The 144,179-nt window shown below is 37.5% G+C and overlaps 4 protein-coding genes across 5 annotated transcripts; 2 read left to right on the plus strand and 2 right to left on the minus strand.

The window, feature by feature from the left end:
• Nucleotides 1-12,597: 12,597 nt before the first annotated feature.
• LOC132554116 (endoplasmic reticulum metallopeptidase 1-like) lies at nucleotides 12,598-55,807 on the minus strand. The gene is made up of 16 exons (XM_060218417.1): nucleotides 55,240-55,807; nucleotides 54,966-55,093; nucleotides 45,642-45,747; nucleotides 31,960-32,106; nucleotides 26,054-26,146; nucleotides 23,290-23,499; nucleotides 22,988-23,042; nucleotides 22,252-22,283; nucleotides 21,758-22,005; nucleotides 21,345-21,525; nucleotides 20,003-20,193; nucleotides 17,469-17,621; nucleotides 13,738-13,943; nucleotides 13,396-13,511; nucleotides 13,076-13,260; nucleotides 12,598-12,771 (listed from the first exon to the last, which is right to left on the minus strand). Exons 1-16 carry the CDS (start codon nucleotides 55,805-55,807, stop codon nucleotides 12,598-12,600), a joined length of 2,793 nt encoding a protein of 930 aa, XP_060074400.1.
• A 184-nt stretch (nucleotides 55,808-55,991) lies between these two features.
• On the plus strand, nucleotides 55,992-77,797 carry LOC132554110 (zinc finger Ran-binding domain-containing protein 2-like). The gene is made up of 10 exons (XM_060218409.1): nucleotides 55,992-56,076; nucleotides 57,645-57,697; nucleotides 58,832-58,937; nucleotides 59,134-59,216; nucleotides 59,595-59,671; nucleotides 67,914-68,054; nucleotides 69,664-69,854; nucleotides 70,617-70,697; nucleotides 70,899-70,997; nucleotides 73,073-77,797. The coding sequence occupies exons 1-10, from the start codon at nucleotides 56,009-56,011 to the stop codon at nucleotides 73,077-73,079; spliced, it is 906 nt and encodes a 301-aa protein (XP_060074392.1). The 5' UTR covers nucleotides 55,992-56,008; the 3' UTR covers nucleotides 73,080-77,797.
• Nucleotides 77,798-89,575: 11,778 nt separating this feature from the next.
• Nucleotides 89,576-95,340, minus strand: LOC132554117 (leucine-rich repeat-containing protein 42-like). Its single transcript, XM_060218418.1, has 5 exons — nucleotides 94,928-95,340; nucleotides 92,944-93,062; nucleotides 91,808-91,899; nucleotides 90,150-90,245; nucleotides 89,576-89,746 (listed from the first exon to the last, which is right to left on the minus strand). Exons 1-5 carry the CDS (start codon nucleotides 95,338-95,340, stop codon nucleotides 89,576-89,578), a joined length of 891 nt encoding a protein of 296 aa, XP_060074401.1.
• A 2,105-nt stretch (nucleotides 95,341-97,445) lies between these two features.
• Nucleotides 97,446-100,820, plus strand: LOC132554111 (intraflagellar transport protein 25 homolog). 2 transcript variants are annotated; one of them, XM_060218411.1, is made up of 4 exons: nucleotides 97,446-97,553; nucleotides 99,085-99,191; nucleotides 99,743-99,811; nucleotides 100,081-100,820. In XM_060218411.1, exons 1-4 carry the CDS (start codon nucleotides 97,462-97,464, stop codon nucleotides 100,230-100,232), a joined length of 420 nt encoding a protein of 139 aa, XP_060074394.1. In that variant the 5' UTR covers nucleotides 97,446-97,461; the 3' UTR covers nucleotides 100,233-100,820. The 2 variants fall into 2 exon arrangements, with proteins under 2 accessions (XP_060074394.1, XP_060074395.1); XM_060218412.1 differs by lacking the exon at nucleotides 97,446-97,553 and adding an exon at nucleotides 98,390-98,465.
• The last annotated feature ends 43,359 nt before the right edge of the window (nucleotides 100,821-144,179 follow it).

The following is a 144,179-nucleotide window of genomic DNA, read 5'->3' on the forward strand; positions in this document are numbered from 1 at the left end:
CATGAGGCCCACGGGCCTTAACGGTCATCTGACTACAAAAACTTCCAGGTTATTTGTCTTACTAAGAAGATGTTCTCCTATTTCATATTTTCTTAATAATAAAATTGGAATTCAATCTCACTTGAAACAGTAAAATAACAATAATTGCGCAATTTTAATATGACCTTCCTGACTGCCATGTCAAATTTTTGACAAATTCAAAAAATAACAATTTGTTGTCTTCTTTTCCACCAGTGAACTGGAGAAGAAGTTTAAAATACGTTTTTCAAGATGACGGCAATGGCGGTTTCAATAACATTATGTAAAGGAAGCAACGTTATCAGTCAACTCTGAAACTAACCTATTTGTTTTGCAACATTCAAGCATTTCCTTAACTCGACATCGATACTTATGGGAAAAGCTTCCTTTCTGTCGCTGCTAGATCCATGAACAAGAGTCCCATGTGCCTTGACGGTCATCTAACTACAGTTTAAAGAAAGGAGTTTTGAATGAAATCTTACTAAGAAGCTATTTTCCATGATGCAGATGGTAGATTTTTGGAGGAGCAGGTAATTGTAACAAGTGTTACCTATTTTTTGACAGAAAAGTTGGAGCTCAATCCAATTTCTGAATCTTTAGAAGTTTGAAATAGATGTTTTACAGGAAATACATGATTGCGCAATCAAGTTTCAAAATGGCCTCCCTGGCTGCCTTATTTAAGTTTTGACAAGGTCGAAAAATAACAGCACATGGATGGCTACCTTTCCTTAACATTCCCATCAATTTTTTTACTCAATGGCACCAGTGGAACTGGAGAAGTATTAAATATGTTTTTCAAGATGTCGGACATGGCGGCCATCTTGGATGTCAGACATACATGAAAAATAACAACAGTGGGTCAGGAGCATCTCGGGATTATTTCATGCAAGTTTGAGTTCAATCCCACAGGTGGAACTTAAGAAGTTTGAAATGTCAAAAGTTTACGCAATGGTGGACGGCACAAAGCGGACAACAACAGATGAAGAACGATGGCTATATAAAAATAAACTCTTTTTTAAAGTATATTAGACAACAATATCAATGCATTAGTTAACACGACAGAATATATAAACAAACAGAATCAGCCCTTTTAGGTCACGATGACCTATTTTTTGGGTCATGATGACTTTTTTTCGGGTCATGATGACCTATTTTCGGGTCATGATGACCTATATCTATGCCCCACCCTTAATATCCCCATTCTTGTCATTTTTTTGTTTTATTATGTATGGAGGAACATGATTAAGTAAACTAATAAAAATCAAGTGAAAAAACTTCAACTGAAAACAAATTATAAAGCTGATTTATTTTTAAAATGGGGGGTTCATTTCACCGCAGTTCACTTCATCATTATGGTATTTTGACCCTGGTTCATTTCCCCATGCTTCACAATATCATGCTACACCACTTGTATGATATTTTCTTCCTTACAGGCAACTGGAAAATAAGCAACTCTGAATGCATGTAACAATATCAAATATCCAGTATATTTGTGCTGGACATAATAAGAGAACTATGAATTCAGACAATTGTGTTTTATTAGTGCTTTCATATCTGCATACCTGTCGGTACAAGTGTACTCACCGAAATGTATAAACGTGCAGATTACATCAAGTACAACTTACAATTTGCTTTGATAATGTATCACCAAACATCAAGATTATATCATGATAATCCACATTGGAGTCAGTTCACAGAATCGTCAATAAAAGTTGTTTGAACTATACGAACAATAAAACTATAAATAAACGACATCACATTGACATATGCCCATCAGGGGCACAATATTCAATACAGAGTACCTTCATTGTGATTCTTTCTCTCCTGATTTGTTAAAATACTTAAGGACTGATTTCATTATTCTTTTCTAAACATGTTGCAATCTTCCTAATAAAGAAATTGTCATGACACAACAAAATACGGATGTTTATTGTAAAACGGTACCTATCAGGTGACATTATAATCTGTAGTGAATTGTTACATCAAACAATCATAGCTCTCAAATGTTTCTTGTCCCAGTTTGGTACAGGCCTGAAAAATATTGCTCACGACCTTCCTTAACGTCAACCAAGAGCATCTGAGTCGTCAAGTCTAATATGACGTCTTCACCACTTAAAAAAACAAAACGCCCTCCTATAGCTATTGTTTGATCATAGTGCTTATGTACCTGTTCAGTGGGATTGTAATTCAGTGCATTTTGCATTGTTTCTATGTGAGTGGATAATTAGTCATGCACTACACAATTGAAATGTGTATCGATGAAGATATTTCATGATGTGCTGATTTATTTTCCAGAGAAATGTAGTATCATCAGATACTCAGTCGAGTATCAAGGAATATCACTAAAATGTTAGTCATATTTACCAATTCTCATATATGTACAAACGTTTTACATGTCATCTTTATACTACATCAGAATATTGCAGTGGATACAAATAAAAGCATCTCATGAAACATCAATACATAATAACTTCTACACAAACAGTACTCATACTACGTGGTTGGCTCTGTAGATAAACTTTACCATGGACTTAGTTGGCATGAGATTCTGTGGTCTGCACCTTAGTTATACGTGCCTTAATGGCAAAAAAAAAAAAAAAAAATTCCTGTGAAACAAAGACAATGCTACATACACTTACATTAAATAAATAGCATTGTGTGACTAGTCGAACTATTTACAAAAGTTGGTTTCCGATTATATTGATATAAACTTTACAAGAGGTGTCAGATAGAAGTTAAGGTTTATAAAATACAAAAAACAATTATTCTCATGGTCACAATATATGCATGCCATACTTTATAGAAAACAATTATTCTGAATGACCAAATATCATGATAATCCAATAACATTGCTTCTATATCAGATATGGTGAAAAATATTAAATAAAAAAGTTTTACTTTCATACAATCCCACAAAGACAAAAAACATTTTTCTTATATCACACTGACACATTGACATACTGAGTGAAAAACATATACTGAGTACCAGACAGGTCATCTGTTGTATTCAAATCTACACAAATATTTACTTTGTTGCAAAAACATGTCATCTGGAACAAGACATCATCTACCAAATAAAACATCAACATCTGATAATGCAAACATTGGTATCTGATCAGGTGATATCTAATTGTGTGGTGAAATGTTGCATCAGACAATCATAGCTTTCCAATGTATCCTTACCTTAGTAAAGTCCTGAAAAGTACTGGTCAAGACTTCTGGTAAATGTGAACAAAGAACATCCGAGTCTCTAGCCTAGTATATCTACTTATTCACCACAGGTAAGGATGCATGTCCAGAAACATAATATCTTTTTTTAAATCTTTAATGCCGTTATTAATGACAGAAAATATGATTCTCATCAAAAAGATACAAAGATGTATTTAATTTGTTATTTATCAATAGATTTCATATATCAGGAAAAACACAGGAAAATGATCACACTTTAATGTGTCCTAAACACAAATTGTTCAGGTCTTTTGTGTGTGTGTCCTATATCGGTATAGAACATCATAAACTACATACCAACCAAAATGCCAGTTAAGGACTGTAGACAGTGTTGACCCTCCTGTTAGCAACATCAAAATCAACATCAGGATAGAAATGTCTGCAGTAAGTGTAATATTAATCTAAAACCAGGAAAATTGTATCCTATAACCAGTTATATAGTAATAGGTTAGCTACTTTTAATGATATAAAAGGCAACCTCTCATCATGTTTTAATCGAGATATGAACATGTGGTCTTGTAAATTGTCCGTTTAAGCAGACATATGCTTTATAATTGAATTTGACTAGCACAATTATTTTTTAATTTATCACTTATTCATTTTAAACACTTACAAATACAAATGTATCCAAATACATGATTCAGTTTCATTCTTAAATTGAAACATCAGTGCAAGTTGGTGGTATGTGGAGTACAAAAAGATTCAATTACACAGTAATTTAGATTTTTATACCTAGATGCATATACTGTCTTAACAAAAAGTTTGGTTATTTTTATAATTTCTTAATATTTACAGTTGTATTGCATTGTCTCAAGATAAAGCCTACACACTTATTGTATGCAATTATCAATATACATGTGTTACAATTAGGCTTGCACAAAAATACCAGACTCAAATGTTTAAAAGAATTACTTGTTTGAAAATAGCTGTGCCTAAAAAAAGTAAATATAAAAACATGTAAAACCCCTATATTTTAAATCGAACGTGTTCAGAAAATCAGCAGAAAAGCATGTTGGCCGCATTCTCCAATAATGTTTGTCAAAAAAAAAATAAAACAAAACGGTGCAAAGTCTAGACTGATCGAACATGCACAGTGCTAGTTGTAATGGATTGAATGAAATATCCATATCATCCAGTTGTGTAACCATGTTGTCTTTCAACCATGTCTAGAATCACTGCAGGCTTCTTATCCAAGTCCACATTTCTGCTGTCAAAATATCTTGAAATTTGAAACTTGCTAATTTGTTTACTGTTGTCATTAGATACCCCAACGGCATCAACTATTGCTTCCGGTATAATTTGGCTGTTCTTTTGAAGTCTCTGATGTTCGAACAATGTGTAAAGGGTAATGTGGGTTTTTTTTCTTCAAAATAATGAAAACTGGTGATTATCAAATATAAATGCACCAGGAAAAATATGTAGATACCCAAATCAGAATTAACTTTGTAGCTGGTACAAAAAATAATGATAATAACAATGAAAAAAATTAAACAAAAAATTTACTGACCATTTCTACATAAATAATATCAACATACTTTAAATAAAATATATATATAAATTTGATATGAAATAAAAAGTGGAATAAAGGAATGGCCAAAACAAATCACGATATACCAAAGGTAAATTCTAAATCCATCACGATATACCAAAGGTAAATTCTAAATCCATCACGATATACCAAAGGTAAATTCTAAATCCATCACGATACACCAAAGGTAAATTCTAAATCCATCACGATATACCAAAGGTAAATTCTAAATCCATCACGATATACCAAAGGTAAATTCTAAATCCATCACGATATACCAAAGGTAAATTCTAAATCCATCACGATATACCAAAGGTAAATTCTAAATCCATCATGATATACCAAAGGTAAATTCTAAATCCATCACGATATACCAAAGGTAAATTCTAAATCAATCTTGAATTCATAAGATACCACCAAGAGGGGAATTAATAAATAGTATAATTATTTAAAAATCCTACTCCAGTAATTCTTTTTTTTCCTACTATCTTTTTAAGATACTCCGAATCCAATACAAAACCCGACTCTTACAGCAACAGAAATGCAAAACTTCTCAAACTTTCATATATTTTCTTTATGTGTAGATAATAATAGCACACCAAATATCCTTGTACAAAACATCTGAAATTAATTAAATGTTAAACGTTAAAACAAAAATTTGTAAACACCTGCTATAATGGAGTAAAGTGTTTAATTTTCAACTAAGCATGCAGAGCGAAGAACACACATGGATGTTCAACAGGTCGTTGTGAAGCACAAGCTGTGTATAAAATAAGGATGTAAACTGTTATCTGAATGGACACGAGAAGATGTGTCAGTGTAATATAAAGAGCACATTCATTGTCATCAATATGGACGAAGAAAAAGACTGTAGAAATGTAAAACTATAAACATACATTATATCTAACTATTTATATACAAAAGGGTATCATGTAAATGTAATATTTATTGCCAGAGTTTTTCCCTGATAAACATCGATATTGTTGGATTTGAGAACTTCCAACAGATCTAAAACACCTACCAATAAATCTAGCATGCAAAACAGTTAATTTTACATATCAAAGAGTATTGCATTTAGTACAAGATAAGTAGGATTATGATATGTTCATAATAAAGAGACCAGATATATTCCATAACCTTGTTTAACACATGAATAATTGATATAAAACCAAAATAGGTGATCATGAACTTGGACCCTTTAAAGTGTGATTAAATAGTATTGTGCATTAAAGTCACTATCAGATCATTCATCAGACGATGTAGTCGGCAAAACTCAGAGCTGGTGTGCATGTGGTCTTTCCACCTTTTTTGTAAGTTTTTAAATAATAATCTTTTCCGCAGATTGTGATTAGATTTTGTACGACATGCTTACAATTAACCTTGTAATGTATTTACATAATTATCCTAATGATTTCTAAGTTGTGATTCACTTAACATTTCATTACTTCCTTCATTCATCTTTGTTCTGTTTTACAAAAATCCTGATCTTTTTCCAATGTGTATTAGCACAATCTGATAGAACCCCACCACGCAGGCAATAAGACATGCCAGCTGATGGAGGTTGTCATCACAAAGACAGATGTGTCTACAGCAATAATCAGGGACAATCTGGGAAAATCAGAACTTTGCTGTAAACCCTAGACAATAGAGAAGGTGGAGAGGTCAGTGAAATGTGAGGAATAAAAGTGTACCCAACAGATATGACAAGGTATGCGGAGAAGTCCACGTAGATAAAGAACATCTCATACATGCCAGGTTGATTGCCGAGAAGTGGAACTACTGTGATAGGAAAATCTAGGAAAAGTGCAACGCCATGGTGAAGAACAATCAAACAGATCTCTGTATTAAAATGGAAAACATGAGAAAGTGACCATGTTGCACACAGACTGAAAAAAGTGTTCAACAATTGGGAATAGAGAAACACAAAAAAGTCGCAGCTATGAGCAGTCAGAAGCTATAGACAATATCACCAACAAAGCTTATCTCAAAGGTAAACGAAAAAATATGTTGGGAATGCATTAGAGTAAATCCAGAACGTACACCCAAAATCTCAAATGAGATATTATAATCACAATAAGAAAATGCAATACTTTCTTTATGACTAGAAGGATTCAAGAAATACACTACACGTGAACAGGACAGGTCACTGTTGATATCCCTGGGCAACATGGATGCACTCGTTTTAATTATCAGACTGAATACAATGGAATTGTTCCAAAGAGCAATTGTTCAAGTCTAAATGTGAGGGACTGTATGTATGAGTGTGAGGGTATAAACGTGAGTTCTTGTTCCATGCATTTCCCAGTCGGAATGTAATGAGAGGATCTAGTTAGAATATCACCACATGCAGGGCTTACCATCGCAATGAGACAGGTCAGTCATTTTTCAGTTACCGTCTTTGTAAACTCTGGGGTAGGATTTAGGTGTACCTTTAATAACTACTGTTTAAAGTCCCATTGAAATTACTTGTAACATCTCTGAAGGAGGCAACATTTCATTACCTGTTATTAATTGCCAGAGATGAAATTGTGTCCACAAACATTACCTGTTTTTTTTTCATAATGTTTACAAACACCAATGTATACATCTATAACACTCCTTTCAAATCTAAATATTAAAATAATTAAATTAAGGTGCAATACACGTAAAAATCATTTCCAATAACATACTAGATTGCAAAAATGAAGATAATGAAAAATGAAATGGTATAAAATTGTTGATAAAAAATCTTTTTCTTTATAGTTATCACGATGCAAGAGCATAAAGGTGAACTCATCATAGGTGATTTGATCAAATTGATAATGAAAACTAATACTAATACTATAGTACCAAGTATATCACCTGAAAAAAGCTCTCCTATAGTGTATAAAAGTCACAACAACATCAGGTAAAATTTTAAAAAAGAATTTTAAAAAGTAGATAAAACAAATTTGATTGAATTCATTCAACACCTGATCATACTTTTTTATAGTTGTAACTGTATTCCTATCTCATAACATATTGTATTAATACACATCTTACTGTCGGTAAATATCAATTAAAATACATTTAAATCTCGGAAATTTCTAAATTTTTGTATACATTGTTTGTGACTTGTCCAAGAAAATAAAAAAAAGGTATTGATACAGTACTATCAGAGACTTACATTACACATCAAGTATAATATCAGCAATGTCATCAATGCATAAAATTTCAAACATGGCAAGATTTTATCAAGCAAACCGAAAATAAATCCAAACATCTGTATTCCTTTTATTCTGAGTACTCTATAACACTGTTAGAACTTAGAAGTCCTTTTCATTCATAACTACGGTAATAAGTGCATGCTAACAATTTGCACCATTGAGAAAATACTGTCACTGTGAATTTCAACACTTGTATAATCAAACACTTCAATTTGAAGTTTTGGTAAAAGGCAAAATTAATCAAAAACAATAGCATTAATGCTTAATTTACTTTTTAAACACATTAATGTTGTACCCTATGAAAGCATTAGTACCACTCAGCTTTTCATATTAACAAATTCTACAAAACATTTAGCCTGTGCTTACCAGAGAGACAATATTATCACACTCGGCCCGACATTTAGCCCGTGGTTACCAGAGAGACAATATTATAACACTCGGCCCGACATTTAGCCCGTGGTTACCAGAGAGACAATATTATAACACTCGGCCCGACATTTAGCCCGTGGTTACCAGAGAGACAATATTATCACACTCGGCCCGACATTTAGCCCGTGGTTACCAGAGAGACAATATTATCACACTCGGCCCGACATTTAGCCCGTGGTTACCAGAGACAATATTATTACACTCGGCCTGAATCCTTTTTATAAATTATTTAAATCAATGAACACAAATGTATGTTTCTATTGTATAAAAAAGGATTCACTGAAAAGAAAGACCAGATGGATTTGCTGTGCATAAGATTACAGATAATGGTAGATATAATACTGATGCAAACTACCGGATTTCTGACAGAGAACATGAAGTAGAAAATAATATATTAATCATACACATCTAGTGCATTCAAATAAATCAATCATTAAATTCTAAACATTCCATCTTTTATTTCTACCAGTACACCAAATCTTCTTAAAAAAGATAACTTCTGGAGATAATATACTCATTAGATAGACATTGACTACTCTGTAAAACTTTAGGTAAGAAACAAAATATGTTTCATATTCTGCTATCTACCTAAAAGTGAACATTTTACAATTATTATCTGACAAACGCTCTTCAAGTTTGGATTCATGCTGTATGATACAAATGTATTGGTACAAAAAAATCTACTGTACAACCTAAACTGAAACCTCAGAAGTTGTTTAACCTAATTGAATGTCAACATGACACAAGATGTATCTACATTTATACTAAAATCAAATTTGAAAATTATTTACTCTGATAGTTGGGTTACAACAAAGATATTGAGAATGTGTTAACACATCAAAGATATTGAGAATGTGTTAACACATCAAAGATATTGAGGATGTGTTAACACATCAAAGATATTGAGAATGTTTTTACACATCATCAAAGATATTGAGAATGTGTTAACACATCAAAGATATTGAGAATGTGTTTACACATCATTAAAGATATTGAGAATGTGTTAACACATCAAAGATATTGAGAATGTGTTAACACATCATCAAAGATATTGAGAATGTGTTAACACATCAAAGATATTGAGAATGTGTTGGCACAACAAAAGTTAATCACAATCCAAATGCGGGTTGTAGGGTGATACATTTACACAAGAACTTTATGTGCAAATTCTAATAGAAATCAACAACAAAACAATATCAATATATATAAATACCATTGTAGAACATTCTGGTACTGAGCATTTCTTTTAACAAGCATTCTTCTCATTGCTTACTTAAGCTACAAAAATAAACGATAATTGTATCATAGGAGAGACAATTAGTTCCTTTTATAACACTTTTCCAAGAAATAAATTAAACCATTTTAAGGAGGACAAACAACAAAAACAAACAAGAGACCCAGAGGGCCTGTATCGCTCACCTGGATCTTTATGACCAACATTACTATATCTGTGCATATGTTCCACTTTTAACACATTTGACCCCTGTGACCTTGACTATGGGTCAATGTTATTTCTTTTACTTTCTTGGACTTGATAAAAGGAACATACTGGCCAAATATAATGATTCTAGGCTTTTCGATATTTCAGAAGAAATTGTTTAAAACGTTTTGACACATTTGACCTCAGTGACCTTGAATATAGGTCAAGGCCATTTCTTTCAGCAAACTTTGAAGGACACCATAAGAGGAATATTCCAAGCATATATAATGATTCTAGGCCTTCTGGTATTTTGGAAGAAGTCGTTTAAAGGTTTTAATACATTTGACCTCTGTGACCTTGAATATTTTTCAAGGTAATTTCTTTTTGCAAACTTAGTTGGGCTTCATCAAAGGAACATTTCAGTCATATATCATGATTCTAGGCCTTCCGGTATTTTGGAAGAAGTTGTTTAAATGTTTTAACACATTTGACCTCTGTGACCTTGGATATGTGTCAAGCTTTTTGTTTTTTTTTGCAAACTTTGTTGGGCTTCATCAAAGGAACCTTCCAGCCAAATATGATATCTCTACGCCTTTCGGTATTTCAGAAGAAGTTGTTTAAATAAAAAGTTGACAGACACCAGAAGGACGGACGACGAACGACAGACGACAGACAACGGATGACAGACGAAGGATGCCGCGCTATGGCATAAGCTCACTTGGCCCTTTGGGCAATCAGCATGTTTCTATAAAGATTACCACCTGCTCTAAATGATAAGGCTAATACAGGAAGCACTTTTCATGTTTATCTTGACACTGAGTGTTGCTAAGTGTGATTATTTAAACTACTGTTATGTAGAAGTAAACACAAATACAACAAATCAAATAAAAGCAAGGAGAAAAAGACCTCAATAAATACTAGTGATGTATAGAGTTCCACTTTACAAGACCAAGGCCAGTCAGTTATCAACAACATGACATGTCCTCAGCTTTATTATTCCATGTGTTCACAGATAAAAATATTGATATTTTGAAACACAAAGTTGAGCATCTATATAGAAAATAAATAGAATTTTCGTACACATAAGTTAACACTTCTGAAGCCTCTCAGTAGAGCCCAAATTTCGACCCTTGATGTTCTGATAAAGTCACATTACTCCAAGAAATTACTGAGCATTTAAAAACCAAATGATTTCACATTAATTATCTGTATATTTATAATGCTGAAGACTTTCAAAGGTTTTTCATCAGAGAAATTGATCTCCATTGAGAAAAGTAAACCAAGAATTGATTAAACATGAATTACACAAAATGCAAAGCTCAAGATTAGCATATTTTTACTTCACTATAGAATTAGCAGTTTTGGCTTTTGTTGCACATCAAAAAGTGAAACCTTTTTTCATTAGAAACTTTGTAATATGTTGTTTGACTGATTACAGAGTAAGTAATATGTAAGATCTGATAAAACATAGACACTTTGTCACTATTCTAGTAACCAGTATTTTTTCCTTGACAACATGAAAAATGAACTTCTAAATATCTTGATTCTAATGAAACTATAAATAACAAAAACAAAATAACTTAATCAGTATCTAAATATAAACAAACAAAATCAAAATTTAAATAAAGCATGAGATCCCTGATGGAAGCACCATCTCCAAGGAGGAAAATTTATTTTACATGTTATTATGACGTTGTGCATTATAATTACTGTATAAAGAAGCAATGAAATGAACAACTTTCAAAAACAATATCAACAAACCATTGCTATCTGAGAAATTCAATTATTTGCAGAAATGATAATAAAAAGTGAATTTAGATATGACTGGACAGCTGGAGAAAGATCCATCCACCACTTTTCAATAAGTAGCAATAACAGATGGCCGCTTGTCAGCCATTTTGGTTTTTTTTTTTTCAGTCCCTAAAGCACACACGTACCACTGAGGACCAGGAACCTTCATGTAAACTTTGAGAGAGATACTATCCAGTTCTTCTCATGAGACAGCGATAACAAACTTTCTAAACTGAAATCTGAGATAACGGCCTCTTGGCCACCTCATTTTCCCAATCAGTCCCTTAATCAAACAAGCACAACAAGAGGCCAAAGGGAAGCTACAAATACAGCCAGAATCTGGTACATGTAGGCCTCAAACCTGCCACCCTGAGGTGGAGAACTAGTGATACAAGACCAAGATGACCCAACTCCAATTCAGCTTGTCAAATTGATAAACAAAACATACAAAGATCATGACCCTAAAGAAATTTGTGGAATAACCTTCATCAATATTGCATACAGTATAGGGCTGTTACAACTCCACAATAACAGTTCCAGATTGTACGGGGTTTCTCAATTGTCAATGATCTTAAAATAGCTCACACCAGAACACCAAAAAATACACTTGCATTCGCTTATAACAGTATCCTGAATAATCCTGCATAACATATAAAGTTTGGCACTCCTAAAATATACCTTTACTTATGTGTGCATTCACTTGCTGATAATGGGGTTTACTAAAAACTTACTAGGTTACTAAAAGACCTGTGAATCTTTTAACTTGAGAGGAGGTCATACCCATGAAGGTTGGACACAGATTGGAATTTAGTATGTGTAGTAGCGAGGTTGTTGTGGACCTCTCATTATTACATCCGATGAGAATACAACCTGTGCTGAAATATTCCCTCTAAATGAAACATGGATTTTGTCTGCAAAGATTCATAAAACAAAACAAGTATTTGCTACTAAGTTTTTACAAAGCAGTGGAAAATCTTCATGTGGTCCTGAAGATCAGTTTAAAACTGGTAACTTGCATATGTTGCTGAGAATGATATTGGTACCATCCAGGGTAAGAGGTTTTGGTGGAGCTCGTCCAGCTCTGGGGTTGACTTATGCTTACCATGGACGTAGTATCCACTGAAGGCTATGTCTACAATGTGTTGATCCCCTGGCCAGTGTCCAGTTGTAGCCTAATGAGGATAACAGAGACATGTCACATTATCACCTATCAGACAACGTATACTGGCAAAAAAAGAAAATAGATATCTATTGTTTAAAAATTTAAAAACTCTTATGAGAATTCTCTTTCATGAACAATCCACAGTACCCTCGTGTTTGTATGATGTGTCATGAGTAAAAATACCACAGGTGATATTCATCATCCCAGAAGGTGAAAATATGTCAACTATATGGTAACCCTAGACAAAGTAACACAAAGTGAACAAAGGGCCGTAACTCTAAATATGATATTTTTGTGGTAGTGATGAAAGTTACCTGTATATCAAAATGAAATTGCCATGGTTCCTGTGGGGTCTCACCATGGCCATAGTAGATGAAGTAGGAGGTCTCATTCATGTCTGGGAATGTATAGACAGGCAATGGTGTACCTGGTAGTATGGACCAGCCTACCAGGGTCATAGCAGGCTGGGGGCTGATATATACCGTCATGTGGTCAGGACCTACAAAACAGAAACAGATTATACCAGGCTGGAGGCTGATGTATACTCTTTTTCATAATATCAAATAAAAAACACAAAGAAATATTAATCTGACACATATTTAGACTTATCCAGAGCAGCAGATCATTGAGTTACCTTTGACTTGAAAAGTAAGACGGAGAACATCAGGAGATACAGAGTGTCGACTGATCAGAGAGGGTTCTACCTTTGGCTCTGGGCTGATAGCTGGGGTCGGCATGTATTTACTATCCCTGTTCAAAGATAATGCCAAATCTGAATGGCCACAGGACATTATCATTAACACAGTAACTCTGGATATGTTTATAACTTAAAATATACAGGGTAATGGCCACAGGACATTATCATTAACACAGTAACTCTGGATATGTTTATAACTTAAAATATACAGGGTAACATTTATTTTCAAAGGGCAAGACATGTCAACATGTACATTTGATAATGTTTATTAGTACATACCTTGGATTGAGTAAATGTAATATAGGTATAAAGTAAGGTAGACCGTAGTATGGTCCAGCCCCTCTCAGTTCTGTTGTGGCTGTCTTGTAAACAGAAAAGTGATCCTTATGTAGCTGGTCCTTGAGGTAGTCTTGTGGTAAGTACCACAAACCACTGTCAGAATGGACCATATCTCCTTTAAGATTGTAGTTTTCTCTGTTGATGTGCTTAAACAAAAAATATCACTAAAGTTAGTGAGAACTAATTATAATCCCTCATCAAGAACATGATAAAAGTTAAGGACTTCAGATAATAAAATTTAAATGAATGAATAGTCATTATATGGCTAAAGCATAATGATACAGGAAATATATATATATACATAATAATTTAAAAAACCAGGAACATTGCAACATTTCCATATCATGTAACAGGTGTTCACCAAATTAAAACATAGTCTCATACTTACTTACAGGTTTATATGATAATTTTAGAAAATCTAAATACTAAAAAGACTTAAAATGATATGAAAATTAACCAAATTTCTAATTGTGATTTTAGGCATACAACTTATTAATACAAGAGTATCAGAGAAACTGATGAATGCTTCCAGAAAACAACTTTATAGGACACGATATTTTAACAAAGGGCAATACTGCCATAATTAAGTGACTGCCCTAAATTTGATACACATTATTTTAGTATGACCAGTGTATACATTTATGTTCATTATCTTAGTTTTTAATGCAAGCAAATCTATTCTCATGACACAAAATTATCTTAGCATAACTTAGCGATAACAAACTTTCAAAGTCAAAATCCAAGATGGCCATCTTTTGGCTATTTTGTTTTTCTGATCAGTTCCAAAATTACATGGGCACAGCCAGAGACCAAGGGGAATCTACATATGAAATTTGAGGGAGATCCATATCTTACTTTTCAAGAAACAGCAGTAACAAACTTTATGGCAAAAATTAAAGATGGCTGCCTGTCGGCCATGTTGTTTTATTCCTCGGTCTCAAATTTCAAATGGGCACAACTAGGGACCAAGGGGAACTTACGTATGCAATTTGAGAAAGATCCATCCAGTACTTCTCAAGAAACAGTGATAACAAAAATTGTTTACAGACGGTCGGACAACGGACTACCAATGCAAAGTGATTTGAATAGCCCACCATCTGTTATGAGAGACAAAAGGTCCAAGGGGCCTGCATTATTTACTTGGCAAATTCAGCTATTCAGTTATTTATTAAAGAATTTCAAATATGATTTCTGAAATAATTTTCCTATAGGGTTCCAACCTTGTTTTCAAACAGAAATCAGATTCACTATTCATAAAAAATTGCTTCTGACCAAAATTGGACAATATCCTTGTATGGAAGTGTGATTTAAAAACTAACATTTCCAAAATTGGGCCCAAACTGGACAAAATCGAATCATTCCTACAGGAGGAATAGGACTTTAAAAGATTTTGCTCTATTTCCCCTATTGTGCCTCAACCTTCCTGCCTCATGGGGCTCCGAGACCCACAGTTTATGCAAAACTGATCTTCCTTCACCCAAGAATGCTTCAGACAAAATTTGATTCCAATAATTCCTTCATGGTAAATAGAATTTTAAAGAATATTCTAGTTTTCCTCTATTGGGCTTCACCCCTCCCGCCCCAGGGGGTCAAGACAATTACGTCTATACAAGATTGATTCTCCTTCATCTAAGAATGCCTCAGACCAATATCCATTCTTTCCTACAGCAGGTGTAGGATTTTAAAGAATGCACTAATGTCTCCTATCGGAACCTACCCTTTCTGTCTCAGGGTGCCAAGATTTAGCATGTATACAAGATTGACTCCTCTTCACCCAAGAATTCTTCTGACCATTATCAATTTATTCCTACTGGAGGAGTAGGATTTTAGAGATCTTCCAAAATTTCCCCTTTTTGGCCCCATCCCTCAGGCCCTTTGGAGCCTAGAACCAATATTATGCAAACTTGATTCCCTTTCCCCAAAGGATCCAGCAAAATCTGTGCAGTCATTCATAACCAGTAGCAATATCTATACTGAGAGGAAAAAGAAATGCAATTAGGAATTTCCAGGTCAACTACGGGAAATAGAAAAGGGTTTTAGAATGTAATTATGGTGTAACTTGAAGATAGTTGACCACTCTGTCATCTACGAGAATTTCATTCGTGTACGCTAAGTAAACCTTTCAAATTTGACGTTGATTCAAGAGTACCCCACGCAAAATGAAGTGCGTTCTGGACCCATCAATATCGTGTGTGCCCCCCACGAGCTGCAGTAACAGCTCTTTTGTGCATTAAGTTGATCAGGGTATTAACCCTCCTCATTGGTATACGATTCCATTCCTCATCCAACGCCAACGCCAACTGAGCGACGTTGATTGGAGGATTCGGCCTACGTCTTATCCTTCTGTCCAACTCGTTCCATAAATGTTCTATTGGGGAGAGGTCAGGGCTGTATGCAAGATAACCATGGCAAACCATCGCTACATGCGGCCAGGCGTTGTCCTGCTGAAACATCAGTTGACGCTGCTGTACTAGAGGAACAACATGCGGCGCTAGGACTTGATCTCCATAGCGGACGGTCATGAGATTTCCCTGAATAACGACCAGAGGAGTCTTATTACCATGCGCAATCCCTCCCCATACCATGACCAATCCTCCTCCAAAGCAGTCATTCTCTATCATGCAAGCATCTGCATAGCGCTCGTGGGTTCGTCTATAGACACGACGTCGGCCGCCTGCCCGGTAAAGTGAAAACCTTGACTCATCTGAGCACAGGACCCTTCTCCAACGTTGCATTGGGAAGCGTCTTATGGAATGTGCGTTCAGCCATTGCATTCGTCTGGCACGTCTCCACGCATTAAGCTGTGGTCCAACATATGGCCGCTGCGGTCTTAGACCAAAGGCACGCAGTCGAATACGCACTGTCTTTGGATCAATTGGAACATGATGACGCCCAATTGTGTTCCTTGCTGTTTCTGTGGCCGTCAGAAAGGTGCGAAAGTTGCATTGCCCTATCCTGCTGACACGTCGTCACACGAGGGCGACAGCTTCGGGGACGGTCTGCAACCCTTCCGGTGGCATGTAGTCTTTGGATGAGACGGCAAATGTTTGATGGATGGACTCCAAATTGATTAGTGACCTGATTTTGTGGGGTAACTTGCATAAGAAGTGCAATGGCACGACCCCTGTCAACTTCAGACAGTCGTGGCATTTTTTACAGTGAACTGTTTATGCTTAAAATGTGGGAAATCAAGACGGATATGTCTGAAGATTCGCACACACAGATTTTGAACTAATCCTTTATACTGGGTTCGAGATATCGTGCTTTTGTCTTTATTCTTTTGTACAAGCTGCGTGCGCAGTTCAGTTATGCATCATTGATTTTAATAAGGTACCATAGGGACCTAACCGAAATGCACACATTTGTCAAGTTTCAAGGGTGTACGGCAAAGATTTAATTTACAATATTAACTTTCTGCTAATTGCATTTCTTTTTCCTCTCTGTATATAAAAAATTTGACTGGCGTCAGATGTTGGATGTGGCACGCTGTGGCATAAGCTTCAGACCACGTAAGCTAAAAATGAAGAAATGCCTATTCTATGAGCCTGGGTCAAAAAAGTCTTTTTGTATATAATTATCTACATAATAATTACACAAACATTGTATATCTTTTCTTACTAAGTATTTTCTAAATGAATACTCAACACAGGGGTTCTAAAGTAAAGACTCACCACATGCGAAAACCTTTGAGGGGTTGGAGAGTCCTTGTCACCACTAAAGGGAAATCCTAAAGGTGTAAATAGAACAGCTAGTAAACCTATAATAAATACAGCAGCCAGAGTCCTCGTAACGGGTCGCATGTCACAAAGGTAAACCAGGCCAAACTGAAAGTATAGAATTACTGTCATCAACATCCCTAAAATGATGAGAAAGTACAATTTCTTCACATATCCAGAATCCTTTAGAACATGTTAGAGCATGTGTTTTTTTGTTGACATCACTTTGTTATGCATCACATGACTACAAAATAAGTTAATATAATGATAAAAAATAAACAAATCATAATATAATCAGCAAAAACAATTCACACATTGTGACAGTTTTATGAGGGTGACTCACCAGAAAGTGACAGTAGTACATTACATTGACTGTTGTATCAGAGTGACTCGTCCAGGAACCAACAATGGGACAGTACAATGACTGCTGTATCAGGGTGACTCATACAGGAACCAACAATGGGACAGTACAATGACTGTTGTATCAGGGTGACTCACCAGGAACCAACCATGGGACAGTACAATGACTGTTGTATCAGAGTGACTCATCCAGGAACCAACAATGGGACAGTACAATGGCTGTTGTATCAGGGTGACTCACCAGGAACCAACAATGGAACAGTACAATGACTGTTGTATCAGGGTGACTCACCAGGAACCAACATTGGGACAGTACATTGACTGTTGTATCAGGGTGACTCACCAGGAATCAACAATGATACAATAAAATGGCTGCTGTATCAGAGTGACTCATACAGGAACCAACAATGGGACAGTACAATGGCTGTTGTATCAGGGTGACTCACCAGGAATCAACAATGGGACAGTACAATGACTGTTGTATCAGAGTGACTCACCAGGAACCAACAATGGGACAGTACATTGACTGTTGTATCAGGGTGACTCGCCAGGAATCAACAATGGGACAGTACAATGACTGCTGTATCAGAGTGACTCACCAGGAACCAACAATGGGACAGTACATTGACTGCTGTATCAGAATGACTCATCCAGGAACCAACAATGGGACAGTACAATGACTGCTGTATCAGGGTGACTCACCAGGAATCAGCAATGGGACAGTACAATGACTGTTGTATCAGATTGACTCACCAGGAACCAACAATGGGACAGTACATTGACTGTTGTATCAGGGTGACTCATCCAGGAACCAACAATGGGACAGTACAATGGCTGTTGTATCAGGGTGACTCACCAGGAACCAACAATGGAACAGTACAATGACTGTTGTATCAGGGTGACTCACCAGGAACCAACATTGGGACAGTACAATGACTGTTGTATCAGCGTGACTCACCAGGAATCAACAATGATACAATAAAATGGCTGCTGTATCAGAGTGACTCATACAGGAACCAACAATGGGACAGTACAATGACTGCTGTATCAGGGTGACTCACCAGGAATCAACAATGGGACAGTACAATGACTGTTGTATCAGAGTGACTCACCAGGAACCAACAATGGGACAGTACATTGACTGTTGTATCAGGGTGACTCACCAGGAATCAACAATGATACAATAAAATGGCTGCTGTATCAGAGTGACTCATACAGGAACCAACAATGGGACAGTACAGTGAGTGCTGTATCAGGGTGACTCACCAGGAACCAACAATGGGACAGTACAATGACTGCTGTATCAGAGTGACTCACCAGGAACCAACCATGGGACAGTACATTGACTGCTGTATCAGAATGACACATCCAGGAACCAACAATGGGACAGTACAATGACTGCTGTATCAGGGTGACTCACCAGGAATCAACAATGGGACAGTACAATGACTGTTGTATCAGAGTGACTCACCAGGAACCAACAATGGGACAGTACATTGACTGTTGTATCAGGGTGACTCACCAGGAATCAACAATGATACAATAAAATGGCTGCTGTATCAGAGTGACTCATACAGGAACCAACAATGGGACAGTACAGTGAGCGCTGTATCAGGGTGACTCACCAGGAATCAACAATGGGACAGTACAATGACTGCTGTATCAGGGTGACTCACCAGGAACCAACAATGGGACAGTACAATGGCTGTTGTATCAGGGTGACTCACCAGGAACCAACAATGGGACAGTACAATGACTGCTGTATCAGGGTGACTCATACAGGAACCAACAATGGGACAGTACAGTGAGTGCTGTATCAGGGTGACTCACCAGGAATCAACAATGGGACAGTACAATGACTGCTGTATCAGGGTGACTCACCAGGAACCAACCATGGGACAGTACATTGACTGCTGTATCAGAATGACTCATCCAGGAACCAACAATGGGACAGTACAATGACTGCTGTATCAGGGTGACTCACCAGGAATCAACAATGGGACAGTACAGTGAGTGCTGTATCAGGGTGACTCACCAGGAACCAACCATGGGACAGTACATTGACTGCTGTATCAGGGTGAATGACAGTGGGACAGTACAGTGTGACTTTTAATTATTGATCAACTCACCAGGTACTGACAGCAGGACAGAACAAACAAAGTGACTAATGATGCCAAAGCAAGGTCTGGGTGTACTGTGGTGCCCACGCGGCCCATGGTGGGAATGATGATAAGAAGAAACATATAGATGATATACAAAGATGACAGTAGTGGCACCAGTATACCACCCAGGTGTAACATCAACATCAATTTTTTGTTATCTGAAACACATAAAAGAGCAAAACCATTAAACTGATCCTATATGGCTCACAAGTCCAGTAAATTTTCAATATCATAGTTTAATTTCCTCATTTATGCTTGAAATAACATTTTGTTTACAAATTACACCATAAATATGGATCTATCAGGTATTTTTGGCAATCATGTGGATATGTAAGAAGCATTTATATGGCTATATAGGTATTATTTATGTGGAAATGTAAGTAACATTGATGTGGATATGTAAAGTAACATTGGTGTGGAAATGAAAGTAAATTTATGTGGAAATGTAAGTAACATTTATGTGGATATGTAAAGTAACATTGATGTGGAAATGAAAGTAAATTTATGTGGAAATGTAAGTAACATTTATGTGGAAATGTAAGTAACATTGATGTGGATATGTAAAGTAACATTGATGTGGAAATGAAAGTAAATTTATGTGGAAATGTAAGTAAATTTTATGTGGAAATGTAAGTAACATTGATGTGGATATGTAAAGTAACATTGATGTGGAAATGAAAGTAAATTTATGTGGAAATGTAAGTAACATTTATGTGGAAATGTAAGTAAATTTTATGTGGAAATGTAAGTAACATTGATGTGGATATGTAAGTAACATTTTTGTAGATTTTGTAGTTTTTTCTTGAATTATTTGACAACGGCTTGATTTTTCACAACTGTGAGGTATTTTCAATTTCGATGAATATTTATGAAGACTGATTATCCATACATTTTGACAAAGTTTGAATATTTGGACACTGTGTACTTAGAAGAATCAGAATTGGTATTTTAATTTGATTGCATTGCCAGGTAATATATAACATGAGATTTTAATGTGTCAAATTATTTGTGTTTTGTTTATTTATGTTCGTGTCTTGATCTTTTTGTCATTTTTTCCTGCGGTTTTGGAGTACCACAACACTCATTGACACTAATTGGTGATGAACTGAATCCAATGGATTTGATCACTCGACCAATGAGGTACTCCGAAGCTGGGGAATAACTGAGGGGAGAGGAACTCCTATTATACTATATGGTATAAGCTAAAATATGTTAATTATACATTAGCTAAATCAAAGCAAAAATGACACGTCTATGCGACAATCTATATCACCTGATGAGATCTAGGGTGTAAAAGAAGACTACATACCTTGCCAGTGTATAATGGCCACCTGTGTGACACACTCACGGAACACTAGGGGAAGCAACACCCACAGCATCACCAGGTATGACATGCCAAGACCAAGGTATGTCAGGATTAGATTGGCTACTGCCAGCTCACACAGAACGGTGTCAAAGAAGATTTGCTCCACATAAACTGGATGCAAACCCTAGCAGCACAAAAGTACATACATACCCTTAACTAGCAGCAGTTTTTATTGTACGATTAGAACAATTTGTATGACAGGATATCTACCTTTTTATCATCAAAAACTTGTTCTTTGTTCATTGGATTTTATTTTTATTTCGTCTTAAATGATAACATTGATCAATAAACAAGAAAAAACTTAAACTGTCTAAATCTAAGATTGCTACATATCAGCCATGTTTGATATCTCTTACCTTAAAAAGCCTGGGTTTGAGGAATTGCTGCATGCTGATGATGCTGATAGAGCCAGGCAGAACAAACAGAGGCCATATGGTGTAGGTGTTGGTGTACCAGAACAAGGACCGGCCACAAAGGCTGAGGGGCAGGGCCACACCAACCGAAACCACCAGTATACATACAATCCATGTAGCTGTGGTCGCCACACATGCAGCAAGCATGTTCTTCAAATGTGCATAACCACTCATAGCAGTCATCACAGGAGCTGTTGAGGCAAAAGTTACAGGATTGGTCGTGCAGAATAGGGAGGTAGGTGAAAAAATCTTCAAAAGTACAAAGTCTGTTTACATATACAGAATCTCCAATGCCATCCTTTCTTCCCTTGCATTGGTTTATAACAGAAGACTACTACAGATGGATCTATGTAGACTTTGGGATCATTTGTACTTATCAGTATACAGTATCTTTATACACAAAAGATGAGATAGTAAGGATTGTATTACTGGTGTACCTTGTGATGCTTCTGCTGTCCTGTTAGCCTTCCTGTAAAATCACAACAGAATCAAATGACTTTTTACATCCATTGCAACAGACAAGAAAGATGTTCCGTAATTTACATACCAATTTTGTTTGTATATTATTAATGCTAATCCAGTTACAGTGAGAATACAGCAGGGATCTGGAAAAATATTTTAAACCACTAGGCACATGACTAGTGGACTGAAAAATATACCCGTCAATCAGCGAGGTTGTGACATGTGACCTTTTTTTCTATTTTTATTTTAAGTTTTAGTGAAAAAAACTATGCAGTGATGGCTGCTTTGCGTCAGACATTGTGTGCAACTTAGTAGTGTTTGTTTACATTCTACTGACTAGGTGCTGCTAAATACAGACCGGTACATGTTGGCACTGCCCAAGAGCATCTGACATCAGTATGACCGCGGGAAAATGACTATATTTGCTATATTTGCCGAGTGCTATATTTGACGTCATGGGAGTTGCGGTGTAATCAAAAGTTAGGGTGCAGACTGGAATATTTTGTTTTCGAAGTACTGTAAACACGTTTCTTTGTTTTAAATTTTCTTTACATTTTTATTGAAATTTAAGTTGAAACATTAATTTCATTGGAAAAAAGTACTCGTCCAACGGACGACTGACAAAAATAAATCTGGTTGTCCAAGACAATTTTCACTTGTCCATGACGACCGGACGAGTGCTTTTCCGGACCGCTATTTACATATACTTACCTATAATGTGCATCATTTTCTATAAAACCATTTTCCACTTTTGTATTCTGCATTCCTGACAAAATAAAGAAATAAAAAAAATATTTCGAATAATAAAACAATTCAAACAGATATATTTTAGTAATTCTTACAAATAAGATCCTGCATATTTATGTTGTAATTTGAATTTTCCCTACATTAATTAACTTATGCATTTTATATAATACATAACATTTACATTTGCAAATGCAACAGCACTGGCAGATTACTTTTCACAATGATATACTTTGACTGTAAGATTGGGTATGTTAGCAGTGACATACCTGTGCTGACCCGGCCAGCCTTCTTCCACAGTAAAATAAAGGCGCAGCAGGATACAATACAGTTGAGGATAGAACCAATACGTTTGGGATAGCGAACTACTACAAGTCCTACCACATCATAAAACACCATGGAGCCATGGCGATCATCACCAGGATCAGCAAGCTTAGGATTTGTGGCAAGAGCTTGAACAATACTCAACAGGTTCTCACCTAAAATAGTACAGGTTATTACATAAGTTACATCAGGTAACAGTACAGGTTATTACGTAAGTTACATCAGGTAACAGTACAGGTTATTACGTAAGTTACATCAGGTAACAGTACAGGTTATTACGTAAGTTACATCAGGTAACAGTACAGGTTATTACATAAGTTACATCAGGTAACAGTACAGGTTATTACGTAAGTTACATCAGGTAACAGTACAGGTTATTACTTAAGTTACATCAGGTAACAGTACAGGTTATTACGTAAGTTACATCAGGTAACAGTACAGGTTATTACGTAAGTTACATCAGGTAACAGTACAGGTTATTACATAAGTTACATCAGGTAACAGTACAGGTTATTACGTAAGTTACATCAGGTAACAGTACAGGTTATTACGTAAGTTACATCAGGTAACAGTACAGGTTATTACGTAAGTTACATCAGGTAACAGTACAGGTTATTACGTAAGTTACATCAGGTAACAGTACAGGTTATTACTTAAGTTACATCAGGTAACAGTACAGGTTATTACGTAAGTTACATCAGGTAACAGTACAGGTTATTACATAAGTTACATCAGGTAACAGTACAGGTTATTACGTAAGTTACATCAGGTAACAGTACAGGTTATTACGTAAGTTACATCAGGTAACAGTACAGGTTATTACGTAAGTTACATCAGGTAACAGTACAGGTTATTACGTAAGTTACATCAGGTAACAGTACAGGTTATTACGTAAGTTACATCAGGTAACAGTACAGGTTATTACGTAAGTAACATCAGGTAACAGTACAGGTTATTGTTATTACGTAAGTAACATCAGGTAACAGTAGGTTATTACGTGTTATTACAGGTTAAGTAACATCAGGTAACAGTACAGGTGTTATTACAGGTTAAGTAACATCAGGTAACAGTACAGGTGTTATTACATAAGTAACATCAGGTAACAGTACATGTGTTATTACGTAAGTAACATCAGGTAACAGTACAGGTGTTATTACATAAGTAACATCAGGTAACAGTACAGGTTATTACGTAAGTTACATCAGGTAACAGTACAGGTTATTACGTAAGTAACATCAGGTAACAGTACAGGTGTTATTACGTAAGTTACATCAGGTAACAGTACAGGTGTTATTACATAAGTAACATCAGGTAACAGTACAGGTTATTACGTAAGTTACATCAGGTAACAGTACAGGTGTTATTACATAAGTAACATCAGGTAACAGTACAGGTGTTATTACATAAGTAACATCAGGTAACAGTACAGGTGTTATTACATAAGTTACATCAGGTAACAGTACAGGTGTTATTACATAAGTAACATCAGGTAACAGTACAGGTGTTATTACATAAGTAACATCAGGTAACAGTACAGGTGTTATTACATAAGTAACATCAGGTAACAGTACAGGTGTTATTACATAAGTAACATCAGGTAACAGTACAGGTGTTATTACATAAGTTACATCAGGTAACAGTACAGGTGTTATTACATAAGTAACATCAGGTAACAGTACAGGTGTTATTACATAAGTAACATCAGGTAACAGTACAGGTGTTATTACATAAGTAACATCAGGTAACAGTACAGGTGTTATTACATAAGTAACATCAGGTAACAGTACAGGTGTTATTACATAAGTAACATCAGGTAACAGTACAGGTGTTATTACATAAGTAACATCAGGTAACAGTACAGGTGTTATTACATAAGTAACATCAGGTAACAGTACAGGTGTTATTACATAAGTAACATCAGGTAACAGTACAGGTGTTATTACATAAGTAACATCAGGTAACAGTACAGGTGTTATTACATAAGTAACATCAGGTAACAGTACAGGTGTTATTACATAAGTAACATCAGGTAACAGTACAGGTTATTAGGTAAGTTACATCAGGTAACAGTACAGGTGTTATTACATAAGTAACATCAGGTAACAGTACAGGTGTTATTACATAAGTTACATCAGGTAACAGTACAGGTGTTATTACATAAGTAACATCAGGTAACAGTACAGGTTATTAGGTAAGTTACATCAGGTAACAGTACAGGTGTTATTACATAAGTAACATCAGGTAACAGTACAGGTGTTATTACATAAGTAACATCAGGTAACAGTACAGGTGTTATTACATAAGTAACATCAGGTAACAGTACAGGTGTTATTACATAAGTAACATCAGGTAACAGTACAGGTGTTATTACATAAGTAACATCAGGTAACAGTACAGGTGTTATTACATAAGTAACATCAGGTAACAGTACAGGTGTTATTACATAAGTAACATCAGGTTACAGTACAGGTGTTATTACATAAGTAACATCAGGTAACAGTACAGGTGTTATTACATAAGTAACATCAGGTAACAGTACAGGTGTTATTACATAAGTAACATCAGGTAACAGTAGAGGTGTAATTACATAAGTAACATCAGGTAACAGTACAGGTGTAATTACATAAGTAACATCAGGTAACAGTACAGGTGTTATTACTTTTGAGACCTTGTTGTTACCATGTTACTGTACTTTATTAGCTTATTTACCTGCCCTCTGTAAACATCCAGGGGGTATTGTTGCTGGGACATCATTCACAGTGTGGTATACGTAGCCATTAGAAATATAGGCAATATCCAAACCTGGAAAATGATAGCCATTCATCAGTATCAGAAAAACACATGAATATCTATAAAGACATCTAACACAGATGTCCTATTTAAAAGCTAGATTTTATGAGATTTTGCTGAGACATCTCTTTCTACAAGGATATCTCATTTAGGGAAATACCATCTTACATAGATATCTAGTCCTACAGGGAAATACCATCTTACATAGATATCTAGTCCTACAGGGAAATATCATCCTACATAGATATCTAGTCCTACAGGGAAATACCATCTTACATAGATATCTAGTCCTACAGGGAAATACCATCTTACATAGATATCTAGTCCTACAGGGAAATATCATCCTACATAGATATCTAGTCCTACAGGGAAATACCATCTTACATAGATATCTAGTCCTACAGGGAAATATCATCTTACATAGATATCTAGTCCTACAGGGAAATATCATCTAACATAGATATCTAGTCCTACAGGGAAATACCATCTTACATAGATATCTAGTCCTACAGGGAAATATCATCTTACATAGATATCTAGTCCTACAGGGAAATATCATCTTACATAGATATATAGTCCGACAGGGAAATATCATCCTACATAGATATCTAGTCCTACAGGGAAATACCATCTTACATAGATATCTAGTCCTACAGGGAAATATCATCTTACATAGATATCTAGTCCTACAGGGAAATATCATCTTACATAGATATCTAGTCCTACAGGGAAATATCATCCTACATAGATATCTAGTCCTACAGGGAAATATCATCCTACATAGATATCTAGTCCTACAGGGAAATATCATCCTACATAGATATCTAGTCCTACAGGGAAATATCATCTTACATAGATATCTAGTCCTACAGGGAAATATCATCTAACATAGATATCTAGTCCTACAGGGAAATATCATCCTACATAGATATCTAGTCCTACAGGGAAATATCATCTTACATAGATATCTAGTCCTACAGGGAAATATCATCTTACATAGATATCTAGTCCTACAGGGAAATATCATCTTACATAGATAGATCTCTAGTCGTACATGGATAGGTCATCTTACGAAGGCATGTTAAGATATCTAGCCCTACAAAAAAATCTCATCCAACAGAGATATCTAATTCAGCAACAGTTTTTTTCCTATAGGAGTATCTGCCAATACAAGGAAATCTCATCTGACAGGGATATCTCATTCTGAAGGGAAGTTTTACCTACAGGGATATCTCAAACTGTAGGGATTGTTTTTACCTACAGGGATATCTCATTGTGAAGGGATAGTTTTCACCTTCAGGGATATCTCATCGTGAAGGGATAGTTTTCATCTTCAGGGATATCTCATCGTGAAGGGATAGTTTTCACCTTCAGGGATATCTCATCGTGAAGGGATAGTTTTCACCTTCAGGGATATCTCATCGTGAAGGGATAGTTTTCACCTTCAGGGATATCTCATCGTGAAGGGATAGTTTTAACCTTCAAGGATATCTCATCGTGAAGGGATAGTTTTCACCTTCAGGGATATCTCATCGTGAAGGGATAGCTTTAACCTTCAGGGATATCCCATCGTGAAGGGATAGTTTTCACCTTCAGGGACATCTCATCATGAAGGGATATTTTTCATCTTCAGGGATATCTCATCATGAAGGGATAGTTTTCACCTTCAGGGATATCTCATTCTGAAGGGGTATTTTTTTCTACAGGGTTATTTTATATTGTAGGGATAGTTTTTACCTACAGGGATATCTCATCGTGAAGGGTTAGTTTCACCTTCAGGGATATCTCATCGTGAAGGAATAGTTTTCACCTTCAGGGATATCTCATCGTGAAGGGATAGTTTTCACCTTCAGGGATATCTCATTGTGAAGGGATAGTTTTCACCTTCAGGGATATCTCATTCTGAAGGGATAGTTTTCACCTTCAGGGATATCTCATCGTGAAGGGATAGTTTTCACCTTCAGGGATATCTCATCCTGAAGGGTTAGTTTTCACCTTCAGGGATATCTCATTCTGAAGGGATAGTTTTCACCTTCAGGGATATCTCATTCTGAAGGGATAGTTTTCACCTTCTGGGATATCTCATCGTGAAGGGATAGTTTTCACTTTCAGGGATATCTCATCGTGAAGGGTTAGTTTTCACTTTCAGGGATATCTCATCGTGAAGGGATAGTTTTCACCTTCAGGGATATCTCATCGTGAAGGGATAGTTTTCACCTTCAGGGATATCTCATCGTGAAGGGATAGTTTTAACCTTCAAGGATATCTCATCGTGAAGGGATAGTTTTCACCTTCAGGGATATCTCATCGTGAAGGGATAGCTTTAACCTTCAGGGATATCCCATCGTGAAGGGATAGTTTTCACCTTCAGGGACATCTCATCATGAAGGGATATTTTTCATCTTCAGGGATATCTCATCATGAAGGGATAGTTTTCACCTTCAGGGATATCTCATTCTGAAGGGGTATTTTTTTCTACAGGGTTATTTTATATTGTAGGGATAGTTTTTACCTACAGGGATATCTCATCGTGAAGGGTTAGTTTCACCTTCAGGGATATCTCATCGTGAAGGAATAGTTTTCACCTTCAGGGATATCTCATTGTGAAGGGATAGTTTTCACCTTCAGGGATATCTCATTGTGAAGGGATAGTTTTCACCTTCAGGGATATCTCATTCTGAAGGGATAGTTTTCACCTTCAGGGATATCTCATCGTGAAGGGATAGTTTTCACCTTCAGGGATATCTCATCCTGAAGGGTTAGTTTTCACCTTCAGGGATATCTCATTCTGAAGGGATAGTTTTCACCTTCAGGGATATCTCATTCTGAAGGGATAGTTTTCACCTTCTGGGATATCTCATCGTGAAGGGATAGTTTTCACTTTCAGGGATATCTCATCGTGAAGGGTTAGTTTTCACTTTCAGGGATATCTCATCGTGAAGGGATAGTTTTCACCTTCAGGGATATCTCATCGTGAAGGGATAGTTTTCACCTTCAGGGATATCTCATTGTGAAGGGATAGTTTTCATCTTCAGGGATATCTCATCGTGAAGGAATAGTTTTCACCTTCAGGGATATCTCATTGTGAAGGGATAGTTTTCACCTTCAGGGATATCTCATCGTGAAGGGATAGTTTTCACCTTCAGGGATATCTCATTCTGAAGGGATAGTTTTCACCTTCAGGGATATCTCATCGTGAAGGGATAGTTTTCACCTTCAGGGATATCTCATCGTGAAGGGATAGTTTTCACCTTCAGGGATATCTCATTCTGAAGGGATAGTTTTCACCTTCAGGGATATCTCATCGTGAAGGGATAGTTTTCACCTTCAGGGATATCTCATTCTGAAGGGATAGTTTTCACCTTCTGGGATATCTCATCGTGAAGGGATAGTTTTCACTTTCAGGGATATCTTATCGTGAAGGGATAGTTTTCACCTTCAGGGATATCTCATCGTGAAGGGATAGTTTTCACCTTCAGGGATATCTCATCGTGAAGGGATAGTTTTCACCTTCAGGGATATCTCATCGTGAAGGGATAGTTTTCACCTTCAGGGATATCTCATCGTGAAGGGATAGTTTTCACCTTCAGGGATATCTCATCGTGAAGGGATAGTTTTCACCTTCAGGGATATCTCATCGTGAAGGGATAGTTTTCACCTTCAGGGATATCTCATTCTGAAGGGATAGTTTTCACCTTCAGGGATATCTCATCGTGAAGGGATAGTTTTCACCTTCAGGGATATCTCATCGTGAAGGGATAGTTTTCACCTTTACGGATATCTCATCGTGAAGGGATAGTTTTCACCTTCAGGGATATCTCAGGGATATCTCATCGTGAAGGGATAGCTTTCATCTTCAGGGATATCTCATCGTGAAGGGATAGCTTTCACCTTCAGGGATATCTCATCGTGAAGGGATAGTTTTCACCTTCAGGGATATCTCATCGTGAAGGGATAGTTTTCACCTTCAGGGATATCTCATCGTGAAGGGATAGTTTTCACTCTCAGGGATATCTCATCGTGAAGGGATAGTTTTCACCTTCAGGGATATCTCATCGTGAAGGGATAGTTTTCACCTTCAGGGATATCTCATCGTGAAGGGATAGTTTTCACCTTCAGGGATATCTCATTCTGTAGGGTTAGTTTTACCTACAGGGATATCTCATCGTGAAGGGATAGTTTTCACCTTCAGGGATATCTCATCGTGAAGGGATAGTTTTCACCTTCAGGGATATCTCATCGTGAAGGGATAGTTTTCACCTTCAGGGATATCTCATCGTGAAGGGATAGTTTTCACCTTCAGGGATATCTCATCGTGAAGGGATAGTTTTCACCTTCAGGGATATCTCATCGTGAAGGGATAGTTTTCACCTTCAGGGATATCTCATCGTGAAGGGATAGTTTTCACCTTCAGGGATATCTCATCGTGAAGGGATAGTTTTCACCTTCTGGGATATCTCATCGTGAAGGGATAGTTTTCACCTTCAGGGATATCTCATCGTGAAGGGATAGTTTTCACCTTCAGGGATATCTCATCGTGAAGGGATAGTTTTCACCTTCAGGGATATCTCATCGTGAAGGGATAGTTTTCACCTTCTGGGATATCTCATCGTGAAGGGATAGTTTTCACCTTCAGGGGTATCTCATCGTGAAGGGATAGTTTTCACCTTCAGGGATATCTCATCGTGAAGGGATAGTTTTCACCTTTAGGGATATCTCATCGTGAAGGGATAGTTTTCACCTTCAGGGATATCTCATCGTGAAGGAATAAATTTCACCTTCACGGATATCTCATTGTGAAGGGATAGTTTTCACCTTTAGGGATATCTCATCGTGAAGGGATAGTTTTCACCTTCTGGGATATCTCATCATGAAGGGATAGTTTTCACCTTCAGGGATATCTCATCGTGAAGGGATAGTTTTCACCTTCAGGGATATCTCATCGTGAAGGGATAGTTTTCATCTTCAGGGATATCTCACCGTGAAGGGATAGTTTTTTAAATAACAATAAAATGCTGATTTTCCATGTTGCGATTATTGTACAATGCAACCAGCCTCACATGGAGAACTGTACATATAGTACTGGTGACAGGATGGTGTTACCTACATCCCTCTCCTGGGGTCAATTTACATCCCCCTCCTACAGTTGAACTGTCTGTAGTGATGAACATTTGATTATGCTAGAAGATGGCCTAATGATGCCTTGTCCTAACTCTAGCAGTTGGAAACATGTTCAGAGGTGAAAAGGAAGAATTGGGGTCCTGCATAGATTTGGTTTAGGTTAGGGTAATTTTGAAGTCTGTATCATGTATTAATAAATTATGAAAAAAAATAATATAGAGCCTATTACTATCCCTAAACGCCTGAACTGGCATTATCATGCCTATTCTTTTTCAAATAGCCACAGAGGGAATGGACAGTCCCCACATGGGCATGTGCAGAGAGCTTATTTTACGATTGCCAGAAAAAGTATCCAGATATTTAAAGATGGAGGATACAAATATGATATGACACCGGCAGTTATGGCGACACATTACAACAGAAATACAGGGCAATTTCAAGAATATAAACAAATCTTGGTTCTATTTTTCTTTCAATCTGGTGCATTTTATCTGCTGTCAGTATATTCATAGTTCTAAGAAATTTATTATAAATGAAAGAAAAAATCTGCAACCTACATGACACTGATATTAACATTAAAGGAAATACATCTTGTTAACGATTAACATATCTGTTACAACAATATAACTTTATATATTCTACACTGTTTACTGATATCCAGCTTACTTGTTTTAACTTTGTTAACGACAGTCAAAGATGCTCACCGGGAATTTTGCCATAGTCTCTGAAGATGCGATAGTCGGTGTCAGCAGGGACAAGACCAAGCTCAAAAATTTCCTGGTTGATGACAGAAGCACTCGGGTACACCGCTGATTCTATATAAACTTTCACTAACCACGGGTGTTGTGGACCTGCACAGACAAAAAAATCCTAGGTCAGTCCAGATACACTACTGTAAATATGGAAGCAAGGGGAAATTTATGCTAATTACATGAAGTGTAATATTTTGTGATGTGCTTAAATTTTATAGATGAAATCAAATGAAAATTGATTGAAAAAATAACCCACGCATATAGTTCACTTATAGAAATTGTGAAATTAATCCTATGTGAAAATTTCCATGTTTACAGTATGAAGAATTGTAAGAACCTCAATCATCTTCAAATTGTGGCTTGATAAATTATCAAAATCACAAAATAATCAAATTTAAGTGTTTCCATTTAAAATGATCCAATTTTGTGTACAGCTCATTTTTACAGTAGCATTTATACTTTTCAAGTCAAGTATGACAAATGTGTTCTACAGAAATGAATTTTCTCTTTTTATTTCACAGTGAATTACACAAAAATTCACCTAAGAATCAATCCATGAAACTCCTCAAAACTTTCAGAACAGCCATACTTACACAATATTTGGTTCAATCCTCAAACCAATGATAGTTGCACACTGCTATGAGTGGAGGCAAGCTAATAATGCTCTGTGATGTCATGTACGATAACAAAGCAAAACAAAAGATGCTCAACACATAGCCTTACTATGCCTTACTACAATGGTTACCAACTGTATTACAAACACTCAATTTTGATGTGGGCTACATGGCCTTACTATGCCTTACTACAATGGTTACCAACTGTATTACAAACACTCAATTTTGATGTGGGCTACATAGCCTTACTATGCCTTACTACAATGGTTACCAACTGTATTACAAACACTCAATTTTGATGTGGGCTACATAGCCTTACTATGCCTTACTTCAATGGTTACCAGCTGTATTACAAACACTCAATTTTGATGTGTGCTACATGGCCTTACTATGCCTTACTACAATGGTTACCAGCTGTATTACAAACACTCAATTTTGATGTGGGCTACATGGCCTTACTATGCCTTACTACAATGGTTACCAGCTGTATTACAAACACTCAATTTTGATGTGGGCTACATGGCCTTACTATGCCTTACTACAATGGTTACCAGCTGTATTACAAACACTCAATTTTGATGTGGGCTACATGGCCTTACTATGCCTTACTACAATGGTTACCAGCTGTATTACAAACACTCAATTTTGATGTGGGCTACATGGCCTTACTATGCCTTACTACAATGGTTACCAGCTGTATTACAAACACTCAATTTTGATGTGGGCTACATGGCCTTACTATGCCTTACTACAATGGTTACCAGCTGTATTACAATGGTTACCAGCTGTACAACAATGGTTACCGCTGTATAACAAACACTTAATTTTGATGTGGGCTATATAGCTGTACTACAATGGTTACCAGCTGTACTATAATGGTTACCAGCTGTACAACAATGGTTACCAGCTGTACAACAAACACTTAATTTTGATGTGGGCTACATAGCTGTACTACAATGGTTACCAGCTGTGCTACCAAAGTTACCAGCTGTGCTACAATGGTTACCAGCTGTACAACAAACACTTAATTTTAATGTGGGCTACATAGCGAACTACAATAATTACCAACTGTACTACAATGGTTACCAGCTGTGTAGGGGAAGGAATCAGGATTGTATATTGTGTGTAGAGGTAGGAATCAGGATTGTATATTGTGTGTAGGGGTAGGAATCAGGATTGTATATTGTGTGTAGTGGTAGGAATCAGGATTGTATATTGTGTGTAGGGGTAGGAATCAGGATTGTATATTGTGTGTAGTGGTAGGAATCAGGATTGTATATTGTGTGTAGTGGTAGGAATCAGGATTGTATATTGTGTGTAGTGGTAGGAATCAGGATTGTATATTGTGTGTAGTGGTAGGTAGGAATCAGGATTGTATATTGTGTGTAGTGGTAGGAATCAGGATTGTATATTGTGTGTAGGGGTAGGAATCAGGATTGTATATTGTGTGTAGTGGTAGGAATCAGGATTGTATATTGTGTGTAGTGGTAGGAATCAGGATTGTATATTGTGTGTAGTGGTAGGAATCAGGATTGTATATTGTGTGTAGGGGTAGGAATCAGGATTGTATATTGTGTGTAGAGGTAGGAATCAGGATTGTATATTGTGTGTAGGGGTAGGAATCAGGATTGTATATTGTGTGTAGAGGTAGGAATCAGGATTGTATATTGTGTGTAGGGGTAGGAATCAGGATTGTATATTGTGTGTAGTGGTAGGAATCAGGATTGTATATTGTGTGTAGAGGTAGGAATCAGGATTGTATATTGTGTGTAGACATAGGAATCAGGATTGTATATTGTGTGTAAGGGGTAGGAATCAGGATTGTATATTGTGTGTAGGGGTAGGAATCAGGATTGTTTATTGTGTGTAGGGGTATCAATCAGGATTGTATATTGTGTGTAGAGGTAGGAATCAGGATTGTATATTGTGTGTAGGGGTAGGAATCAGGATTGTATATTGTGTGTAGGGGAAGGAATCAGGATTGTATATTGTGTGTAGGGGAAGGAATCAGGATTGTATATTGTGTGTAAGGGGTAGGAATCAGGATTGTATATTGTGTGTAGGGGTAGGAATCAGGATTGTATATTGTGTGTAGGGGTAGGAATCAGGATTGTATATTGTGTGTAGAGGTAGGAATCAGGATTGTATATTGTGTGTAGGGTAGGAATCAGGTGTATATTGTGTGTAGGGTAGGAATCAGGATTGTATATTGTGTGTAGGGGTAGGAATCAGGATTGTATATTGTGTGTAGGGGTAGGAATCAGGATTGTATATTGTGTGTAGAGGTAGGAATCAGGATTGTATATTGTGTGTAGTGGTAGGAATCAGGATTGTATATTGTGTGTAGAGGTAGGAATCAGGATTGTATATTGTGTGTAGGGGAAGGAATCAGGATTGTATATTGTGTGTAAGGGGTAGGAATCAGGATTGTATATTGTGTGTAGGGGTAGGAATCAGGATTGTATATTGTGTGTAGGGTAGGAATGTGTATATTGTGTGTAGGGTAGGAATCAGGATTGTATATTGTGTGTAGAGGTAGGAATCAGGATTGTATATTGTGTGTAGGGGTAGGAATCAGGATTGTATATTGTGTGTAGGGGAAGGAATCAGGATTGTATATTGTGTGTAGACATAGGAATCAGGATTGTATATTGTGTGTAAGGGGTAGGAATCAGGATTGTATATTGTGTGTAGAATCAGGATTGTATATTGTGTGTAGTGGTAGGAATCAGGATTGTATATTGTGTGTAGGGGTAGGAATCAGGATTGTATATTGTGTGTAGGGGTAGGAATCAGGATTGTATATTGTGTGTTGTATATTGTGTGTAGGTGTATCAATCAGGATTGTATATTGTGTGTAGGTGTAGGAATCAGGATTGTATATTGTGTGTAGGGGTATCAATCAGGATTGTATATTGTGTGTAGAGGTAGGAATCAGGATTGTATATTGTGTGTAGGTAGGAATCAGGATTGTATATTGTGTGTAGGGGTAGGAATCAGGATTGTATATTGTGTGTAGGGGTAGGAATCAGGATTGTATATTGTGTGTAGGGGAAGGAATCAGGATTGTATATTGTGTGTAGGTGTATCAATCAGGATTGTATATTGTGTGTAGGGGTAGGAATCAGGATTGTATATTGTGTGTAGTGGTAGAAATCAGGATTGTATATTGTGTGTAGGGGTAGGAATCAGGATTGTATATTGTGTGTAGGGGTAGGAATCAGGATTGTATATTGTGTGTAGGGGTAGGAATCAGGATTGTATATTGTGTGTAGAGGTAGGAATCAGGATTGTATATTGTGTGTAAGGGGTAGGAATCAGGATTGTATATTGTGTGTAGGGGTAGGAATCAGGATTGTATATTGTGTGTAGGGGTAGGAATCAGGTATATTGTGTGTGTATATTGTATATTGTGTGTAGGGGTAGGAATCAGGATTGTATATTGTGTGTAGGGGTAGGAATCAGGATTGTATATTGTGTGTAGTGGTAGGAATCAGGATTGTATATTGTGTGTAGTGGTAGAAATCAGGATTGTATATTGTGTGTAGGGGTAGGAATCAGGATTGTATATTGTGTGTAGGGGTAGGAATCAGGATTGTATATTGTGTGTAGGGGTAGGAATCAGGATTGTATATTGTGTGTAGTGGTAGGAATCAGGATTGTATATTGTGTGTAGGGGTAGGAATCAGGATTGTATATTGTGTGTAGAGGTAGGAATCAGGATTGTATATTGTGTGTAGTGGTAGGAATCAGGATTGTATATTGTGTATAGGGGTAGGAATCAGGATTGTATATTGTGTGTAGTGGTAGGAATCAGGATTGTATATTGTGTGTAGTGGTAGGAATCAGGATTGTATATTGTGTGTAGGGGTAGGAATCAGGATTGTATATTGTGTGTAGGGGTAGGAATCAGGATTGTATATTGCGTGTAGTGGTAGAAATCAGGATTGTATATTGTGTGTAGGGGTAGGAATCAGGATTGTATATTGTGTGTAGGGGTAGGAATCAGGATTGTTTATTGTGTGTAGGGGTAGGAATCAGGATTGTATATTGTGTATAGGGGTAGGAATCAGGATTGTATATTGTTGTGTGTATATTGTGTGTAGGGGTAGGAATCAGGATTGTATATTGTGTGTAGGGGTAGGAATGTGTATATTGTGTGTAGGGGTATCAATCAGGATTGTATATTGTGTGTAGAGGTAGGAATCAGGATTGTATATTGTGTGTAGGGGTATCAATCAGGATTGTATATTGTGTGTAGGTGTAGGAATCAGGATTGTATATTGTGTGTAGGGGAAGGAATCAGGATTGTTTATTGTGTGTAGGGGTATCAATCAGGATTGTATATTGTGTGTAGAGGTAGGAATGTATATTGTGTATAGGGGTAGGAATCAGGATTGTATATTGTGTGTAGTGGTAGGAATCAGGATTGTATATTGTGTGTAGGTGTAGGAATCAGGATTGTATATTGTGTGTAGAGGTAGGAATCAGGATTGTATATTGTGTGTAGGTGTAGGAATCAGGATTGTATATTGTGTGTAGAGGTAGGAATCAGGATTGTATATTGTGTGTAGGGGTATCAATCAGGATTGTATATTGTGTGTAGGGGTAGGAATCAGGATTGTATATTGTGTGTAGGGGTAGGAATCAGGATTGTATATTGTGTGTAGGGGTAGGAATCAGGATTGTATATTGTGTGTAGGGGAAGGAATCAGGATTGTATATTGTATGTAGAGGTAGGAATCAGGATTGTATATTGTGTGTAAGGAATCAGGATTGTATATTGTGTGTATTAGGTATTGTATATTGTGTGTAGGGGTAGGAATCAGGATTGTATATTGTGTGTAGGGGTAGGAATCAGGATTGTATATTGTGTGTAGGGGTAGGAATCAGGATTGTATATTGTGTGTAGGGGTAGGAATCAGGATTGTATATTGTGTGTAGGGGAAGGAATCAGGATTGTATATTGTATGTAGAGGTAGGAATCAGGATTGTATATTGTGTGTAGAGGTAGGAATCAGGATTGTATATTGTGTGTAGGGGTAGGAATCAGGATTGTATATTGTGTGTAGGTGTAGGAATCAGGATTGTATATTGTGTGTAGGGGTAGGAATCAGGATTGTATATTGTGTGTAGGGGAAGGAATCAGGATTGTATATTGTGTGTAGGGGTATCAATCAGGATTGTATATTGTGTGTAGAGGTAGGAATCAGGATTGTATATTGTGTGTATATTGTGTGTAGGGGTAGGAATCAGGATTGTATATTGTGTGTAGGGGTAGGAATCAGGATTGTATATTGTGTGTAGGGGTAGGAATCAGGATTGTATATTGTGTTTAAGTGGAAGGAATCAGGATTGTATATTGTGTGTAGGTGTAGGAATCAGGATTGTATATTGTGTGTAGGGGTAGGAATCAGGATTGTATATTGTGTGTAGTGGTAGGAATCAGGATTGTATATTGTGTGTAGTGGTAGGAATCAGGATTGTATATTGTGTATAGGGGTAGGAATCAGGATTGTATATTGTGTGTAGGGGTAGGAATCAGGATTGTATATTGTGTGTAGGGGAAGGAATCAGGATTGTATATTGTGTGTAGACATAGGAATCAGGATTGTATATTGTGTGTAAGGGGTAGGAATCAGGATTGTATATTGTGTGTAGTGGTAGGAATCAGGATTGTATATTGTGTGTAGGGGAAGGAATCAGGATTGTATATTGTGTGTAAGGGGTAGGAATCAGGATTGTATATTGTGGGTAGGGGAAGGAATCAGGATTGTATATTGTGTGTAGAGGTATCAATCAGGATTGTATATTGTGTGTAGTGGTAGGAATCAGGATTGTATATTGTGTGTAGGGGTAGGAATCAGGATTGTATATTGTGTGTAGGGGTAGGAATCAGGATTGTATATTGTGTGTAGGGGTAGGAATCTGGATTGTATATTGTATGTAGAGGTAGGAATCAGGATTGTATATTGTGTGTAGGGGAAGGAATCAGGATTGTATATTGTGTGTAGGTGTATCAATCAGGATTGTATATTGTGTGTAGGGGAAGGAATCAGGATTGTATATTGTGTGTAGGTGTATCAATCAGGATTGTATATTGTGTGTAGGGGTAGGAATCTGGATTGTATATTGTGTGTAGTGGTAGGAATCAGGATTGTATATTGTGTGTAGTGGTAGGAATCAGGATTGTATATTGTGTGTAGAGGAATGTGTATATTGTGTGTAGGGGTAGGAATCAGGATTGTATATTGTGTGTAGGGGTTGTATTGTATATTGTGTGTAGTGGTAGGAATCAGGATTGTATATTGTGTGTAGGGGTAGGAATCAGGATTGTATATTGTGTGTAGGGGTAGGAATCAGGATTGTATATTGTGTGTAGAGGTAGGAATCAGGATTGTATATTGTGTGTAGGGGTAGGAATCAGGATTGTATATTGTGTGTAGAGGTAGGAATCAGGATTGTATATTGTGTGTAGGGGTAGGAATCAGGATTGTATATTGTGTGTAGGGGTAGGAATCAGGATTGTATATTGTGTGTAGTGGTAGGAATCAGGATTGTATATTGTGTGTAGGGGTAGGAATCAGGATTGTATATTGTGTGTAGGGGTAGGAATCAGGATTGTATATTGTGTGTAGGGGTAGGAATCAGGATTGTATATTGTGTGTAAGGGGTAGGAATCAGGATTGTATATTGTGTGTAGGGGTAGGAATCAGGATTGTATATTGTGTGTAGGGGAAGGAATCAGGATTGTATATTGTGTGTAGGGGTAGGAATCAGGATTGTATATTGTGTGTAGGGGTAGGAATCAGGATTGTATATTGTGTGTAGGGGTAGGAATCAGGATTGTATATTGTGTGTAGGGGTAGGAATCAGGATTGTATATTGTGTGTAGGGGTAGGAATCAGGATTGTATTGTGTGTAGGGGTAGGAATCAGGATTGTATATTGTGTGTAGAGGTAGGAATCAGGATTGTATATTGTGTGTAAGGGGTAGGAATCAGGATTGTATATTGTGTGTAGGGGTAGGAATCAGGATTGTATATTGTGTGTAGGGGTAGGAATCAGGATTGTATATTGTGTGTAGGGGTAGGAATCAGGATTGTATATTGTGTGTAGGGGTAGGAATCAGGATTGTATATTGTGTGTAGAGGTAGGAATCAGGATTGTATATTGTGTGTAGGGGTAGGAATCAGGATTGTATATTGTGTGTAGGGGTAGGAATCAGGATTGTATATTGTGTGTAGGGGTAGGAATCAGGATTGTATATTGTGTGTAGGGGTAGGAATCAGGATTGTATATTGTGTGTAGGGGTAGGAATCAGGATTGTATATTGTGTGTAGAGGTAGGAATCAGGATTGTATATTGTGTGTAGGGGTAGGAATCAGGATTGTATATTGTGTGTAGGGGTAGGAATCAGGATTGTATATTGTGTGTAGAGGTAGGACTCAGGATTGTATATTGTGTGTAAGGGGTAGGAATCAGGATTGTATATTGTGTGTAGAGGTAGGAATCAGGATTGTATATTGTGTGTAAGTGGTAGGAATCAGGTTTGTATATTGTGTGTAGGGGTAGGAATCAGGATTGTATATTGTGTGTAGGGGTAGGAATCAGGATTGTATATTGTGTGTAGGGGTAGGAATCAGGATTGTATATTGTGTGTAGGGGTAGGAATCAGGATTGTATATTGTGTGTGTGTCAGGATTGTATATTGTGTGTAGGGGTAGGAATCAGGATTGTATATTGTGTGTAGGGGTAGGAATCAGGATTGTATATTGTGTGTAGGGGTAGGAATCAGGATTGTATATTGTGTGTATTGTGTGTAGGGGTAGGAATCAGGATTGTATATTGTGTGTAGTGGTAGGAATCAGGATTGTATATTGTGTGTAGTGGTAGGAATCAGGATTGTATATTGTGTGTAGGGGTAGGAATCAGGATTGTATATTGTGTGTAGTGGTAGGAATCAGGATTGTATATTGTGTGGTAGGAATCAGGATTGTATATTGTGTGTAGGGGTAGGAATCAGGATTGTATATTGTGTGTAGGTGTAGGAATCAGGATTGTATATTGTGTGTAGGGGTAGGAATCAGGATTGTATATTGTGTGTAGGGGTAGGAATCAGGAGGAATCATGATTGTATTTTGTGTGTTAGGGGTAGGAATCAGGATTGTATATTGTGTGTAGTGGTAGGAATCAGGATTGTATATTGTGTGTAGGGGTAGGAATCAGGATTGTATATTGTGTGTAGTGGTAGGAATCAGGATTGTATATTGTGTGTAGGTGTAGGAATCAGGATTGTATATTGTGTATAGGGGTAGGAATCAGGATTGTATATTGTGTATAGGGGTAGGAATCAGGATTGTATATTGTGTGTAGGGGTATCAATCAGGATTGTATATTGTGTGTAGAGGTAGGAATCAGGATTGTATATTGTGTGTAGGGGTAGGAATCAGGATTGTATATTGTGTGTAGTGGTAGGAATCAGGATTGTATATTGTGTGTAGGTGTAGGAATCAGGATTGTATATTGTGTGTAGGGGTAGGAATCAGGATTGTTTATTGTGTGTAGGGGTATCAATCAGGATTGTATATTGTGTGTAGGTGTAGGAATCAGGATTGTATATTGTGTGTAGGGGTAGGAATCAGGATTGTATATTGTGTGTAGGGGAAGGAATCAGGATTGTATATTGTGTGTAGGGGTAGGAATCAGGATTGTATATTGTGTGTAGAGGTAGGACTCAGGATTGTATATTGTGTGTAGGGGTAGGAATCAGGATTGTATATTGTGTGTAGGGGTAGGAATCAGGATTGTATATTGTGTGTAGGGGTAGGAATCAGGATTGTATATTGTGTGTAGAGGTAGGAATCAGGATTGTATATTGTGTGTAGGGGTAGGAATCAGGATTGTATATTGTGTGTAGGGGTAGGAATCAGGATTGTATATTGTGTGTAGGGGTAGGAATCAGGATTGTATATTGTGTGTAGAGGTAGGAATCAGGATTGTATATTGTGTGTAGGGGTAGGAATCAGGATTGTATATTGTGTGTAGGGGTAGGAATCAGGATTGTATATTGTGTGTAGGGGTAGGAATCAGGATTGTATATTGTATGTAGAGGTAGGAATCAGGATTGTATATTGTGTGTAGGGGAAGGAAGGATTGTATATTGTGTGTAGATTGTATATTGTGTGTAGGGGTAGGAATCAGGATTGTATATTGTGTGTTGGTAGGAATCAGGATTGTATATTGAATCAGGATTGTATATTGTGTGTAGGGGTAGGAATCAGGATTGTATATTGTGTGTAGGGGAAGGAATCAGGATTGTTTATTGTGTGTAGGGGTATCAATCAGGATTGTATATTGTGTGTAGAGGTAGGAATCAGGATTGTATATTGTGTGTAGGGGTAGGAATCAGGATTGTATATTGTGTGTAGGGGTAGGAATCAGGATTGTATATTGTGTGTAGAGGTAGGAATCAGGATTGTATATTGTGTGTAAAGGTAGGAATCAGGATTGTATATTGCGTGTAGGGGAAGGAATCAGTATTGTATATTGTGTGTAAAGGTAGGAATCAGGATTGTATATTGTGTGTAGGGGTAGGAATCAGGATTGTATATTGTGTGTAGGGGTAGGAATCAGGATTGTATATTGTGTGTAGAGGTAGGAATCAGGATTGTATATTGTGTGTAGTGGTAGGAATCAGGATTGTATATTGTGTGTAAGGGGTAGGAATCAGGATTGTATATTGTGTGTAGGGGTAGGAATCAGGATTGTATATTGTGTGTAGGGGTAGGAATCAGGATTGTATATTGTGTGTAGAGGTAGGAATCAGGATTGTATATTGTGTGTAGTGGTAGGAATCAGGATTGTATATTGTGTATAGGGGTAGGAATCAGGATTGTATAGTGTGTGTAGGGGTAGGAATCAGGATTGTATATTGTGTGTAGGGGAAGGAATCAGGATTGTATATTGTGTGTAGGGGTAGGAATCAGGATTGTATATTGTGTGTAGGGGTAGGAATCAGGATTGTATATTGTGTGTAGAGGTAGGAATCAGGATTGTATATTGTGTGTAGTGGTAGGAATCAGGATTGTATATTGTGTGTAGGGGTAGGAATCAGGATTGTATATTGTGTGTAGGGGTAGGAATCAGGATTGTATATTGTGTGTAGTGGTAGGAATCAGGATTGTATATTGTGTGTAGTGGTAGGAATCAGGATTGTATATTGTGTGTAGGGGAAGGAATCAGGATTGTATATTGTGTGTAGGGGTAGGAATCAGGATTGTATATTGTGTGTAGGGGTAGGAATCAGGATTGTATATTGTGTGTAGGGGAAGGAATCAGGATTGTATATTGTGTGTAGAGGTAGGAATCAGAATTGAATATTGTGTGTAGAGGTAGGAATCAGGATTATGGATTGTGTAGAATTGTTGGTTATCATGTTTGATAAAGGTAGCATGTAGCTGTAATAGATACTAATAAACAAGAGGCCCAGAGGGCCAGTATTGCTCACCTGGTTCTTTCTGACAGTACTATATCTGTGCATATGTTCCACAGTAGATACTTAAAGCAATAGGACAAATTACTCCATATGGCTTCTGTCCCTTAGTAGTCAGCCCCCTCATCTGTGCAATTTTGAATTGAGACTTTCTCATGATGTTTCCAGTTAAATATAATTGATAGCTTTCTTTTAAATCAAGGAAAGAAGATGGTCAAACAATATAGCAGAAAAACTCTTAGTTATAGCTGGACGGATGACCCAGGACAGCAGAAGCTTACTTGCCCTTTAGATCATTGTTTACAAACACAGATACAACATATTTGAGACTTGCACAAGCCATCAGTATATAGCAACATTTAAATATAAAGACAGGAAAAATTAAGGTACATGTAATTATAAACCATAATCCTAACTCCAAACCAATAATAAAATGTTCCATGTATATCATTAGTGATGTCACCATGGTCAGTTAAGCACAGGTTACTGGAGATATACTGATAACAGTTTACTGTAGGCCTATAAACACTGCATAGCAAATGTGATCAACTCAGAATTTCTTATTTATTTCTGCTATAATTATGAAGAATCTTAAAAAATCAAAATGAAGATCTTGCAATTCTCTTTCTAATCATGTTTTCTGTATTTTATAGCTGTGGATAGAACATAAGTAATTGGCCAACATGTAGTTTTTCATATTACTTAACTCAAGCTTCTCAGACCTCCAGGTAGCTTGGCCTAATCTATTTTTGGAACAGTGTGACATCACTGTGAAAGGTCTTTATAATTTATTCCAAATTATGCCAAGAAAATTCCCAGCCAAATATATTCCTTTAATAAATCATTGGAAGGTTCTACAAACTTTTACTGGCCAAATATGATAGCCTTTGAGCAATCAGAAGTTGTTAATGATTTTACAAAATTTAACCCCAATGACCTTAAATATCATTATGGGTCAAGCTTTTTTTCACACACTATTTGGGCATCATTGAGAACCTATTTCAGAATAATATCACTATCCTAGACATTTTTGATAATCAGAAAATGTCATTTAAAGGTTTAACACATTTGACCCCTGTAACCTTGACTATGGGTCAAGGTCATTTCTTTTTGCAAACTTTCTTGGACTTCATAATAGGAACATACTGGCCAAATATAATGATTCTAGGCTTTTCGATATTTCAGAAGAAATTGTTTAAACGTTTTAACACATTTGACCCCTGTGACCTTGAAGATTGGTCAAGGTCATTTCTTTTAGCACACTTTGTAGGACTCCATAAGAGGAACATAGTAGCCTAATATAATGATTCTAGGAATTCCAGTATTTGGTGAGAAGTTGTTTAAAGGTTTTAACACATTTGACCAATGTGACCTTTAAGATTGGTCAAGGTCATTTCTTTCTGCAAACTTTGTTGAACTTCATCAAAGGAACCTTCCAGCAAAATATGAAAACTCTACGCCTTTCGGTATTTCAGAAGAAGTCGTTTAAATGAAAAGTTGAGTGACGCATGACGGACAGACGACGCGCTATGGCACAAGCTCACTTGGCCTTTTAGGCAAGGTTAGCTAAAAATGAAAGTTCACATGTCTATGTACAAATCAAATTTTTGGCAGCGTTTATGATAAATTTGAAAGATTCACCAGGTATCTATGAAAATTTAAAAAATCATTTGTCTATTTATGTGGATATATTTGTAAGCATGGGGCAAATGCAGTTATTTTGGGTGTATATAGAGTGTATATTGTCCCATAACCCTTGCATTTCTACAGGAAATAAATCTAGCTACAAATACTGCAACATACTTCACACAGCATTATAATTACCTCCACATATAGTTTACCTAGAAATACATCATTCGATTCCACCAATCAAAAGTCAGCAAACCTATCAGTTTTCAAGAGTGATGTTTAAAACAATACTGTTACGCATGGAGAACTTTCTGACAATATATTTGCAATTAAGCAATGAGAAGAAAACATTCTCTTATCCAGAATCAGAATGAACCAATGTCTCTTAATTTCCATCCTTTAACATCATCTGATTGCTAAATTTAAAAGGGGCAAGGGGAAAGTCAATGACAGTCCTTATATAGGTAGGATCCCAAGGTATCGGGTAGTATGATAATTGGAGAATGGATACCAATTGGTGCACAGGGAGTCACTCAATAGTAATAATAAAACACCATACATTTGTAGGTAGGAGTGTTCTCAACCAACTTCACAAGATGAGTAGGTAGAATACTTTTAATACATGCAGACAGGTTTTGTCAGTCACCTGATTAATGATGAGAACACTATGCAATGTTGCATTTATGTTTTCCACATAATGCTTTCCAATGGACAAACTTGAGTAAAGGGAGATTCATGAAAACTTGGTTTCTGTGAAATCGTTCTAGTACACTACTGTTAGTTGTAAACCACACTTGTAAGGAACCTTACAATCAGAATAATTGCCTAACAAATCTACACATGCATTTTTGACTGTCAAAAAGACATATATATCAAGCATTGATAAGAGATACTTGCCTGTTTGGAAGACTATTTCCCATCCACCAGCTCCAGCTGAGTCCAAGTTAATAAAAGCTTTGATACTCTTGGCCCATGGGTGTTGTGTTATAAATCCATGGCTACCCTGTCACAATAAAACTTTGTTGGTATAAAATATAAGGAACCTGAAACAAAGCTGAATAAATTTTCTTGTTTTCATCTTTTCAATCTGGAGCTTCGTAGAAGATATCAAGCATTTAATAAGAAATGTATCTCCTGAAGTACAGCCTGTCTTCCTTTTAATTTGAGAAACTTTGATATGTATCATGATAAACTATGTATATGGCAACAGCCTGACTTACATTTAACTCTGTACAAACATCTGGGTACCATGCAAGATAGCCTCCCAATCAAATATACGTATAATTAGCTTGGCTCTCTTAATCAATCAAATATTCGTATAATTAGATTGGCTCTCTTAATCAGTCATTCTTGGAACCTGGACAACTATATAGCACTCCGAAACAGGTGCTTACACAGTCAGCTTTGGATCACCTCCTCTTTTATCTACTTTTCCCTTCTTTCCCTTTTTCTTTGTAATTATTTGATAACAAGGGAATTCTATTTATTGTAACAAGATCTTTCTATGTAAAAGCGACAACAAACTTCAACTATCAGAAAATTGTCTTTGGTCAGTCATTTTGTTTTCTTGAGCAGACACAAAATTGAATGGGCGCAATTTGGGACCAAGGGAATCCTAACAACAAGTTTGCTAAATTCCAGAAGGCCACCTCTTAGCCACTTTGTTTTCCTGATCAGTATCATCCGGAAGGATGATGGACATAGGGTGATTTGAATAGCCCACCATTTAATGATGTTGGACTAAAAATTTTAAATCTGATTGTGAATTGCAGAATCTCTAGCAAAGAATCCCAGAAGGATCTTGGCACCTACCATTGTTTTATCTTTATATGCTCTTTGAAAGTTGGATCTTTTCCTTTCTTTTTTCATGTTTTTGCTCTTAATGATAAACCATTTGAACATTACTTTGCAGAAACAGCGATGATAATCCTGCCAAATTCCAAAATGGCCACCCGGAAGTCATTTTGTTTATTCTGGTCAGTCCCAAAATCACACGAACACAAGGAGAGACCAATGGGAACATACATGTGAAGAGATATCCATTCAGTACTTCTTATGAAATAGCAATAACAATCTTTACTAGGCAAAATCCAATATGGCTGCCTGTTGGCCATTTTGTTTTTCTGGTCAGTCCCAAACTCAAACAGGCACAACAAGGAGCATATAAGAACATATACATAAAGTTTGAGAAAGATCTATAGAGCAGTCCTCAAAAATTCCAAAGTCAAGTCAAAATCCAAGATGGTTGCTTGTGAGCCATTTTTTTTTCTGATCAGTCCCAAAATTTGATGGACACAACAAGGGACCAAAAGGAACCAAAAATGAAATTTGAGAACGATCTAAACAGTTATTTCTCAAGAAATAGCAATACAACCTTGCAAAGTCAAAATCAAAGATGGTCGTCTGTCAGTCATTTTGTTTTTCTAATCAATCCCAAAATAAGATGGGCAAAACATGAGACCAAAGGGAACCCACATATGAAATTTGAGAGAGATCCATATCTTACTTTTCAAGAAATAGCGATATCAAATTTCACTGAAAAAATCCACGCTGTCTGCAATCTAGTTTTTTTTATCAGTTCCAAAATCAAATAGGCACAACTAGGGACCATGGGAAATCTACAAATGCAATTGGTGAGAATTTATTGAACTTCTTGGTGAAATGGCCAGAACTTGGAAAGCAGCCATCATTATTTAGTTTAGTTTAGTTTATTACCAGTGCAGGATCGTTACGATCCTCTATACCGGTCTCAGTGATACAATGATAATGTTTATAGTTATTGTCATTTGAGACGTCAGATCCAGGAACTACAGAATTTCTGCTTTATAATTATATACCAGTTCTTGATTTGCCCAGTGTTCATCTAATCTATTTTTGAAAGAGTTTACTGTTGTTGCAGATACAATTTACTCCAGAAGATTGTTCCACGTTTTGACCACACGCAAAGCAAAAGAATGTTTCCTGAATTTGAACTTTGTCGATCCACAATTTAAGGAAACCAGCAGCGTTACTATCACAAAAATTGTTCGTAATTTTGAAGACTTCAATCATATCCCCATGAATCCTCTTGAATGCCAATGTTAATCATTTTAGGCATTTCAGTCTTTCCAAATAAGTCAGTTCCTTAAATCCTGATAATTGTTTTGTTGCTCTCCGTTGCACTGCCTCGATCATATCTATTGTTTGACTTTATATGGATGCCATACAGTAATAGAATGTTCCAGATGAACCCTAACTATTGTTTTGTACAATAATGGTAAGTTATCCAGATCATCTTGAAGTATATTCACATCGGTATTTTCTTTTATGCTTCTGAACAATTGAGTGTCGTCTGCGAAAAGATATGCTTCAGATTGTATTGTTTCCGGCAAGTCATTAATAAATATGATGAACAGTGTAGGTCCAAGAACAGATCCCTGGGGAACTCCCGAAGACACCTCGCTCCAGTCAGAGTATTGATCCTTTAACGAGACTCTTTGCTTCCTGTTTGAAATGAAACTCGTCGTCCATTTTACGATCTCCTCGCTTATTCCATATGACTCCATTTTACCTAAAAGTCTTTTGTGTGGCACTGTATCAAATGCTTTTTGAAAATCCATATAGGTAGCAGTACACAGTTTCATGGTGTGTCCATGGGTGATTTTTTGCTCATTAGATTACCCCATTATAAACGTTTTAATTAAAAATGAAAAAAAAATCCTTGCTAAAATTGGTCCTGTCATGTGGGGTTTCATTTTTTCCAGGATAATATTTTAGCTTTGTTTTGGGGATTACTATTTGGGCAGTCTCGAATCTGTGTCTACGCACCAAAAACTAGCTTTACAGGAAGTGAAATGTTCATAGTGTTTACATGTGGTCATGTTATGAAGAATTTCCGAGTTGGAATTTGCTGAAATGTAAGTACTTTGTAACCATGACAGTGTTGTTGATTGTAAGATAGGTGTTTAGAATTAAATTTCTTCTAGAAAGTTGTAGTGTTAGGTTGGAATTAGCAGTATATTTGCATTTTTAGCATTTTTTCAGTAGGTAACCATGACAATCAAATGTCAGAAATCAGAGGAAATTTTGTTTTACACAAATTTCATCTCTCTACTGTTAATGTAATTGTTATGTAGTTTATAAATATATATACATGTAATGATGTATTTTTCATAACCAATCTGCTATACCTGTATATCTCAAACATGACAAATAATTTCAGGAAAAATTCAAATTAACTGTTTGGTTTGGTTTGGTTTTGGTTTTTTTTTTTTTATTGTACAAATTGGCCTCCAGCCCACAGTACCATTCAATATTACAATATTTGACATCATATCATAGCATATATTTCATATATACAGAGTAGGATAAACATGTGTTTCCCAAGATGGCATAATTTCCAACGGTAACAAGCTATGTATATATAGTGACATAAGTAAATCGATCATGAACAAGTATATAAGCTATGGTAGTAATCAAGTTATTTCAGTCGATGACAACTAAACTGGTCAATAGTGCAACTAGTTAAGTCATAGTGGTCATATAGTCCACAGTTTAATAGATTTATGATCATGATTTTCACCTACTACACAGTATATAGGTACCAGGTAGGTAAATCCATTTCTCTGTTATTAAAATCAGTACAACAGTATCTCTTCTGTATATTATACACAAGCTGATTACTAGTTTAACCGTTGATACATAGTACCTACATAAATTTCTATGCCTTCTAACACAAGTCAAGTAGATAATTTATACTGTAAACAGTTCAACTTTCCTCCTGATTGATCCAACAATTTCACTTTCTAGTAATAATTGTACAATTGAAATAGTACCAGTTTGTAATAACTTTTAAGTAAACTGCAGTATTTCTGACCTTACATCATTTGCTTTTTTAATAAAAATTGCAACATTCCTCATTAAGCCAATATCCTCTGACATGAGAAGTTTGACTAAATTGTCAAGGGTTGGGTTATTAATACACCATCGTGGGAGAAAGTTCACTCTGATGTCTCTTAGAACTGGACATTTTAACATAAAATGAAGTTCATCCTCAATCTCGTTTAGGTTACATATTTTACATATTCTTTCTTCCCATGGAATGGAAAGCTTTCTGCCAATTTCTATTTCTAGTCTATGCGTAGAACAGCGAATACTTAGTAGAGCAAACTTTAGAGTAAACGATAACTTGTTCAGAAAAGGTTCTGCGATAGGGTACTGTTTTATTCTTGAGTAAAGTTCACATTTCGGTGAATTACTAATGTATTCCGTCCATTTCTGCATGTTAATGTCACGCACTCGTTGTTTGAACAAATTCATGAACATGGTTATATCACCAACACCCTGATTTATCCATACCACTCCAAAACCGTTGTGAAATAATAGTTCCCTTACATGTGTGCACCAATTGGATTTTTGGTAATGTGTACCCCATAACTCGGCACCGTAGAAGAGTATGGGGGCGATCATTGCATCAAAGTTTAAAGGCCACAACTGGGTCCCTTCTACCCAGTTTTACGAGACAACTCTTAACCATGTTGAGTGCTTTGGATGCTTGTTGGGCAAGCATTTTACATGCCTTCCCCCATTTAAGCCGACATGAGAATATTAGGCCAAGGTATTTATAACAGTTCACAGTTGACACAGTATTTCCGTCGTAGGACCATTTTTCACGTGATGAGAGATGCCCACCATTTTTAAATACAACAAACCTTTGTTTTGTCTAGATTCACTTTCATGTTCCATTTCTTACAGTACTTCGATAGTATATTGAACTTTCTCTGGAGACCAGCTACTGAATCACTAAGAAGTACAAGATCATCCGCGAATAACAGATGAGTAATGTTCCTGAACACATCCGAGATGTATATGCCCGTCTGGTACATGTAATCACTTCCATCATTTAGCATCGTAGATAATTCGTTAATGTACATAGCAAAAAGAAACGGGCTGAGGATACACCCTTGCCTCACACCAGATTTGCAGTGAAACGAATCGGATAGACCATCACCAGCTTTCACTTCCGCTTTAACATTCGTGTATATGTCCTGTAGTACTTTAATAATGCGGCCATGAAGGTTTTGCTTTACCAAAGTGTAGAAGAGTTTTTCATGATTTACACAGTCAAACGCTTTAGCAAAGTCTACAAAACCACAATAGAAAACATTTCCTTTTTTGGATAAATACTTCTGTACGAGTACTTGGAGATTGAATATCTGGTCCACGGTCGAGTATCCTTTACGGAAGCCAGTCTGTTCCTCAGGGAGTTCATTGTTGGAATCAGCCCATTTAGTCAACCGAGTACATAATATTTTCGTAAATATCTTGCTCATCACTGATAGCAAGGAAATCCCTCTGTAATTCCCAGCGTTATTTATATCCCCCTTTTTATGGAGCGGGACAATAATACCGGTGTGCCAGTTTTTCGGAAACTGGCCAGTCTGTAGTATTGGGTTGAACAGTTTTTGTAGAACCCGCGACATACCTAGATGTAATGTTCTTTTGAAAAATTCTCCAGGAATGGCGTCTTCCCCTGGTGATTTGTTGTTTTTGAGGCTATGGATTGCCTCCTTCACTTCTGTTTCAGTTATGTCATCATTCAATAAAGAATTCACATGAGGTAGTTCACATTTATCACACTGGTGGTGATGGTCTTGCACAAAGTTTGACACTTCCACATTAAACTCAGTAATTCCTGATGATGTAGTAGGGTTCAGTAACTCTTTAAAATGACTCAACCAGTCACCAGGGCTTATATTATTAGTTACAAAAACTCCTCGTTTGAGGACCGACTTCACTTTGGTCCAGAAAGAAAGGGAATTTTTCGCCGAGGCAGCTGAAATAAGGTCTTTTTCTACTGCTGACTTGTACTCACTCCGCTTATTTTGACACATTGCACGATATTGCTTTTTAGTTTCTATATATCTCTCCAACACCTCCAGGTTACTGGTATTACGGAAATGATTTAGTAATGCACACTTTTAACTGTTTCCTGCTACCATAGATACAATCGATTGAGTGTCCATTATCCACAAGATCAGTCCACTCATCCAAAACTTTCAGTAGTTGCAGTGATGTAGACCTGCCAGACATGAATCAGAACTGTTTCTTTGAGAAAAAATAGTTTTGTTTCATATAATCAGTGATATGACTTCTTATTAAAGATTCAAGTCCTTTGCACACAACTGAAGTTAAGCTCACAGGTCTGTAATTCCCTGGTTTGCATTTGTCCCCCTTCTTAAAGATTGCTGTTATTTGTGCCCTTTTCCACTCATTTGGAACTATGCCGGTCCTCTAGGAGATCGAGAACAAAATTGCTAATGGCGCCGCGATTTCTTCTTCAGTTTTCTTAAGAAACAGTTGATGTAACCTATCTATTCCTGGAGATTTGTCGACTTCTAACTTTAGAAGTTCCTTAAAAATGGAGTCCAGGTCTACTATCATTGAATACATTGGGTAACATGTTTTTTTAGAAGGAAGAGTAGGGATTTCCATTTCTGCGGCCAGTTCTGTAACAAACACACTTTTAAAACAAGAAATTAATATATTTGCCTTAACCTTATCATTTTGTTCTTTACGTGATTGTTTATTACCAGGTTCTGTATACAAGTCTCCAATTTCAGCTTTAGTTTTCGACTTCGATCTGATATATCTCCAAATAGCCTTTGGATTTTGTTTAGCCTCTGATGACAATTTGTCTTCTAATTTTTTTCTGAATTTCCTCGTGGTTTTCCTTACTTTGTTTCTTATTCTGCTGTATTCTTTCCTAGCATACTCGCCACCGTTTATTGCTTTCTTCCTGAGAGAATCTTTCTTCCTGATGATTTCTTTTATTTCACTGTTGATTGGGTAATCATGTTTGGCATGTGCTGGTTTTGGTATTTTCAATGGTACATATCTCTCCTCAACCTCCATAATTTTGCTGTAAAATATTTCCCAACTGTAATTTACATCGTTTGGTTTAAAGTGATTGTTCCAATCAAATTCTCCTATTTCCTTGTTAATTTTTGAGAAATTGGCCTTATCATTCTCTTAGGTCGTGATGGTTTCTTTGTTGTGGAGTAACATTCGAATTGAAAGACAAGTACACAGTGGTCACTTTTCCTGGTGGACTCTGATGATCTATATTTGTAACCATGTTTTCCTCATTAATTAATACAAGATCCAGTAGATTAGACTTATCTGTACCCCGACACCGAGTTGCTGTGGTAACATGCTGATATAGAAATGAATCCTTTATACATTCTATAAACTTGTAATCTGGTGATTCCGTGTTATTTACATCTACATTCCATGTTTTCCAGTTTATTTCCGGATAGTTAAAATCTCCCAGTATAAGAATATGCGAATAATGTTCCTTAGAGATGCCTTGTAAAAAGGTTCCTAACTGATCGTTATTCTCACTTGATCCGCTGTTCGATCTATACACAAGACATACTAACATCTCATCTGTACTATTTAAAGTCATGCTTACGCTGAGATATTCCTCAAAGGAAGTGTTAAAAGTCACCTGCTTACAAGTTAGATAGTTACTAATATATAACATAAGGCCCCTTCCGGTAGGAGAATCCAAATTTTCAGAAAACATAGAAAAATTGTTCATGATATTATATTCAGATTCGAACACAGTATATATTTGCTATTTTTTGCTTTAACTTCAGTGATTCCAATTATCTGTGGACATTCAATATTTGTTCTGATCAAAAGTTCGTCTAATTTGTTCCTAAGCTGATCGGCGTTGGTGTATAAACACTTTAACGACAACTTGACTTCCTTCCTCTTTCCCCGCCCTGAGTTCCACTTACAATTTTGACTATTTGGCGAACCCATGGAGGTTTGTGAACCCTGAACATGTATTCCCCCGATGAGTTTTCTGTTTTTCGTTTGGCTTCATCTCTGAGTGCCTTTTCTGCCCTTCTTTCATTCTCTGTTAAATCATTACTAATACTGATGCCGTTAAATTTTGGCTTGTCCCGTAGATTGCTAAAATTGCGGAATAGGTCCTGCTTTATCTGCTCGGATTCAAAAACGACTAGCATGGGTCTCTTTGATGTTTCAGCACTTTTGGTTTTTTTGTACTTTCCTAGTCTTGAAATTTGAAGGATTTCTGTTTCCTCCAGTTGCAATTTGCATGCTGAGAATATTTTCCGTATTTTCTCTAAATCCATTTCCTTCCTCTCTTGACCTGGCCCCACTTGTATAAAATATCGCATTTTCAGATTTCCTCAAGCCCAGATTTTTCTCAGCTAATATCTCCTTGAAAATATTTTGTATGAAAATTCCTCAAGGAATTTCAGGACATCCTAGCCGATGACTTCCTCCTGTTCCTTGAGAAAATTTTATACAAGCCGTTTTTGAGGAGATATCAGCAGAGGAAAATCTCAACTTGAGGAAATCTCAAGTTGAGATGTTTTATACAAGTGGGGCCAGATGTACTTGTTTGATCTGGAATACCATAAACAACAACATTTCTCTCTCTATTTTTCCATTCTGATATTTCGGACATAACAGTATCAAGTGTACGAGTCCTTTCCTTCTTCCCTTCCATTGTATTTGTAACCCGGACATCCTCCTGACCAATCTCCTCCTTCACTATCTTGCATACTCTTTTTTCGTCACATTTGCTGACAAGACACTTCTCTATTTCTGTGACGCGTTCCCTAAATTCCTTTAATATTTCATTGCATTTCTGTTTTATCGTTCTGTTGACCAAAATGCTTATGCAACTGCATACTAAATTACAGCTCAATATCACTACCTACTAAGGAATCCATGAGTGGAAATGATCTAATGACTTAATGATGGCTAAAGGCAACACTATATGACTCGTATAGTCTGAAAAGCAAATAAATATCAATCCTTACTGCAGTCTAGGTTGCATCAGGTGAAACATCCTGAAACATCCCAATATTGTTGATTCTAAAAACCTGTTTGATCTTATCACTTTGAGCAATGATCAAGATTCAACTTAAGTAATCTAGAGAGTCTGTTATGCTGAAAGTAATCATTTTATGACCTGACAACTTTTATTGATAAAGAAGAAAATGGTACAATATGGAAATTCTACCATTATATGATAGACTGCATTATGATCCAAAGAATTAATTATTTCTAGAAAATTTGACATTAAAATGTATTATGATCATCACAGTTTTCCGAAATAAATTTCTTTAATTCCAACACCTCTTTCATATTGTGATGAAACATATGAAGATGAACAATACAACTGCATATTTTTTGTACCTGTAAAAGGTTTTCCTCTGCGCCATTGAATAAGAATATAATGTTATGCATCAGTGGCTTGTTGGACTGGGATAGTGAACGTGCAATCTCAAGCATGACAGCACAGCTTGACATATCATCGCCTGCACCTGAAGTAAGTGAAATAAAACATACCCAGTCTCTTGTGATAACCTTATATATTAAATACATTTCACTTATAAAAATGAACGAAATATGTGTCAATACTCGAGCATATTGCTATGTGGATGTCAAAATGTAGGTCATGTTTACTTACCTATGGCATCAATCATTGTATCATAATGACAGTTCATCAAAACACTGTGTGTAGCTCCTGAAGCTGGCCCTAGCTTCACCACAACATTCTTCAGGTTCTTGTACACACTATAAAAGTCTGTGTGAATAAAGTACAAATGAAAAGATCCACTCGTATTCTGCACATCTATCAACATCTCCTTGGATTCGTGCAAATGTTCTTTAAACGTCAGCAATTCTTTGGCAATGTAGTTCTTGGCGTGTAATTCGTTCGCTTCACTACCGGCTGGTCGTTGTCCAAAACTTGTTACAGTTTCTAGGTGTCGGCGTGCTAAACTTTCATAAAACACTCCTCCAACTGGTCTGTTGTCTGCAGTACGGGGCTTAGGGAACAGATGGAACCTCGAACCTATAGTAAATAACACACCCAAGTATAAACCGAATATCAATAACCAAACAAAGAAAGATTCATAATATCCAAAGGGCGAAGCAAAACTTTCTTCAGTCAAATGCCTTGATGCATAATTAGATTTATCGATGTTTTCTTGTGGCTGACGTCTTCGCCGCAAAGCTTGCATGGAAGCTGCCATGTTGGATTACAACTGAAGTGTCGGGCGTAGTTGTTTCCTTATGATAAACCTAGAATGACTCAAATGGCGTGAACCGAACATGCACCAGGCTTATTGCGCGGTGAATTATATTTCTTTAGTTTGATTGGATGAAAATCCTTGCATGAAAAGCTCGCCAACGAAGTAGACGAAGGGGAAAGAAAGACGGCAGAGGATCGCACAATGTCTGGAGGTAGTGCAAATGCGAGGTTCAAACCTAACGAAGGAGACTGGATTTGTCCCGATGCAAAGTAAATATTGAAAACGAAACAAATCTCTTTCAGTAATGACACGCTGGGGATGATTGATAGCCAACTCTTACGACTTCCTCAAACATGTCCCACAGTCAACTCGCGAGCCTACTGGACCCTGTGATAACACAAGGGCATTACGCGATCGGATCGCATGGAGATGTTCGCGCCTTGGTCACTTATGTAGAGTGGGTACACTCTACCGTGGAACGATGGCGAAAATGCCATTAAATGGAATACTTCAGAGATTTCCAATATTTTCCCCTTGTCTCCTTGCTCACGCTTTTCTATGCACGTTACAGTAGTGACACAGGATGAATAAATGATAGGTGTAATTACTATGACAGTAGTCTGTAAACTGTCCTTGACCACTGGTCCTAATATCGACTTGTCTTGTCATACCAAGATGCCCAGGGGCAGGTCAGCCACTGCTTGACGTTAGTGTGTTGGTAAACACACTGGTTTTTACAGCTCGGCTCACTGCTGTGCTTGTAGACATTATAGCTGTTTAGCGTTATTGATAGCATATATAACAATATTATATCAAATTCTGACATTTCGATGCAGAAAATAATTTAAATGAAATCATAGTATGAAAATGGCGGATATCTGTTTGCACCTTTTGTAAAGGGTTGGATTCAAATTTTTATCAAGAATAACAAATTTATTGAATTATGCGGCTAACACCCGTCCTTATCTAAATTTCTTTGGATTAAGTTCGATTTCCAGCTGTCTGTGACCATTCTTGGCAGAGTAATGCCCCTTTGAACTTAGAAAATTCTCATGGAATATTGTTTTCCAGACTTTTTTGGGTTATCCTTTGAGTTATCAAAATGAAATTTAGTATATGGCTTCTTTTTGGAAGTACAGATTAGTTTTGACATCAGTTCGATTTCTTGGTGACCTTGACACTTTATGCAGGCGACACATACAGTTCTGAGGAACTCTTGTGTTTCTTTTATGCTATCTTTCTGAGCTCAAGGCTGTTAGTGAGTATACACATGTGATGGAGCTTTCTAGGACTTCATACCATATTCAGGTTTCAAGGACAGATTAAGAAGAAAATTAAGAAATAGCCAACAAGAGGCCTTTTTGGATTTTGACATTTAAAATTAATTTTATTATCATCAGTTCTTGAATGGCCCTGGATGGACTAGTTATTCTGAGATTTCATAATTTGTAGGTTCCTCATGCTTATTTGAGTTTGGTAATCAGGTGGAAAGAAGGAAAAAGATGCAACTGTCATACATGATAGAAGTAATAAAGACCATTGGATGGTGGCATCATGTAATAATCCCTCAGGGGTTTTTATTATACAAATGTTGTGTCTATCCCTTTCTGTTGATTTATCCATTTGTACATGACATTTGTTCAGCATCCTGGTCCTTTGAGTACCTGATATATGAAACATGTAATGATTAATTGTTAGACTTACCACATGTTTGTGGTCTATTGTCTGATCCATGTTGTGAGTCTTAGATATATCTGTATTTTCTCTGATTTGCAATATCCATATAGGATAAGGTTTATATAGAAATTTACTAAAATGGATATTGCCTTCTTTTCAGGTGTGGAAATGTCAACTTTTCCAGAAGAAGTCAGTGTAATCGGTGTGGCTCAGGTAAAGAAAAAAGTCATTCATTGTTCTAACATCTTTTTGAAAGAGACTTTGGGGGTTGTGGAAAAAGTCTCCGAGTTCAATTTGAGAAAATTGCTGGCAAAACCAGGAATGTCTGGTAGGAATTTGAATTTCCAGTTGCTGACATAATTGAATGAATTATGAAAAGATATCATTTAAGTAGGACCTTAAAAAGTAAAACTTACTTCTGGTGGAGAAGTAAGCTGTGTACATTATTGTGTACCTGATTCTGTTCTGCATTTTAATCTTGTCCAAAGATTTCTTTCAGTTCTCCACCAATCTTTTCAAAACTTGGCATATTTTTATGTATTATTAAAGCATATAGCACTGTTTCCACACTTGACATTTTTACATTTTTCCCAAACCAGATAATGGAGAGGGCTATCATTTTGAATTCTTTTTTGTCTGTCCTTTTGTCCATCCTTCTGCTCTCTTGTCTGGCCCAATATCTTCTACACAGCCAATCACAGGAACATATTATCTGGGATTTGGATTCACTTTGGTGAAATAGTGTGTGGCATATCAAAAGTAAGTCACTCTGACCTAAATTTTGACCTCTGACCTACATCAAAAGGAAAAGAATGTCCAGGCCCTAGCTTTTACACTGCTGGTCACAAGTACTTGACACTGGGGATATAGGTTCACCTGGATGAAATGGTGTTTCTTGTATCAAAGTAGGTTCGTCCTACATTTTAATCTTTTAATTGTATCAAAGAAAAAAACTTATTTGGACCCTATCTCCTGCACTATATTTATAATCATGAGAACTTGGTGAGACAGTAGTTTACTCTGACCTATATTTTTACCTTTAATCTATATGAAAGAAAAGCTTTCTGTGTCCTGTCTATCTTCAACACAACAAATTGTGGGAACTTAATACTTGGGATATCTATGGGTTCACCTTGGTGAGGCAATATGTTGTTTGGGGACTGTGATGCACTGAATTACCTTGTTAGCAATTGTATTAACATTTTGACATTGAAAATATTCTTTTCAGTACACCAAGTCCTGAATATTTCTTCGGCATTGGATGGGCATACATTGTTCTCTCCGTCAGTACCCTTATCAAAATAAAATGAAATAAACTTCTAATAAAAGTAGGTCATGTTTTTTCAGAAAGAAAGGATGGCACTGTTTTCAAGAAGGGTGGTACGGAAATAGGAAAGAATTTAGCCGAGAAGAGTAAAGGCCTATTTAGTGCCGATGATTGGCAATGTAAAAGGTGAGCTATGTAGTAATTCTTGTGAACAACCTCCGTAAAAACTTACTACAACTATTGAAGTGAGAAGATTATACAAAAAATACCAAATTGTATTTATAATTGATACCTTCAGTATTGATAGAATGGGATAACTGAAGTATGGTGTCATCTAATTAAGGTTGATTTTAATGTGAAACTTTAAACAAATATTTTCTAGTTGCGGCAATGTGAACTGGGCACGTAGAATGACCTGCAATGTATGCAATTCACCAAAGTATGGAAAACAGGAGCAGAGAACAGGTAGATGTATTTTAGATTGCACTAGACTCCTCGTGGAATATTGTGTATAGTTGGATGGGGATTCAAATGTTCAACTGCATTTTTGTGTTGAAATTTCAAACTGCTGTGAAATTGCAAGCTATCAACATAACATGTGTTTTATTTGGGTTCAATAAAAGTAACTGACAAATTATTTCACACAAATCATTAACAATGTATGTTCTGATGTCGTAAACATACTTTTTTGTTTGAATTACTGATGTCTGGACATGAAAATGTTTATGTTTGATGTAGTTGTAATTTGTGCCTGGAATACTTTGTTCTTATTTTTTTTTCAGTTGAAATATTTTGATTATAATTGACTGTACTGGAAACTTGTCTTTAACAATGTCTTTGTAGGTTTTGGAGGCGGCTACATGGAAAGAGATGAAGTCGTTGAATATGTTAAAAGAGACGAAGACAGTGAATTTGACGATGTAAGTTTCTGTCTACATTTTTCTAGCAAGTTTTTTTGTTATTCTTAACTTACACAAGACATTTTTATATCTTAAATATCTTGATGAATTCATCTGGATTTTGATATCTGATATACCTTTCATTAGTCCACCAACATCAGATGGTGGGCTCCATTTGTTGTCTGTCCATTCATAAACAATTTTTGTTATCGCTATTTCTTAAAAACTACTATATAGACCTTTATCAAATTTCATGTATAGATTCCTTAAAATTTGGCAGACAGGTGGCCATCTTGGATTTTGACTTTGAAAGTTTGTTATAGCTATTTCTTAAGAAGTACTATATAGACCTTTCTCAAATTTCATGCATAGGTTCCTTGAAAAAAATGGCTGACAGAGCAAAAACAGAGAAGAGAAAAATAAGAAAAGATCCAATTTTCAAAGAGCAAGTTAAGATCAAACCATGGTGGGTGCCAAGATCCCTCTGGGATCTCTTATTTCTTAAAGAATCAGAGTGCGAAAAATGCATTCGTCCACCTGTCTTGGATGGATGAAAAACGGCCCAGGCCGAGCAGTTCTTCAACTGGGCCTCGTCACTTGGGACGAGTGCAGTTAGTTTTTGAAAAACCATAAATATAGGCACTACATTAATTAAAGTCACGTAAAAAGATTAACCAGTCTTAATTTCATTGTTAACTCTCTATATTGGAACTCAATACACATAGGCGTACCACGCAAACAATGGAGCATAGCTTGGTGAGTGCGCACCTGATTCAGGTCATACTAGCATTTCATTGAGGTAGATACACTGTCAGTGATGTTGCAATGCCATCCTGATGTTTACAGTCAATTTCTAATGTCCAGTTTGACCACTCAAATTATTTAGGAAACCCTTCTGAAATTTAGAGCTGACAATATCACATGACAGTTTTGAAAACAAGGCAGTTCATTTATATATACAAACTGGTGTGATAGTGGAGAAAAAGGAAGTGACACAGTATATAAACACCGGTTTTCTGTACCTGAATTTGTTATGGACAAGTACATGTCTGATAAATTTAATTAAGATATACGAGGAAAGTGACATAAATTGCCATCATTTCTGTAAAAGTCTGACTCCAGTCATACACGTTTTGCAAACAATATGCAAAGCTTTGACCTACTGGTAGTTCTAATCGGAAAACTGTCAGTCAGTCCAGCAGAATCCATACGTAATCCTGATTGTTTATCTGATCAGTTGCCGAGCGAAATTCTTGGTTTTCTTCTGTTCATTCTCGGTTTTTTTGCTGACTGATTCACTTGGGAAGCCATTCTTCTTTACAGATGTGGTGTGTCGTATTATCATATGTGATGCATAAATTTACAGAAACAGATCAACAGTGAGAGGCTTTCCTTTTATAATCATTAATTAACATTTTTATGTGCATATTTCAGTAGAAACTATAACTTTTCGTACTGTGATGTACTTGAAATATATATGTAACAATAAAAAAACTGAAAAAAAATCACTTTACTATTATCTGAATGATGATCAGGTTAACTGTTAAAAATTTCGTCAGTGATTTGTTATAAACCTCAGTTAACTGTCTTTGTCCACTACCTGCTTAATTTGGTTAATAATATTAATGGAACATTAGGAAGCAGATTCATTCCAAATTCAATAAGAAATCAACTGACAAAAGCTTTCTCAAGTTAAACAATAAAACGATTCTGAATGTAGCTGTTCCACTACATCACAGCCTTTCTGAAGAATAAGTATTCTAGTATAAAATTCAGATACCTGTAAAACACAGAGTGTTGTTATAGACCTATGGGACTAACACCCATAAATCAACTAAGATATGGTAGTGTGGCCTTCCCTTTTTATCCCCCATGAGGATATTCATTGGCTCCATCCATCTGTCTGTCAAGATATCTACTTATGGGTATCAAGCTAGTATTTTATATCTACATAAAACTTTGTACAGGTATCAAGCTAGTATTTTATACCTACATAAAACTTTGTACAGGTATCAAGCTAGTATTTTATATCTACATAAAACTTTGTACAGGTATCAAGCTAGTATTTTATATCTACATAAAACTTTGTACAGGTATCAAGCTAGTATTTTATACCTACATAAAACTTTGTACAGGTATCAAGCTAGTATTCTATATCTACATAAAACTTTGTACAGGTATCAAGCTAGTATTTTATATCTACATAAAATTTTGTACGGGTATCAAGCTAGTATTCTATATCTACATAAAACTTTGTACAGGTATCAAGCTAGTATGGAGAAGTTGTCCATTAAAACACTTTTACAATTATTAATAACAGTTATATTTAGCATGACTTCAAAACCATCACATATAGTTGCCTAAAACTATGAAGCTATCATTCTGGTAGTACCTTTTGCTATGGAGGAGTTATAATTTGTTTATGATTTTATCGGGGTATAGAAACAAGCAAAACTACAAAGTTTGTTGTCTCTGTAGTAAGATTTCAAAATCATTCAAGATGAATATCTGTAATTTTGTCCTAACACTCTTATTAGTGTTTCATTTATTCTTGTTTCATGAAAACAGATCAAAAACAGAAAAAATTACAAAGGAGGAGTGCCAGTTTGGGCCTTCTGGTGGCCATGACGAATACTTTTTATTTTTTGTCTATTAAAAACTTGAGGTCAGACGGTAATGACATGACATTAATTGCCCTATTTACTAATTAAGTCACACTTGAGCAGGGTTTTTTGTCTTAATGCATCTATAAACAATACGTTTATCACGTGTAGTGTATTTATTTGAAATATTTTTGCAAATATGGATGATATTAAAATGGAAAAAATCAAGTTAGCACCGGGTTTCACAGATAATGAATGACCTTTGTCTATTACTTACAGGATTGTATTTTTGTTTACTGCTTTAGTAAGGGGAATGGTGGTGTTGGGATATTCATTTAGGAGTCACTGTCGCTGTCACAATCTGACCAGTTTTCCACCATCATTGCGTCATCAACACAACTAAGGAATCTTGAGGAGGCAGTTGTTTGTGCAGTATCAGACTGGTGTCAGTCATAAGAAAGATACCATAGGACAGATGCAATGTGGGCACAGCAGCCGACTACTCTGGCACCAACCTTACATTGACAGTACCAGCCTGATATTGGGGTCAGTCCATTAGAATATTCAATCCCAAAGATTGTAGACCTTCGAAGCAACATGTCATGAACGAATCTGAACTTTGATCAAGTCACGTTTCTCCCTGCATAGCATAAGTTCATACTGACCATCTTCAGCTAAATGCTCTTTGGTGTAGGATTTTGCCTGTTTCAGCTGATATACCCCCATGGTAAGATCTCTCAACTCTGGTTCTGATAACTTTGGGAAATCAGGCAAACTGGCCTCATCAAGCTTTACCCAAATAGACCACTTCCTTGTTAACCCTTCTGCCTCAATAAGAGTTTGAAGTTTGTTAGGTGTTTTGGACAATGCCATCATTCTCTCGGCAATTACAATGTCATTGGGAGAATTTGAAGCAAGTGGAGGGCAAAAGGCATTGCAAATTGCACAAACAATTCGTACAAAATCTCCTACAACGGGAATTAATGTGTTTGGCAATACATGTCCCAACGTCTTCCACTGCTTAATCCGTCCATTGGCTGACTCAACAACCCACCTTACCATTGTAACAAGACAGGGTTCATTTGCTTCTTTGACTGTATGCTGCTTCTGACCCTTCGGTAGAAAAAATGGCATTTCTGTTTTGATACCAGAATCCCTCAAAAAATCTGTCACATCTCTAAAACCTCCGTCAACAACAAGGACATCATCATCTTGAAACTAATCATTGATGTTCTCAGTGATAGTTTTGAGCATGTGCTTTGTGATATTGGCATCATTGTTTCGACCATCTGCTAAATACGGACCAAGAACAGACAAGATATAACCATCAGAAGCTACAAGAAGCATTGGCTTCAAGAGAGGACGTGCCTTTTGCATTGAGAAAGAGCGACGTTGGAATGTGTAATTACTGGATTTTTCAACATAAATATAAAAGCCGTCAGCAACAACCAAAGCGACATCCTCACCTGAGGCAAACATTGTCTTTGCAAATATTGTAGTATGGTTTTGGATAACTTGTTATCTTGTAACGTGATGCAGGCCAATGTGGGAAGGAACAGAGCAGAGTGTATACTTTTTCCACACGTTCGCTTTGTCATATTGAACAAAGTAGCTAAAATTGCTACGGACATGCCCGTTTTCAACTTTTCAAGAAGAACAGCTAATGCAGTCCTTGCACTTCTGTTTAGTGAAGAGTACAGAGATGTGTTAACTGACTGTAAAAGCTTGGAAAACTGAGATTTATAAAGTCCTGTGAGTCGATAATAATCTTGATCAGTTAATCCATCAGGTGAATCAAAGTCCAAACAACTTTTTCTAGAAGCCAGTGATCTCAGTGAAAGCAGGATTTCTGATATTTCAGATGAATCCAGTTCTGAGTCTTCACTGGTAGGAGTGAGTGACTGAAGAACATCGGAATGAATATCACCGTCCACTCTATGAGAAGTACAGCACCTAGATGTGTTTTGAATCAAGACATCTGTCTTAATGAAAATCTTAACTCTTATTTCCGTGCATGGTTTCACCATTTTACTTTTTTCATCTCTGGACTTTCCACAAACGAAACATCGCGATTCAGTAAGCGTAGCTCGTGGAATATCAAGTTTGATTTTGTTAGAGTCAGGTGTCTCATTCTGATGGTCTAAACCACTGTTAGAATGCTCTAATGGTTCATGGTGTTTGTAGAATCTCACTCTGCATTTCTTACATACAGGGTCACCTTAACATAAATCTTTATTGATGTTATCTTTCAAGAAAGACAGAACATCTGCCTGATTCAGACAATATATTCTGACTTTATAACCTGCTTTGCAGCAAGCACACTGCTTGTGTACTGGCATTTTACAAAAATAGTTAATAAAAACTAAACAAAATACTATAATGCTATTTTATATATATGTCACACTTGTATGAAGGAAATTATATTTAATGGTTCAGTGATACACAAGATATGTGCATACCGTATTTATTCCAATAAACGCCCTGGGGGCGTGAAATTTTTCAGACAGGGCGATTAATGGAACACAAAATTTCATAATTTGTTGGTCGTGACATGCCATGGCTGCCACTTAAAAACATTGTTTAACAAACTAACGAATTACTCAGCAAAGAATGCATTTGAAAATTGCAGTAATTCCAACATCGTTGTAGCTTTAAACATTGTTGTCAATTGCATTCTAATAACCTGATTTCTTGTATGAAATGACACGATGTCAATCGTGTCAGCTTCAGTTAAAAACGTACAATGTTCATCACCCCTTGTAGGCCAGTCTGTTTCTTAATAAATCCCATATACCTGATAACAATGTCTGGGACAAAACGAAATTACGACACTGCTTTCAAGCTTAATCGCCTTCGCAGAGGAGAAGGGTAAATAAGCCGCCGCGAAAGTGTTTCGTGTTGACAGAAAACGAGTGCGGGACTGGTGTCAAAACAAAGAAAAATTAAAAAATCTTTCTAAAACATCTAAACGCTGTAAAGGAGGTGGAAGGCATGTCAGATATGAAGATATTGACAAAAATCTGATGAGATGGCTACAGGACAGACTGGAGGCCAGAATACGAGTGACATGGGAAAGCATTGCGGTTTGAGGCCTTGCGTATGCATAAGGCAAATGGTAGTCAATCGTTCAAAGCCTCATATGGATGGTTTTCTAAATTCAAAAAGAGACATAACATTTCGTTCAGGCGATCTACACATGTGGCACAACATGAAGTTTCATTAATTGATGATCGTATTGACAGTTTTTTTAATTTCGTGTTCAAAATGCGTCGGCTACGAGAATACCCCGATAGCCATATTGCTAACATGGACGAAACCCCGGTGTGGTTTGACATGCCAGGAAAATCGACATTGGCAATAAAGGGGGAAAAGGAGGTCAGAGTTTACAGTACTGGCCACGAAAAACAAAAAATAACAGTGACACTTGCAGCATATGCCGATGGGACTAAAATTGCCCCCCTTGTGCACATGCCAGGCATTCGTACCCTTCCGAAAGATGACATACCAAGTGGTATTGTGGTATGTATACATGTGCGGGGTGGGACAAAAATCCTGGGCAAACGAGGAAAGTATAAAATTTTGGTTAAAAATACCCTGGGGTGTGAATAATACAGCTAGGTGGTTATTAGTATGGGACCCTTTCCGTGGTCATCTTACTGAAGATGTAAAAAAACTGGTTTGTCAAAAATATAATTCAGACATCTGTGTTATACCCGGAGGATGTACATGTAAGCTACAGCCAGCCGATGTGTCGTGGAATAAACCCTTCAAACAAAAACTTGGAGAGTTGTATGACGAATGGTGTTTCAGTGGCCCAATTGAGAAAACCAAAGCAGGGAATCGTAAAGCCCCATCTAAAGCTGCAATGTTGTCTTGGGTCAAGACAACATGGGATAGCATTAGCCCGGACACAATCAGAAGATCGTTCAAAAAATGCGATATCACAAATTCGCTGGACGGTAGCAAGGATCATATTTTCCAGCATGATTCTGACGATGAGGAATTCCAGGGGTTTAGTGAAAAGGATGTCCAAGCTGCAGATGACGTTTTGCAAAATCTAATGGGTGAAGCGAACGCGCCTTCTATTCCGCAAATAGAAATGAGTGAAAGCAAGAAGACAGTAGTTCGTACGGCAGTCCCGGCCGTTAGGCCTGCAGTATATTGAAATGAACCGTGGATTAAATTGATGTTACTTGTGTACATGTCGTGACAGTGTAATTTTCTTGTGCCAAAATTCATTTGTTCATGTTCATCGATACCAGGAATTTAAAATTTATTAAAAGGTAAGCTTTGTAACCTGACTCCTGAGTTGTTGAAATTTACTGAGAAAACAGGTGGGGGGCGTTTATTAGAGACGGGGCGTTTATTGGAATAAATATGGTAAGTCAATGCATGTACGAACTACACAGAACAAAGTATACTTATATATCTGGATATACCATGTGTTACATACACTGCATTATAGATTACTGAAGTTTGATAGTGTTTGAAACAAGACCGTTAACAAGGTACACATCAGGGTGATGTCATGATGTCATACTATTTTATGTTAAAGCTCTAGTGTCAAACCATCTTATGTTAAAGCTCAAGAATACAACTAATGCACAGAGGGAATTATTATACAGTGAAATTTATTTGAAATAATTTTTCATACAGTATAATTCAATATTCATTTTCATTAACTGGAATAAGAAAGTGACTGGTACTCTTGCACTTTAAATTGTAACTAATATATTTAAATGGCATGCCTCTCTTACCCTGACTGTAACTTCTTCATTGCTCGAATTCATGCAAAAATATTTCAAATAAATACACTGCATGTGATAAACGTATTGCTTATAGATGCATTAAGACAAAAAACAGTGCTCAAGTGTGACTTAATTAGTGATTAGGGCACTTAATTACTGTGACCTACTTTTCAACAATGGCATATTTTTTGGTCATTTTTTCTAATAAAAGTTTTGAAATATATCATCAAATGACATTTAAGAGAAAAAAAGAAAAAAAAATATTTTAGTTTGATAATTATTGCAATAATTATGAATTTGATCCCCCACTCGTCCCCCCTATAACAACTGAACGACCTTGAGCTGACCTTAGATTAATGTCATGTCATTATTGCCTGACCCCAAGTTTTTAATAGACAAAAAATAAAAAGTATTCGTCATGGCCACCAGAAGGCCCAAACTGGCACTCCTCCTTTCACGGTTTTCAGAGCATGGCAACAGAATTATTCAAGAACTCCATTATTTTGTACCAGAAACTTTGTACTAGCTAGCACTTCCTTGGTGCTGAAGAAGTTTGAACTTATTTTTCTTATTTTTTTTGTCAGAGTATAGCATTAATCATTTGTTTTCAGTTTTCACAAGTAATTCTAATATTTATATATATCCATAATAAATGATGTAGCAATGGTTGTTGATAATGTAATCATTTTATTAATTTTAAAAATGATGCCAAACTGTACTCAAATGCATTAATAGTTGATAATCTACATGGAAATATCAGTACTAGGTGGGAATTGAGTTGATACCTGTAATTGTCATATTAACACATATAGATTGTCTTTCAATCCAACAGTGGGGCACTGGGAATAATTGACCTATATAATGTGTATATCTCCTGGGTATTTTTGTTATATCTGTATATCTTTATCACAGTTTGGTCGCAAAAAGAAAAAGTTCAGAAAAAGCATAAGTTCTGAAGGAGTGACAACAAGTGAAAATATGGAACCCAATGAGGAGGAAGAGGAGGAGGATGAAGAAGGCGATTTGTCAAACTACAAGATTGACTCAGAGGAGGTAATTTAAAGATCAGAATGTTGAAGAGAAGGTAATTAAAGGCCCAGATTGACTCTGAGGTGGTAAATTAAAGCCCAGATTGACTCTGTGGTGGTAAATGAAAGCCCAGATCAACTCTGTGGTGGTAAATGAAAGCCCAGATTGACCCTGTGGTGGTAAATGAAACCCAGATCAACTCTGTGGTGGTAAATGAAAGCCCAGATCAACTCTGTGGTGGTAAATGAAAGCCCAGATCAACTCTGTGGTGGTAAATGAAAGCCCAGATCGACTCTGTGGTGGTAAATGAAAGCCCAGATCGACTCTGTGGTGGTAAATGAAAGCCCAGATCGACTCTGTGGTGGTAAATGAAAGCCCAGATCGACTCTGTGGTGGTAAATAAAAGCCCAGATCGACTCTGTGGTGGTAAATGAAAGCCCAGATCGACTCTGTGGTGGTAAATGAAAGCCCAGATTGACTCTGTGGTGGTAAATGAAAGCCCAGATCGACTCTGTGGTGGTAAATGAAAGCCCAGATTGACTCTGTGGTGGTAAATGAAAGCCCAGATTGACCCTGTGGTGGTAAATGAAAGCCCAGATCAACTCTGTGGTGGTAAATGAAAGCCCAGATTGACTCTGTGGTGGTAAATGAAAGCCCAGATCAACTCTGTGGTGGTAAATGAAAGCCCAGATCAACTCTGTGGTGGTAAATGAAAGCCCAGATTGACCCTGTGGTGGTAAATGAAAGCCCAGATTGACCCTGTGGTGGTAAATGAAAGCCCAGATCGACTCTGTGGTGGTAAATGAAAGCCCAGATTGACTCTGTGGTGGTAAATGAAAGCCCAGATTGACCCTGTGGTGGTAAATGAAAGCCCAGATCAACTCTGTGGTGGTAAATGAAAGCCCAGATCAACTCTGTGGTGGTAAATGAAAGCCCAGATTGACCCTGTGGTGGTAAATGAAAGCCCAGATTGACCCTGTGGTGGTAAATGAAAGCCCAGATCGACTCTGTGGTGGTAAATGAAAGCCCAGATTGACTCTGTGGTGGTAAATGAAAGCCCAGATTGACCCTGTGGTGGTAAATGAAAGCCCAGATCAACTCTGTGGTGGTAAATGAAAGCCCAGATCAACTCTGTGGTGGTAAATTAAAGGCCCAGATTGACCCTGTGGTGGTAAATGAAAGCCCAGATCAACTCTGTGGTGGTAAATGAAAGCCCAGATCAACTCTGTGGTGGTAAATGAAAGCCCAGATCAACTCTGTGGTGGTAAATGAAAGCCCAGATCAACTCTGTGGTGGTAAATGAAAGCCCAGATCGACTCTGAGGTGGTAAATGAAAGCCCAGATCGACTCTGTGGTGGTAAATGAAAGCCCAGATTGACCCTGAGGTTTATCATATATTAGTTTATTAAGCCCCAAAGGAGGTAGTTTACAGACAAGATTGACTCAGAGGAGGAAACTTAATCCTCATTATTAAGTTCAAGAATAACATATTCCTTGTTCCTACTATTTTTCAGAAATTTCATCCTGTTTCGTATGGTTGATATAAAAAAAAAGAAATAAGTAAAATTTGAATCACAGGAAATTATGAATTTTGTACATTCTGTCTAAAAACAGAATGGTTGTTCATTGATAGGAAGAAGATGGGGAAGATGATTTGAGCAAATATGACTTGGATGGTAGTGATGAAGAGGATGACAGGCGATCAAACTCATCTTCTAGTTCATCTTCAAGGTCAAGCTCATCTTCCTCAAGATCCTCCTCCTCCTCACGATCAAGGTCATCCTCAAGGAACCGAAGGAAGAGAAGCAATAGGTCCAGGTCCAGGTAACTTGGTGGAAAGGGTAAAGGGTAGAGGTCAAAAGGTCAATATCACTATTGATTCTTTTCTTTATTTACCCATCTTGGTCAATAAAATGAATATGTTTCTGTAGAATCTCACATAAAATGAAATGTTTAGCTGAAAATAGAGAGCTTATCAAAATATATATATAGATTAATTTCTAATAATTTTAAGAAACTAACTTGTTGTTTTAATTTTTGTAATTTGAACAAAGGTTTTGTGCTACTTGACTCTAACATTGATGTTGCTTCCATGCAAAAACTAATATTTAGAAGCATATATTAAACAAAAGTCCTGAATATATGAAGGCATGTCGATTAATTTAGACAATTTCCTAAACAGTTATGGGAGGAAGACTGTGTGCAATTTCAAATTGTCAGGTCAGCTTAATAATAGAACACATAAATAAGTAGGATGAAATATATGTATTCCTGTGGTTTGTGATGTGGTTCACTTATAGTGCAGTGATGACAATTAAGTCCAATGTTTATTGTAAATTTTCATCTATATATTTATATTAATGTATATATTTACAAATTACATTCAAACAGTTCAGGCAAAAGCCTGAGAGAGCAGTCATGCTGCCAGTAGAGACTCTCCTCTCTGGCCTTTACTCCTAGCAGACCAAGAGAGGTCTATTTATACCAAAATGTTATGAAACTGTAGGTTAAGTAATGTTACACAATAGATATACAGGCTAACTTTCAGATTCTGTCAGACCTTCTGTAGGATTGCTTTTGTTGTAGATCAGAGTCACCAAGATCAAAGAGGTACAAAGGTCGATCAAGGTCACCAAGGGACAGAAAGTCAGGATCCCGGAGGTCGAGGTTTGGTGATAACGGACATAATACATCATCATAGACAGTCATCGTTTTGGTGATTTGTCAATAACGGTCCTAAATTATGAATATTTTTTGTTTCAAGTATTCAAAATACACTCTGATAATTCAGGAGTTTGTGGACTTTTCTTAACATGTCCATTTTTGAGTCTCAGTGTAAAACTCAGTTTGAAAAGTTTTGTTTTTCAGATCAAGTTCCTCTGAAGACCATCGACACAGTAACAATAGAAGTCATTCTAGATATTCCCCTCAGTCAGGCAGCTACAAGGATGGATACAATCGGTCGAGGTTTGGAGTTCACAGCAAATATTATAGAGATTAAGGCATCTTTATCATCAATGAGAAAGACATCTACAGAATCAGAATGACAAGAAAGACATCTACAGAATCAGACTGACAAGAAAGACATCTACAGAATCAGACTGACAAGAAAGACATCTACAGAATCAGACTGACAAGAAAGACATCTACAGAATCAGACTGACAAGAAAGACATCTACAGAATCAGAATGACAAGAAAGACATCTACAGAATCAGACTGACAAGAAAGACATCTACAGAATCAGACTGACAAGAAAGACATCTACAGAATCAGAATGACAAGAAAGACATCTACAGAATCAGAATGACAAGAAAGACATCTACAGAATCAGACTGACAAGAAAGACATCTACAGAATCAGAATGACAAGAAAGACATCTACAGAATCAGACTGACAAGAAAGACATCTACAGAATCAGACTGACAAGAAAGACATCTACAGAATCAGAATGACAAGAAAGACATCTACAGAATCAGACTGACAAGAAAGACATCTACAGAATCAGACTGACAAGAAAGACATCTACAGAATCAGACTGACAAGAAAGACATCTACAGAATCAGAATGACAAGAAAGACATCTACAGAATCAGACCGACAAGAAAGACATCTACAGAATCAGACTGACAAGAAAGACATCTACAGAATCAGACTGACAAGAAAGACATCTACAGAATCAGACTGACAAGAAAGACATCTACAGAATCAGAATGACAAGAAAGACATCTACAGAATCAGAATGACAAGAAAGACATCTACAGAATCAGACTGACAAGAAAGACATCTACAGAATCAGACTGACAAGTAAGAAATCTACAGAATCAGACTGACAAGAAAGACATCTACAGAATCAGACTGACAAGAAAGAAAGGTACTGAATCAGACTGACAAGAAAGACATCTACTGAATCAGACTGACAAGAAAGACATCTACAGAATCAGACAGACAAGAAAGACATCTACAGAATCAGACTGACAAGAAAGACATCTACAGAATCAGACTGACAAGAAAGACATCTACAGAATCAGACCGACAAGAAAGACATCTACAGAATCAGACCGACAAGAAAGACATCTACAGAATCAGACCGACAAGAAAGACATCTACAGAATCAGACTGACAAGAAAGACATCTACAGAATCAGACTGACAAGAAAGACATCTACTGAATCAGACTGACAAGAAAGACATCTACAGAATCAGACTGACAAGAAAGACATCTACTGAATCAGACTGACAAGAAAGACATCTACTGAATCAGACTGACAAGAAAGGCATCTACTGAATCAGACCGACAAGAAAGACATCTACAGAATCAGTTCTTTTATTATTACCTAATGTGGAATTAAACACCTCAAAACTCTTAATTACTTGTTGGTCAACAAAATTTGAGAAGACTGAGAAATTTGGTGGATAGTTCTGTTACATGTGATGACAGCGACGCTGATACAATGATCTAGAGATACATCGAGGAGGATTGGTGTTGCCACCTGTGCACTTTTTTTGTCAATTACATGATAATTACATTATACACCAATGAGATGCATGTTTACAAGATACTACTGCAAACAGCTCCTTAACACCACAATATCACATAAGTTTTTAATTGACAGCCAGTATGGTTTTGACCCTCAGATTACAGCCAGCATAAATCACTACAGTTATTAGTCAAGATACTCACTGAAATACATACAAAATATTCATTTACGAAATGCTTAGTCTCAATGTGAATGTGGCAAAGGATCAGACATAGACATGACTTTTCTGTCAGCATCAATTAGTACTACATGTACTGCAACTAACTGGTATGGATTTAGATGTTATGGAGTGTTTCAAGAAGGGACAAAAACATGGGTCACATTTTGGGTGAAAACATAAAATTCTGGTGGATTTTGAGCGTTGCAGGGTACTTCAAAAATATTCAAAGTGATTTGAAATTATGTACGGCTTTTGGAGTTTTTAAATAATTCTATACAGATTCTTTCTTGAATTTTATTATTTATTGTATATCACAATATTTGATTGATTTTTTTTAATTTTCAGATACTAAAAGCTGGAGATGACATACAGAATCAGGCGAATGATGGCGCAGAGGATCTCTGATAGTTTATATACCGTACCTGTGAAAGGACAACCTGAAATGATAGGAAGATTAAGTTTGATCCAGCCAATGAATTAGGCCTCATTTTGAAAGGCTAATGAAAGGATTATAATCAAAAGCAATAATTGACATAACCAGGAACTTATTCCATTTAACAAAAGGTTTTCAATGTTCTCTGCAAGGTTTTTCTCCAAAGTAAGGTGTAAATCATGTCAGTACAGAGAATTTGTTATTTGTTAGTTTGGCATCACTTGCAAGTTCAATGGAAACTTTTGAGGTCCTCCACTTGTCTGTGCCGACAAATCTGGTAAGTCAAGAGAATAAATCAGGTGAACAGTGGAAGCTTTTGAATGAGTCCCTGTGTTTAGTTTATCATAGCAAGTCAGGACAGATTGGACTCGAGATACATGAGAGAGAGAGAGGTTTTATTGTCTATTAGAGCTTTTTAAGTCGGGACACTGGTGTCATGGCTTTGAACAAATTTGGGTTATATAAAAGGAAGACAATTCAGTCTCTTTTTCTATAAAAAAAAATATATATATATGTGTGTGTATATATATAAATGGAAAATTCAGAGAATATGATGTATACAATACAGTATTAAGTTCCTTTGTCAGAAAATATTCTGTCCAATATATTAATGCAAAAATCTTGTGATTTCCTCAAAAAAATATGTTGTTACACCAACATTAGACATTGTAAGATGCCTGCCTAAGAAGAACCATGCCGGATTTGCTGATGGGTTCTGACAACTTTTATTTAAAGTGGTTTTGTTGAATGATACATACACATAGAAATAGTGTGAAGACTCTGTAATCCAAACTCTGTATGCTGTAAATCACTTTCATGTAGTATTTATTTTTGCCTCCATTGGCGAGGAGAGCCAAATGCTAATTTCAATCTCTAGCGATTATTTGTATGAATCTCTTGATGACATCCTTGTTTTTCTGCTGTTAACTTGCTTTTACTTCTGTTAGCATTTGATATTATCCCAAACAAATCTGCTAGATGTGTTACTTTTAAAATTCAAGCATTTTCATTTTCAGAGTTCTTACACAACTACCACAGTATTACTGATTGTAAACTGTGCCACAAAATGATACCATTCAAACATACAGTTACATGCCAGAAGTCAGAAATCAAGCTTGTGAGTCACATGTGTTGTTGTAAATCCCTGATGCTATAATTAATCCGATGATAGTGGGCCATTCAAATACCCTGCATCGTGGTCTGTGGTTCGTCCTTCCACCTGTCCGTAAACAGTTTTGTTATCGCTATTTCTAGAGAAGAACTGGATGGATCTTTCTCAAATTGCTTATGTAGGTTCCCCTTGGTTCCGAGTAATGTCTGTTTGATTTTGGGACTGATCAAATAAAACAGGTGGCCATCTTGGATTTTTCGTTAATGAAGTTTTTATCACTATTTTTTGGAAAGTACTGTAATGATCTTTCTCATATTTCATGTGTCGGTTCCCCTTGGTCCTTAGTTGTGCTCGTCTAATTTTGGACAGATCAGAAAACAAAATCGCAGACAGGTGGCCATCTTTGATTTTCACGTTGCAAGATTGTTATCACTTTTTCCTGAGAAGTGCTGGATAGATCTTTCTCAAATTTCTTATGTAGGTTCCCTTTAGTCCCTAGTCGTGCTCGTTTGATTTTAGGACTGATCAGAAGAACAAAATGGCAGAAAGACGGCCATCTTAGATTTCGACTTTGAGAGTTTGTTTTCACTATTTCTTGAGAAATACGTAGCATAGATCTTTCTCAAATTTCATGTGTATGTTTCCCGTGATCCCTTGTTGTGCCCATCTAATTTTGGTACTGATCAGAAAAAACAAAATAGCTGACAGACAGCCATTTTTGATTTTGCAAAGTAAAGATTGTTATTGCTATTTCTGAAGAAGTACTGAATGGATATCTCTCAAATTTTTTAAGTATGTTCCCTTTAGTCTCTCCTTGTGCCCATATAATAAGGAGACTGATCAGAAGAAACGAAATGTTTTATCATTAAGAGCAAAAGCAGAGAAGAGAAGAGAAAATAAGGAAAAAGATCCAACTTTCAAAGAGCAATTAACGATGAAACAATGGTGGGTGCCAAGATCCTTCTGGGATCTCTTGTGTTGGAAAGGTGCTAAAATACATGTATTTGCAATAGGAGTTAAACTTTATAACATACAAAATATCAGCTTTATTAAATTACAAAATGAAATATAGGCAACCATGAAAAAGACATCACCACTGGGACGACTACTTTAAATAGCAGTCACTGAAGGGTAACATTAATCACAATAATGTCTGGCCAGTTGAGGTCCCGTCATCTTGAACATAACTCATTTCATTCTTAAAACATAAAAGCATATTGAGTACTCTTTTTTGTTTCTTATTTATTAGTCTGAAGAAGTCTGAAGTCCGGTAAATAAATTCAGTATGGACACAGCTTTGATTTATCACATGACTGAATTACTTTTCAGATATAGTCGTATGACTCATAAGCAAAATACCAGCCAATATGTTTCCACAGTCTAGTAGTTCATCATTCACAAATTAAAAGTCATTCCCAGATAAGCATTTGTGAAATCATGTATTTGAGAATATGTCTGTAGAGGTAAGTTCTCGAAATAAAGTATTCGCTAAATCCAAGTATTCTATTTACAGACCTAATGTGTTCAGTTACAGTTGTTGAATAATTTGACTAAGGATGATACCACATGTGACTGTTAGTAGTGGCAAACCTGGTGAATTGTGTGTGTTTATATTGTAAATAGAATAGTGCTAGTGACCCATATGTCATCACTCCAAACATCTTACAGAACTTTTCACATCACAGTATAAATGATGGGCATGATGGTAACTAAGATAATCAGGGGTTCATTAGTAGAGAGAATATACAATATTCATACAAATGTGTACACAACCATATGTAACATGTTTTATTGTAATCCTTACTATTGTAACAAAATTGATAGACCAATCTTATCAAGCATTTTATAAAGTTGCAAAGATACTTTAGTACATGTAACATCAGTCTACAGAATCGGGGTACACTGTAACATCACGGCCTACAGAATCGGGGTACACTGTAACATCACGGCCTACAGAATCGTGGTACACTGTAACATCACGGCCTACAGAATCGGGGTACACTGTAAACTCACGGCCTACAGAATCGGGGTACACTAACATCACGGCCTACAGAATCGGGGTACACTGTAACATCACGGCCTACAGAATCGGGGTACACTGTAAACTCACGGCCTACAGAATCGGGGTACACTAACATCACGGCCTACAGAATCGGGGTACACTGTAACATCACGGCCTACAGAATCGGGGTACACTGTAACATCACGGCCTACAGAATCGGGGTACACTGTAACATCACGGCCTACAGAATCGGGGTACACTGTAACATCCCTGTGTTATTGGTGTAGATGATCCAGCAAGTTTCTGATTGTTTACTCATTGTACTGTGGTTCAAAAAGTAAAAACTTAAAAGTAAATTCTACCACTGACATCGGGATATTGTAACAAAGGTATAACATTGATATATAAATATAAACTTAATTCATTTTACAACAATAGGGAAACAAGCTATTAATCGCTCTTGTTGATTTGGATGAAAGCATAGGAGGGGTCTATTGGAGGAAAAAGAGTACCCGGGAAAAGCCTCAGGAACTGGCAAGTGACCCCCATACCTTTTCACATCCACTCAGGGAATCGAACTATAGATGTTTAAGTACGAGTGCATCACCACTGCACCCTTCCACAATAAGTCTTAACCTTAAAGGCATTGGTTTTCAACAACCAGAAACCAAAACTTCAACTATCCATGTCTTTTCCAAAAAACTTCAACTATCCATGTCTTTTCCAAAAAACTTCAACTATCCATGTCTTTTCCAAAAAACTTCAACTATCCATGTCTTTTCCAAAAAACTTCAACTATCCATGTCTTTTCCAAAAAACTTCAACTATCCATGTCTTTTCCAAAAAACTTCAATAGGTTAATTCTACTTTTTTAAACTCTAGGCTACTTTGCTGATTACAATTCATGACTAAATATATTTTAAAAAAAATTAAAAGCAGGAAAATTTAAAATGGAAGCGATCACTTTTGGTCATTCTGTTTATAAAAAAACAGCCTTACTTTTTTATGGTAAGTATACGCCACAGATCTCATCAGGTGTACAGGATTTTGACAGAAGCTTAATTTCAAGGCTGTTACATTACTGGTCTCAGGAAACACAGGTGTTCCTTAAAGTTAAATGGCTTCAAGTTCTTGTGTTGAGAGGTCATCCCCATTTTTGCAAACTGAATTATCTTACAGTGCTAAAGTATATCTTTTTACTGATATGTATCTAGAGTAACTTAGGCTGGGATGAAGATTCTGGTGTCAAGAACATGCCAAACAAGTCTGTAATTTCTTTAAGTCATTCTGGTAATCAGATCATTGATTTGTAATGACAATCATAACAGACCACTTCAATGCATCCTTATAGAGAAGTACCATGTTTTGTTTTCTGTCAGTGTTCATGGTGGGGGTTTACTTTTCATAAAGGTATTATGTATTTAAAATTAACTTCATGAATGAAATGTTTTAGCAAATTTTGTTTTAATTCATTTGTTTGTTCCATTAGTATATAAACAGACATTAAATGTTGGATGAGAATGATACATTGGGTTCTGTTGTTTGTGATTGGACACCTTTTATCAGTAAGCCAGCTAGGAAGTACTTAATAGTACTTGCCACCTCAAAGTCATCATATATCACCTATAGGTATAATATTAAGCTTCCAATACTTATAATCCCCTGCAGTCTTCGGCAGTTTCTCTGACATCTTGTATTTTGGGGACATCAGAGAGCCCAAGAATATGGTCTGCTGCATTCCATTGCATGATTGCAGGGGTCAACTAATAGAGGTTCCCTGGAGAAAAGGGGTTTTTTTGGTGGTTATCTTCTTCAAGGGGACAAAAATAGATCTGCTACCCACAATACAACACTTTGAATTTTTTTCTTTCTGTCCGTCTGCTCATTCTTTGTTTTCATTTTCAGTTTTTAGTGACCATCATGACACCTGTCCACATTTGACAATGGCTGTTGAAAGACATTAAACCTCATGCCTCGAATAAAAATAATGGTTATTCTTCAGCTTCTTAGAAATAAAATGTCAGTATTCCATCCACAAAAAGAAATTATTTGCTCTTTTTTTATTGTTTCAATAGCTTTGTACATGTACTTTGATTCACCAAGGTTTGCCAGACAAAATTACCCTTGAAAAAGAAAGGTTATGTGCTCTGCCTCCTGACCATGACTTGTAAAAGCCATTATGATATTTAATGACCTATCCTTAACTGTGGGTACTTCTGATAATCAAGGCACAATGAAGCGTAATGGCCTGATTTGATGGCAGTACATCATGGACTCGGACCTAAGTTTGTTATTAAGTTCAACGATACTTGCTTGCTAAATATACATATTAAGTGTTTGTAATCAATATCATGTTGAGTTACCTCCCTTTTCGAAAAGTTATGTACCTTTGGGAATGTAATGATGTACTGGCTTCTGTCATACTAATGATTGGATTTCAGGAAACTGGCTTGCAATAATCCATATACAATGTAATTGTGTGTAATCTTTACTGGGTTGAATTATCTCCCCTTTTCGGAAATTTTGGTTCCTTTTAGAATCTGATGATGTTCCAGTGCTGAATAGATTTCAATGAAATTTAATGGTAATAATCTTTATATATTTTAGATGTGTGTAATCTTTGTCAGGTTTAGTTATTTCCTGTGTCTCAAAGTTTTGCCTCAATATTGTTGACATTTACAAAGGACTCTTTTCTCTGACAATTTCTTGCACTGCTGCATTGTTCAAAAATGACATTGCAAAATTACATCACGGACAACAGATGTAGTTAAAACAAATGACCACGATCCACTTGCAAGATCACTGGGGTGATGTCGGTTAAACAGTTTGCTCTAAATAACCCAATATCTATATTTAAATGAACAACTGTTACATCGGTTACATTCTTCAAATATCAAAACGTTCTTTCAAGGTCACAGGGGTGATATGCATGTGAAAATCTTGGATAGACTTCTGAATACTTGAAATTAACTTGCTTTGGTGCAATCAAATTTTAGCACGACATTACTTTTGGACAAATAAGGGCATTAATAAATTTTCGCTGCTGTACTAATTACAACACAATCCAAATACAGAAGTTGCAAATAGTAATTTTTCCTTAAGCCAATAATAATGAGGCAAAAAACACTAAAATAACATTACAATTCAAATATTCCTTCACAGTAAACAAAACTCAGAAGGTTGTTCATTGATAACAGCATTCCAAAATTAAGTTGAATTCAGTCGAAAAAGGCCAAATGTTTCAAAAGTTTTAAATGGTCTGTTTTCAATAAATTCAAGAAATCCTAGTTGTTATTTCTCCTGCAACACCTCTACTTTAATTGAACAGCAGAGGAATACAGGTCCAATGAGACTTTAATTGTTATAATTGACAATGATTGTTACCAGCATTTCATTTTGATTTTGCAAACTTATTGTGGTTACAACAAGAATTCCATAGAAGTGGATGTTTTTCCTGCCTAACAAAGTTTATGGAGATGGGTTTTATGGAACAATAGCCATAGATATTCATTGTATTTATTCCATTTTTATAATTTGTCCATTTGTTTGTGATATTATGAATAAGCTTGCAGATTAGAAAGTATAGTGTCAAAGGGAACAGAATTCCCAGGATAGATTTTGCTTATTAATATAACATATTGTTTTTATTGTAATCCTGATTTTTTAAAGATAGTTAAAGACATGAAAATGTTACTATGCAATAATTTTCATGTACAGTGTATCAATATTTGTAATGTGAAGATGAGCATTTGCTATACATGCTGAAATAGATGTAAAAGCAAGGAAGTAAATGTCATTTGTAGTACATTGTGTTATCTTCTGTGACATACAGTAAAGATTATGGAAATAGCCTAAGTTCTGCTAAAGTGGATGAAATTGAGATTCCCATAGATAACTGTATATTGACCACACACTGTATTAAAACTACATATAATATTATGTTAAAACACCCATTGAGGATTTGATTTCCTCTGGGGATTATTTGTAAAAACAAAAGCAGAACATGCATAAAATTAAGATAAGAATAGTGCAAATTAAAACAAAATGCAAACTTTGCACCAAACTGTTGGCAAGCCTACTATTATTTCAGCAAATATTCATAAACCAAGGATATGAATTTACCGGTGAATGTTACTGTATTCATAAACCAAGGATATGAATTTACCGGTGAATGTTACTGTATTCATAAACCAAGGATATGAATTTACAGGTGAATGTTACTGTATTCATAAACCAAGGATATGAATTTACAGGTGAGTGTTACTGTATTCAGTTTTTGTTACTCTCTGCAGACTCACCTGATGACTACTTGTTAACCCAAGTCCTAATTTACAGACTGTACTTAGACTCTTGAGTCTTTTAAACAGTGTCATCATTAACATTCCTATTTATGGTAATGGTGACCTTGACCTTTGACCTTCGGACCTGAAAAGCAATCCCAAACTAGCACTTTATGTAAGGAAGCAATATATGAAGTTGGAGGCTGATTGAACAAAAGGCACTGAAGTTGTTGCAAAATAAACACCAAATTTTCTATTTATAGTAACAGTGACCTTGACCTTTGACCTTCAGATCTTAAAAGCAAGCACTATTGGTAAGGAAGCACTGTATGAAGTTTGAGGTTGATTGGCTAAAGTAACTTTTTTTAAAGAGCCAGACCCACTCCTCGACCGATATTATTTTATATATAAAAAAAAAATTCATGTTTTTTCTATTTTTCTCAGGTAGCAAAAGTTCTCACTAACCCTGTAATACTTCAATTTTAAAGTAAATTGCTACCAATCTTACGTAATAAATAGTTTTAAAAAAGAATTTGAAATGACCTGGTGCTAATTCATACTTATGCGAGAACATCCACACATGTGCAAAGAACTGAAAATAAATTTGCCATCTTCCAACATGGCAGAAAACGTGTGAGGGAAGAGGGGGAAGAAAACGTGTCAGGGACAGACTCTGAGGCGAAAAGAAGGAAAATGGCACGAGATCGTGATATATCAACGGCAAAGATTTATATTGGCGAGCATACGAAAAGATGGAATGCTGAGAAGACCGAACTGAATTTAAAAACAAATCATGAAATAGCGGGTATTTTGCTTGACAGGTAAGAACTCAATCTACAAATATAAAAATACGGGACAATTAAAGCTTGAATATTCATGTTATTTTAAAATATCTAGGTTATTTTGTGCATGTGATTAAAATATGCTTGTTGCTTTTCGTGACGTATGATGACCTGACAGCTATAGATTGCATTTATCTGTAAAATCTCTTTACAAGCGATGTCACATGGACGTACTACTCGCCTCCTCCTCCATTTTTGTTTTGGTTCTGACCACGTCTGAACGTATCGCGTGACTTTTCCTCATCAATATTCATATCCTGGTGTTGATTAATGAGACTTATTCTGGCACCGATATCTCCGGTACCCTTTCAATTTCAAGTTTGAAACTTTATACAACTCTTTATTTATATATTATCTATTAGTATACAACAACATTTCCAGTCAATAAAATATAAAAAAATATCTATAATGGCGTGGGCCTGGCTCTTTAAGTTACTGTGAAAAAATCTGTGCGGCTGCCGCCAACATAGCAATACCTATATGTGGTCTTTGGCAGTTAGATGACACAAAAACTGGTCTCTAACCTACCATGTAGATCCCCTCTCTCTGGGCACTTTTATAGTTACTCATACTATTATTCATTTTGATACTTTATTTCTGTCCAGTGAAGCATGGCCATACTCATATTGCTCTTGGTTTAGTTATGAAGATACGAGGTTACCTGGTGATTTCATCAAATTTTAACTTCAGCATCAAGTTTGTTCAAATTAACAATGGAAAATAAGTTAGTAGTGTCATTGAACTGATTTGCATTGATTTGATTGAATTGATTTAAGTATTTTCAAACATGAATTTTGCTTTATGCTGGATTTTCTATAAAAAGTAATTGACCCTGACCTTGGAACACACAGTTATTTTTAGAGACAACTTTTGCATCAAGTTTGACCAAAAGACCAACAAATGACCTTGCTTACACTGGTTATATTGATTTGGACAGAATGGACATTGGAAACAAGAAGTCCGACAGTTTTTGCTGAGGCATAAAATTGTCTTTGTCATAAATCTACTTCAATAATTAGTGAACAAACATTTACTTTATAAATACTGATAATTTTTCAACATTTATACATCAAAAGTATTACAAATTGTAAAATTTCAATTATTCAATGTATGAAAAAAAAGAATATTTCAGAAAAAAACACCTGTGTATGGAATGCAATCAAATAAAATATCATCCAAAAATTTCACTTTCCCTTTCTGATTAAACTGACATGGTGGATCACTGTTGAAATGTTTCCTCTGATTAAACTGACACGCTGGATCACTGTTGAAATCATACCTCTCTGATTAAACTGACATGGTGGATCACTGTTGAAATGATTCCTCTCTGATAAAACTAACATGGTGGATCACTGTTGAAATGTTCTCTCTGATTAAACTGACATGCTGGATCACTGTTGAAATCATACCTCTGATTAAACTGACATGGTGGATCACTGTTGAAATCATACCTCTCTGATTAAACTGACATGGTGGAGCACTGTTGAAATGTTACCTCTGATTAAACTGACATGGTGGATCACTGTTGAAATGTTACCTCTCTGATTAAACTGACACGGTGGATCACTGTTGAAATGTTTCCTCTGATTAAACTGACATGGTGGATTACTGTTGAAATGTTTCCTCTGATTAAACTGACACGGTGGATCACTGCTGAAATGTTACCTCTCTGATTAAACTGACACGGTGGATAACTGTTGAAATGTTTCCTCTGATTAAACTGACACGCTGGATCACTGTTGAAATGTTTCCTCTGATTAAACTGACACGGTGGATCACTGTTGAAATGTTTCCTCTGATTAAACTGACACGGTGGATCACTGTTGAAATGTTTCCTCTGATTAAACTGACATGCTGGATCACTGTTGAAATGTTACCTCTCTGATTAAACTGACATGGTGGATCACTGTTGAAATGTTCTCTCTGATTAAACTGACATGGTGGATCACTGTTGAAATGTTACCTCTGATTAAACTGACATCCTGGATCACGGTTGAAATCATACCTCTGATTAAACTGACATGGTGGATCACTGTTGAAATCATACCTCTCTGATTAAACTGACATGGTGGATCACTGTTGAAATGTTACCTCTGATTAAACTGACATGGTGGATCACTGTTGAAATGTTACCTCTCTGATTAAACTGACATGGTGGATCACTGTTGAAATGTTCCCTCTGATTAAACTGACATGGTGGATCACTGTTGAAATGTTACCTCTCTGATTAAACTGACATGGTGGATCACTGTTTAAATGTTACTTCTCTGATTAAACGGACATGGTGGATAACTGTTGAAATGTTACCTCTCTGATTAAACTGACACGGTGGATAACTGTTGAAATGTTTCCTCTGATTAAACTGACACGCTGGATCACTGTTGAAATGTTACCTCTCTGATTAAACTGACATGGTGGATCACTGTTGAAATGTTTCCTCTGATTAAACTGACATGGTGGATCACTGCTGAAATGTTACCTCTCTGATTAAACTGACATGGTGGATCACTGTTGAAATGTTTACTCTGATTAAACTGACATGGTGGATCACTGTTGAAATGTTACCTCTCTGATTAAACTGACATGGTGGATCACTGTTGAAATGTTCTCTCTGACTAAACTGACATGGTGGATCACTGTTGAAATGTTTCCTCTGATTAAACTGACACGCTGGATCACAGTTGAAATGTTTCCTCTGATTAAACTGACACGCTGGATCACTGTTGAAATGTTTCCTCTGATTAAACGGACATGGTGGATCACTGTTGAAATGTTTCCTCTGATTAAACTGACATGGTGGATCACGGTTGAAATGTTACCTCTGATTAAACTGACACCGTGGATCACTGTTGAAATGTTTCCTCTGATTAAACTGACATGATGGATCACTGTTGAAATGTTTCCTCTGATTAAACGGACATGGTGGATCACTGTTGAAAACCTCTGATTAAACTGACACGTGGACATGGTGGATTAAACACTGATTGTTGAAAATGATTTGACATGGTGGATCACTCTCTGATTAAACTGACATGGTGGATCACTGTTGAAATGTTACCTCTCTGATTAAACTGACATAGCGGATCACGGTTGAAATGTTTCCTCTGATTAAACTGACACTGTGGATCACTGTTGAAATGTTACCTCTCTGATTAAACTGACATGGTGGATCACTGTTTAAATGTTACCTCTCTGATTAAACTGACATGGTGGATCACTGTTGAAATGTTTCCTCTGATTAAACGGACATGGTGGATCACTGCTGAAATGTTACCTCTCTGATTAAACTGACATGGTGGATCACTGTGTAAATGTTTCCTCTCTGATTAAACTGACATGGTGGATCACTGTTGAAATGTTACCTCTGATTAAACTGACACCGTGGATCACTGTTGAAATGTTTCCTCTGATTAAACTGACATGATGGATCACTGTTGAAATGTTTCCTCTGATTAAACGGACATGGTGGATCACTGTTGAAATGTTACGTCTGATTAAACGGACATGGTGGAGCACTGTTGAAATGTTACCTCTCTGATTAAACTGACATGGTGGATCACTGTTGAAATGTTACCTCTCTGATTAAACTGACATAGCGGATCACGGTTGAAATGTTTCCTCTGATTAAACTGACACGGTGGATCACTGTTGAAATGTTACCTCTCTGATTAAACTGACATGGTGGATCACTGTTTAAATGTTACCTCTCTGATTAAACTGACATGGTGGATCACTGTTGAAATGTTTCCTCTGATTAAACGGACATGGTGGATCACTGCTGAAATGTTACCTCTCTGATTAAACTGACATGGTGGATCACTGTGTAAATGTTTCCTCTCTGATTAAACTGACATGGTGGATCACTGTTGAAATGTTACTTCTGTTTAAACTGACATGGTTGATCACTGTTGAAATGTTCTCTCTGACTAAACTGACATGGTGGATCACTGTTGAAATGTTTCCTCTGATTAAACGGACACGGTAGATCACTGTTGAAATGTTTCCTCTGATTAAACGGACATGGTGGATCACTGTTGAAATGTTTCCTTTGATTAAACTGACACGGTGGATCACGGTTGAAATGTTTCCTCTAATTAAACTGACATGGTGGATCACGGTTGAAATGTTACCTCTGATTAAACTGACACGGTGGATCACTGTTGAAATGTTTCCTCTGATTAAACGGACATGGTGGATCACTGTTGAAATGTTTCCTTTGATTAAACTGACACGGTGGATCACGGTTGAAATGTTACCTCTGATTAAACTGACAGGGTGGATCACTGTTGAAATGTTACCTCTCTGATTAAACTGATATGGTGGATCACTGTTGAAATGTTACCTCTCTGATTAAACTGACATGGTGGATCACTGTTGAAATGTTTCCTCTGATTAAACGGACATGGTGGATCACTGCTGAAATGTTACTTCTCTGATTAAACTGACACGGTGGATCACTGTTGAAATGTTTCCTCTGATTAAACTGACATGGTGGATCACTGTTGAAATGTTACCTCTCTGATTAAACTGACATGGTGGATCACTGTTGAAATGTTCTCTCTGACTAAACTGACATGGTGGATCACTGTTGAAATGTTACCTCTCTGATTAAACTGACACGGTGGATCACTGTTGAAATGTTTCCTCTGATTAAACTGACACGCTGGATCACTGTTGAAATGTTACCTCTCTGATTAAACGGACATGGTGGATCACTGTTGAAATGTTACCTCTCTGATTAAACTGACATGGTGGATCACTGTTGAAATGTTACCTCTCTGATTAAACTGACATGGTGGATCACTGTTGTAATGTTACCTCTCTGATTAAACTGACATGGTGGATCACTGTTGAAATGTTTCCTCTCTGATTAAACTGACATGGTGGATCACTGTTGAAATGTTTCCTCTCTGATTAAACTGACATGGTGGATCACTGTTGAAATGTTTCCTCTAATTAAACTGACATGGTGGATCACTGTTGAAATGTTTCCTCTGATTAAACTGACACGCTGGATCACTGTTGAAATGTTTCCTCTGATTAAACTGACATGGTGGATCACTGTTGAAATGTTTCCTCTGATTAAACTGACATGGTGGATCACTGTTGAAATGTTTCCTCTGATTAAACTGACATGGTGGATCACTGTTGAAATGTTACCTCTCTGATTAAACTGACATGGTGGATCACTGTTGAAATGTTTCCTCTGATTAAACTGACATGGTGGATCACTGTTGAAATGTTTCCTCTGATTACACTGACATGGTGGATCACTGTTGAAATGTTTCCTCTCTGATTAAACTGACATGGTGGATCACTGTTGAAATGTTCTCTCGGACTAAACTGACATGGTGGATCACTGTTGAAATGTTTCCTCTCTGATTAAACTGACATGGTGGATCACTGTTGAAATGTTACCTCTCTGATTAAACTGACATGGTGGATCACGATTAAACTGACATGGTGGATCACTGTTGAAATGTTACCTCTCTGATTAAACTGACATGGTGGATCACTGTTGAAATGTTTCCTCTGATTAAATGGACATGGTGGATCACTGCTGAAATGTTACCTCTCTGATTAAACTGACATGGTGGATCACTGTTTAAATGTTTCCTCTCTGATTAAACTGACATGGTGGATCACTGTTGAAATGTTACTTCTGTTTAAACTGACATGGTTGATCACTGTTGAAATGTTCTCTCTGACTAAACTGACATGGTGGATCACTGTTGAAATGTTTCCTCTGATTAAACGGACATGGTAGATCACTGTTGAAATGTTTCCTCTGATTAAACGGACATGGTGGATCACTGTTGAAATGTTTCCTCTGATTAAACTGACACGGTGGATCACGGTTGAAATGTTTCCTCTAATTAAACTGACATGGTGGATAACTGTTGAAATGTTTCCTCTGATTAAACTGACATGGTGGATCACTGTTGAAATGTTACCTCTGATTAAACTGACACGGTGGATCACTGTTGAAATGTTTCCTCTGATTAAACTGACACGGTGGATCACTGTTGAAATGTTACCTCTCTGATTAAACTGACATGGTGGATCACTGTTGAAATGTTACCTCTCTGATTAAACTGACACGGTGGATAACTGTTGAAATGTTTCCTCTCTGATTAAACTGACATGGTGGATCACTGTTGAAATGTTCTCTCTGATTAAACTGACATGGTGGATCACTGTTGAAATGTTTCCTCTGATTAAACGGACACGGTAGATCACTGTTGAAATGTTTCCTCTGATTAAACGGACATGGTGGATCACTGTTGAAATGTTTCCTCTGATTAAACTGACATGGTGGATCACTGTTGAAATGTTTCCTCTGATTAAACTGACAAGGTGGATCACGGTTGAAATGTTTCCTCTGATTAAACTGACATGGTGGATAACTGTTGAAATGTTTCCTCTGATTAAACTGACATGGTGGATCACGGTTGAAATGTTACCTCTGATTAAACTGACACGGTGGATCACTGTTGAAATGTTTCCTCTGATTAAACGGACATGGTGGATCACTGTTGAAATGTTTCCTCTGATTAAACTGACACGGTGGATCACTGTTGAAATGTTACCTCTCTGATTAAACTGACATGGTGGACATGGTGGATCACTGTTGAAATGTTTCCTCTGATTAAACGGACATGGTGGATCACTGTTGAAATGTTACCTCTCTGATTAAACTGACATGGTGGATCACTGTTGAAATGTTTCCTCTGATTAAACTGACATGGTGGATCACTGTTGAAATGTTACCTCTCTGATTAAACTGACACGGTGGATAACTGTTGAAATGTTTCCTCTGATTAAACTGACACGCTGGATCACTGTTGAAATGTTTCCTCTGATTAAACTGACACGGTGGATCACTGTTGAAATGTTTCCTCTGATTAAACTGACATGGTGGATCACTGTTGAAATGTTTCCTCTGATTAAACTGACATGGTGGATCACTGTTGAAATGTTACCTCTCTGATTAAACTGGCATGGTGGATCACTGTTGAAATGTTCTCTCTGACTAAACTGACATGGTGGATCACTGTTGAAATGTTTCCTCTGATTAAACTGACACGCTGGATCACTGTTGAAATGTTTCCTCTGATTAAACTGACACGCTGGATCACGGTTGAAATGTTTCCTCTGATTAAACTGACATGGTGGATCACTGTTGAAATGTTTCCTCTGATTAAACGGACATGGTGGATCACTGTTGAAATGTTTCCTCTGATTAAACTGACATGGTGCATCACGGTTGAAATGTTACCTCTGATTAAACTGACACGGTGGATCACTGTTGAAATGTTTCCTCTGATTAAACTGACACGGTGGATCACTGTTGAAATGTTTCCTCTGATTAAACAAACATGGTGGATCACTGTTGAAATGTTACCTCTGATTAAACGGACATGGTGGAGCACTGTTGAAATGTTACCTCTCTGATTAAACTGATATGGTGGATCACTGTTGAAATGTTACCTCTCTGATTAAACTGACATGGTGGATCACTGTTGAAATGTTCTTTCTGATTAAACTGACATGGTGGATCACGGTTGAAATGTTTCCTCTGATTAAACTGACACGGTGGATCACTGTTGAAATGTTACCTCTCTGATTAAACTGACACGGTGGATCACTGTTGAAATGTTTCCTTTCTGAAAGTTTTCTTTTGTAAATTTCTCGCTGAATTCTTTGTGCAGGATTCCATCAGTGTTCTTTCTTCTTTGTCAAAAAACAAAGCTTAGCCTTTTTAATAAGAACTTTGTCAGCATCAACCATCGGTGTGAGAGACTTTCTTCAACTCCAGTTGTCTGAAATTTTGATCTTAAATGTCCCATCATAATTTCTGTGTCTTTTATTGTCAGTTTTTTAATCACAGTTTTAGTTGAAGGGGTTTCTTTAGGTAGGTTCATGGGCAAATCATTCTCAATACTTTTTTCACAAAAACCCCTACCTGTGTATTTTGTGACTGATCCACAAGTATTAATTTTCCTGGATTTAGGTACTTGTAAATCTGTAGTTGTAGTCTCTTTGGTAACATGACTGTATTCAAGAATTTGTTGCGATGAGATAGGGCTTACAGACTTTATTTCCATGTGTCAGCTCCTGATCTGGTTGAATCCTTGTCTAATGTTTGGGCAATCTCTGAATCACTTGTGGATTTATCATTACAAGTCACTTATACAATATCCACATGCAGCTGATTGCAGAACTGTTCCAGGTCCATGCTGCCTGAACCTATTACTTCTTTGAGAAACGTTGAAATCTGCAGATTCTTTTTCAGCCGCTACGGCTCCCTCAATAATTCTAGACAGTATCAGGTTGTATCCACTAACAGTCTGTTTAAAAGTGCCCCTTAACTTCAAATTTTTATCATCATTTTTTCTCTTTTCTGAATCTACAAATAAAAGAAAATGTACAAGCAGCGCAATAAAAAAAGGGGTGTCAGAGACAGGTTACTTCCAGAATGAAACATAATTGAAGTATGAAAAATAACAAAGGGCAATCACTCCTATATTATGCAAAAGAGAGTTATGATTGTTGTACACAGCACTTTTCCTTGATGAGATCTATCTACCTATGAAGTCTTATATTAATTTGGTTTGAAAATATCACATGTAAATACAAAACATCAAAGATATGAAAGAAATAATCAGCAGACTTACAGAAGCGCTGAGCAGAGGTCTTTTGGTTATTTAGCGACATCAGCGATTGTTCAGCTTGCACTGCCCACTTACTTACAACACCACTGGCCCATCCAAAACTAACCACCTCAGGTCCAGTACTGCTCCCTTTTCTAACCTCAAACTTCCATATTTTTAACAAGGCCTCAGTTCTCTGAAACCAAACAAAATTTAAGAGTATCATCACAAGTCACCTACACCATATGTATATGTACAGTGAGTAAACACACAGGACCATGTCAGTATAAAGCATTCATTTGAACAAGCCCTTCATTCTAGAAAGCCCTTGTAAACACATAGGACCATGTCAGTATAAAGGATTCATTTGAATAAGCACTTCATTCTAGAAAGCCCTAGTAAACACATGGGACCATGTCAGTATAAAGCATTCATTTGAACAAGCCCTTCATTCTAGAAAGCCCTTGTAAACACATAGGACCATGTCAGTATAAAGCATTCATTTGAACAAGCCCTTCATTCTAGAAAGCCCTTGTAAACACATAGGACCATGTCAGTATAAAGCATTCATTTGAACAAGCCCTTCATTCTAGAAAGCCCTTGTAAACACATAGGACCATGTCAGTATAAAGCATTCATTTGAACAGGCACTTCATTCTAGAAAGCCCTAGTAAACACATGGGACCATGTCAGTATAAAGCATTCATTTGAACAAGCCCTTCATTCTAGAAAGCCCTTGTAAACACATAGGACCATGTCAGTATAAAGCATTCATTTGAACAAGCCCTTCATTCTAGAAAGCCCTTGTAAACACATAGGACCATGTCAGTATAAAGCATTCATTTGAACAAGCACTTCATTCTAGAAAGCCCTAGTAAACACATGGGACCATGTCAGTATAAAGCATTCATTTGAACAAGCCCTTCATTCTAGAAAGCCCTTGTAAACACATAGGACCATGTCAGTATAAAGCATTCATTTGAACAAGCCCTTCATTCTAGAAAGCCCTTGGTCAAATAATCATTTGATTATTCTTATTCTGATAGAAGCCAAGATTTTTGAAAGGTGTCTGAACCCTATGAAGGCTATTTATTTAAACAAATCTTTCCTTAAGCCCAGGACTCTTGCTTATTCACAAGACATTCTATAAAACATAGAGATGCATATTGTATCAACAAAGGATATTGATTTACCATGTTTTAAATGCATTTGCCACTCCAAAATATAAGCCAATATCTATGTTTCTTATGATCAACAATTATAAGATGTGGGTGGATTGGACAATATGCTCATCTACTAGAATTCTTTAACTCTCAAAACAAAGGTGGTTATCTTTTGGGTATTTTGTTGTTTCTGGTCAGACCCAAAATCAAATGGGCAATACAAAGTCCAAGGACAACCTTAATATGAAATCTGAGAATGATTAATCCAGTGCTTCTCAAGAAATAGAAATACAACAATCTTTTATTGTAAAAATCCAAGGAGACTGCCTGTTGATAATTTTGTTTTTCTGCTAAGTCCAAAAATTAAAACAATACAACTAGAGACCAAGATCCATACAGTACTTCTAAAGAAATAGCAATAACAATATTCACTGTCTGACAATGTTTTTCTTGGGTCAAAAACTTTGTCAAATTTCAACTAAATATAGTTTGAATATGCAAAATAGCAAGGCTAATGTCTGATATCAAAGTAATACAAGTACACCGACACGGTTTGGTTTTATTCCAAAGCAATCTCTTTAACAAGGATAAATACCTTTACAGATGTTCCAGTGATGTTGATCTCATTCAATTCTCGGAAACCAGACATGTATTTTTTAATACCAGATGCAGTGATATCTTGATTATCTGTAAAAATGCTTGAAGAATTACACTATATTCAAATAATTACCCAAGGAGCTAGAAAATCAATATAGGCCTAGGATCGGATTAACTACATTACATGACCATAGTATTTCAATAGGACAGCTACATATAAAGGGAGGTCTATTTGTAGGCATTATATAATGATCATAAAATGTAAAGTTGCTACAAAATTAGATAATATATATGTGTGTGTTCGTGTAATTTTAAAAACGGGCCGTTTAATTATTGCCAAAATATTAATATAAATCATTTTCAAGCTAACATCATGACATAATAAAAACTGCCAAAGCATACAACAACAAATAGATATTAAACAAGGTTATGTATAAAACTACAACATAAGGTAAGTAGATATGCAGCACTTACATGATAAAATTAAAAGTCAAAAATATTAGATATAGTGCCATATATGGTACTGTACATCTAAAGAAGGTCATGCTAAAAAAAAAATGTAGTTAACAGAATATCTACCTCAAATTTTAAAATAGCTTCAAGTGTATTATAGGGCCCTGTTCCATACCAAAGAAATATCCATGATTCAATTCATCATAAAGAATACAGATATGGAAATGTCGAAGGTAAAAAATAAATATTTAACAGATTAAAGCAAACCAACTTTTAAAGATATGGGTTAAAAAGAATGATATCTTCAGACAAGATTATGATTATGAAACAAACAAAGGGCAGTAGCTCTTCCAAATACTATTGAAGCATACTGCTGTTCAAGAAAAAACAACATCATGTTGAAGAAATTAAGCCTGCCGAGTCTCCAGATCAACACCAGGAAAACAACAAGGGACAGTACTCTTCCAAATACAGTCAAATCAAACTGTTGTTCAGGAAAACATGTAACTTTGTGGGAGTCATTTTGCCTATCGAGTTGCAAAGAGAGCCTGAAGTATCCTCACACCATGTGTAAAATACTTGTCAATCGCTGTCAATTACATCTAACATGGACTGTTTTGTATCTTTGTTTTTTAAAGTGACATTAAGTGATCTACTCCACACAGTTCAAAGTGACTGTACCTGATATATTGAGCTGTACAAGTTTCCCTGGTCCAGTTCCCATCACTCTGTAAGGGGTAGTCAGCCTCATCAGTCCCTTGTCTGTCAGTTTGTTTTGTCTCAATGACAAATATGTCAACCTAAAATAAAGATACAACAAAAGATGTTTATTACAAGATTTAAAGTATCTTTACAAGTCTCCATATCCTACAAGACTTGTGAAACAAGAGAACATCATGTTCAAGAGCTACACACTAAAATATTTTAATAAATATTGCATAAAACAACATTCCTGCAGCAATCTTAGCACTATATCCATTTTTATATCTATTCTGACGTCAATCTTTTCTTCTACTAAATGGATGGTTTAGCACTCATCTACTGCAAAACTAATATCCCCTGTTCTTTTTAGCTATCACCCAATATAAATTTACATTAAATCATAGTGGAGATGACATTAGACTGGACTAATGTAGGTGATAAGTGAAAACAAATGTATGGATTTTGGTAAGTTGCCAATTTATCGAGCCTCAAATAAAGCATCACAAGGCTTATCATAATTGTAAATTAAATATAAACTTTATTTATTTTACAACAATTGCGAAACAAGTTATGTCAACTTATACTAATCACTCTTGTTGGCCCGGATGTAAGCGCGTGAGGGGTCTAATTGTGGGAGGAAACCGGAGTACCCGTGGAAAACCCATTTGGAGTAATAATCATATTAAAATGTAAAAACACTAGAACCCTGTGACATTGAAAGTGGGTAAAGGTCATTCAATTCAACAAACTGTTAATACTTCATCATAGCATGCAATGGGTCAGATCAGTAACCTTGACCCCTTGGTTAATTTAAAGATGTTAAATGGAAAATTTTATGAAGAATGGACAGACATATGCATTTGGCCATGGTATGTCTTTGAGGCCATAAGAAAACAAAGTCTGCAGTGACTCAAATAGATATACCCACATTCCCTGGTCTTTTTATTTAAAAACTTAATCTTTTGAGGTGCTCATGAGTTATCTTGTTCCTAAGTTTATTTCAAAGGTGGCCAAGTGTGAACTTCACCGTTTGTCCAAAATAGCATTACAAAGGTGTGTAGAGTTTGATATTGTTACTGTAGGAAAATGAACAAAGTAATTTGATAATGATGGGTTCATAATTGTGGGAGATATTTATATACACAAGCTCCTCTTTTCATAAGTGGTCAAGTGCAACCTCTGACCTTATACTTGACCAGGACAATGAGCAGCAAAATATAACAGGGTTTGATAAAATGTAATGCTTTTTATTATTGACACCACAAAACAAACATACCATCTGATACATAAACACCCAACAGGTCCAGGCTCCCTGCTAGGTTTTAGACAGAGACAAAAATTACATTTAAAGTAACAAGTACAGAGTGGTATGCATGGTCTGCAGAAATCTTAAGCTCAATATCAGGTATCAATTCATGTTGAATATTATATTATTATAATTACTGGCAAATTACCTACTGATAATTGCATGAAATATTGAAAATAACTCATATGTAGGTGTAATTTACAAACATAATAAACTTTATTACTTTATACATACTATGCATATACCACCTAACATACATAGGTCTTCTTTTTCTACACTACATGTACATGTTTATACATGACACTGATAAATACATGACACTGATAAATACATGAATGACAAGAACAACAATTTAATGCTTTGGTGTATGAACAAAATCTGTTGAAAGGTTCATATTAAATCTTCACAAGCTTTTCATTTCTAAGTGGTTAAAGTGTGATTTTAAAGCTGATCTTACACTTATGTGGTGACCACTTAAATATAATCAGGTATATAGCATGATGGTGTGAAAGTGAATAAATCTGTTGCCTTGTACAAAAGCTTGTCATATATGCATGAATGCACTGTCTGTACTAAGTGATATACTATATGGCCCATAAATATCAAAAAGTCCTACTGAAATGGGAATATTAATTATGATAAATATTTTATCCTTACTTCAGGAGATACTGGCCAATGTGTGGTAATACATCATCCTCATCTTCTAATCCACATTCTGCCAGCTCCAACTCAGTCAGGTCTCGAAATATCTCAATGTGGCTTTTATATAGTTGAAAACTTGACCATCTCCCACTCAAACTTAACTTAGACAGGACAACTTCTCCGTAGGCTTCAGTAAACAGTATTAATCGCCTCAGACACTTGTGGTACTCATCCTCTTCATAATCAAATCTACAACTGTGTTCCGCTGCCCTAAATATGAGTTCTCCAACAATTTCTGGAAAACCCATGAATGATTCCACCAATTCAAGATGTTGTGCAATGTAATGTACAGCTAGTTTAAACAGAGAGTTGGGTGTGGTAGCCACATGTGCAGTTGATGCAATATCCAATCTTGGTTTCTTCAACATCGTGCAGTATACCAAACATGCATGCTTCTCTGAAAGATGGAAATGTACAACAGAATTGCCTTACTTAAATATAATTAACTGTATTAATGAATTTTGTTGTTCACCTCTCTAGTTTCATGAATAATTTCAACTTGAACTGCAAAGAGTCATAACTCTATATAATTTACATCACATCAGTCCCATTCTTGAACTTATCTGAGACATTTATTGTGTTCACAGATTCAAATGGTAAAAAAACTGCAAAAGAGCCATAACTCTGTAAGGTACAAGTGAACTACTCCTTTTGTACATCAATTTTAAAAGATACTTTCTGTCTTCATTTTAATTTTTACTCTTAATTGGAAGGCCATGAAAAACAAAAAACACTTGTTTGTAATTCTACTGAACAGGTAGTAGATGTGCATGCTCATCATGAAGCTGTAAAAATTTCAAAAATACACAAAAAAATTATTAATTATTTACAATGCTGATGTATCAAACAAGATAAAATAGATGATCAAATAGTAGAAAAAGACTTTTTGTGTTTTTGGACTTTATCAGCCATTTTTAATGTGAACTCTGCAATGGGTATAAGAGCACCCAAAAAGAAAATATTGGAACTTTTGGAACTGTTTTAAAAATGAAATGGATGTAAAATTCCTAACAATCCAGCAAACATTAGCAAAAGGGGTGTTCTCCATTCTCAGGCTTATACAAATGTCCTCTTAAAAGCTAGGAATGATCGGGCCAAAATCTTCCTTCTGAATGACCTAAGATATCTTGATGCTTGCAAGTGACAGCAAAATTTGCTGCAGATGCTGTACTGTCATGTCTATCCATCAAAGACTTTTATTGGAGTAAGACATGTACAAAGATTTCTAAGACCTCAAAAGCTAGGATCAACCAGTGGGGGAAACCTTCTTTGGGGATGATCTGAGTCAAAGTATAAAACAGAAGAAGAAACAAACATTTCTAAAAAAACATTGCAGGCTCTGAAAACATGTTAGGAAATGAAGAGACAGACAACACTGAAGAAACAAGGCAGGATTCATCATTTTTGCCTTTTACCTTCTGCTATCCGACTGAAGCAGATAGGTAAGAACTTTATTTGTGAGTATATCCTAAGTGAAAACCGAGAGAAAACAAACTATGATTGAGTCAAAATTTTGCTTTATAAATTCACACTGAAAATTGGTCACTTTCAAACCAACCATCGGTCACCAATGTCTTTGACTTATGAAAAAGGTGATATATCCAGAGGAATAAAACCTATTGTCCTCAAACACAGACCCAGTTTAATCTTCCTGTGGTAGTTATGAGAAACCGGTCAAAATTAATCAACATCAAATGGGCTGTCCCTTCTTCACCTTTCATGCAAGTAAGCTATGCTTCTCGTGCTTATAATCGGAAATAGCATAGTCACTACTTCAGGTTACTTAAGGTTAGTTTTCAGGGTTTTCCCTGATCTTTCTTTGATCATTTGGCCGCCTACACCAATCCAGTTCCATAATAATGTTCCGTACATGACTACACGTACACGGCAGGCCACCCCCACCTCGCCGCACTGCGGCTCGGGTCGGCTTGCTTCACCAGCCTCCTACTTTCACTAAACAGCTTATTACTAACAAAATTATGGAAAACCCTGAGTTTCTAATACAGGTCATTAAAGGTCCTCTTCATCGGACTCCTCTCTTTCTAGGCGTATGTTATAAATCAAAATGTAAATTCAATTAACAGCATAATTAATCTGAATATTGACATAAAGTTATCATTTTAGAGAAGGAGATTTTCGGTGTTAGCCTTCTGTACATATAATTCGTGATATCCGCTAATAGCTTCTACAACAGGCACATGTATATGGAATGTAAACAATACCAGAAAAGTCCAGTCCATTATAGCATATAAATGATAGTGTTGGTCACCTTCAGCTCCGGACTGGTGTTTTAGTACAAAAATTGTAGGCTACTGAAAAACCTTGGCACTAAATCGCCTGCCTTCATTCTGCATCTTGACATAGCGATGTGTTCAATACACTCTTCAAACTTTCGCGCACTTGCTGCGACTTAACCGGAAATCAATGAAACTCTTACACATGCGCAATCTTTAAAATACTTTGACAGCTACGAAAAAGAAACAAGCGAAATGTTTGATGTTGCGCTGAAAAGTGCTGGGGCAGCCGTGGTTCTGGCAACATCTAGCGATGATAACTACCCACCGGAGAATATGATAGACGGGTAAACTTTGAATATGTTTAAATGTTACAGTGGTACACGGTTGCTCTGTAAATGATATTTTTTATGAGATATGCCCAAGTCCATGATCAGATTCGACGGTTCCATATCACATTATAAAGTTCTGCAAAGCTGCAATTTTATTATGTTATTTTGGGATAAAGTCATGTTATCAACATAACATTTCACTTTGAGATAAACATCGGGTTTCGTCATGGAAGTCAACATATACAATTATGACGCACATATGTTTATCACAAAACGGGGAAAACACATAGTCAAGTAGGATATTAAACACGTGCAATACGGAATTTCGCTAAAATTATGAAGATTTGCTCTGTGTATGGTAAAAAAAGAGAAACGATGTCCTTTTTGTGGGGAAAGGCACTAAAAGTACTCCTTTTCGTCATTACTTCTCCTTTTCGGTGCTTTTCTTGGTTTACCCCAACCATGTTTAGCATACCAATTTGTCTTTCGAACGCTGGACTCCGGCGTGATTATAGACAAACTGTACCAACTGGGTTAAAGAAACATGCTCTGTCAACTGAGTGACAACAACCTTTTTAAGACTAAGTTAAACCAACATTTACATGTAATAGGAAGGAATGACCCAATGAAAAACAAACACATCCTGCCACTCCTGGGGTTTGAATTAACATCCCTTGGGTCGCTAGACTCACACTCTGCAGCTTGACTAAAAGGAAACTTACACTGGCCGAAGCTAGCAAGGTGACCAGTACTGTCGATTTTTACACCAAACCTTCTTCTTGAGGTCTGCAACCTTGAAAGACAACAACCCTGGTTCAATATCTCTGAGGAAGCATCTCATTCTTTTAAATCCTCTACCATTGGAGTGATCAAATGCACCAAATCTGTTATGGAAAGGAGTAAAGAAGGGAGAAGTTTAGAATTCAGGTAAACTTACTAGTTTAGTCTAGTCGAAATTTCCATTTGATTAAGTTGTAGAGTGTCTAGCTTGAGACCAGATGGTTGTTTGTTCGAATCTAACTGGAGCAAGGTATTTTTCACTCTTTCCTTTACACTTTCCGATTACAAAAACATCACAAGTTTCATGCCAAATCAGGATTTTTTGTCACCTTTCATGTAGGAAATGATGCATTTCTCATTCACAGAAAGTAACATAGGTTCTTGTGCAATTATCTGGAAATCAGATAGTATTATTTAAGAAATTAAGAATTTTTTTAATTTCCATATGAAGGCTTGAAAAGATGTACTATGGGTCAAGATATTTTTTCCTCAATCAATGGATGGGAAGTCTGAAATCTCCATTTGATGCTGCAATAAAGGTTCTAGTGACCAGCAGCTAAAGACAATCACATATGCAATTTTTTTCCAGTTTCATTACCATAAATCACATGCAAGTGAGACATGGTAACATCATGGTATAATTTTGACTGGTTGATTAATTTTTGTGATTTATCAAAGTAAATGGTACAAAGTGTATTTCACTTTTGATTCCTATGTACCCTTGTACCCAGGTTATAGGATAATATGTTTTAAATTGTCCTTACAGAGACACTCAAACATTCTGGGCTTCCACTGGAATTTTTCCTCAGGAATTCATTCTGACTTTCACATCAGTAGTCAACATAGCAAGAATTGAATTATGTTGTTCAAATGGTAAGTATTGTATTATAGTAAGTGTAAATGCTATGTGTGTTATATTGCTTTTGCATACTGAAAAAGGAAATAGTAATGTAAGTAAGTTAAGTAATTACCATGTACAGGTCAGGGACAGGACAGTATAAGCTATTTATGTATGGCTCTATTGTGTATTGATGGTCATTGTAACTGTACAACATTTGTCACTGTTAGTACTCAATATAAAAATAATGACAAATTATGTGACTATGAGTGTATATGTTAGGATTAATTGTGTTTTCACTTTAAGTAAACAACATACTTTATTCACATATCCACATTCATTCAATTTTCAAATTTTTGATCATGAAAATTGATATTGTCTGCATTTACAAAAATTGTTGCAATGTTTTCTTTCCTGATCAACAGTGTCACACTTTAAAGTAAAATGTTTTCTGTATAAGAAATATTTTGTTGCTGCTTTAAGAAATTAAATCAGTATGTAGCTGTCATTAAAAAATAGAATTCATTGTAAGGCATGTATAATTGTTGTAAGTGAGGAAAACAACAAACAAATTTTTCCTTTTCAGTGAAAAATGTTATTTTTGAAAAGTGTAAAGACCCAGATCCACTGAAGTTTGAGAAGATAACAGAAAGAGGTAAAGTTTATCTTGTACACTTAACTACTTCCCCAACCTCCCCTAGTGAGCATCTCAAGATCTCCTGCTTTTGGGTGAATTCATGCATATTTATAAGATAAGGTAATATTGATCAGTGTTGTATCAAGGGTTTCTCCACTACATCCATGCTACTGATTGATTTTACTGAATTTGCAATATTGTATTCATTTTCAACTTTGATCTGAAATGTTTTGTATTGACATTTTGTAGCTCATAAGATTCATGTCCTGTACTTTCACATTTTACAGAATTGACACATGGTGATGGCCAGCTACAAAATGAGGATATTTCAGTGAATGGGGCAGAAGCGCAGCACTTGCGAGTTGTCATAGAATCAGCTTATGATCATTTTATATCTATACACAGAATCAATGTCCATGGGAACGCTGTCCGTGGATAAAACTTAATAAATTACTTACTACTTTTACAGAGGAGAAGCAATGAAAAAATAGGACCAAATTTATTACAAACAACTAAAAAACAATCTGGATATATCTTTTATAGATGGGAATACAAATAACTATGTGTTACATTATTCCTGTCTCAGACTAGCTATGATGATAGTTACTGATGAGGTGTTGTCCTGTCTCAGACTAGCTATGATGATAGTTACTGATGAGGTGTTGTCCTGTCTCAGACTAGCTATGATGATTAGTTACTGATGAGGTGTTGTCCTGTCTCAGACTAGCTATGATGATAGTTACTGATAAGGTGTTGTCATGTCTCAGACTAGCTATGATGATTAGTTACTGATGAGGTGTTGAACTTCTGTTGGTCTCTTACATATCTTTACCTGGTGTTAGATTGTAGTCAATATTTGGTCATTTATGACTTGATAATCCGTCCAGTTTTCATGTGTCCGTTGTGTTCATTCTCAAACACCAGGAAAAGGATTTACATTCCATCAAATATATCTGAAATAACCAAACATATCATTGTAAAAGCAGTTTGTGAGGTTTTTTATTATAATAAATTCTTTTCACATCTTTCATATAATTGAATTATTTATGACAAAGTGATGTGATACCTTTCAAAGTGATAGATGGCTGGAAACTGTTTCTGCCCTACCAGACAGAAATATCCACACTTCTGTTGAGGGTAAGATATCTCTATCTTACCCCAGCAAGACATCCTACACACACAGCAATTGACATTTAAAGTTTGTGTACTTGTTACTGACATCATTTTTATGAGGTGTCAGCATTCAGTTGGGGTCATTGACATCATTAACAATTGTTATCCGGGCCTCATATGCAAATGACTATACTGCTTAAGAGGAAGACACCAAGCAATAGTTACAGAGGGAGATACCAAGGGATGGTTACAGAGGGAGATACCAAGGGATGGTTACAGAGGGAGATACCTAGGGATGGTTACAGAGGGAGATACCAAGGGATGGTTACATAGGGAGATACAAAGGGATGGTTACAGAGGGAGATACCAAGGGATGGTTACAGAGGGAGATACCAAGGGATGGTTACAGAGGGAGATACCAAGGGATGGTTACATAGGGAGATACAAAGGGATGGTTACAGAGACAGATACCAAGGGATGGTTACAGAGGGAGTTACAGAGTGAGATACCAAGGGATGGTTACAGAGGGAGATACCTAGGGATGGTTACAGAGGGAGATACCTAGGGATGGTTACAGAGTGAGTTACAGAGGGAGATTCCAAGGGATGGTTACAGAGACAGATACCAAGGGATGGTTACAGAGGGAGTTACAGAGTGAGATACCAAGGGATGGTTACAGAGGGAGATACCTAGGGATGGTTACAGAGGGAGATACCTAGGGATGGTTACAGAGTGAGTTACAGAGGGAGATACCAAGGGATGGTTACAGAGGGAGATACCAAGGGATGGTTACAGAGGGAGATACCTAGGGATGGTTACAGAGTGAGTTACAGAGGGAGATACCAAAGGGATGGTTACAGAGGGAGATACCTAGGGATGGTTACAGAGGGAGATACCAAGGGATGGTTACAGAGGGAGATACCTAGGGATGGTTACAGAGGGAGTTACAGAGGGAGATACCTAGGGATGGTTACAGAGGGAGTTACAGAGGGAGATACCTAGGGATGGTTACAGAGGAAGATACCTAGGGATGGTTACAGAGGGAGATACCTAGGGATGGTTACAGAGTGAGATACCAAAGGATGGTTACAGAGTGAGATACCAAGGGATGGTTACAGAGGGAGATACCTAGGGATGGTTACAGAGGGAGATACCTAGGGATGGTTACAGAGTGAGTTACAGAGGGAGATACCAAGGGATGGTTACAGAGGGAGATACCAAGGGATGGTTACAGAGGGAGATACCTAGGGATGGTTACAGAGTGAGTTACAGAGGGAGATACCAAGGGATGGTTACAGAGGGAGATACCTAGGGATGGTTACAGAGGGAGATACCTAGGGATGGTTACAGAGGGAGATACCAAGGGATGGTTACAGAGGGAGATACCTAGGGATGGTTACAGAGGGAGATACCAAGGGATGGTTACAGAGGGAGATACCAAGGGATGGTTACAGAGGGAGATACCAAGGAATGGTTACAGAGGGAGATAACAAGGAGTGAATACAGAGGGAGATATGAAGGGATGGTTTCGGAGGGAGATACCAAGTGATGGTTACAGAGGGAGATACCAAGGGATGGTTACAGAGGAAGATAACAAGGAATGGTTACAGAGGGAGATAACAAGGAGTGAATACAGAGGGAGATATGAAGGGATGGTTACAGAGGGAGATACCAAGGGATGGTTACAGAGGGAGATACCTAGGGATGGTTACAGAGGGAGATACCAAGGGATGGTTACAGAGGGAGATACCTAGGGATAGTTACAGAGGGAGATAACAAGGAGTGAATACAGAGGGAGATATGAAGGGATGGTTTCGGAGGGAGATACCAAGTGATGGTTACAGAGGGAGATACCAAGGGATGGTTACAGAGGAAGATAACAAGGAATGGTTACAGAGGGAGATAACAAGGAGTGAATACAGAGGGAGATATGAAGGGATGGTTACAGAGGGAGATACCAAGGGATGGTTACAGAGGAAGATAACAAGGAATGGTTACAGAGGGAGATAACAAGGAGTGAATACAGAGGGAGATATGAAGGGATGGTTACAGAGGGAGATAACAAGGAGTGAATACAGAGGGAGATACCAAGTGATGGTTACAGAGGGAGATAACAAGGAGTGAATACAGAGGGAGATATGAAGGGATGGTTTCAGAGAGAGATACCACGGGATGGTTACAGAAGGGGATACCAAGAGATAGTTACAGAGGAAGATATGAAGGGATGGTTTCAGAGGGAGATAACAAGGGATGGTTACAGAGGGAGATACCAAGTGATGATTACAGAGGAAGATAACAAGGGATGGTTACAGAGGGAGATACCAAGTGATGGTTACAGAGGGGATACCAAGAGATAGTTACAGAGGAAGATAACAAGGAATGGTTACATAGGGAGATACCAAGTGATGGTTACAGAGGGAGATACCAAGAGATAGTTTCAGAGTGAGTTACAGAGGGAGATACCAAGGGATGATTAAAGAGGTAGATAACAAAGAATGGTTACATCGGGAGATACCAAGGGATGGTTACAGAGGGAGATACCAAGTGATGGTTACAGAGGGGGATACGAAGTGATGGTTACAGAGGGAGATACCAAGAGATAGTTACAGAGGAAGATAACAAGGGATGATTAAAGAGGGAGATACCAAGTGATGGTTACAGAGGGGGATACCAAAGGATCGTTACAAAGACAAACATACAGTGATGGTTAAAGAGGGAGACAACAAGGGATGGTTACAGAGGGAGATACCAAAGGATGGTTACAAAGGGAGATACCAAGGGATATTTTCAGAAGGAGATACCAAGGAAGGATTACAGAGTGAGACATACAGTGATGGATAACGAGGGAGATACCAAGGGATGGTTACAAAGAGAGATACCAAAGGATGGTTACAGAGAGAGATACCAAAGGATGGTTACATAGGAAGATACCAAGTGATGGTTACATCGGGAGATACCAAGGAATTGTTACAGAGGGAGATACGAAGGGATGGTTACAGAGGGAGATATCGAGGAATATTTATGTAGGGGGACCTACAGGGGCCGTTACAGAGAGAGATATCTAGGAACAGTTATTGAGGGAGACATACAGGATCCGCTACAAGGGGAACTATCCAGGAACAGTTATGGAGGAAGATATACCGGGGCCGTCACAGAGAGAGATACCTAGCAACAGCTATTGAGGGAGACATCAAGGGACCGTTACAGAGGGAGATATCTAGGAACACTTATGGAGTGAGATATACAGGGGCCGTTACAGAAGGAGCTATCTAGGAACTGTTATTGAGGGAGACATACAGGGGCCGTTACAGAGAGAGATATCTAGGAACAGTTAATGAGGGAGACATACAGGGGCCGTTACAGAGAGAGATATCTAGGCACAGTTATTGAGGGAGACATACAGGGGCCGTTACAGAGGGAGATATCTAATAACTGTTATTGAGGGAGACATACAGGGGCCGTTACAGAGAGAGATATCTAGGCACAGTTATTGAGGGAGACATACAGGGGCCGTTACAGAGGGAGATATCTAATAACTGTTATTGAGGGAGACATACAGGGGCCGTTACAGAGAGAGATATCTAGGAACAGATATTGAGGGAGACATACAGGGGCCGTTACAGAAGGAGCTATCTAGGAACAGTTATTGAGGAAGACATACTCGGGGCGTTCCAGATGGAACTTTCTAAGAACAATTTTGAAGGGAGACATACAGGGGCCGTTACAAAGTGAGATATATAGAAATAGTTATGGAGGGATATTTACAGGGGCTGTTAAAGAGTAAACTATCTAGGAACAGTAATGGGGGAGATATACAGGGGCCTTTATAGATGGAAATATCTAGAAACAGTTATGGAGGGAGACATACAGGGGCGTTACGGAGGGATATATCTAGTAACAGTTATTGAGGGAAACATACTGGGGGTATTACAGAAGGATATATCTAGAAACAGTTTTGGATAGCCATAAAGAGGCAGTTACAGAGGGAGATATCTAGATATAGTTATGGAGGTAGAAATACAGGGGCCGTAACAGAAGGAGCTATCTAGAAACAGTTATGGAGGGAGATATACAGGGGCCTTTATAGATGGAAATATCTAGAAACAGTTATGGAGGGAGACATACAGGGGCGTTACGGAGGGATATATCTAGTAACAGTTATTGAGGGAAACATACTGGGGGTATTACAGATTGATATATCTAGAAACAGTTTTGGATAGCCATAAAGGGGCAGTTACAGAGGGAGATATCTAGATATAGTTATGGAAGTAGAAATACAGGGGCCGTAACAGAAGGAGCTATCTAGAAACAGTTATGGAGGGAGATATACAGGGGCCATTATAGATGGAAATATCTAAAAACAGTTATGGAGGGAGACATACAGGAGCCGTTACAGAGAGAGATTTATTGGAACAGTTTTGGAGGGAGACATACAGGGGCCGTTACAGAGGGAAATTACATAACAGTTATGGAGAGAAACGTACATTGTCATTACAGAGGAAACTTTCTAGGAACAGTAATGGAGGGAGACTTACAGGGGCCGGTACCGAGGGAGATATCTAGAAACAGTTATGGAGGGAGATATACAGGGGTCGTTACAGAGGGAAATACCAAGGAACAGTTATGGAGGGAGACATACAGGACCCGTTACAGAGGTAGATATCTTGGAACAGTTATTGAGGGAGACATACAGGATCCGCTACAAGGGGAACTATCCAGGAACAGTTATGGAGGAAGATATACCGGGGCCGTCACAGAGAGAGATACCTAGCAACAGCTATTGAGGGAGACATCAAGGGACCGTTACAGAGGGAGATATCTAGGAACACTTATGGAGTGAGATATACAGGGGCCATTACAGAGAGAGATACCTAGCAACAGTTATTGAGAGAGACATACAGGGGCCGTTACAGAGGGAAATACCAAGGAACAGTTATGGAGGGAGACATACAGGACCCGTTACAGAGGTAGATATCTAGGAACAGTTATTGAGAGAGACATACAGGGGCCGTGACAGAAGGAGTTATCTTGGAACAGTTATGGAGGAAGACATACAGGGGCCGTGACAGAAGGAGTTATCTTGGAACAGTTATGGAGGAAGACATACAGGGGCCGTGACGGAGTGAGATATCTAGGAACAGTTATGTAGGGAGACATATAGGGGCCGTTATAGAGTAAAATGTCTAGGTTCAGTAATAGAGGTAGACATACAGGGTCCGTTACAGAGGGAATTTTCTCTGAACAGTAATGGAGGGAGACTTACAGAGTCCATTACAGAGGGAACTATCTAGGAACAGTAATGGAGAGAGATATAGAGGGGCCGTTACAGAGGGAGATACCAAGGAACAGTTACTGAGGGAGACATACAAGGGCCATTACAGAGAGAGATACCTAGCAACCGTTATTGAGGGAGACATACCGGGGCCATTACAGAGAGAGATACCTAGCAACCGTTATTGAGGGAGACATACAAGGGCCATTACAGAGGGAAATACCAAGGAATAGTTATGGAGGGAGACATACAGGACCCGTTACAGAGGTAGATATCTTGGAACAGTTATGGAGGGACACATACAGGATCCATTACTAAGGGAGCTATTTAGGAACAGTTATGGAGGGACACATACAGGGTCCATTACTGAGGGAGCTATTTAGGAACAGTAATGGAGAGAGACATACAGGGGCCGTTACAGAGGGAGAAATCTATGAACAATTATGGAGGGAGACATACAGGGGCCGTTACAGAGGGAGATACAAAGGAATTTGTATGTGGGGAGACATACATGCTGCATTACAGAGGTAGATATCGAGGAACAAATATGGAGGGAAACATACATAGGCCATTACAGAGGGAGATAACTACAAACAGTTATGAATGGAGACATACAGAGGCCGGTACAGAAGGAGATATCTAGGAACAGTAATGGAGGGAGACATACAGGGGCCGTTACAGAGGGAGATATCTATGAACAATTATGGAGGGAGACATACAGGGGCCGTTACAGAGGGAGATACAAAGGAATTTGTATGTGGGGAGACATACAGGCTGCATTACAGAGGTAGATATCGAGGAACAAATATGGAGGGAAACATACATAGGCCATTACAGAGGGAGATAACTACAAACAGTTATGAATGGAGACATACAGAGGCCGGTACAGAAGGAGATATCTAGGAACAGTAATGGAGGGAGACATACAGGGGCCGTTACAGAGGGAGATACATACGAACAGTTATTGAGGGAGACATAAAGGGACCGGTACAAAGGAAACTATCTAGGAACAGTAATGGAGAGAGACGTACGGTGTCATTACTGAGAAAACTTTCTAGGAACAGTAATGGAGGGAGACATACAGAGGCCGTTACAGAGGGAGATACCAAGGAATTGTTATGTGGCGAGACATACAGGCTGCATTACAGAGGTAGATATCGAGGAACAATTATGTAGGGAAACATACATAGGCCGTTACAGAAGGAAATATCTACAAACAGTTATGAATGGAGACATACAGGGGCCGGTACAGAGGGAGATATCTAGGAACAATTACTGAGGGAGACATATTGTGTCCATTACAGAGGGAACTATCTAGGAACAGTAATTGAGAGAGACATAGAGGGGCCGTTACAGAGGGAACTTTCTAAGAACAGTTATTGAGAGAGATGCACAGGGGCCGGTACAGAGGGAGAAATCTAGGAACAGTAATGGAGGGAGACATACAGGGTCTGTAACAGAGGGAGATACATAGGAACAGTTATTGAGGGTGACAAAAGTGACCGTTACAGAGGGTGATACCAAGGAATAGTTTTGGAGGTAGACATACATAGTCCGTTACAGAGGGAAATATCTAGGAATAGTTATGGAGGCAGACATACAGGAGCAAGCCGTTACCGAGGGAGACATCGAGGAACAGTGATGGAGTCAGACATACAGAGTCCATTACAGAGGGAACTATCTAGGAACAGTAATGGAGAGAGACATAGAGGGGCCGTTACAGAGGGAACTTTTTAAGAACAGTTATTGAGGGAGACGTACAGGGACCGTTACAGAGGGAGATATCTAGGAAAAGTTATGGGGGGGAGATATCTGGGAACAGTTATATAGGGAGATATACAGGGGCCGTTTAAGAGGGAGATACCAAGGAACTGTTATGTAGGGAGACATAGAGGGTCCACTTCAGAGGGAGATATCTTGGAACAGTTATGTAGGGAGACATAAAAGGGCCGTTACAGAGGGAGATACCAAGGACTTAGTTATGGAGGGAGACATACAGGGTCCGTTACAGAGGGAGATATCTAGCAACAGTGATGAAGGAAGACATACAGCGGCCGTTACAGAGGGAACTTTCTAAGAACAGTTATTGAGAGAGATGTACAGGGACCGTTACAGAGGGAAATATTTAGGAACAGTTTTGCAGGGAGACATACAGTAGCCGTTACAGAGGGAACAATTTAAGATCAATAATGGAGGGAGACATATATGAATCATTACAGAGGGAGCTATTTAGCAACAGTTATGAAGGAAGACATACAGCGGCCGTTACAGAGGGAACTTTCTAAGAACAGTTATTGAGAGAGATGTACAGGGACCGTTACAGAGGGAAATATTTAGGAACAGTAATGAAGTGAGACATACAGGGGTCGTTACAAAGGTAGATACCTAGGAACAGTTATTAAGGGAGACATACAGGGACCGTTACAGAAGGAGATATCTTGGAACAGTTATGGAAGGAAACATAGGGGGCCGTTACAGAGGGATATATCTATTAACAGTTATGGAGGGAGACATACATGGGCCGTTACAGGGGTACCTATCCAGGAGCAGTTATGGAGGGATCATACAAGGGGCGTTACAGAGGGAAATATTTAAGATCAATAATGGAGGGAGACTTATAGGAACCATTACAGAGGGAGCTATCTAGGAAAAGTAATGGAGGGAGACATACAGGAGCCGTTACAGAGGGAACTATCCAGGAACACTTATGGAGTCAGACATACAGGAGCGAGCCGTTACAGAGGGAGATATCGAAGAACAGTAATGGAGTCACACATACAGTGTCCATTACAGAGGGAACTATCTAGGAGCAGTTATTGAGGAAGACATAAAGGGGCCATTACAGAGGGAGATATCTAGGAATAATTATGGAGGGAGATATACAGGGGCCGTTACAGATTGAGATATCTAGAAACAGTTATTTAGGGAGACATACAGGGGCCGGTACAGAGAGAGATATCTAAGAACAATTATTGATGGAGATATACAGGGGGTATTACAGAGGGAGATATTTAGCAACTGTTATGGAGGGAGACTTAAAGGGGCCGTTACAGAGGGAGATACCTAGCAACAATTATTGAGGGAGACATACAGTGTCCGTTATAGAGGGAACTATCTAGGAACAGTAATGGAGAGAGACATAGAGGGGCCGTTACAGAGAGAGATACCTAGCAACAGTTATTGAGGGAGACATACCAGGGCCATTACAAAGGGATATTTCTAGAAGCAGTTATGGAGGGAGACATACAGGGTCCATTACAGAGGGATCTATCTAGGAACAGTAATGGAGAGAGACATACAGGGTCCATTACAGAGGGAAATATCTAGGAACAGTAATGGAGAGAGACATGCATGGGTCGTTATAAAGGGAGATACCTAGGAACATTTATTAAGGGAGACATAAAGAGGCCGTTACAGAGGGATATTTCTAGAAGCAGTTATGGAGGGAGACATACAGGGTCCATTACAGAGGGAAATATCTAGGAACAGTAATGGAGAGAGACATACAGTGTCCGTTATAGAGGGAACTATCTAGGAACAGTAATGGAGAGAGACATAGAGGGGCCGTTACAGAGGGAGATACCAAGGAACAGTTATTGAGTGAGACATACAGGGTCCATTACAGAGGGAAATATCTAGGAACAGTAATGGAGAGAGACATGCATGGGTCGTTATAAAGGGAGATACCTAGGAACAGTTATTAAGGGAGACATACAGGGGCCGTTACAGAAGGATATATCTTGGAACAGTTAGTGAGGGAGACATAAGGGGCCGTTACAGATTGAGATATCTAGAAACAGTTATGGAGGGAGACATCTAGTAACAGTTATGAAGGGAGACATACAGGGGCCATTACAGAGGGAGATACCAAGGAGCTGTTATGTAGGGAGACATACAGGGGCCGTTACAGAGGGAGATATCTTGGAACAATTATGTATGGAGATATGCAGGAGCCGTTAAAGAGGGAGATACCAAGGACCTGTTATGTAGGGAGACATAGAGGGTCCATTTCAGAGAGAGATATCGAGGAACAGTTATGGAGGGAGAGATACAACGGCCGTTACAGAGAGAGATACATAGGAACAGTTATTGAAGGAGACAAAAAAGGGCCGATGCAGAGGGAGATATCTAGCAACAGTTATTGAGGGAGACATACAGGGTCCATTACAAAGAGAAATATCTAGGAACAGTAATGGAGAGAGACATACAGGGGTCGTTATCAAGGGAGATACCTAGGAACAGTTATTAAGGGAGACATACAGGGTCCGTTACAGAGGGAGATATCTATTAACAGTTATGGAGGGAGACATACAGGGGCCGTTACAGAGGCACTTATCCAGGAGAAGTTATGAAGGGATCATGCAAGGAGCCTTTCAGAGGGAACTATAAAAATACAGTGTCCATTACAGAGGGAACTATCTAGGAACAGTAATGGAGAGAGATATAGAGGGGCCGTTACAGAGGGAGATACCAAGGAACAGTTATTGAGGAAGACATACAGGGACCATTACAGAGGGAGATATCTAGAAACAGTTATGAAGGAAGACATACAGGGGCCGTTACGGAGGGATATTTCTAGAAGTAGTTATGGAGGGAGACATACAGGTTCCATTACAGAGGGAAATATCTAGGAACAGTAATGGAGAGAGACATACAGGGGTCGTTATCAAGGGAGATACCTAGGAACAGTTATTAAGGGAGACATACAGGGGCCGTTACAGAAGGATATATCTTAGAACAGTTATGGAGGGAGACATAAGGAGCCGATACAGAAGGAAATATCTTGGAACAGTTATGGAGGGAGACATAGGGGGCCGTTACAAAGGGAGATATCTATTAACAGTTATGGAAGGAGACATGCAGGGGCAGATACAGAGGCACTTATCCAGGAGTAGTTATGGAGGGATCATGCAAGTGGCGTTTCAGAGGGAACTATAGAAAAAGTTATGGAGGGAGACATACAGGGGCCGTTACAGAGGGGTATATACAGGAGCGAGCCGTTACAGAGATAGACATCGAGGAACAGTGATGGAGTCAGACATACAGTGTCCATTACAGAGGGAACTATCTAGGAACAGTTATTGAGGGAGACATACAGGGACCATTACAGAGGGAGATATCTAGAAACAGTTATGAAGGAAGACAGATCCTGGAAGGTGTTAACGAGAGAAGGGATCCTGGTAGAAGTTGACGAGGGAAGGGATCATGGTAGATGTTAAAAAAAGAAGTGATCCTGGTAGATGTTAACGAGAGAAGGGATCCTGGTAGGTGTTAATGAGAGAAGGGATTCTGGTAGAAGTTAACGAGAGAAGTGATCCTGGTAGAAGTTAACGAGAGAAGAGAGAAGGGATCCTGGTAAATGTTAACGAGAGAAGGGATCATGGTAGAAGTTGACGAGAGAAGCGATCCTAGTAGAAGTTGACGAGAGAAGGGATCCTGGAAGGTGTTTTCGAGAGAAGCGATCCTGGTAGAAGTTGACGAGAGTAGGGATCCTGGTAGATGTTAAAAAAAGAAGGGATCCTGGTATATGTTAACGAGAGAAGGGATCCTGGTAGAAGTTGACGAGAGAAGGGATCCTGGAAAGTGTTTGCGAGAGAAGCGATCCTGGTAGAAGTTGACGAGAGAGAGAAGCGATCCTGGTAGAAGTTGACGAGAGAAGGGATCCTGGTAGGTGTTAACTACAGATGGGATCCTGGTAGGTGTTAACGAGAGAAGGGATCTTAGTAGAATTTAACGAGAGAAGCGATCCTGGTAGAAGTTAACGAGAGAAGGGATCCTGGAAGGTGTTAACGAGAGAAGGGATCCTGGTAGATGTTAACAAGAGAAGGTATCATGGTAGGTGTTAACTAGAGAAGGGATCCTGGTAGGTGTTAACGAGAGAAGGGATCCTGGTAAATGTTAACGAGAGAAGGGATCCTGGTAGGTGTTAACGAGAGAAGGGATCCTGGTAGGTGTTAACTACAGATGGGATCCTGGTAGATGTTAACTAGAGAAGGGATCCTGGAAGGTGTTAAATGTTAACGAGAGAAGGGATCCTGGTATTTGTTAACGAGAGAAGGGATCCTGGTAGATGTTAACGAGAGAGAGAAGAGGATCCTGGTAGGTGTTAACGAGAGAAGGGATCCTGGTAAATGTTAACGAGAGAAGGGATCCTGGTAAATGTTAACGAGAGAAGGGATCCTGGTAGATGTTAACGAGAGAAGGGATTCTGGTAGATGTTAACGACAGAAGGGATCCTGGAAGGTGTTAACGAGAGAAGGGATCCTGGTAGGTGTTAACGAGAGAAGGGATCCTGGTAAATGTTAACGAGAGAAGGGATCCTGGTAGGTGTTAATAAGATAAGGGATCCTGGTAGGTGTTAACGAGAGAAGGGATCCTGGTAGGTGTTAACTAGAGAAGAGATCATGGTAGAAGTTGACGAGAGAAGCGATCCTGGTAGATGTTAACGAGAGAAGGGGTCCTGGTAGTTGTTTTCGAGAGAAGCGATCCTAGTAGAAGTTGACGAGAGAAGGGATCCTGGAAGGTGTTTTCGAGAGAAGCGATCCTGGTAGAAGTTGACGAGAGAAGGGATCCTGGTAGGTGTTAACGAGAGAAGGGATCCTGGTAGATGTTAACGAGAGAAGGGATCCTGGTAGAAGTTGACGAAAGAAGGGATCCTGGTAGATGTTAACAAGAGAAGGTATCATGGTAGGTGTTAACTAGAGAAGGGATCCTGGTAGGTGTTAACGAGAGAAGGGATCCTGGTAGGTGTTAACGAGAGAAGGGATCCTGGTAAATGTTAACGAGAGAAGGGATCCTGGTAGGTGTTAATAAGATAAGGGATCCTGGTAGGTGTTAATAAGAGAAGGGATCCTGGTAGGTGTTAACGAGAGAAGGGATCCTGGTAGATGTTAACGAGAGAAGGGATCCTGGAAGGTGTTAACGAGAGAAGGGATCCTGGTAGATGTTAACAAGAGAAGGTATCATGGTAGGTGTTAACTAGAGAAGGGATCCTGGTAGGTGTTAACGAGAGAAGGGATCCTGGTAGATGTTAACGAGAGAAGGGATCATGGTAGAAGTTGACGAGAGAAGGGATCCTGGTAGGTGTTAACGAGAGAAGGGATCCTGGAAGGTGTTAACGAGAGAATGGATCCTGGTAGATGTTAACAAGAGAAGGTATCATGGTAGGTGTTAACTAGAGAAGGGATCCTGGTAGGTGTTAACGAGAGAAGGGATCCTGGTAGAAGTTGACAAGAGAAGGGATCCTGGTAGGTGTTAACGACTGACGGGATCCTGGTAGATGGTGTCGAGTGTAGGGATCCTGGTAGGTGTTAACGAGAGAAGGGATCCTGGTAGGTGTTAACGAGAGAAGTGATCCTGGTAGAAGTTAACGAGAGAAGGGATCCTGGAAGGTGTTAACGAGAGAAGGGATCCTGTTAGAAGTTGACGAGAGAAGGGATCCTGGTAGGTGTTAACGAGAGAAGGGATCCTGGTAGGTGTTAACTAGAGAAGGGATCATGGTAGAAGTTGACGAGAGAAGGGATCCTGGTAGGTGTTAACGAGAGAAGGGAACCTGGTAGGTGTTAACTACAGATGGGATCCTGGTAGATGTTAACGACAGAAGGGATCCTGGTAGGTGTTAACGAGAGAAGGGATCCTGGTAGGTGTTAACGAGAGAAGGGATCCTGGTAAATGTTAACGAGAGAAGGGATCCTGGTAGAAGTTGACGAGAGAAGGGATCCTGGAAGGTGTTAACGAGAGAAGGGATCCTGGTAGATGTTAACGACAGAAGGGATCCTGGTAAGTTTTAACCAGAGAAGGGATCCTGGTAGGTGTTAATGAGATAAGGGATCCTGGTAGGTGTTAACTACAGATGGGATCCTGGTAGGTGTTAACGAGAAAAGGGATCCTGGTAGGTGTGTACGAGAGAAGGGATCCTTGAAGGTGTTAACGAGAGAAGGGATCCTGGTAGAAGTTAACGAGGGAAGGGATCCTGGTAGGTGTGAACCAGAGAAGGGATCCTGGTAGGTGTTAACGAGAGAAGGGAACCTGGTAGGTGTTGACTACAGATGGGATCCTGGTAGATGTTAAAAAAAGACGAGATTCTCGCAGAATTTAACGAGAGAAATGATCCTGGTAGATGTTAACGAGAGAAGGGATCATGGTAGGTGTTAATAAGAGAAGGGATCATGGTAGAAGTTGACGAGAGAAGCGATCCTGGTAGAAGTTGACGAGAGAAGGGATCCTGGAAGGTGTTAACGAGAGAAGGGATCCTGGTAGAAGTTGACGAGGGAAGGGATCCTGGTAGGTGTTAATAAGATAAGGGATCTTGGTAGGTGTTAACGAGAGAAGGGATCCTGGTAAATGTTAACGAGAGAAGGGATCCTGGTAGGTGTTAACTAGAGAAGGGATCCTGGTAGGTGTTAATGAGAGAAGGGATCATGGTACATGTTAACGAGAGAAGGGATCCCGGAAGGTGTTTCAAGAAAAGCGATCCTGGTAGATGTTAACAAGAGAAGGGATCCTGGAAGAAGTTTACGAGAGAAGGGATCCTGGTAGAAGTTTACGAGAAAAGGGATTGTCGAGAGAAGGGATCCTGGTAGGTGTTAACGACAGACGGGATCCTGGTAGGTGTTAACGAGAGAAGGGATCCTGGTAGGTGTTAACTACAGATGGGATCCTGGTAGGTGTTAACGAGAGAAGGGATCCTGGTAAATGTTAACGAGAGAAGGGATCCTGGTAGATGTTAACGAGAGAAGGGATCCTGGTAGGTGTTAACGAGAGAAGGGATCCTGGTAGGTGTTAACGAGAGAAGGGATCCTGGTAGAATTTGACGAGAGAAGGGATCCTGGTAGGTGTTAATAAGATAAGGGATCCTGGTAGGTGTTAACGAGAGAAGGGATCCTGGAAGGTGTTAACGAGAGAAGGGATCCTGGTAGATGTTAACGAGAGAAGCGTTCCTGGTAGAAGTTGACGAGAGAAGGGATCCTGGAAGGTGTTAATGAGAGAAGGGATCCTGGTAGAAGTTGACGAGAGAAGGGATCCTGGAAGGTGTTTGCGAGAGAAGGGATCCTGGTAGATGTTAACGAGAGAAGGGATCCTGGTAGATGTTAACGAGAGAAGGGATCATGATAGAAGTTGACGAGAGAAGGGATCCTGGAAGGTGTTAACGAGAGAAGGGATCCTGGTAGATGTTAACGAGAGAAGAGATCCTGGTAGGTGTTAACGAGAGAAGGGATCATGGTAGAGGTTGTCGAGAGAAGGGATCCTGGTAGGTGTTAACGAGAGAAGGGATCCTGGTAGGTGTTAACTAGAGAAGAGATCATGGTAGAAGTTGACGAGAGAAGCGATCCTGGTAGATGTTAACGAGAGAAGGGATCCTGGTAGTTGTTAACGAGAGAAGGGATCATGGTAGATGTTAACTAGAGAAGAGATCATGGTAGATGTTAACAAGAGAAGGGATCCTGGTATGTGTTAATAATAGAAGGGATCCTGGTAGAAGTTAACGAGAGAAGGGATCCTGGTAGATGTTAACAAGAGAAGGGATCATGGTACATGTTAACAAGAGAAGGGATCCTGGAAGGTGTTTTCGAGAGAAGCGATCCTAGTAGATGTTAACGAGAGAAGGGATCCTGGTAGATGTTAACGAGAGAAGGGATCCTGGAAGGTGTTTTCGAGAGAAGCGATCCTAGTAGAAGTTGACGAGAGAAGGGATCCTGGAAGGTGTTTTCGAGAGAAGCGATCCTGGTAGAAGTTGACGAGAGAAGGGATCCTGGAAGGTGTTAACGAGAGAAGGGATCCTGGTAGAAGTTGACGAGAGAAGGGATCCTGGTAGATGTTAACGAGAGAAGGGATCCTGGTAGATGTTAACGAGAGAAGGGATCCTGGTAGAAGTTGACGAGAGAAGGGATCCTGGAAAGTGTTTGCGAGAGAAGCGATCCTGGTAGAAGTTGACGAGAGAAGGGATCCTGGAAGGTGTTAACGAGAGAAGGGATCCTGGTAGATGTTAACGAGAGAAGGGATCATGGTAGAAGTTGACGAGAGAAGGGATCCTGGTAGATGTTAACGAGAGAAGGGATCCTGGTAGATGTTAACGAGAGAAGGGATCCTGGTAGGTGTTAACGAGAGAAGCGTTCCTGGTAGAAGTTGACGAGAGAAGGGATCCTGGTAGGTGTTAACAAGATAAGGGATCCTGGTAGGTGTTAACGAGAGAAGGGATCCTGGTAGGTGTTAACTAGAGAAGAGATCATGGTAGGTGTTAACTAGAGAAGATCCTGGTAACGAGAGGGATCCTGGTAGGTGTTAACGAGAGAAGGGATCCTGGTGTTAGAAGTTGTTAACGAGAGAAGGGATCATGGTAGAAGTTGACGAGAGAAGGGATCCTGGTAGGTGTTAACGAGAGAAGGGAGGTAGATGTTACGAGTGTTAACGAGAGAAGGGATCCTGGTAGAAGTTGACGAGAGAAGGGATCATGGTAGGTGTTAACTAGAGAAGGGATCCTGGTAGGTGTTAACGAGAGAAGGGATCCTGGTAAATGTTAACGAGAGAAGGGATCATGGTAGAAGTTGACGAGAGAAGCGATCCTGGTAGAATTTGACGAGAGAAGGGATCCTGGTAGGTGTTAACAAGATAAGGGATCCTGGTAGGTGTTAACGAGAGAAGGGATCCTGGTAACGAGAGAAGGGATCCTGGTAGAAGTTGACGAGAGAAGGGATCCTGGTAGAAGTTGACGAGGGAAGGGATCATGGTAGATGTTAAAAAAAGAAGTGATCCTGGTAGATGTTAACGAGAGAAGGGATCCTGGTAGGTGTTAACGAGAGAAGGGATCGAGAGACGCGATCCTGGTAGATGTTAACTAGAGAAGGGATCCTGGTAGGTGTTAACTAGAGAAGGGATCCTGGTAGGTGTTAACCGAGAGAAGGGATCCTGGTAGGTGTTAACAAGATAAGGGATCCTGGTAGGTGTTAACGAGAGAAGGGATCCTGGTAAATGTTAACGAGAGAAGGGATCCTGGTAGATGTTAACGAGAGAAGGGATCCTGGTAGGTGTTAATGAGAGAAGGGATTCTGGTAGAAGTTAACGAGAGAAGTGATCCTGGTAGAAGTTAACGAGAGAAGGGAACCTGGAAGGTGTTAACGAGAGAAGGGATCCTGGTAGAAGTTAACGAGAGAAGGGATCATGGTAGGTGTTAACTAGAGAAGGGAACCTGGTAGGTGTTAACGAGAGAAGGGATCCTGGTAGGTGTTAACGAGAGAAGGGATCCTGATAGCTGTTAACTACAGATGGGATCCTGGTAGGTGTTAACTAGAGAAGGGATCCTGGTAGGTGTTAATGAGAGAAGGGATCCTGGTAGGTGTTAATGAGAGAAGGGATCCTGGAAGGTGTTAACGAGAGAAGGGATCCTAGTAGGTGTTAACGAGAGAAGGGATCCTGGTAGATGTTAACGAGAGAAGGGATCCTGGTAAATGTTAACGAGAGAAGGGATCATGGTAGGTGTTAACTAGAGAAGGGATCCTGGTAGGTGTTAACGAGAGAAGGGATCCTGGTAAATGTTAACGAGAGAAGGGATCCTGGTAAATGTTAACGAGAGAAGGGATCCTGGTAGATGTTAACGAGAGAAGGGATCATGGTAGGTGTTAACTAGAGAAGGGATCCTGGTAGGTGTTAACGAGAGAAGGGATCCTGGTAGTTGTTAACGAGAGAAGGGATCCTGGTAGGTGTTAACGAGAGAAGGGATCCTGGTAGGTGTTAACGAGAGAAGGGATCCTGGTAGGTGTTAACGAGAGAAGGGATCCTGGTAGGTGTTAACGAGAGAAGGGATCATGGTAGAGGTTGTCGAGAGAAGGGATCCTGGTAGGTGTTAACGACAGACGGGATCCTGGTAGGTGTTAACGAGAGAAGGGATTCTGGTAGAAGTTGACGAGAGAAGGGGTCCTGGTAGAAGGGTGTAGGTGTTAACGAGAGAAGGGACGAGAGAAGGGATCCTGGTAGGTGTTAACGAGAGAAGGGATCCTAACGAGAGAAGGAATCCTGGTAGGTGTTAACGAGAGAAGGGATCCTGGTAGATGTTAACGAGAGAAGGGATCCTGGTAGATGTTAACGAGAGAAGGGATCCTGGTAGATGTTAACGAGAGAAGGGATCCTGGAAGGTGTTAACGAGAGAAGGGATCCTGGTAGATGTTAACAAGAGAAGGTATCATGGTAGGTGTTAACGAGAGAAGGGATCCTGGACGAGAGAAGGGATCCTGGTAGAAGTTAACGAGGGAAGGGATCCTGGTAGGTGTGAACCAGAGATGGGATCCTGGTAGGTGTTAACGAGAGAAGGAATCCTTGTAGGTGTTAACTACAGATGGGATCCTGGTAGGTGTTAATGAGAGAAGGGATCCTGGTAGAAGTTAACGAGAGAAGGGATCATGGTAGATGTTAACTAGAGAAGGGATCCTGGTAGGTGTTAACGAGAGAAGGGATCCTGGTAGATGTTAACGAGAGAAGGGATCCTGGTAGATGTTAACGAGAGAAGGGATCCTGGTAGGTGTTAACGAGAGAAGGGATCCTGGTAGGTGTAACGAGAGAAGGGAGTAGTGTTAACGAGAGAAGGGATCCTGGTAGAAGTTGACGAGAGAAGGGATCCTGGTAGGTGTTAACGAGAGAAGGGATCCTGGTAGAAGTTAACGAGAGAAGGGATCCTGGTAGGTGTTAACGAGAGAAGGGATCCTGGTAAATGTTAACGAGAGAAGGGATCCTGGTAAATGTTAACGAGAGAAGGGATCCTGGTAGATGTTAACGAGAGAAGGGATCCTGGTAGATGTTAACGAGAGAAGGGATCCTGGAAGGTGTTAACGAGAGAAGGGATCCTGGTAGGTGTTAATGAGATAAGGGATCCTGGTAGGTGTTAACGAGAGAAGGGATCCTGATAGCTGTTAACTACAGAAGGGATCCTGGAAGGTGTTAACGAGAGAAGGGATCCTGGTAGAAGTTGACGAGGGAAGGGATCCTGGTAGGTGTTAATAAGATAAGGGATCCTGGTAGGTGTAAACTAGAGAAGAGATCATGGTAGAATTTGACGAGAGAAGGGATCCTGGTAGGTGTTAATAAGATAAGGGATCCTGGAAGTTGTTAACGAGAGAAGCGATCCTGGTAGAATTTGACGAGAGAAGGGATCCTGGTAGGTGTTAACAAGATAAGGGATCCTGGTAGGTGTTAACGAGAGAAGGGATCCTGGTAGGTGTTAACTAGAGAAGAGATCATGGTAGAAGTTGACGAGAGAAGCGATCCTGGTAGATGTTAACGAGAGAAGGGGTCCTAGAAGGGATCCTGGTAGGTGTTAACGAGAGAAGGGATCCTGGTAGGTGTTAACTAGAGAAGGGATCCTGGTAGGTGTTAACGAGAGAAGGGATCCTGGTAGGTGTTAACTAGAGAAGGGATCCTGGTAGGTGTTAACGACAGACGGGATCCTGGTAGGTGTTAACGAGAGAAGGGATCCTGGTAGGTGTTAACTACAGATGGGATCCTGGTAGGTGTTAACGAGAGAAGGGATCCTGGTAGGTGTTAACTACATATGGGATCCTGGTAGGTGTTAACGAGAGAAGGGATCCTGGTAGAAGTTTACGATAGAGCACAGGGATCCTGGAAGGTGTTAACGAGAGAAGGGATCCTGGTAGGTGTTAATGAGAAAAGGGATCCTGGTAGGTGTCAATGAGAGAAGGGATCTTGGTAGGTGTTAACGAGAGAAGGGATCCTGGTAAATGTTAACGAGAGAAGGGATCATGGTAGGTGTTAACTAGAGAAGGGATCCTGGTAGGTGTTAACGAGAGAAGGGATCCTGGTAAATGTTAACGAGAGAAGGGATCCTGGTAGGTGTTAATGAGAGAAGGGATCCTGGTAGGTGTTAATGAGAGAAGGGATCCTGGTAGGTGTTAATGAGAGAAGGGATCCTGGAAGGTGTTAACGAGAGAAGGGATCCTAGTAGAAGTTAACGAGAGAAGGGATCGTGGTAGAAGTTAACGAGGGAAGGGATCCTGGTAGGTGTGAACCAGAGAAGGGATCCTGGAAGATGTAAACGAAAGAAGGGATCCTGGTGGATGTTAATGAGAGAAGGGATCCTGGTAGATGTTAATGAGAGAAGGGATCCTGGTAGATGTTAATGAGAGAAGGGATCCTGGTAGATGTTAAGGAGAGCAGGGATACTGGTAGAAGTTAAGGAGAGCAGGGATTCTGGTGTAGGAGTTGAGAAGAGTAGTGAATCTTGTAGGAGTTGCTGAGTAGAATTACCAGAATAACACAGTGATAGAAAGCCTAGGTGACAAATATCTTCACTATTATGAATAATATTTTGTTGATGTATGTTGTGGGAAAGTTTTTGTCTTTTTTGTCACGTGACAGATGTTTTATTATCTAATATAAATTAATACAAATAGCAGCTTTCTAGTTCAATGCCTATGTTAAGTGCCTGGTATAAACTTTCGTATATATCATCTCGTTATAGGTACCATCATGAAATGACGCCAAACTGTTAAACTTGACGATAGGTGTCCATGGTGATGTTTGATGAAGGCGATAGTCACAAGTGTAATATGGAAGCCGAGTTACAGAACATGGCTGCAAAATTGGGGTATTTATTTAAATTGATTTTATTATGCTATTTATACATTTATTTTTGTATATATATGTATCTGATGTATGAATGTATTTAATTCTTCTGGCCTTCATACGTAAGCAAACTTCATTATATATCTAAAAATCTGAACATACCGTTTCGCTGAGCAAAGTCAAATAATTTTTTCCTTTGTTATTCTCAAAGGGAAGATACTGTAGTGTGTTTATATTAGCTCTGTTCGCATTTAAACACGTTTTGTAATTTTCGAAATTCAGTTATTTTGCCATTTTGAATTCTTATCCTTTATCTAGAAAGACGTTTCAGCAGATCCAAACATGTTATTGAAAAATCAGTCTTCATGATTCATATATAGTCATTCTACATCAGCCTTTATGTCCTGTGTATACTCATTAAACATCAGTCTTTATGACTCGTGTATACTCATTAAACATCAGTCTTTATGACTTGTGTATACGCATTAAACATCAGTCTTCATGACTCGTTTACACTCATTAAACGTCAGTCTTCATGACTCGTGCATACTCATCATACATCAGTATTCATGTCTCGTGTATACTCATTATACATTAGTCTTTATGACTCGTGTATACTCATTAAACATCAGTCTTCATGATTAATATATAGTCATTATACAACAGTCTTTATGTCCCGTGTATACTCATTAAACATCAGTCGTCATGAATTGTGCATACTCATTAAACATCAGTCTTCATGACTCGTGTATACGTCAGTCTTCATGACTCGTGCATACTCATCATACATCAGTCTTCATGTCTCGTGTATACTCATTAAACATCAGTCTTCATGACTCGTGCATACTCATTAAACATCAGTCTTCATGACTCGTGTATACTAATTAAACATCAGTCTTTATGACTCATGTATAATCATTAAACATCAGTCTTCATAACGCGTATATACTCATGAAACATCAGTCTTCCTGACTCGTGTATACTCATTATACATCAGTCTTTATGGCTCGTGTATACTCATTAAACATCAGTCTTCATGATTCATATATAGTCATTATACATCAGTCTTTATGTCCCGTGTATACTCACTAAACATCAGTCTTTATGACTCTTGTATACTCATTAAACATCGGCATTTATGACTCGTGTATACTCATTAAACATCAGTCTTCATGACTTGTGTATACTCATCATACATCAGTCTTCATGACTCGTGTATACTCATTAAACATCAGTCATTATGACTCGTGTATACTCATTATACATCAGAATTCATGACTCGAGTATACTTATTAAACGTCAGTATTCATGACTCGTGTATACTCATTAAACGTCAGTATTCATGACTCGTGTATACTCATTAAACATCAGTCTTCTTATCCCGTGTATTTTCATTAAACGTCAGTCTTAAAAATTCGTGTATACTCATTAAACATCAGTCTTCATGACTCGTATATACTCATTAAATATCAGTCTTCATGACTCGTATATACTCATTAAACATCAGTCTTCATGACTCGTTTTTAGTCATTATACGTCAGTCTTCATGATTCGTGTTTACTCATTATACATCAGTCTTTACGACTCGTGTATACTCATTATACATCAGTCTTCATGACTTGTTTATATTCATTATACATTAGTCGTCATGACTCGTGTATACTCAATAAACATCAGTCGTCATGACTCGTGTATACTCATTAAATATCAGTCTTCATGTCTTGGATATACTCATTAAACATCAGTCTTCATATTCAGATTATACTCATTAAACATCAGTTTAATGACTCGTGTATACGTCAGTCTTCATGACTCGTGCATACTCATCATACATCAGTCTTCATGACTCGTGTATACTCATTAATCCTCCGACTTCATGACTTGTATATACTCATTATACATCAGTCTTCATGACTCGTGTATACTCATCATACATCAGTCGTCATGACTCGTGTATACTCATTAAACATTAGTCTTCATTTCTCGTGTATACTCATTAAACATCAGTCTTCTTAACCCGTGTATATTCATTAAACGTCAGTCTTCATGATTCGTGTATACTCATTAAACATCAGTCTTCATGACTCGTGTATACTCATTAATCCTCCGACTTCATGACTTGTATATACTCATTATACATCAGTCTTCATGACTCGTGTATACTCATCATACATCAGTCGTCATGACTCGTGTATACTCATTAAACATTAGTCTTCATGACTCGTGTACACTCATTAGATATCTGTCTTTATGACTCGTGTCTCCTTTTTAAACGTCAGTCTTCATGACTCGTGTATACTCATTAAACGGCAGTCTTCATGACTCGTGTATACTCATTAAACGTCAGTATTCATGACTCGTTGATACTCATTATACATCAGTCTTCATGAGTCGTGTATACTCATTATACATCAGTCTTCATGACTCGTGTATACTCATTAAATATCAGTCGTCATGACTCGTGTATACTCATTAAATATAAGTCGTCATGACTCGTGTATACTCATTAAATATTAGTCTTCATATCTCGTGTATACACATATAATTTCAGTCTTCATGAATCGTGTATACCCATTAAACGTAAGTCTTCATGACCCGTGTATACTCATTAAACGTCAGTCTTCATGACTCGTGTATACTCATTAAACGTCAGTCTTCATGACTCGTGTATACTCATTAAACGTCAGTCTTCATGACTCGTGTATACTCATTAATCGTCAGTCTTCATGACTCGTGTATTATCATTATACATCAGTCGTCATGACTCAAGTATACTCATGAAATATCAGTCGTCATGACTCGTGTATACTCATTAAACGTCAGTCTTAATGACTCGTGTATACTCATTAAAAGTAAGTATTCATGACTCGTTTATACTCATTATACATCAATCTTCATGACTCGTGTATACTCATCATACATCAGTCTTCATGTCTCGTGTATACACATTTAATATCGGTCTCCACAACTCGTGTATATAATTAAATATCAATCTTCATGTCTCGTGTATACTCATTAAACATCAGTCTTCATATTAAGAGTATACTCATTATACACCAGTCTTCATGACTCGTATATACTCATTAAATATCAGTCTTCATGACTCGAGTATACTCATTAAACGTCAGTTTTCATGACTCGAGTATACTCATTAAACGTCAGTTTTCATGACTCGTGTATACTCATCATACATCAGTCTTCCTGATCTGTGTATACTCATTATACATCAGTCTTCCTGTCTCGTATATACTCATTAAAAATCAGTCTTCATATCCCGTGTATATTCATTAAACGTCAGTCTTCATATATCTTGTATACAAATCTAACATCAGTCTTCATGACTCGTGTATACTCATTAAACAGCAGTCTTCATGACTCGTGTATGCTCATTAAACGTCAGTATTCATGACTCGTTTATACTGATTATACATCAGTCTTCATGACTCGTGTTTACTCATTATACGTCAGTCTTCTTGACTCGTGTTGATTCATTATATTTCATTCTTCATGACTCGTGTATACTCATTATACATCAGTCTTCATGACTCGTTGCTATTGATTATACATCAATCTTCATAACTCGTGTATACCCATTATACATCAGTCTTAATGACTCGTGTATACTCATTAAACGTCAGTATTCATGACTTGTTTATACTCATTATACATCAATCTTCATGACTCGTGTATACTCATTATACATCAGTCTTCATGACTCGTTTATACTCATTATACATCAATCTTCATGACTCGTGTATACTCATCATACATCAGTCTTCATGTCTCGTGTATACACATTTAATATCGGTCTCCACAACTCGTGTATATAATTAAATATCAATCTTCATGTCTCGTGTATACTCATTAAACATCAGTCTTCATATTAAGAGTATACTCATTATACACCACTCATTATACACCAGTCTTTATGACTCGAGTATACTCATTAAACATCAGTCTTCTTATCCCGTGTATACTCATTATACATCAGTATTTATGACTCGAGTATACTCATTAAACGTCAGTATTGATGACTCGTGTATACTCATTATACATCAGTTATCTCTACTCGTGTTTACTCATTAAACGTTAGTCTTCATGACTCGTGTATACTCATTATACGTCAGTGTTCATGACACGTGTATACTCATTATACATCAGAATTCATGACTCGAGTATACTCATTAAACATCAGTCTTCTTATCCCGTGTATACTCATTATACATCAGTATTTATGACTCGAGTATACTCATTAAACGTCAGTATTGATGACTCGTGTATACTCATTATACATCAGTTATCTCTACTCGTGTTTACTCATTAAACGTTAGTCTTCATGACTCGTGTATACTCATTATACATCAGAATTCATGTCTCAAGTATACTCATTAAATATCAGTCTTCATAACTCGTGTATACTCATTATACATCAGTATTCATGACTCGAGTATACTCATTAAACGTCCGCATTCATGACTCGAGTATACTCATTAAACGTCAGTGTTCATGACTCGTGTATATTCATTATACATCAGAATTCATGACTCGAATATACTCATTAAACCTTAGACTTCATGACTTGTGTATACTCATTAAACGTCATTATTCATGACTCTCGTATACTCATTAAACGTCAGTCTTCATGTCTCGTGTATACTCATTAAACATCAGTCTTCATGACTCGTGTAAACTCATTATATATCAGTCTTCATGACGCGTATATACTCATTAAATATCGGTCTTCATAACTCGTGTATATTCTTTAAATATCTGTCTTTATGTCTCGTGTATACTCATTAATCGTCAGTCTTCATGACTCGTGTAAACTCATTATACATCAGTCGTTATGACTCGAGTATACTCATGAAATATCAGTCGTCATGACTCGAGTATACTCATTAAACGTAAGTATTCATGACTCGTTTATACTTATTATACATCAGTCTTCATGAGTCGTGTATACTCATTATACATCAGTCTTCATGACTCGTGTATACTCATTAATTATCAGTCGTCATGACTCGTGTATACTCATTAAATATCAGTCATCATGACTCGTGTATACTCATTAAATATCAGTCTTCATGACTCGTGTATATACATCTAACATCAGTTTTCATGAATTGTGTATACTCATTAAACGTCAGTCTTCAAGACTCGTGTATACTCATTAAACGTCAGTCTTCAAGACTCGTGTATACTCATTAAACGTCAGTCATCATGACTCGTGTTTACTCTTTATACATCAGAATTCATGTCTCAAGTATACTCACTAAATATCAGTCTTCATAACTCGTGTATACTCATTATACATCAGTATTCATGACTCGAGTATACTCATTAAACATCAGTCATTCATGACTCGAGTATACTCATTAAATATCAGTCTTTCATGACTCGTGTATACTCATTATACATCAGTATTCATGAATTGAGTTACTCATTAACACGTATACTCATTATACATCAGTCTTCATGACTCGTGTATACTCATCATACATCAGTCTTACTGACCCGACCCGTGTATACTCATTATACATCAGTCTTCATGTCTCGTGTATACTCATTAAATATCAGTCTTCATGACTCGTGTATACTCATCATACATCAGTCTTCCTGATCTGTGTATACTCATTATACATCAGTATTCATGACTTGTTTATACTCATTATACATCAGTCTTCATGACTCGTTTATACTCATTATACATCAATCTTCATGACTCGTGTATACTCATCATACATCAGTCTTCATGTCTCGTGTATACACATTTAATATCGGTCTCCACAACTCGTGTATATAATTAAATATCAATCTTCATGTCTCGTGTATACTCATTAAACATCAGTCTTCATATTAAGAGTATACTCATTATACACCAGTCTTCATGACTCGTATATACTCATTAAATATCAGTCTTCATGACTCGAGTATACTCATTAAACGTCAGTTTTCATGACTCGAGTATACTCATTAAACGTCAGTTTTCATGACTCGTGTATACTCATTATACATCAGTCTTCATGATAAGTGTATACTCATTATACATCAGTCTTCATGTCTCGTGTATACTCATTAAAAATCAGTCTTCATATCCCGTGTATATTCATTAAACGTTAGTCTTCATATATCTTGTATACAAATCTAACATCAGTCTTCATGACTCGTGTATACTCATTAAACAGCAGTCTTCATGACTCGTGTATACTCATTATACATCAGTTATCTCTACTCGTGTTTACTCATTAAACGTTAGTCTTCATGACTCGTGTATACTCATTATACGTCAGTGTTCATGACACGTGTATACTCATTATACATCAGAATTCATGACTCGAGTATACTCATTAAACATCAGTCTTCATTATCTCGTGTATACTCATTATACATCAGTATTCATGACTCGAGTATACTCATTAAATCAGTATTGATGACTCGTGTATACTCATTATACATCAGTTATCTCTACTCGTTTTTACTCATTAAACGTTAGTCTTCATGACTCGTGTATACTCATTATACATCAGAATTCATGTCTCAAGTATACTCACTAAATATCAGTCTTCATAACTCGTGTATACTCATTAAACGTCAGTCTTCAAGACTCGTGTATACTCATTAAACGTCAGTCATCATGACTCGTGTTTACTCATTAAACGTCAGTCGTCCTGACCCGTGTATACTCATTATACCTCAGTCATCATGACTCGTGTATACTCATTATACATCAGTCATCTTTACTCGTGTTTACTCATTAAACCATCAGTATTCATGACTCGTGTATACTCATTAAACATCAGTCTTCATGACTCGTATATATTCATTAAACATCAGTAATCATGACTCGTGTATACTCATTTAATATCGGTCTTCACAACTCGTGTATATAATTAAATATCAATCTTCATGTCTCGTGTATACTCATTAAACATCAGTCTTCATATTAAGAGTATACTCATTATACACCAGTCTTCATGACTCGTATATACTCATTAAATATCAGTCTTCATGACTCGTGTATACTCATCATACATCAGTCTTCCTGATCTGTGTATACTCATTATACATCAGTATTCATGACTTGTTTATACTCATTATACATCAATCTTCATGACTCGTGTATACTCATTATACATCAGTCTTCATGACTCGTTTTCATGACTCGTGTATACTCATTAATCACAGAATTCAGTAATCATGACTCGTGTATACTCATTAAATATCAGTCTTCATGACTCGTGTATATACATCTAACATCAGTTTTCATGAATCGTGTATACTCATTAAATATCGGTGTTCATGACTCGTGTATACTCATTAAACGTCAGTCTTAATGACTCGTGTATACTCATTATACATCAGAATTCGAGTATATCATTAAACATCAGTCTTCATGACTCGTGTATATACATCTAACATCAGTTTTCATGATTCGTGTATACTCATTAAACATCAGTCTTCATGACTCGTGTATACTCATTAAACATCACTCGTGTATACTCATTAAATCATCATCTTCATGTCTCGTGTATACTCATTAAACATCAGTCTTCATGACTCGTGTAAACTCATCATATATCAGTCTCGTGTATACTCATTAAACATCAGTCTTCTTATCCCGTGTATATTCATTAAACGTCAGTCTTCATGACTCGTGTATGCTCTTTAAACGTCTGTATTGATGACTTTTTTTTTCTCATTATACATCATTCTTCATGACTCGTGTATACTCATTATACATCAGTCTTCATGTCTCGTGTATAGTCATTATACATCAGTCTTCATGACTCGTGTATATACATCTAACATAAGTTTTCATGATTCGTGTATACTCATTAAACATCAGTATTCATGACTCGTGTATACTCATTATCAGTCTTCATGACTCGTGTCATTAAACTCAGTCTTCATCGTGTATACTCATCAGTCATTCTTATCGTGTATACTCATTAAACATCAGTCTTCATGACTCGTGTATACTCATTAAACATCAGTCTTCATGACTCGTGTATACTCATTATACATCAGTATCTTCATGACTCGTGTATACTCATCATACATCAGTCTTCCTGATCTGTGTATACTCATTATACATCAGTATTCATGACTTGTTTATACTCATTATACATCAATCTTCATGACTCGTGTATACTCATCATACATCAGTCTTCATGTCTCGTGTATACTCATTAAACATCAGTCTTCATCACGCGTTTATACTCATGAAACATCAGTATTCATGACTCGTGTATACTCATTAAACATCAGTATTCATGACTCGTGTATACTCATTATAATATCAGTATTCATGACTCGTGTATACTCATTAAACATCAGTCTTCATGACTCGTGTATACTCGAGTATACTCATTAAACGTCCGCATTCATGACTCGAGTATACTCATTAAATATCAGTCTTGATATCTCGTGTATACTCATTATACATAAGTATTCATAAATTGAGTTAACACATTAAACGTCAGTCTTCATGACTCGTGTATACTCATCATACATCAGTCTTACTGACCCATGATTCGTGTATACTCATTAAACATCAGTCTTCATGACTCGTGTATACTCATTAAACATCAGTCTTCATGACTCGTGTATACTCATTATACATCATGATCGTGTATATCATTTCATGACTCGTGTATACTCATTAAATATCAGTCTTCATGACTCGTGTATACTCATTTAATATCGGTCTTCACAACTCGTGTATATAATTAAATATCAATCTTCATGTCTCGTGTATACTCATTAAACATCAGTCTTCATATTAAGAGTATACTCATTATACACCAGTCTTCATGACTCGTATATACTCATTAAATATCAGTCTTCATGACTCGTGTATATACATCTAACATCAGTTTTCATGAATCGTGTATACTCATTAAATATCGGTGTTCATGACTCGTGTATACTCATTAAACGTCAGTCTTACTGACCCGACCCGTGTATACTCATTATACATCAGTCTTCATGTCTCGTGTATACTCATCTAACATAAGTTTTCATGATTCGTGTATACTCATTAAACATCAGTCTTCATACTCGTGTATACTCATTAAACATCAGTCTTCATGACTCGTGTATACTCATTAAACATCAGTCTTCATGACTCGTGTATACTCATTATACATCATTATACTCATTAAACATCAGTCTTCATGACTCGTGTATACTCATTATACATCAGTCTTCATGACTCGTGTATACTCATTATACATCAGTCTTCATGTCTTCTCGTGTATACTCATTAAACATCATTTTCATGACTCGTCTCATTAAACATGTACTCGTGTATACTCATTAAACGTAAGTATTCATGACTCGTTTATACTCATTATACATCAGTCTTTATGATTGTGTATAATCATTATACATCAGTCTTCATGAGTCGTGTATACTCATTATACATCAGTCTTCATGACTCGTGTATACTCATTATACATCAGTCTTCATGACTCGTGTATACTCATTATATACTTCATGACTCGTGTTATACATCAGTCTTCATGACTCGTGTATACTCATTAAAATCACAACTCGTGTATATCATTAAATATCAATCTTCATGACTCGTGTATACTCATTAAACATCAGTAAGAGTATACTCATTATACATCAGTCTTCAATACTCGTGTATACTCATTAAACATGAGTCATCATGACTCGTGTATACTCATTAAACGTCAGTTTCATGACTCGAGTATACTCATTAAACGTCAGTTTTCATGACTCGTGTATACTCATTAAACCTCCGACTTCATGACTCGTATATACTCATTATACATAAGTCTTCATGACTCGTGTATACTCATTAAACGTCAGTCTTACTGACCCGACCCGTGTATACTCATTATACATCAGTCTTCATGTCTCGTGTATAGTCATTATACATCAGTCTTCATGACTCGTGTATATACATCTAACATAAGTTTTCATGATTCGTGTATACTCATTAAACATCAGTCTTCATGACTCGTTGCTATTGATTATACATCAATCTTCATAACTCGTGTATACCTATTATACATCAGTCTTCATGACTCGTGTATACTCATTAAACATCATTCATGTATACTCGTGTATACTTCATGAGTCGTGTATACTCATTATACATCAGTCTTCATGACTCGTGTATACTCATTAAATATCAATTATCATGACTCGTGAATACTCATTAAATATCAGTCTTCATGACTCGTGTATACACATCTTACATCAGTTTTCATGAATCGTGTATACTCATTAAATATCGGTGTTCATGACTCGTGTATACTCATTAAATATCAGTCTTGATGTCTCGTGTATACTCATTATACATTAAAATCATCTTCATGACTCGTGTATACTCATTAAACATCAGTCTTCATGACTCGTGTTTACTCATTATACATCAGTCTTCATGACTCGTGTATACTCATTATACGTCAGTCTTCATGACTCGTGTATACTCATTTAATATCAGTCTTCATGACTCGTGTATACACATCTAACATCAGTTTTCATGACTCGTGTATACTCATTAAATATCAATTATCATGACTCGTGAATACTCATTAAATATCAGTCTTCATGACTCGTGTATACTCATTAAACATCAGTCTTCATGACTCGTGTATATCATTAACATCAGTTTTCATGACTCGAGTATACTCATTAAACATCAGTCTTCATGACTCGTGTATACTCATTAATTATCAGTCGTCATGACTCGTGTATACTCATTAAATATCAGTCATCATGACTCGTGTATACTCATTAAATATCAGTCGTCCTGACCCGTGTATACTCATTATACCTCAGTCATCTTTACTCGTGTTTACTCATTAAACCATCAGTCTTCATGACTCGTGTATACTCATTAAACATCAGTCTTCATGACTCGTATATATTCATTAAACATCAGTATTCATGACTCGTGTATACTCATTTAATATCGGTCTTCACAACTCGTGTATATAATTAAATATCAATCTTCATGTCTCGTGTATACTCATTAAACATCAGTCTTCATATTAAGAGTATACTCATTATACACCAGTCTTCATGACTCGTATATACTCATTAAATATCAGTCTTCATGACTCGTGTATACTCATTATACATCAGTATTCATGACTCGAGTATACTCATTAAACGTCAGTTTTCATGACTCGAGTATACTCATTAAACGTCAGTTTTCATGACTCGTGTATACTCATTATACATCAGAATTCATGACTCGAGTATACTCATTAAACATCAGTCTTCTTATCCCGTGTATACTCATTATACATCAGTATTCATGACTCGAGTATACTTATTAAACATCAGTCTTCTTATCCCGTGTATACTCATTAAACGTCAGTATTGATGACTCGTGTATACTCATTATACATCAGTTATCTCTACTCGTGTTTACTCATTAAACGTTAGTCTTCATGACTCGTGTATACTCATTATACATCAGAATTCATGTCTCAAGTATACTCATTAAACGTCCGCATTCATGACTCGAGTATACTCATTATACATTAGTATTCATGACTCGAGTATACTCATTAAACGTCAGTTTTCATGACTCGAGTATACTCATTAAACGTCAGTGTTCATGACACGTGTATATTCATTATACATCAGAATTCATGACTCGAGTATACTCATTAAATATCAGTCTTCATAACTCGTGTATACTCATTATACATCAGTATTCATGACTCGAGTATACTCATTAAACGTCCGCATTCATGACTCGAGTATACTCATTAAACGTCAGTGTTCATGACTCGTGTATATTCATTATACATCAGAATTCATGACTCGAGTATACTCATTAAACCTCAGACTTCATGACTTGTGTATACTCATTAAACGTCATTATTCATGACTCTCGTATACTCATTAAACGTCAGTCTTCATGTCTCGTGTATACTCATTATACATAAGTATTCATAAATTCAGTTAACACATTAAACGTCAGTCTTCATGACTCGTGTGTACTCATCATTCATCAGTCTTACTGACCCGACCCGTGTATACTCATTATACATCAGTCTTCATGTCTCGTGTATATACATTTAACATCAGTTTTCATGAATTGTGTATACTCATTAAACGTCAGTCTTCAAGACTCGTGTATACTCATTAAACGTCAGTCATCATGACTCGTGTTTACTCATTAAACGTCAGTCGTCCTGACCCGTGTATACTCATTATACCTCAGTCATCATGACTCTTGTATACTCATTATACATCAGTCATCTTTACTCGTGTTTACTCATTAAACCATCAGTCTTCATGACTCGTGTATACTCATTAAACATCAGTCTTCATGACTCGTATATATTCATTAAACATCAGTATTCATGACTCGTGTATACTCATTTAATATCGGTCTTCACAACGCGTGTATATGATTAAATATCAATCTTCATGTCTCGTGTATACTCATTAAACATCAGTCTTCATATTAAGAGTATACTCATTATACACCTGTCTTCATGACTCGTATATACCCTTTAAATATCAGTCTTCATGACTCGTGTATACTCATTATACATCAGTATTCATGACTCGAGTATACTCATTAAACGTCAGTTTTCATGACTCGAGTATACTCATTAAACGTCAGTATTCATGACTCGTGTATACTCATTTAATATCGGTCTTCACAACTCGTGTATATGATTAAATATCAATCTTCATGTCTCGTGTATACTCATTAAACATCAGTCTACATATTAAGAGTATACTCATTATACACCAGTCTTCATGACTCGTATATACTCTTTAAATATCAGTCTTCATGACTCGTGTATACTCATTATACATCAGTATTCATGACTCGAGTATACTCATTAAACGTCAGTTTTCATGACTCGAGTATACTCATTAAACGTCAGTTTTCATGACTCGTGTATACTCATTATACATCAGTCATCATGACTTGTGTTTACTCATTATACGGCAGTCATCATGACTCGTGTTTACTCATTAAACGTCAGTTTTAATGACTCATGTATACTCATCATACATCAGTCTTCCTGACCCGTGTATACTCATTATACACCAGTCTTTATGACTCATATATACTCATTAAATATCGGTCTTCATGACTCGTGTATACTCATCATACATCAGTCTTCCTGATCTGTGTATACTCATTATACATCAGTCTTCCTGTCTCGTATATACTCATTAAAAATCAGTCTTCATATCCCGTGTATATTCATTAAACGTCAGTCTTCATATATCTTGTATACAAATCTAACATCAGTCTTCATGAATCGTGTATACTCATAAAACGTCAGTCTTCATGACTTATGTATACTCATTAAACAGCAGTCTTCATGACTCGTGTATACTCATTAAACGTCAGTATTCATGACTCGTTTATACTGATTATACATCAGTCTTCATGAGTCATGTATACTCATTATACATCAGTCTTCATGACTCGTGTAAACTCATTAAACATCAGTCCTCATAACTCGTTTATACTTATTAAATATCAGTCTTCATGACTCGTGTATACTCATTAAATATCAGTCTTTATGACTCGAGTATACTCATTAAACGTCAGTATTGATGACTCGTGTATATTCATTATACATCAATCTTCATGACTCGTGTATACTCATTATACATCAGTCTTCATGACTCGAGTATACTCATTAAACGTCAGTATTGATGACTCGTGTATATTCATTATACATCAGAATTCATGACTCGAGTATACTCATTAAACCTCAGACATCATGACTTGTGTATACTCATTAAACGTCATTATTCATGACTCTCGTATACTCATTAAACGTCAGTCTTCATGTCTCGTGTATACTCATTAAACATCAGTCTTCTTATCCCGTGTATATTCATTAAACGTCAGTCTTCATGATCCGTGTGTACTCATTAAACATCAGTCTTCATGACTCGTGTATACTCATTAAACCTCCGACTTCATGACTCGTATATACTCATTATACATCAGTCTTCATGACTCTAGTATACTCATCATACATCAGTCGTCATGACTCGTGTATACTCATTAAACATCAGTCTTCATGACTCGTGTAAACTCATTATACATCAGTCGTTATGACTCGAGTATACTCATGAAATATCAGTCGTCATGACTCGTGTATACTCATTAATTATCAGGCGTCATGACTCGTGTATACTCATTAAATATTAGTCATCATGACTCGTGTATACTCATTAAATATCAGTCTTCATGACTCGTGTATATACATCTAACATCATTACTTCATGAATCGTGTATACTATATACTCGTGTATCAACATTAAACTTCACTGAACCCGTGTATCTATCAACATTACTTCATGTCTCTAATCCCTGTCATCTATCAACATTAATTCAACATTACTTCACTAATCCCTGTCATCTATTAACATTACTTCAATAATCCCTGCCATCTATCAACATTACTTCAATAATCCCTGTCATCTATTAACATTACTTCAATAATCCCTGTCATCTATCAACATTACTTCAATAATCCCTGTCATCTATCAACATTACTTCACTAATCCCTGTCATCTATCAACATTACTTCACTAATCCCTGTCATCTATCAACATTACTTCACTAATCCCTGTCATCTATCAACATTACTTCACTAATCATTTTCATCTATCAGCATTACTTCACATTAATCACTAATCCCTGTCATCTATCATAATCTATCAACATTACTTCATAATCCCTGTCATCTATCAACATTAATCCCTGTCATCTATCAATATTACTTCATTAATCCCTGTCATCTATCAACATTACTTCACTAATCCCTGTCATCTATCAACATTACTTCACTAATCCCTGTCATCTATCAACATTACTTCAATAATCCCTGTCATCTATCAACATTACTTCACTAATCCCTGTCATCTATCAACATTACTTCACTAATCCCTGTCATCTATCAACATTACTTCAATAATCCCTGTCATCTATCAACATTACTTCACTAATCCCTGTCATCTATCAACATTACTTCAATAATCCCTGTCATCTATCAACATTATTTCACTAATCCCTGTCATCTATCAACATTACTTCACTAATCCCTGTCATCTATCAACATTACTTCAATAATCCCTGTCATCTATCAACATTATTTCAATAATCCATGTAATTCATCAACATTACTTCAATAATCCCTGTCATCTATCAACATTACTTCAATAATCCCTGTCATCTATCAACATTACTTCACTAATCCCTGTCATCTATCAACATTACTTCAATAATCCCTGTCATCTATCAACATTACTTCAATAATCCCTGTCATCTATCAACATTATCTCAATAAATCCTGTTATCCAACAATATTACTTCACTAATCCCCGTCATCTATAAGTATTACTTCACTAATCCCTGTCATCTATCAACATTACTTCACTAATCCCTGTCATCTATCAACATTACTTCACTAATCCCTGTCATCTATCAACATTACTTCACTAAAACCCTGTCATCTATCAACATTACTTCACTTCACTAGAACCCTGTCATCTATCAGCATTACTTCACTAATCCCTGTCATCTATCAACATTACTTCACTAATCCCTGTCATCTATCAACATTACTTCACTAATCCCTGTCATCTATCAACATTACTTCACTAATCCCTGTCATCTATCAACATTACTTCACTAATCCCTGTCATCTATCAACATTACTTCACTAATCCCTGTCATCTATCAACATTATTTCACTAATCCCTGTCATCTATCAACATTACTACCCTAATCCCTGTCATCTATCAACATTACTTCAATAATCCCTGTCATCTGTCAACATTACTTCACTAATCCCTGTCATCTATCAACATTACTTCACTAAAACCCTGTCATCTATCAACATTACTTCACTAATCCCTGTCATCTATCAACATTACTTCACTAATCCCTGTCATCTATCAACATTACTTCACTAAAACCCTGTCATCTATCAACATTACTTCACTAAAACCCTGTCATCTATCAACATTACTTCAATAATCCCTGTCATCTATCAACATTACTTCAATAATCCCTGTCATCTATCAACATTACTTCACTAATCCCTGTCATCTATCAACATTACTTCACTAATCCCTGTCATCTATCAACATTACTTCAATAATCCCTGTCATCTATCAACATTACTTCACTAATCCCTGTCATCTACCAACATTACTTCACTAATCCCTGTCGTTTATCATCATTACTTCACTAATCCCTGTCCTCTATTAACATTACTTCACTAATCCCTGTCATCTATCAACATTACTTCACTAATCCCTGTCATCTATCAACATTACTTCAATAATCCCTGTCATCTATCAACATTACTTCACCAATCCCTGTCGTCCATCAACATTACTTCACTAAAACCCTGTCATCTATCAACATTACTTCACTAAATCCCTGTCATCTATCAACATTACTTCAATAATCCCTGTCATCTATCAACATTACTTCACTAATCCCTGTCATCTATCAACATTACTTCACTAATCCCTGTCATCTATCAACATTACTTCACTAATCCCTGTCATCTATCAACATTACTTCACTAATCCCTGTCATCTATCAACATTACTTCACTAATCCCTGTCTATCATTACTTCACTAATCCCTGTCATCTATCAACATTACTTCACTAATCCCTGTCATCTATCAACATTACTTCACTAATCCCTGTCATCTATCAACATTACTTCACTAATCCCTGTCATCTATCAACATTACTTCACTAATCCCTGTCATCTATCAACATTACTTCACTAATCCCTGTCATCTATCAACATTATTTCAATAATCCCTGTCATCTATCAACATTATTTCACTAATCCCTGTCATCTATCAACATTACTTCACTAATCCCTGTCATCTATCAACATTACTTCACTAATCCCTGTCATCTATCAACATTACTTCACTAATCCCTGTCATCTATCAGCATTACTTCACTAATCCCTGTCATTTATCAGCATTACTTCAATAATCCTGGTTCATGTATCAGTATCACTTCACTAATCATTGTCATCTATCAACATTACTTCACTAGAACCCTGTCATCTATCAACATTATTTCACTAAAACCCTGTCATCTATCAACATTACTTCACTAATCCCTGTCATCTATCAACATTACTTCACTAATCCCTGTCATCTATCAACATTACTTCAATAATCCCTGTCATCTATCAACATTACTTCACTAATCCTGGTCGTGTATCAGCATTACTTCACTAATCCCTGTCATCTATCAACATTACTTCACTAATCATTTTCATCTATCAACATTACTTCACTAGAACCCTGTCATCTATCAGCATTATTTCACTAATCCCTGTCATCTATCAACATTACTTCACTAATCCCTGTCATCTATTAACATTACTTCAATAATCCCTATTATATATCAATATTACTTCAATAATCCCTGTCATCTATCAACATTACTTCACTAATCCCTGTCATCTATCAACATTACTTCACTAATCCCTGTCATCTATCAACATTACTTCAATAATCCCTGTCATCTATCAACATTACTTCAATAATCCCTGCCATCTATCAACATTACTTCACTAATCCCTGTCATCTATTAACATTACTTCAATAATCCCTGTCATCTATCAACATTACTTCAATAATCCCTGTCATCTATCAACATTACTTCACTAATCCCTGTCATCTATCAACATTACTTCACTAATCCCTGTCATCTATCAACATTACTTCAATAATCCCTGTCATCTATCAACATTACTTCAATAATCCCTGTCATCTATCAACATTACTTCAATAATCCCTGTCATCTATCAACATTACTTCACTAATCCCTGTCATCTATCAACATTACTTCAATAATCCCTGTCATCTATCAACATTACTTCAATAATCCCTGTCATCTATCAACATTACTTCACTAATCCCTGTCATCTATCATATTTACTTCACTAATCCCTCTCATCTATCAACATTACTTCACTAATCCCTGTCATCTATAAACATTACTTCACTAATCCTGGTCGTGTATCAGCATTACTTCACTAATCCCTGTCATCTATCAACATTACTTCACTAATCATTTTCATCTATCAACATAACTTCACTAAAACTCTGTCATCTATCAACATTACTTCAATAATCCTGGTCGTGTATCAGCATTACTTCACTAATCCCTGTCATCTATCAACATTACTTCACTAATCATTTTCATCTATCAACATTACTTCACTAATCCCTATTATATATCAACATTACTTTAATAATCCCTGTCATCTATCAACACTACTTCACTAATCCCTGTCATCTATCAACATTATTTCAATAATCCCTGTCATCCATGTCATCTATCAACATTATTTCAATAATCCCTGTCATCCATCAACATTCACTAATCCCTGTCATTACTTCACTAATCCCTGTCATCATCTACATTATCAATAATCCCTGTCATCTATCAACATTACTTCAATAAACCCTGTCATCTATCAACATTACTTCAATAATCCCTGTCATCTATCAACATTACTTCACTAATCCCTGTCATCTATCAACATTACTTCACTAATCCCTGTCATCTATTAACATTACTTCAATAATCCCTGCCATCTATCAACATTACTTCAATAATCCCTTTCATCTTCAATAATCCCTGTCATCTATTAACATTACTTCAATAATCCCTGTCATCTATCAACATTACTTCACTAATCCCTGTCATCTATCAACATTACTTCAATAATCCCTGTCATCTATCAATATAACTTCACTAATCCCTGTCATCTATCAACATTATTTCATTAAAACTCTGTCATCTATCAACATTACTTCAATAATCCCTGTCATCTATCAACATTACTTCAAATCCCTGTCATCTTCTCGAAATAACTTATCCTTAGTTTACAAGAGGTTGAGTGCTGTTCAGATCGAGGCTACATAGTATATTAGCTGAGGACAAGTCTTCAGGGTCAGTTGTCAGTCGTGTAGGCAGAGCATAACATTAGTACCACAGATCCAGGGCACGATCCCTTACGGATCAGGTACAGCATGAGATTAGTACCACAGATTCAGGGCACAATCCCTTACGGATCAGGTACAGCGTGAGATTAGTACCAGACATCAGGGCACGATCCCTTACGGATCAGGTACTGCGTGAGATAAGTACCAGACATCGGGGCACGATCCCTTACGGATCAGGTACAGCATGAAATAAGTACCAGACATCAGGGCACGATCCCTTACGGATCTAGTACATCATGAGATAAGTAACAGACACCAGGACACGATCCCTTACGGATCTGGTACCGCGTGAAATAAGTACCAGACATCAGGGCAAGATCCCTTACGGATCTGGTGCAGCATGAAATAAGTACCAAACATCAGGGCATGATCCCTTACGGATCTGGTACAGCATGAAATAAGTATCACACATCAGGGCACAATCCCTTACGGATCTGGTACAGCGTGAAATAAGTACCAGATATCGGGGCACGATCCTTTACGGATCTGGTACAGCGTGAAATAAGTACCAGACATCAGGGCACGATCCCTTACGGATCTGGTACATCATGAGATTAGTACCAGGCATCAGGACATGATCCCTTACGGATATTTTACAGCGCGAAATAAGTACCAGATATCAGGGCACGATCCCTTGTGGATCTGGTACAGCGTTAAATAAGTACCAGATATCACTACACAATCCCTTACAGATCTGGTTCAGCGCGAAATAAGTACCAGATATCAGGGCACGATCCCTTACGGATCTGGTACAGCGTTAAATAAGTACCAGATATCACTACACAATCCCTTACAGATCTGGTTCAGCGCGAAATAAGTACCAGATATCAGGGCACGATCCCTTACGGATCTGGTACAGCGAGAAATAAGTACCAGATATCACTACACAATCCCTTACAGATCTGGTTCAGCGCGAAATAAGTACCAGATATCAGGGCACGATCCCTTACGGATCTGGTACAGCGTGAAATAAGTACCAGATATCACTACACAATCCCTTACAGATCTGGTTCAGCGCGAAATAAGTACCAGATATCAGGGCACGATCCCTTACGGATCTGGTACAGCGTGAAATAAGTACCAGATATCACTACACAATCCCTTACAGATCTGGTTCAGCGCGAAATAAGTACCAGATATCAGGACACGATCCCTTACGGATCTGGTACCGCGTGAAATAAGTACCAGACATCAGGGCAAGATCCCTTACGGATCTGGTGCAGCATGAAATAAGTACCAAACATCAGGGCATGATCCCTTACGGATCTGGTACAGCATGAAATAAGTATCACACATCAGGGCACAATCCCTTACGGATCTGGTACAGCGTGAAATAAGTACCAGATATCGGGGCACGATCCTTTACGGATCTGGTACAGCGTGAAATAAGTACCAGACATCAGGGCACGATCCCTTACGGATCTGGTACATCATGAGATTAGTACCAGGCATCAGGACATGATCCCTTACGGATATTTTACAGCGCGAAATAAGTACCAGATATCAGGGCACGATCCCTTGTGGATCTGGTACAGCGTTAAATAAGTACCAGATATCACTACACAATCCCTTACAGATCTGGTTCAGCGCGAAATAAGTACCAGATATCAGGGCACGATCCCTTACGGATCTGGTACAGCGTTAAATAAGTACCAGATATCACTACACAATCCCTTACAGATCTGGTTCAGCGCGAAATAAGTACCAGATATCAGGGCACGATCCCTTACGGATCTGGTACAGCGTGAAATAAGTACCAGATATCACTACACAATCCCTTACAGATCTGGTTCAGCGCGAAATAAGTACCAGATATCAGGGCACGATCCCTTACGGATCTGGTACAGCGTGAAATAAGTACCAGATATCACTACACAATCCCTTACAGATCTGGTTCAGCGCGAAATAAGTACCAGATATCAGGGCACGATCCCTTACGGATCTGGTACAGCGTGAAATAAGTACCAGATATCACAACACAATCCCTTACAAATCTGGTACAGCGCGAAATAAGTACCAGATATCAGGGCACGATCCCTTACGGATCTGGTACAGCGTGAAATAAGTACCAGATATCAGGGCACGATCCCTTACGGATCTGGTACAGCGTGAAATAAGTACCAGATATCACTACACAATCCCTTACAGATCTGGTTCAGCGCGAAATAAGTACCAGATATCAGGGCACGATCCCTTACGGATCTGGTACAGCGTGAAATAAGTACCAGATATCACAACACAATCCCTTACAGATCTGGTACAGCGCGAAATAAGTACCAGATATCAGGGCACGATCCCTTACGGATCTGGTACAGCATGAAATAAGTACCAGATATCAGGGCACGATCCCTTACGGATCTGGTACAGCGTGAAATAAGTACCAGATATCACAACACAATCCCTTACAGATCTGGTTCAGCGCGAAATAAGTACCAGATATCAGGGCACGATCCCTTACGGATCTGGTACAGCGTGAAATAAGTACCAGATATCAGGGCACGATCCCTTACGGATCTGGTACAGCGTTAAATAAGTACCAGACATCAGAGCAAGATCCCTTACGACTAGGTCGCTTAATAACATAACACATTATAAAACATGATTGGTTTTGCCGATACTTTACCCTAACCCCAGAACCTCTCACAGAATGTGAACAGACTCTCAAGAATCATCAAATAAAGAAACAAATGAAGCATTCTTTGATTTTTTAGTATATCAAGTAAACCAAAGTTATAATAGTAATAATTAGGCTTTGAATGTAGATATATTGTAAACCGTGACCCACTTAAGGACTTATACTTAGTTCACACAATTATGATCTGAATCACTGAAACACACCTCGGGACTGACAATCAAAACACACGGCAACCATGATTTCGAAACAGAGAAACGTTTGTGTTGAACATAGAAAAGCCGCTTTGACCTCTGCTTACACTAAGTTATTGTTCCGCTACCACGTTAAGCACTCTCACGCTTCTATTGATGCCAAAACAAAATCGAAATTTAAATGAAACTTTTACACGAATTTGATATAAATATATACATACAACATGTATTTTCATATAAACATTGAGTGTTTCAACCGATTCATTCGATATATCAATATAAGTTTACAACGAACAAAAGTCTCAGTTTATAGCAGAATATCGCATAAAACTCTACACTAAATGTCCAAAATATTGCAGGATGTTCCTTCCACTCTTCTCATCCTTTCCTGGTTACCGTGTGTGATCGGAAACAGTTCTATCCCTTCCCCTCATCCTCTCCTGGCTACCGTGTGTGATCGGAAACAGTTCCTTTCCCTCCTCTCATCCTCTCCTGGCTACCGTGTATGATCGGAAAAAGTTCCTTCCCTTCCCCTCATCCTCTCCAGGTTACCGTGTGTGATCGGAAACAGTTCCTTCCCCTCCTCTCATCCTCTCCTGGCTACCGTGTGTGATAGGAAACAGTTCCTTCCCCTCCTCTCATCCTCTCCTGGCTACCGTGTGTGATAGGAAACAGTTCCTTCCCCTCCTCTCATCCTCTCCTGGCTACCGTGTGTAATCGGAAACAGTTCCTTCCCCTCCTCTTATCCTCTCCTGGCTACCGTGTGTGATCGGAAACAGTTCCTTCCCCTCCTCTCATCCTCTCCTGGCTACCGTGTGTGGTCGGAAACAGTTCCTTCCCTTCCCCTCATCCTCTCCTAGCTTGTTCTACCGTGTAAGTGCTGTAAGTCCTGTCCCTTGTTCTACCGTGTAAGGGCTGTAAGTCGTGTCCCTTGTTCTACCGTGTAAGTGCTGTAAGTCCTGTCCCTTGTTCTACCGTGTAAGGGCTGTAAGTCGTGTCCCTTGTTCAATCGTGTAACTGTTGTAAGTCGTGTCCCTTCTTCTACCGTGTAAGTGCTGTAAGTCGTGTCCCTTGTTCAATCGTGTAAGGGCTGTAAGTCGTGTCCCTTGTTCTACCGTGCAAGGGTTGTAAGTCGTGTCCCTTGTTCAATCGTGTAACTGTTGTAAGTTGTGTTCCCTTGTTCTACCGTGTAAGGGTTGTAAGTCGTGTCCCTTGTTCAATCGTGTAACTGTTGTAAGTTGTGTTCCCTTGTTCTATCGTAAAGGGCTGTAAGTCGTGTTTCTTTGTTACATCGTGTAAAGGCTGTAAGTTGTGTTCCCTTGTTCTATCGTAAAGGGCTGTAAGTCGTGTTCCCCTGTTGTATCGTGTAAGGGCTGTAAGTGGTGTCCCCTTGTTCTATCGTGTAAGGGCCGTAAATCGTGTTCCTTTGATCTATCGTTTAAGAGGTATAAGTCGTGTCCCTTGTTCAATCGTGTAACTGTTGTAAGTCGTGTCCCTTGTTCTACCGTGTAAGGGCTGTAAGTCGTGTCCCTTGTTCAATCGTGTGACTGTTGTAAGTCGTGTCCCTT

Source organism: Ylistrum balloti, unplaced genomic scaffold (assembly GCF_031769215.1).
Source record: "Ylistrum balloti isolate Yb309-2 unplaced genomic scaffold, AGI_CSIRO_Ybal_v1 Utg370380, whole genome shotgun sequence".
Taxonomy (NCBI): domain Eukaryota; kingdom Metazoa; phylum Mollusca; class Bivalvia; order Pectinida; family Pectinidae; genus Ylistrum; species Ylistrum balloti.

What these genes read in the sequence shown, in the direction of transcription:
- LOC132554111 (XM_060218411.1), top strand. Translation starts at nt 97,462, where the DNA reads ATGTTTGATGTTGCGCTGAAAAGTGCTGGGGCAGCCGTGGTTCTGGCA. An exon ending in CCGGAGAATATGATAGACGG is followed by an intron (nt 97,554 to 99,084) that starts GTAAACTTTGAA and finishes TTGTCCTTACAG; the next exon opens with AGACACTCAAACATTCTGGG. An exon ending in TGAGAAGATAACAGAAAGAG is followed by an intron (nt 99,812 to 100,080) that starts GTAAAGTTTATC and finishes CACATTTTACAG; the next exon opens with AATTGACACATGGTGATGGC.
- LOC132554116 (XM_060218417.1), bottom strand. Translation starts at nt 55,807, where the DNA reads ATGGCAGCTTCCATGCAAGCTTTGCGGCGAAGACGTCAGCCACAAGAA. An exon ending in CAGAGGAAAACCTTTTACAG is followed by an intron (nt 45,748 to 54,965) that starts GTACAAAAAATA and finishes TTATTGTGACAG; the next exon opens with GGTAGCCATGGATTTATAAC. An exon ending in GGCTGGCCGGGTCAGCACAG is followed by an intron (nt 23,043 to 23,289) that starts GTATGTCACTGC and finishes TTATTTTGTCAG; the next exon opens with GAATGCAGAATACAAAAGTG.
- LOC132554110 (XM_060218409.1), top strand. Translation starts at nt 56,009, where the DNA reads ATGTCTGGAGGTAGTGCAAATGCGAGGTTCAAACCTAACGAAGGAGAC. An exon ending in TGGATTTGTCCCGATGCAAA is followed by an intron (nt 56,077 to 57,644) that starts GTAAATATTGAA and finishes CCTTCTTTTCAG; the next exon opens with GTGTGGAAATGTCAACTTTT. An exon ending in AAGACAGTGAATTTGACGAT is followed by an intron (nt 59,672 to 67,913) that starts GTAAGTTTCTGT and finishes TCTTTATCACAG; the next exon opens with TTTGGTCGCAAAAAGAAAAA.
- LOC132554117 (XM_060218418.1), bottom strand. Translation starts at nt 95,340, where the DNA reads ATGTTGAAGAAACCAAGATTGGATATTGCATCAACTGCACATGTGGCT. An exon ending in TGTACAGCTCAATATATCAG is followed by an intron (nt 91,900 to 92,943) that starts GTACAGTCACTT and finishes GCATTTTTACAG; the next exon opens with ATAATCAAGATATCACTGCA. An exon ending in TTGGATGGGCCAGTGGTGTT is followed by an intron (nt 89,747 to 90,149) that starts GTAAGTAAGTGG and finishes ACTTTTAAACAG; the next exon opens with ACTGTTAGTGGATACAACCT.